At 43.7% G+C, this 144,179-nt stretch overlaps 3 protein-coding genes across 29 annotated transcripts; 1 reads left to right on the top strand and 2 right to left on the bottom strand.

Moving 5' to 3' along the window:
- Nucleotides 1-23,793: 23,793 nt before the first annotated feature.
- On the bottom strand, nt 23,794-50,431 carry ZNF207 (zinc finger protein 207). 26 transcript variants are annotated; one of them, XR_009182383.2, is made up of 15 exons: nt 50,219-50,431; nt 48,483-48,609; nt 43,748-43,886; nt 42,453-42,620; nt 42,283-42,358; nt 41,737-41,784; nt 40,589-40,659; nt 38,249-38,406; nt 36,870-36,962; nt 35,591-35,833; nt 34,904-35,063; nt 34,567-34,751; nt 34,267-34,349; nt 31,551-31,605; nt 23,794-27,496 (listed from the first exon to the last, which is right to left on the bottom strand). XR_009182383.2 is itself a non-coding variant. In XM_004454897.5 (13 exons), exons 1-12 carry the CDS (start codon nt 50,257-50,259, stop codon nt 34,591-34,593), a joined length of 1,488 nt encoding a protein of 495 aa, XP_004454954.1. In that variant the 5' UTR covers nt 50,260-50,415; the 3' UTR covers nt 33,898-34,349; nt 34,567-34,590. The 26 variants fall into 26 exon arrangements, 9 of the variants coding, with proteins under 9 accessions (XP_004454954.1, XP_058139837.1, XP_071066592.1 ...); XR_009182385.2 differs by having other exon boundaries at nt 34,605-34,751; nt 42,453-42,623; nt 50,219-50,422; XR_009182379.2 differs by having other exon boundaries at nt 42,453-42,623; nt 50,219-50,415.
- A 4,825-nt stretch (nt 50,432-55,256) lies between these two features.
- On the top strand, nt 55,257-67,459 carry C21H17orf75 (chromosome 21 C17orf75 homolog). Its single transcript, XM_058283859.2, has 10 exons — nt 55,257-55,686; nt 56,429-56,509; nt 58,155-58,280; nt 59,153-59,296; nt 59,539-59,596; nt 61,500-61,619; nt 62,222-62,286; nt 62,433-62,569; nt 64,201-64,304; nt 64,831-67,459. Exons 1-10 carry the CDS (start codon nt 55,547-55,549, stop codon nt 65,035-65,037), a joined length of 1,182 nt encoding a protein of 393 aa, XP_058139842.1. The 5' UTR covers nt 55,257-55,546; the 3' UTR covers nt 65,038-67,459.
- A 2,088-nt stretch (nt 67,460-69,547) lies between these two features.
- On the bottom strand, nt 69,548-117,144 carry RHBDL3 (rhomboid like 3). 2 transcript variants are annotated; one of them, XM_058283856.2, is made up of 9 exons: nt 116,905-117,144; nt 115,377-115,400; nt 102,246-102,404; nt 97,828-98,052; nt 94,724-94,872; nt 90,770-90,882; nt 85,422-85,522; nt 76,841-76,901; nt 69,548-73,290 (listed from the first exon to the last, which is right to left on the bottom strand). In XM_058283856.2, the coding sequence occupies exons 1-9, from the start codon at nt 117,013-117,015 to the stop codon at nt 73,019-73,021; spliced, it is 1,215 nt and encodes a 404-aa protein (XP_058139839.1). In that variant the 5' UTR covers nt 117,016-117,144; the 3' UTR covers nt 69,548-73,018. The 2 variants fall into 2 exon arrangements, with proteins under 2 accessions (XP_058139839.1, XP_058139840.1); XM_058283857.2 differs by lacking the exon at nt 115,377-115,400 and having other exon boundaries at nt 116,905-117,051.
- Between the last annotated feature and the right edge of the window lie 27,035 nt (nt 117,145-144,179).

Raw genomic sequence — 144,179 nt, 5'->3', positions numbered from 1 at the left:
ATTCCTCCCTTGCACTGCCAGCCACTTGAGATACGTTGTATCTCTGAGACACTGCTCTTATCTGGAAACAGCTGTTGCAGTTGAATAACCTACAGAAGGGAGGAATGGGTGAGGTGCAGGAAGAATAAACCTGAATGAGACCACTGTAAAACCCCAGCTCTTACTGCTTGGCTTCTTCCTGTTCCCAGCTTCCACCATCTCAGATCTTAGAATGGAGATCCTACTTTTTGTGGCAATATGTTGGGCTTCCACATGCACGTTAGACTGCCATTACCTTCTTCCATTCAATTCCATCTTATTTTAGTTGGGAATTACTCAAAATCTCTGAGAAGTCTTCTTGTTTTAGAGTACATCTATGTAGATATTAAAAAATATTTTTCTATCATTTCTAGAATTGGAAAAAAGGAGGGAAACTGAAAGATGTGTTCAGTCCAACATCTTAGAACAGAAACTCTTCTCTAAAATTCAAGTAAAATATTGTTTTGGTTAAAAATAAGCATAATAAAATAATAGAATAATATAAAAAATGAAAAATAAGCACATATAAAATGATTCTATCAATTTATAAAGATAAAAGTAGATTAGTGGTTATGTAGGGCTGGGAAAGGAAAGCTAAGGGGTGTGGAGTTTTTTTGTGGTGATGAACACACAACACTGTGATTATACTAAAAGCCACTTTGGCTAGATTGTATGGCATGTAAACATATCTCAACAACACTGCTTAGTAAATAAATAAATAATTGTGCAAGAATAGCCAGAAATAGCAGCTATGTACGGCGGGGACAGCATAGAGATTGAGAGGTGAAGAATTTTCTTGTTTATTATTACTATTGAAATAATGAAAATGCTCTAATAATGTTTGAAGTGGTGAATGTACATCAATGTGATTATACCAAATACCATTGACTGTACACTTTGGATGAATTGCATGCTTTGTTAACATGCATCAATAGAGTTGATTTGTTTTAAAAAATGATTCCATTTATATATATTTTTCTATCTGACCATCTACCCATCCATTTATCCATCTGTTCATATTAAAACAGCTAATGATAATATGCAAGTTTGTTTTGTAAGGTCACAACTTTCACTATGCACTTATTGTTTATATATGTTCATGTATGAATGATATACTTTTATAATGAGCATTTATCATTTTTACAAGTCAATAAATTCATTCTTAAAAACATGTTAAGATTAACTGTTGAATTACAGGCAATTTTTCATTTTGCCTAGCTTTATTTCCCAATGTCAACAGTGTATCTGTATTTTACATACGATTTTAAGAAAAACTTTGAAAGGCTACTAATTGGAAACTAGGAGCCACAAGGACCAGCAAATAACCAATAGTACCATTAAATATACTAGAGAAGTGGAGGAGTACTGTTCATTTCAAAGAGGAATAATTCAATTCTTTGCATATTTGTTAAGGTAAAACTGATACAGATTAAATCACGTACACATAAGAAAACATGTTATCAGGGCTTTTACACCTGAGTTTTAAGTGCAAGTCAGCCTTCTAAAAGTACCTTCTGGGAAGCGGGTTTGGCCCAATGGATAGGGCATCCGCCTACCGCATGAAAGGTCCAAAGTTCAAACCCAGGACCTTCTGACCCGTGTGGAGCTGGCCCATGCTCAGTGCTGATGTGCACAAGGAGTGTCGTGCCACACAGGGGTGTCCCCAGTGTAGGGGAGTGCCATGAGCAAGGAGTGCACCCTGTAAGGAGAGCCGCCCAGCGCAAAAAAAGCGCAGCCTGCCCAGGAATGGCGCCGCACACACGGAGAGCTGATGCAGCAAGATAATACAACAAAAGGAGACACAGATTTCCAGTGCCACTAACAAGAATGCAAGCAGACACAGAAGAAAACACAGTGAATGGAAACAGAGAGCAGAAAACGAGGCAGGGGAGGAGAAATAAATAAAAAATAAATCTTTTTAAAAAATCAATTTAGGGCTTCTGATTGGGCTATGTCAGTACAGCATGACTCGAGTTCAGTCCCCACCCCCTTAAGTGGGCTGATATAAATGGACAATCACTCAAGAAGACACACAGGAAGAGAGCTGTCATTTTTGATCCTGAGTTCCTGACAAAAGAGAGAAGTCATCTGCCTGATAATCTGCAGCTGACATGGGAAGAGAGTTGAGACTGATATAGGAAGCCTTAGCCCTATGCCAGCCTACAGCTGAGATAGGGAAGAAATGGGACCCATGGACCCCTTGAGAGGAAAAGGAAGCTCAGGAAGGAGAGACCAGGCAGAGCTCAGCAACCATCTTGCTTCAACAAGTGGCAACTGACTTTGGTGAGAAAGCAACCTTGAGTGGGACTCTTTAGGGCCTTGTAACTATAAATTTTACCCCAAATAAATATCCTTTATAAAAGCCAACAGATTTCTGGTACTTGCATCAGCACCATTTTGGTATACTAATACAAGAAACATGCTTCAACTATCAAGCGTTGGGGTTCCTTACCATGAGGACCTTATCAAGTAACTAACAATGAAACTTTCACATATATTACTTCACTTGACCTTAAAATAACCTTAATAGTAGGCATTGTTTATCTCTTTCACAGATAAGGACACTGAGCCTGGTTTACAGAAACAAAGGAATTTCCAAAAATCCCACAATTACAAACTAGTGGAGTCAGTGTAAAGCACAGAAAATTATATCCAGATCAAGGAGGATAAGAATGTATAAATTTAACTCACCTGAGGACAATATATATATATATATAATTTGCAACTCCAGCAAACAAATCCTCTGACTCAGATGTCACCATTCAATATGTCTACATGCTTGGGCAGCCATCTCAGGTGTTTGGTAGCTTTAGCTTCTTCAGAAGTCACCATTTCTTCTTGGTTTGTTTTTTTGTTTGTTTTGTTTTCAGTCAATTTTTCCTGATCTTTTCATTACCTGGATTCATCTCAAGAATATTTTAATGTCTCTTTTTGAAGAGTTTTCTCATCTAAAAATTTCACCTATGTTTACTTGAGGGTCTGGAGGATGCTAGTAAATTTTAGGGACTTCTTCCCTGCCTTTCTTCTCAAGCATCTGATAAACATTTATTCAAGATATGTCAACACGAAGTTACCAGCATATCCTTTGCTGGACAGGACCTTGTATATCTAAGGGAACTCCTAAATCCATACATGTTTTTAGGAATTATAGGGAGTTTGCTGCTTTTTATAGATTAGAGGTTACTGCTTTGGTTTGTCTCAGCCATCTCTGATAACTCATATTGTTCCACGTACACATTGATACACACAGAGTTGCAAGGTTTCATTATGTAGAGTGTTTCTGATCAGTCTGTTTACCAAATTTCTTTGCTACGCTAACAAAAACTATGTAACATAACATCAGCACTTGCTTTCAGTTCTCCTAACTCTAGCCCAGGTTCACTTTATATTAGTCTATGCTGCATCTTAATGTAGAAGATTCTGACATATTATGTGCAAAATCTTGATAGAACTGCATGGTTACTAGAAAAGCAGTTTGCATCAAGTCAGGTAAATGACAAACTACATTTTTGGAATCTTTCTCTATTCATTTCACTATTTCAATAATACAGCTATCCACCCAAATTTTAGATAAGAATTTCATGTTGTCAGAATGAATTTTCCCAGTCGAAGTTGTTGCTGGTACCAATGGTGGTTATGTTTCCATTATATCAGGAATAAGGTAAATGCATTTATAATCTAAGTGACTACTGACAGCTTTTCCTGATATCATGTAGTTTTCTTCATTCATACCCACAGTCTGATTAAAATAAAGAGATCTTACATAATTTTAATCTATAATTTTGTCTTTCCAAACCACCTCCTTAGAATCTTTATCAGAAAGCGTAGAGGGAAGTGGATGTGGCTCAACTGACAGAACATCCGCCTACCATATAGGAAGTCCAGGGTTCAAACCCAAGGTCTCCTGGCCCATGTGGTGAGCTGGCCCACACGCAGTGCTGCCACGCACAAGGAGTGCCATGCCATGCAGAGTGTCCCCCGTGAAGGGGAGCCCCATGTGCAAGGAGTGCGCCCCGCAAGGAGAGCCACCCCACACGAAAAGTGCAGCCCGCCCAGGAGTGGAGCCGCACACACGGAGAGCTGACACAGCATGATGATGCAACAAAAAAGAGACACAGATTCCCGTGCCATCTGATGAGAACGCAAGCAGACACAGAACACACAGTGAATGGACACAGAAAGCAGCCAACGGGGGGGGAGGGGGGAGCGGGGAGAGAAAGAAATAAATCTTTAAAAAAAAAAAGAAAGGATAGAACAGAAATTCTTTGTCATTAGGCTGTGGCTTGCAGATCAGCAGTTGGTAAAAGGCACTTTACATATATTTTTCCACTTAATCTTCTCAACAATCCTATGTAAATAGATATTATGTGACCAAAAGATACACTGCTAGAAAAGATCAGAATTAGTATTCAAAGTCAAGGTATTTCCAATCTAAGAACTCCTAGGGAAGTGAACTTGGCCCAGTGGTTAGGGCGTCCGTCTACCACATGGGAGGTCCACGGTTCAAACCCCGGGCCTCCTTGACCCCTGTGGAGCTGGCCCATACACAGCGCTGATGTGCACAAGGAGTGCTGTGCAACGCAGGGGTGTCCCCTGCATAGGGGAGCCCCACGCGCAAGGAGTGCCCCTGTAAGGAGAGCCACCCAGCATGAAAGAAAGTGCAGCCTGCCCAGGAATGGCACCACACACACAGAGAGCTGACATAACAAGATGATGCAACAAAAAGAAACACAGATTCCTGTGCAGCTGATAACAACAGAAGCAGACAAAGAAGTACACACAGCAAATGGACACAGAGAACAGATACCCGGGGCGGGGCAGGGCGGGGCAGGGCGGTTAGGGGAGAGAGAAAAATAAAAAATACATAAAAAATAAAAAGTCTGGTCTCTATTCCTGCTCAACAACAATTTCCAGTCAAAACCTAAAAGCAATACAAGCAAGGACGCATTTATTTAACCTTAATATAGCATAACTGAATTTTTAAAAAATCTAACAACAGAGGCACAAAACTAAGAAGCAGGATGCAATAATGTTTATATTTCTTTTAGTGACCAAATGGCAACAACTAAAAGTTTCAATAACTTTTATAGTAATGTTTTTGCTGAAATTTCTCTATTTTACAAGATGGGAAATTAGTATTAAGAGGGTACTCATCTTTATTGAGTGCCTCTATGTGACAAATATTGCACTAGTTATTTGCATGGCTAATATATGGTAAGCATTGTTAAACTTAATTTTCACAAGACACTATAAAGTAATATTAAATCCTTTTTACAAATGAAGAGATTGTGATTCAGAGAAGTTAGGGTACTTGCCCAGAGTTACACTGCTGGTCAGAAACAGAGCTAGGATTTTAACCCAAAACTCTTCCTTCCACTATAGAATGCCACTTTTAGTCCCAAGTCCTGCACAAAAGAGGAGCTCAAATCATCATATTAACATATTTTCCAAAAATTATCAATTACCTCACAATGTCTCTACATGTGGAATGATGGTTAGTCACTGAATTCCACCAAAGTAACCAAAGATTACTAGGCAATTTTAACACATCCTCATTCAGATATTGTTATGGAGCAAATCTGTCAACCAAAGGCCAATGTTGGTGGAAAATCTTGACTTAGGTTTGGTAAGGAGACAGTAGAGTCTCAGGACCACTCTAATAAGATAGTACCGTCACTCAAAATAATTCTATTATTGCGTTGGGGAGAGGTCTGTTAGAATCAATTATCAGAATACAGGGACCCATTCTAAAAGAAAAACAACCCCCAACAATGTTTATGTTAGAGCATCTACATGTCACTTTTCATATGAAGGAAGGAATTCTACACAACCCACAAAAGAATCTGCAGTAAACTTGAATAGTTTTCTTTGGTATAAGGAATTGTATCAGTGTAATTAACAGTCACTGTGGATGCTTAGATGAAAAAGATCAAACTTTTCTGGGTATATTCTCAAGTTAAAAAAACAACAACTAAAAACTCTACTTAATTATGTAATTTATACCCTGATCTCTTCAACACCCTTGTGGGCCTAATAATGATAATAATCACAGATTTTCTATTCTTCATCTTTGGATTTTTGCTTTTGATAGTGTTTGATTTGTTCCACATACTTCAAGCAGTCCCACCCTCTGTCACGTTTTATTTCTCTTCATCTTTTTCAGACCTAAAAACAATAGCAAAAACCTACAAAGCATCAATTATCTAAACTATTTCTAATAAATAAAATTGCATAATTTTGGCCCCTTGGGTACTCACCCACAAACACAACATCAAGGAAAGTGGCCTAAGCTGAAAGTTCTAACATATCAACCAAATTTTTCAGAGGAAAAAATTATAACTGCAGAAAATGTAATTTTCAGACATATATCAGTATATCAAATCAGCTATGTAAATTGTGAAACATAATTTCAAGATGGCATAGAAAATATCAATTCTTCCTTACAATCAAAGGTATAAAAGTACCTATTATTACACATCCCAGTTATCTATGATTCCCTCCTTCGCCCCCTAAAGTTTTCATACTTACTCTCCTGGCTGCATATCCCAATATTATCTTTCTAAGCTACTTGACATCAGGGTTCTTGTCTCAGCTTTGCTCCCCCATGATGTAGTACAAAACAGCACACAAAACCTGCTCTACAAATTATCACTAAATTGAAATAAACCTCCTTTACATACCTCTGAGGCTGAAATGAAATAAAGTATACAAAAGTACTTTGAAATCTATAAAGTGCCATACAAGTGTTAATTACCAGAATGCTACCAAAGAGAAGAAGAGTACCTTACTACTGACTGATACCTCTGAAAGGCATATTACTATCAAGACCATCATTAATTCACACATCACTAAAGGATAAACTTGGCTTTGATAATTTTCATCCCCTCACCTGGCATCTATATACAGCCCCTAGTATCTCCTAGAGAAGATGAGCAAGAGAGTAAGCTGGCACAACGGGCTGGCATGGCAAGCTGACACAATAAGATGACACAACAAGGAGACACAAAAAGGAAACAAAGTGAGAGAAACAACAAAGCAGGGAGCACAGGTGGCTCAAGTGAGGTCCCCAGGTTTGGTTCCTGTTGCCTCCTAAAGAGAAGAACACATGGCAAATGGACACAGAGAGCAGACAGCAAGCGCAAACAATGGGGGAGGGGGATAAAAATAAAGTAGTCTTAAAAATAAATTGTCAATGGTTATCTTTTCAATATTACTTGTCTACCATCCCCTCCATTGTATTTCTCTAGAATAGTGGTTCTCAACCAAGGACAATTTGGCAATGTCTGGCAACAGTTTTGGTTGTCATGACTGAGAGAAGAGAAGTGTTACAGGCATCTATTGAAAAGAGGCCAGGGTTGCTACTAAACATCCTACAATGCAAAGTACAGGTTCCTACAAGAAATTATCCAAGCCAAAATTTCAATAATAACAAGGTTCAGAAACCCTGCTCTATAACTCATATTAGATACATGTTGGAGTCTCTCAATTAATCCTCTAACACTTCATAATTCTTATTTATCCACTCTGTTACAGTCTGGATAAATTCTTCAGTATCTCCCAACTCACTGATTCTCTTTACAATATGTCCATTTTAGAGTTTCTATGTTTTATTTCAATAATTATATTTTACATGTCCAAGATTTGTGTTTGGCTCTTTTTAAAAACGATTTATTTTATTGCTGTCTGCTTTGCATCATAATTTTTGTTCTTTTTATGTGGATTTTATTCTTTATTACTTTGAGCATAGGCTGTTATTGTCCTATAAATCTATTTTCACTTGGTTCTGGATTTTGGGGGGCTGTTAGCATTATGTTTCTTAATATCTTTGAATGGAAGTTTTACTTGAAGGTAAGGTTTTTTTGCTTTTCAAACCTCTCGCTTTACTTTTTCTCACCCCATCCTATCTGGAAGTTTTGCTGTTGTTTTCTACTGTTCCTCTAAAACCTCTAATAAAGATCTAGGTCTTAAGTAGTGTTTGGGGCCTACTGTTCTGATACTATGTTATTACATAGCAAATCATTGAGCCAAGAAGCTACTTGGAGTTAGTCAAAAGGCCATGTTTTTGTCACTCACCCTCACTAGGCCCAATTTCTTACAAAGCAACAGTCCCAGGTAGAGAGCCAACAGTTTCTCAGCTTTCTTTCACAGGCAGAAACCCATCCCAGGCCCTGGCTGCAAACAGTATGCCTAGCACTAGTCCATTCCCTCAGGGAGCTCTCATAGAAGTCTTTTTCACCAACATAGGTCACAATTCTAGGCATCACTGAATGTAAACCCAAAGTCAGAGAGCCATACGATACTAGTCCAACTCACCACTAGGGCTTTCTCTTTCATTTTTAGTCACATAAATATTTCTGGTTTCTTTTCCCTCATTTATTTACCTATCTGTTAATATTTATGTTATTGAGAGGTATATTTGAGGTAGAGGTATTGTGTTGAAGTATGAAGTATTAGCATCTCAATCAGAATAAGGATTATCTCTCCATTTTAAAAATGACAATGCACTTTGGAATCAGAAAAAATACATAAACTTTTAAATTTTTAACATTTACTCTCTTTACAATATATTTACCATGACAGAGGCAAATTGTGGAGTTATGGAAACAAAGAGAGGAAAGAATCTAATTCTGGAACCAGAAGGGAAGAAGTGAAAGGAAACATTCAGTCACATCTAAAGAGCTTGTGAGAAAAGATTAGTACTGCAATATTTGGTAGAAGGGCATCATCACAGATGAAATGGCAACTATTCTGCAGTGGTGCTTTGGGGGCCATCCTGTGTGTGGCAGGGGAAGGTACACAAAAATCAACTTTAGTTTGCTTCACTCTGTGTCTCTTTAGTCTACTCTGTATTCTGTCATACATGAAAAATGAAGCAGTTTAATATTTCACTAAGAATCATCATAAAAGAGACCTGGCAGCAGCTGGTGAAGCATCAGCTGAACTGATGAGAGCAAAGTAGTTCCTAATAACCTTGATAATAAGGTAAGCTAAGAAAAAGGATCTCTTCTAAACACTGGGGTATGGCAGGGAAGGTGGGAATAAGTCATGGACTCAGATACTAAAACTGCACTAATGTCAAAATGTGCTCAGTAGCTGAGAACATGGACAGAGCCAGGTAAATCCAAAGTCTGAGGTTTAGCTGAGTCTGCAGTTGAGACTAAATGGCCCCAGCTGTGGAGATCAGAGACACAGGTCAGACAAGGAGTCAGACAAGTAAGTCCCTACCACCATCATGAGTGAAGATGCTGGAAAATTAAACTTCAGGTATTTTAATGATATGCTATAGTTCTATTTTTTATGATTAGCAGACATTTCACTAACAAACAACTAATATAGAAACCTGACCCCTTAAGAAAGAATCAATTGTACAGAGAAATATACGGATATAAATTTGAGGTATTAAAGTTCACTATTCCTTTTTTAATAAATCTTAAAAAAAAAAAACTTCCTTAAAATATTAAAAACTAAAACCAATGTATCCTGGATTCAATGGTACAACCTATTAAGTTTTTCAGAAAACAGTAAAATAAATCTACTTCAAATCCAAATTTCTTGATCAAGTTAAAACTAAGATATTGGTTACTTGATTATAAAAACAAATCCCATATAATAATCTCAATAATAAAAGCTTATTTCCATAATTTCTAAAAAATTAAAACTTGCATAGATTGGCTTCACAAAGGTCATCTTGGACCAGAAATTCCTAATTAGGATATATATAACTCCAACATGGTGAGTTCTGAGTAGTTAAGCACTATGGGCAAGGTGTTAGCTAGTTAGGATGGCTGCCAGCAAGGTGAGTTTGAATTATTGCCTGGAAGGTAGCAAATATTTTTCTATGGTCTATTATAAGCCAACCATTAAGCTAAGTGTCTGGGAAGATAAGAAACCTGAAACATTAAATGTTCATTCACCAAATAGATATTGAGCCTATACTATGTATCTAAACATTGTACTAAACACTAGATATGGCTCTCAAAAAGCTTGCTCTGAATTGTTAATAAAATCAATTGTATTAACAAAAAATAATTAAAATGAATTGCAAGCTGTGTACCAGATATTGTTCAAGTTGTTTTTCATTTAGTTTCTCAATTAATCCCACTTTAAAGGTTAGAAAACTCAGGTTTAGAGGATAACTTGCTCAACTTCACATAGCTAGGATGTGATGTTGGCATTAGATCTCCAAACTATTTCAGGGCCCCAAATCCTAACCACTACTGCCTCCAGTAAGGGAGATAAGATATATAAGTATAATTGTCATATAAAGTCAAAAGTGAAAAAAGGGGAAAAAAAGGCTATAGAATATAGGATATTCAAGAAGACAGAAATTTCTTCCAAATTGATGAAGAATGGCTTTCTAAAGCAAGTGATAAACTGATTTTGTAGGATGGACAGAATCCAGTTGTAATAAGAAAGTAAATGAAGGAAGATGTAAGTTACAGGGGTGGTGGAAAGAGCATTGTATTGGGTGTCAGAAGATCAGGCTCAAGCTTTACTCCTCCACTCTTTAACTGTGACAAGAAGCAAGCCATGTTTTCTAGGTTTCAGTTTACTCTTCTGTAAAGTATCTAGTTTGGTCCATTTTTTAATATAGATGCTGTACTGCTTGAAGATATATATAGCATGATAATATACAAGAGAAAAATATAGGAAACAATATAATTAATTGTGCCAGTTTGAGATTACTTTATGAATCCCCAAAAGATAATGTTTGTGAAATAATCTGTTCCTCTGGGTTTGATACCCTTTGATTGCATTAAATTCAGTTGAGGGGACTTTGATTAGATTTGATATGACTGCTTTGGGCTTTTGATTTGACTACAACAGTGGGCATGACTCAGGATGAGTCCTCGCCCCCTTGCTGAGTCTGATATAAATGGACACTCACGCAGACACTGGGAAAGATAACTCTTTATTTTTGATCCTGCCATATGACAGAAAAGAGAAGTCTCAAAGATAGAGGCCGTGGGGAGAGATGAGCCATTTTGCCTGACAGCTTACAGATAAAACTGGGAAGAGAGCACGACAGCCAAGATTGATATGGAGGGAAGGAGATTTTGCCCAGTGGTTAGGGTGTCCATCTACCATATGGGAGGTCCGCAGTTCAAACCCCGGGCCTCCTTGATCCGTGTGGAGCTGGCCCCTGCGCAATGCTGATGCGTGCAAGGAGTGCCCTGCCACACAGGGGTGTCCCTGCATAGGGGAGCCCCACGCGCAAGGAGTGCACCCCTTAAGGAGAGCCAAGAGTGAAAGAAAGTATAGCCTGCCCAGGAATGGTGCCGCACTCATGGAGAGCTGACACAGCAAGATGATGCAACAAAAAGAAACACAGATTCCTGTACTGCTGACAACAGAAGCAGACAAAGAACACGCAGCAAATAGACACAGAGAACAGACAACTGGGGCAGGGCGGAGGAGAAATAAAATAAATCTTTAAAAAATAAATAAAATAAAAAGCATGCATACTAAAGCTGTTCCATAGACCTTTTGTATTAAAATCTTCAGGGGTAAGAATTAAACATCTTTATTTTTAAAAGATTTCCAAGTGACTCTGGTGTGTATCCAAGATTGGGAACCATTGACAGGATATCTAAGGGGTTAACTTTCAGCTTTGACATGCTGGTTCTCTAGATGCATCCCACATTTGATGGCAATGTAAACACAAGTCAAGAAAAAGATGACAGGAAGATACAGGGAATGGCAATCAGTTCAAGGTAGCTGCATCATAATATGAATCAAGGAGAACATCAAAACCATAATAGGCTAAGAAAGAGTCTGGACATGATGTTGTAGGCCATAGGTCGCTTTCTATAGCTTCTGAGTTAGTAGGTAACATAGTGAGATCAGTTCTATGGAACTGCAGTCTTAGAAGCCTAAGGGCTTCTGCTGCCTTTGGCTGGTATCACTAGGTTTAAAGAGCCCTCACTGGTCTCTGATCATTTCTCTAATCTAAGGTAATCTAAGATAGGTCTTACTTTAGAGAGAGAGGGGTATCAATTACCTAGCATACAATATGCCACTTTACTATCCTTTACAGGATGCAGACATCACTAATCAATAAGACTCTCCCAATGAGACTTGTTGGTCTCACAGTACATCTCAACATAGCCCTCTAGGAAGCCACCAGACCATACTCATGGATCAAAGTTTTGCCACCCCCACCCCCATTTTTGTGCCTTAGGACCAGGATCAATCTCTTCAATCTAGCTAAACAGTGCTTCAAAGTTTGGACAGGAACTCTGAGAATTCTAACTTCCTTTTGTGTTTGGTTCTTATACCAAGAAAACCAATTGACAAACATGATTCCTGGTTAATGTAGTGAACTTCAAGGACTAAAAGAAAAAAATATATATATAAGAACACAGACAAGTCAGTTTATCCATTAAGGGTGAAAAAAAAGTTGACTTTGGTCTTCTTAGCAACACTGGATGTCAGCAGGTGCAAAACTTAAAGAATATTGATGGAAATTCTTTATCCAGCCTAATTGTTGATCATGTTTGAAGGCAACAGATAAATGTTCTCAAATATTCAGAGATACAAAAATATACCATCTCTATATCCTTTTGTAAAACTGTACCTGAAGATATCATCCAGCCACCCAAGAAATGAATAAAGAAAAAACCTGTTGACTTGAAATTTATGTGAAAGGACTAGCAGTTAATATTTAAAATTTTAAAGATAAATAAGCATAGTAATTATAGCTACAAAACAGAATGTAAATATGCCAGAATTCATGAAATAAGGCCATAGTAATTTTTAACTAAAATTTAAACTCAAGAAACAAAAACTGAGAGTTTAGAGAATGGGACGTAAAATAAATACTCAATAGGGTGAACCAATTTATTTCATTCTTTATGAATAAAGAAATATATTTAGGAATATTATTTAAAAATGTGAAAAAGTGACCACTAACAAAATAAAAATATTCTACCATTTAATTTGCTAAAAAGCAGAGAAAAACATCAAAGATGCACAGAGGGAAGCAGATGTGGTGGCTCAAGCCACTGGGCACCCACCTACCACATGGGAGGTCCCACGTTTGGTTCCCGTGTGCCTCCTAGAGAAGACAAGCAAGACAGTGAGCTGACACGATGGGCTAGTGCAACGGGCTGGCGTGGTAAACTGATGAAAGGAGATGATGCAATGAAGAGGCACAACAAAGAAACACAAAGAGAGACACAGAGTGGGAGTGAAGGTGGCTTAAGCCATGGGTGCCTCCCACCTTCATGGGAGGTCCCCAGTTTGGTTCCCAGTGCCTCCTAAAAAGAAGACGAGCACAGTGCAAACAATGAAGAGTAGGCAGAATAAATTTTTTTTTAAAGTGATATATGGAAGAACGTGCAACAAATGTTAACATGGTATAATCTCTACATGGTTGGATTGAGGGTGAGCTCTGTTTTCTTCTTATTCTTTAGTTCTCACACAAGTTTGTTCCCCTCTTCATGGCCTTTGCACTTGCTGTTCCCATTGCCTGAAACACTCTTCCCCTACCTTTACAAGGGTAGCTCCTTCTCTTAGTGAAGATATAGCTGATATGTAATTCATTTCCTCAGAAATTAACCCAATCTAGAGCAGTCCCACCTCCACCAAACACTATTATTTTACTCTGTATTACTGTCTTCATGGCACTTCCTCAAAATCTGAAATTATCTTATTTCTTTACTTATTTATTGTCAACCTCCCTACACTAAAATGGGAGGGCCATGAGAGGGAATGACCTTGTCTATTTTGTTTCACTGCTATATTCCCCTAGCATCTTGAAGCATATTTGTTGCAATAATGAATATGCATGCATTCATTTTGTAGTTAAAACATGATTAAACAATTTTTATTAGGGACAAGGCAGACATAAAAGCAGAGAATAACTTGGTTGAAAAAGTGAACAATTGGACAATAGTAAAATATTACTTTATGCCCACTAATTGGTAAAGATTTTTAAATGTGAAAGCCTAATTATTGGAGAGACTATGGATCAATAGGAACTCTTACACATTGCTGGTAGGGTATAAATTGATTCAACTACTCTGGAAAACAATTTGACACTGGCTTATGAGGTTGAGCATTTCTGTAGTTTATTACCCAGTAATTCCACTCCTAGAGAAAGTCTTTCACATGTGTACAAAGAAACATGCTATAATGTTCAAAGCATTACTGTTTGCAAAAGCCAGAGACTGGAAATCCAAATGATCATCAAAAAAGAGAATGGATAAATTCTGGTATACTCAGACAAAGGAATACCACACAACAGTGTAAATAAACACACTGCAACTATACAAAACAAGATGGCTGAGTATTAGTATGAGTGAGCATTTCAATTTTATAAAACTTATATTGTTTAGACCTAAATACATGTGGAATAAACTGTAAAACAAAAGCAAAAGTAGGACAAATGGGTAGAGAAAATAATAAGGTTAAGTCAAAAAACCAACACAAAGAGGTCATATGCAAAGAGGACCGGGAAGCAAAACAGGCAATCTGGATAAATATCTAGTAAATCCCTAACAAAGATTTCATTTTCTGCTATGATGTCTTCTAATGCTCTTAATCCTTTTAATTACTTCCTGGTCACTTATTTCTAAGTTTCTTTAAGTGAGAACACAAGACCTCAAATTTAGTTTTTAATTGTGTAATGGGGGTCACAAATATCTTTGAATGAAAATCTGAATATTGTCTATACTCCTTAAAATTATTCACACCACAAATATCTTTAAAACAAAACAAAACAAACTTCAGTAATACAAGAGGATTGAAGGCAACTGGCCAAGATGATACTGGTCTAGAATTTGTACTTTCATCCCAAAGCACGATTAGTTTGATGAAATTTACATGAATAAAATTATATCCAGCACCTATTACATGGCAAGTATCCATATTACCAATTTGATGAGGCATATTATATTGTTAAGATCCTAATTTATTTCACTTTCAGACTGTGGTTTCTTGTAAAAAGTATATACATTAAAAATTATCAATTTCAAAAATATCTTAGGTGCCAAAGCTTCAATACTTGCACATCACCAGTTCATGTAACTGAAGCTGTCTCATTTCTTCATGAGAAAGAACTATTTCCAACAAAACTCAGACAAGTTTTAATGATCATGAGAAATTTATAAGATCTGAGAAGAATAAAGGGACAGATACCAATACTACATTCATTCACTACCCTAAGGAGAATGAAATCCTCCAGAAAGCCCCTAGAGTATTGAAATATATCGAAGAATACCTTGCCTCATAATTGGTGTTTGGTACTTCATACTTTAAAAAATTGATGCCTTGATGACGTCAATAAAGACGTATACTTTAAAATACTTCAGCATATATAATTTATACATGGTTCTACTTATACAGCATGTATTTACATGGTATACAATGTATTATTTAGGTTAAGCTATAACCAAGGTGCTGATCAAAAACTACAGTCCCAGGGTGTCTACTAGTGTTCTAATGATGAAACCCATAACCAACAGCAGCAGCTACAAGCTAGTCTGATAGCCCTTGTTATGTGCATCAGCAACACTCATTTACACATTCTCCATTCTTGCAAGAAAGCAAGGTTAAGAATCCAGTGAGGACTGGATCCTTTACCCTTAGGTTTGATAATCTAGGCTAAGTTCCCAAAGGATCCTGTATCTAAAAGCGAATTGTTTCTTTTTATCCAACCCTTGTTATAAACGGGAGAATCCTGCTGCTGCAATCTTTGTGTTTTCTCTGAGTTCACTTGTCACGCTAGATGGTGGCTGCATTACCTACAGGACAGGCTAGTGTAGTACATGACCAAAATACATCAGTGTGCTTCTTTCATTTGGACACTGCAGGACAAATGTTTGCTGTGCAAACATTTACAATATGCCATTACAATGCTGCTTTCTCTACAATGGAATATCTTTCTCCCACTCTATCCACTGTTTGTCCAACAAACTCCCAATCATCCTTTTAAGACTCAGGTGTCATTTACAAATAGTTTTCACTTTCCAACTTCACCACTACAGACAGAGTAAGAAGTTCCCGAGTCTACTTTTATAGCCCTTTGTACATTTCTCTATTATAGCACATTTTATATTGCTAAAACTGTTGCACTGTTTCTCCTAGTAGACTGTGTGTATATGTGTTACTTCTTAATTACAAACTATTTCAAAAATATCTAGTATACCCACATACGTAGCACCTAGTTTTGGGATTTTGCCATATTTGCTACAGATCTTTTAAGAAATAAAACATGACAGATACAGTGTGTTCCCCTTTCCCCCTCATGAGGTTAACTTCTACTCTGAACTTGTTATTTATCATTCCCATACAAGTCTTCGTACTTTCATTACATATATATGCATAAAAACTATTGTAGTTTTCCAAAATTTAAATACCATCATATTGTACATAACTTTCTGCAACTTGCTCATAGCAATGTTATCTGATACTTATCCATGTTGATACCTATAACTCTAATTCATTTTAACCACTGTATTTTCCACTTTATTTATATATAATTCTTCTATCAATGAACATCTAGGTTGTTTCCAAATTTTTCAGTTACAAACAGTATCGCAACAATTTTGTATCTTTGTGCACATATTTCTCTTATATACCTAGAAGTGGAATTGGTGGGTGGAGGGATATACAAATGAAGTTTAGTAAGTTTTGCCAAACTACTCTCCAAAGTGGTTTAACTTTGTGGTAATAGCCGCTAAGAGTTCCAAAATACTAATTCTCCCCTCCTTTCTTCAAAAGCAGAATTTCCACATATTAGGTGGGTGCATAGTCAACTGGAATAAATAATTCCCATCATTCTGTGCAACTATCTGTGGCCATGTATCTAAGCTCTGGTGTCTGGTGTCTTTATTTTGGCCATTTACTATGTAGAATTGGGCTGCTTGTAGGTCACAGATTTAGAAAGAAGAGATGTACTTTCTCTTTCTTGCTGGCTGAAGAATGATTGTGATGGAGTTAGCTGCAAGAGCTACCATGAAACCAGAGAATGAAAAGCAACTTCTGTCCCAAATATTTTGTCACCCTTAAGTTGCCTATGCATGGGCTATTTACAAGAGAAACAAACTTTCATCTTCTTAAACCATAATATAGTTGAGCCTTTGTCACAATAGCCAGAATGTTTACCCTAGCGAAATAACATTCCCATTGGCAGAGTGTATGTTTCTCCGCGTTTGCCAACATTTCTTTTTTTAAGGATCTACTGGGGATGGAACCCCCGGACCTCGTACCTGGGAAGTGCTCAGCCACTGAGCTACACCTGCTTCCTTGTTAATATTAATCAGACTTTAATTTCTGCCAAATTGATAGGCTTTTGAAATGGTATTTCATTTACTTTCATTTTTCTACTAGTGAATCACGTTTACTGGCTATTGTGAATTGCCTATCAATCTTCGACCTTTTTTTCTTCACTTTTTTTCGGTCATATCACTTAGAAGCCTTTATATTTTCTGAATATACACAGACACTGTAAATTTATTCTTCTTGACTAAACCTGTTGGGGGCTAATCTCAATTTCATTTACTGCCAAACAAGGGGATTAATGTTTTTTTGTTTGCTTGTAGTACCCTATTTTAGAGGAGGCTGGGAACATGGCATTTTGTAATTCTTGTTTCTGAATACTGAGCGAGATATGTTCAAGAAACTCTCCAAGACTTGCAAACTTCTAAAATACCAGTTGATGGATTCTTATATAACACACCTTACTGAATCAAAAGGAAAAAAGAGGGATTCCAGAGATTTTGATACTGCCTTGAAAAACTGTAAAGGATGCAATAAAAGAAGAGAAAGGAAAATGGAGAAAGGAAAAGTAATCTCATTACACAGTCTGGCCTTGTGGGTAATGTTTACAATCATAAGTACTCTTTGTTGACTTCCAATTTTAAAATAATTCAGTAAACAAAATACTGTTATGTTTATGAAACAAAATTTAAAATCCCAAACTTGACAATATAAAAGTATAAATGCCCAAAATAGGAAGTGAAAGGCAGAAAGTACAGAAAATATCATCTTTATTAAATAATTGAACAAGGAAGCTATAAGTTAGAGGCAATGAACAGTGGAAAAAAGTGATATAATTACAGAAAGAGGGATGGTGTGGTAAAAATTAAATGAGCTAAATCCTTAATACAATTCAATACATATTAATATTAATAATGATGTTATTTAAATATACTGAGGTGAAGTCAAAAGAAATAGCATTGAAAGTAGTTCTTCCTGGGTAGCAGATGTAGCTGTTATTGAGCACCTGCTTCCCAGGTACCACCATTTTTTAAAAAAGTTCTTCCTGGGGATGGTAACTGGGGGTGGAATAAGGAACTGTTGCTTTTTCATTTGATCCACGTTAAGATTTTTTAAAAGTGAAATGCAATATTTAAAAATAAATCATTTTTCAGAAAAGGAGCAGTATGAACTTTGTACAAATTTCCAGGAAAATAGGCAAGACTGTTTTCTTGGTAATTTTGAACTACTGGAGTTAAATACTTTGCCTTTGTAGTGTCTCACCACTATTTGCTGAGAAAGTGCTGACTGGAGGTAGGATTTGCCAGTATCCTCTGACAGTTATTGTAGCCTTCTTTGACTTGAGAATGACATCAAAGAGATGAACGGACTCAAGAGAACACCATCTATTGCATAAAATGAGCTAGGCACTATGAACCAGAGACTTACCTCTTTCCAATCCAAGTAATAAAACCTAGACACATTTCATGACTTTAAGATATGTGCCCACCTCCCCCACCAAGTCAGTTCTGAAATTTTACTTTTGTCATCTCTATCCTCTTGAGGTATACTGCATTGTCCCAAGTCGTTATAGGAATTGAAATCCTGATGCTGAATACTAATCCCTGCATTTGCTCACATCTAAAACCTGCAGCTAGATTGATGACCAATTATGGTTCAACTGCACCAGTTCATTCAGCAGCTTATTTGCCCTGACATCATGCATTATCTTGTTGACAGATCATCTTTCTGCCTTCTGTCCATTATCAAACCTTCCCCTCTGAGTCTGTTTGGTTTCCTGCTGACATCTGCTAGATATTTGCACAAATTTCCACTTCAACCCAAGAAATCCCACAGTGGTGGTCTACAAAATAAAATTAGCCTGCAAGTGTGTTTTGTTTGGTCCATGTGGTTTAGTTTTTTCAACTGAATTACCTTGCTACCAAATTTTGCAAGATTTCTCACATCTCTAGAAAAATGAAATCAGCTAATTCTAGTCAAACATTACGCACGGCATAAGGCTCATTTGTAAGGGTCATGAGTTCACCACTCTTCATTTGGCTTGTTCCGTTCATTTTAATTACGTGTGGCTCTTGTAGGCATTTTAGCCTTAGTATAGCTTAGTCCCTGGTCTAGCCTATCTCTATTCCAATCTAGAGCTCATCTTTCAATATTTAGGAAACGAGCACTTTTTTATTCTGGCAAAAATCCCATAAGAAAAGTTACTTTTCAAAAACCTTTTACTCTTCTTGAATAACTACAAATCACATGCTTTTCAGAAGAGCTCTGCCCAAGAGATCTTTGCTGTTAGTAAGAATTATTCTTCAGCCAATCACAAAGTACATGTTATAAAGATGCTGCTCAAAAAAAAAAAAAAAGCATGATTATTCAGGTAGAAACTCTACAACATTCAAACAAAAACTCATCTATCTGGACCTTTAGACTGTCTTAATGAAATCAATTAGCCCGTGACTAGCAATTCAGTTGAATTCAGCAACTAAGTGCCTAATGTGTCATGCAGCATGCAAGTAGATTTTTGAAATGCAACAGGAAGCCATGGTCCATTCCTTTAAAGAGATTGAGCCCAGAATAAATGGGCAACATTGATGGTTTAGTTTCTAGTGCAACACAAGTGCGAGGGTCCCCACGAGGAAATTACCTCAAAAATGAAATTTGGTGGGGGTGAAGAAGTTATCCAAATCAAAGAGGTAAAGAGAAAAGATAAGAATGGCAGAGAAAAGTCAGAGCTTGAGCAGAAATACCAAGGGGGAATGGTAAGAAATAATGTGGAAAAGATAAGCAGGGGTCGGCTAATAAGCCCTTCTAAGTCAAATACTAGAGAAAACCTGATTGTTAACCTCAACTCCTCTCTCATACCATATCCAATCACTCAAATTTTATGCTGAGGGAAAAGAGAAAACATTACAAAAACCAACCAAACCAAAATAGAAAAGGAAGCTAAAGAAACAAGAAAGGAACAAGGGAAGTGGACATGGCTCAACCGATAGAACATCCGTCCACCATATGGAGGGTCCAGGGTTCAATCCCAGGGCCTCCTGACCCGTGTGGTGAGCTAACCCACATGCAGTGCTGATGCGTGCAAGGAGTGCCATGCCATGCAGGGGTGTCCCTGCGTCGGGTTGCCCCTTGTACCGGGTTGCCCCATGTACAAGGAGTGCGCCCCTCAAGGAGAGCTGTCCCATGCAAAAAAAAAAAGCGCAGCCCACCCAGGAGTGGCGCTGCACACACAGAGAGCTGACACAGCAAGAAAACGCAACAAAAAGAGATGCAGTTTCCCAGTGCCACCAGATAATGCAAGCGGAAGGAAAAGAACACACAGTAAATGGACACAGAGAGCAGACAATGGGGCAGGAGGTAGGGGAGAGAAATAAAAAAAGGGAACAAACAAGATCACGACAAAGGCAGATGATGGGAATCTAAAGCAAAGTAAAAGGGGCTAGTCATAAAAAATGGATATCCAGTCCAATGAAATAAAGGAGAGCAAATACGGGTTGTTTTTGTAGATATGCTATCTAGAGGTTCAGGGTGTTAGCTTAATATCTTCATAAATTAGGAAGCAAAGTCATTAGCTGCATATATGCGGTAATTCAAGAGGAATAGGATTTTAAGAGTAAAGGTGTCAAAAAGCCAGTGGCAAAAATGAGTGAAAAAGGAGACTATAACCCTACAATTGCTTGGCAGCGTCACAGTCCCAACAAAGGTTGAAATATATGGTTATACACAGTACATCTTCATCATATATTGCATGGTAGTACAATATAATTATTTACAACATAGGCTTGTACACTATAGACCAGGGGTTCTTAACCTTTTCTGTTCCACAGATCCCTTTGCCAGTCAGGATAAAACCAAACACCCCTGACTAAACCCTCACTATACTGGGTACTACTTAACACATCACACCTGTACCAACATGTCTCCACAAGAATTGTCTTTGAATTTCAACTCAAGCTCATGGACCCCTTAAGAACCCATTGTAGACAATAATTTGTAAGGCTGTGTAATTATCTTCAGTAGTACAGCATTACTACCAATATTTCTATAGTAACCACTAAAAACTCAAACTAAAAAAATCGAGCATCCAACTACATAACATACAAAAGACTTTAACAGGGAAACGGACTTGGCCCAGTGGTTAGGGCGTCCATCTACCACATGGGAGGTCCGCGGTTCAAACCCCGGGCCTCCTTGACCCGTGTGGAGCTGGCCCATGTGCAGTGCTGATGCGCGCAAGGAGTGCCATGCCACACGGGGTGTCCCCCGCGTAGGGGAGCCCCACGCGCAAGGAGTGCGCCCCGTAAGGAGAGCCGCCCAGCACGAAATAAAGTGCAGCCTGCCCAGGAATGGCGCCGCCCACACTTCCTGTGCTGCTGACAATAGAAGCGGACGGACAAAGAAACAAGACGCAGCAAACAGACACAGATAACAGACAACCGGGGGTGGGGGTGTGTGGGGGGATTAAATAAATAAATCTTAAAAAAAAAAAAGGGGGGGGGGGACTTCCAAAAGTAGATCAAATAGTGAGGAGTGAAAGATGTCATGAGCCAACTGGAGCAGGATTTTTGTTGTCTTGAATAAGCTTACTGATCCCACTTTCCTAACACCAGATTAAAATAACCTAGAGGCGGCGGACATGGCCCCATGGTTAGAGCCTCCATCTACCACATGGGAGGTCCATGGTTCAAACCCCGGGCCTCCTTGACCCGTGTGGAGCTGGCCCATGCGCAGTGCTGATGTGTGCAAGGAGTGCCCTGCCACGCAGGGGTGTTCCCTGCGTAGGGTAGCTCCACGCAGAAGAAGGGTGCCCTTTAAGGAGAGCCGCCCAGCACGAAAGTGCAGCCTACCCAGCAATGGCGCCACCCACAACAGAAGCAGACAAAGACAGCAAATAGAGAACAGACAACCGGGGTGGGGGAGGGGGAAGGGAGAGAAATAAATCTTTAAAAAAAAAACCAAGACACCCAACTGTAGCCATTGTGGAGAACCAGGTTCCAGGAAAATTCAGAAGAGTTGTCTTTATTAGAGAGAACCTATATAGAAATGACTTTTTGGGGAAAGCCTAGAATCACACACATAATTCTAGTTTTTATTCAGCCAAACCAACAGCAGTTAGGACCAATTATGCTTCCTGGTGAATACACACCAGGAAAATAGTGGTGAGAAGGTTCCTAGAATGTATGTTGGAAATAACTGGCAGCCTCCACCAATCCAGAATTTTGGTACATACGAAGAGATGTGAGATCCAAAATCCTGGGCTATTTTTTATTAAAGGTGCTGCAATTCATAGAGGAATTGTGTATCCCTGAGGTAGTCTTCAAGGTCTTTAAACACTTTGGTCTCAACCTTCCTTCACAAGCCCTATTTCCAGTGTTTTTAACACTTACTTGAACTCATCCAAATCCTAACTATCCTCTATGCCCTGTTCAACATGTCACCTTCCCTCGATAAAATGCTGGTATAATGAAATTCTTCCAAATATCACTCTTGGGGAGGAGGGGGGACTTTCACTTTCTTGTTACCAGCATTGACCTTATCATTAGGAGAAACACAAAGTTGTACTTTTGTCTTACTACATGCTCAGAAAACAACCTCAAAATCAGTGTTTTTAAAGATAGGTGTGGAGACTAAACCAGGGGTAGCATTTCTAAATCTTTTTGCCTTCCGTGTTTTTTACTTCATAGTTCCTATACTGCACCTCCTACAAAGTTTTAAAAAATATTACTCACCAGCTCTTCAATGACTTCCATTGGAATAAAATTCAAACCATGGTCTACATAATTTGGCTCATCTACTTCTCAACCTCCACTCAAATCCTATGTCATGCACACATATATACACACATTCTCCCAACCGCTCCATATACCTCATTTTATGCTCCAAGATGTTATGCTTTCTCATCTCAGAAGGACTTCTGCACCTACTATTCCTTCTTCCCAGAATACTGTTACCTAACAAGACTGTATCCAAGGGCTGGTTTCTCAAATCCTCAAAACCAAGGTCCCCAATGTCCACTGGGCTTTCTTACGTATTTACTAAACAAAACTTTTAGGCTTTCAGTAATTGCCCCCCTCCCATTTCCACTGGTATAACAAGGCTAATTCAAAGATACACAATGCTATATCCCCTCTTCAGGTACACATACAGAAAACTCAATTAGCATTTACAAAGTGGAAGGCCATAGTCAGGTTTCTTTTACATATAGTAACTTGTATCTCACAAAGCAGATATCAATTTGTCTTCATTTTATGAAAGTAACACAACTAGTAAATAACAAAGCAATGATTTGATCACAGGTCATAATTTCAGGCTTCCTTTGGGCCCCACCTACCTTTCCAACCTCAATACTGGAAAACATACCCCATTATTACAATATTGCCTAGACATGCTCATTTATCCCTTAATATTTTCCCTTTAGACACACTCCGTATCTTTCAAAAATAACTTAGTTCTCTGTCCAAAAACTGCTCTCAGAATAGCTGATGCGTATCATAATTCATTCTCAATAGAAAACGTTCTCAATATAATGAATAAAATGGGCTCAGACAAGTATCATAAATAATAAATGAAAATGTTTATTCATCTTTGTAGACAACAGGCACTCAGGTTTTATTAACGAATTAATGGTCAACCACCACCTTGGAACAAAAAAGAACTTCCTTGTAATATACAGAAGCAAAAAAGTCTTCCAACTTTTAGATGAAAACAAATTGCTTCAGATGTATACCACTTTAAAAAACGGTAGTTATGACTTTCTTTAGCCAGATCAACTCCTTCAAAAAGAAACAAAACACACACGCCTTTTCAGAATTCTAACCAAATTATTATATGCCTATATATACTAAGGAACTCCTCAACCCTACCAGGCAAAAATTAAGCATATGCACTGTAAACATGGTCCTTGGTTTCATTCTTCTTTTCCACTAGCTTTCAACTATTTAATCATGACATATCAAAATGACAAGATGCATTAATATTTATTACTTCTGTAAGGAAACTTTATTTTAAAATAAAACCCAAGTAATAATTTACTAATTTTAATGCTGGTAATGTTAAAAGCTAGTATTTAATTACTTTTAATATTAGTGAGATCATTTACTTATACATTAAAAATATTCTAGTCAAGTTGTTTAGATAAATCATTTAGTTATACACACAGACAAGCCATTTATCCTCCTACATTAGCTTTATTCGGGTCATCCTTAGAATCATAGCCTTTGAATGACTTGCTGTTCACTTCCTTCCTTGCCAATACAAAGCTGGAGTGAAGCTTGGCGATTGCAGCAGAGGACAAGGGCCCCTCTTTTCTACAACCCTTTGAGATCTTGTAACCGCTTAAAAAAAACAAGGTTAGGCTATTGGAAAGAAATGGATATATTTCTTAGAAATAACTGTCTTCCCTGGTGTAGCAATTACATACTTTATAACCTCCAATTACTATATTTTTAACCAGTATTATTAATACAACGTCCCAGAGAAAGGGAAGAGGGGGCTGACTCCAAATTTCATCACCCTTTCTCTCTTAGTTTAAAAAGCACTGACTATTGCCATGCAAATCAAGTGCTGGCTTAATGCCATTACCGTTATGCACTGACTTCTACATTACAAAAACAGCACAGGATCTTTTTTTCCATTTTTGATCAGCTGCCTATTATTAGTTTTACTGCAGCTAACAAACAAGGCTTAAGTAAATGGAAAGTCATCACAGGCTTTAAAAGCGGGACATTTAAATAGTTCTTCTTGAAGATATTTTCGTTACCAGCCACATATTTCTACCCTGAAAAAAGCTTGAAATATAACATTAGTACTTTGAGCACCAAAATAAAAAGAAAACAAACCAGACAACGGAGTAAAGTACATTTTAATTTAATCATCGTGCAACACAAATTTGTAAAAACACTAGACACGCATACACCCAGAAGCAAAGGAGAATCGAATTCTTGTTCAATTCTAAATATTATCTTAAACTATGGCAATCTGGCTCTTTACTCTCATTAATATTACATGCATTTAAAATTATATACTTACCAATTTTTCACTGTCTGTTTAACCCTGCTAGGAAAGGACAAAGTTCCTTAGAAATTTGTGTCATTTTAAATTGAGACATAAATCAAGGGTCCATACTGTTCAGTGCTCATCTGGAAGAATACATTACCATGTCACATACTCAGATACCAATTTTCAGATTATAGCAGACTCCCATGGCTCATACTAAAAAGCATCAGTAGTTCATTATTGGTTCACAAAGATCACAGCAGGAAATACAATGTGAAAGCACCTTGAGCATACATTAGCTAGGACGTGGCTAAGAACTACAGGAAACAAGAAATCCACATATTACACTAGGAAAGGTATAAAACAGTTACAAATACACTCAAAAGCTAATTTTTAGTGGTGTACACGCTCAAATCAGTATTACTAACTCAAATACTTCACACAGGTTTAGTGTGATTTAATATACACACTTGAAAACTTCAAGCCGCAAGTGAACCCTGTAAGCAAATGATCTGCATGATCAATTTAGGTAAACCCTACCTCAATTCTCAGCTTAAGTGCTCATGAATCACTGCATGAGCTTCAACAGAACAATGGAAATAAATTCTGGTATTTTATTTCTACACATATGCAATGTGGGCACCAGAGGCATTAAGGAAAAACTTACGGCTCTCAACTAAAAAGAAAACCTTAAGCTTTAAAGGAAAATTTAAATGCTAACGTTTTGAGTAAAAGAACATTTTCCCCATCTCACCAAAAGGAAATAAAAGTTTTAGTTATTTATTGCCTATTATGTGAGAGAAAAAAGTCAACTAGGGATTAGCAAGGAAATGTCAGGCAAAAGAGTAATTACCTTCTTAATATTCCTGGTTCAAATAAGATCCACAGAGATGTAGAAATTTAGATTTCTTACTTTGGTCAGTATCTCATTTCAGTTAATTTTTAAAGGTAAAGTTATGATATGTAAAAGTATAAAATAGTAGTACTCACCAGAAAGGCAGCTTTAGAGATGGTTTTAAAACCATTTCCATTGTATCTACACCATTTCTTATACAGATTAAACTGTGAAAGGCAATGAAACTTAAGCCCTTAGGCAATTTCATGTTTTTTTAAAAACTAGATATCTTATTATCCACTGATAAATCTAGATTTTAACACACGGTTTCTGTATAAAATAATGTTAAGAAAGTCTGTTTTCAGTGGCTAATGCCCATCTTAGTTTAATAGGAATACATGATCAGCTAGTCTTAGGACAAGATCATCTCAAATCAAATTAAGGTAAAAAGGAGGCAGCCATGCACCATAATCAATGCTACAGATTGGAAGGATAGTTCAGGCTTGAAGAAATTAAGTTATATAGTTGACTGCGCCCTCCTCAGTGATTTCAGTTTTATCAGCATAGAAACATAAAATATAAGGTCAAAGGAAATCTCAGAAATCGTTCAAATATAACACTGAATTTTGGTAGAATGAAAAACAACAATAGAATTTTTAATACATCTCTTACGATCCCTATTAAGTCTCCATTGTACCTCAGAAAGATTACATGAAGAATTTGTCTAGATTCCTTGATGGATAATCTCCTTTCATTTTAATATTTAAAAAATACGGTTATTCTTTATTAATATGAACCCACACTGGTGCAACAGCATAGGTTATAGTTTACAAAAAAAAAAGGTAAAAAAAAATGTGTTTATTTCTATCAAGTAACTAAAACCACTAAAGATAAAAGTACAAAAACATTTTTTAGCTTATGATTGCACACCATTTCATCACTGCTAGAGGTGAGGAAACTTGCCTTTTTTTCTTAGGTTGATCCATACTGTAAAAGATTAAAAGGCGACTAGCAGAACCACCATGGAGTAGCTTATGTAAAAGATGGACTCAAAGCCCTGGACTCCATATTATACACCAACATGGGCACAGCCAATCCAAACTTTTGATTTCTTTTAAGTACGATATGGCTATTTAGGTTCAGCCACTACCAGATAATAAAGGAGCAGTATTAAGCCTTTATTATATCTAGAAGATCACAAACCTAGAGCTGCTTTGGCCCAAGTATTGAGTGTCTGGAAGTGTCCAATGGGTCCATTATTTATACTCACATTTAAGAAACTGCACAGCTCTCTTCCTTTGGTGGTTATATGGTTATGTTTGAAAAAAATAGGAACATCAGGTACTTACAGATTAAACTAACCTGTACTGGCAGGGCTGTGGGATTTTTCTTCTCTACCAGTAAGTAGCAAATGCTGAAATTCTGCTGCTAGTTAACAAAAACACAAATTGTATTAAACTGAGGAGGTTCAATCCATAGTTTAAAAGTCAATTTGCATTAAATTTCCTCAGAGTCTGATATTAATACATTTAAAATTTTTCCCTAAGTCTAACAAAATTATCTTACATTGGCTATTAAATTTAGAATGACCTTATGAGAATGAATTAATAACAATGAATATCTCTTGGATATATTTCAAATTTAATTAACCATATATTCCAATATATGAATCATGATGCAAATTTTAGTTTACTCTAACAAGGAGGGGGACTTGCCTTCTACTAAACATGGGATAATCTCTAAAATTTAAGCATATACAGACATAACCCAGACGGGCAAGCAATTTTTAATCACTTTTCATTCAAGTTTCAAAAAACTTGATTTTCTTACAATAGATTTCAAATTTAGGAAAAAATGGGTTGAAAAGAAAACTTGCTTCTCCTTGAAACCAACTAATAGCTAAAAGGGGAGTTTTGCTCAATAACTAGATGTCATATTATTTTTCTAACACAAACTTACAGAAACGTATTAACTCTTCCCTTGGTCCACACTTGGGGTAGTCAGGCAGCCGAGTTTTTGTTTTGTTTTGAGGAAATACTGGATATTGAACCCAGGACCTTGTACATGGAAATGAGGTGCTCAACCACTGAGCCACATCTGCTCCCCAATTAGAGATCGTTTTATCATGTTTTGTTTTAGAAGGATTTGAACCTGGGACCTCATACATGGAAAGGAGGCGCTCAACCACGTGAGCTCCTCTGGCAACTCAGTTTTATTAGTAGAGACTGTGAAATGATGCTACAAATCTTTATTTTAACCTCTGATTAAAAGGACTGCTTAACTATGAATAAAATGGAAAGAACAAGCTAATAAGAATGACGTGCAAAATCTCAGTAACAGATGCAAACCAAGAGCAGGAATGCTGTTTATCTTTTGTTACATTTCAGGGTTAAGTCTAAAAATGGCCTCTACCCCACATAACTTTTATTAAATTTGTTCAAAAAAAAAAACAATTTGAATATTCAAGGTCCTTGTGTTGTAAACACAAGTGGAAACATCATTCTTCATTTTTATCCAAGTTGGGCATCAATGAACTTCATTGCCAGCTCCTCAAAATTCTCCTTAAACTTAACCAAAGGTGAAGGCACAGAAAACCAAGTAACTCAGGAGTCTTTAACCATAATAATGGTAAAACCCCAGGCAATATAACCATGCCAAAGAACTTGGAGAATGCCAATAAAGGACTTCATCTTTTTACAAACAAGGTATTATACAAACCGCTAACTAAACACTTGATAGCACTTTTGTCAACCTGTGCCTCATCACAACCTTATACACCATTACAACATTTAAAATTTATGGGTGGGGTTCAAGTAATCAAGTTATAAGTTTACTCACATGAATATCCTCTGTAGTTAATTTTATCAAAATTGAAACACATATATTCTCATAATATAGCTGATGATTACAGGTTCTAAAGAACCTAAGCATGCAAGGTTCCACCTCATAAGCCAGTCTTGATTTATAATATGTTCAATTTGTTTCAAATACAGTTTAATTTCAGTAAAGATCTCCTGTCGAGCTCCAATTTGTCCCTTAAAATGACTTAGAAAAAAGATATTTTCCCGAGAACACATCAGATTGAACAGATCTGAAGGGAAATTTTCAAACTCATCTTGCTTCAAATTATTATTTTTCTTAAGTGGGAAGAACATAAGATCTTCCTTTTAAGGCCAAAACATTAGGTAAAAATATAAAGCAAAGAACAGGGGGAAAAAAGTGCATAAAACAGCAATTCTTTTTTGAACCTTACTAAAATCTAAGTTTTAAAAAATGCTTTCAAACAATCCATTTCCCAATAAAAAATGCAAAGCAGTAACATTTAAAAAGACGGGTGTTTCAGGGCTTCAACATCTGGAAAAGTAGGTAATATAGAAAGTTATAGGGAGGAGTTCAAGATGTAGTCCTGCTTTTACCACTTCTTATGCATCAGTTTGAATTAGATCCATATTAGGGGATGCCTAAACGGCTTACTGTATTAATTTTAAGAATCCAGCATTAAGTATAAAATTGTGAATAACCAGTAAGTGTATGACACCATACACAATGTCATTAAGTGCTTATCTTGCTAAGAAGTGAAGTATCAAGAAGCCAAATTATTTCTATGATATAAAAACAAAGTTGTTATTATTAAAATGATTAATAAGAAACTCATCTAAAAGCTAGAAATACAGCTGGGGGATTATTTCTTTACAAAAATGTGCCCTTAAGTCATTCATCTCTTGTAATTATAAAACCCAGGACAAAAATACATGCCTTCTTTTAACTGAATCCCTCCTTTTAAAAGACTTTTCCATTAAAGTTACAGTAAGAGAAAAAGTTTCATTTTGGAATAAACTACAAAGGCTATCCAGTATTAGGCAGGTAAATACCACCTTTTAAAAAAACTTATCTTGTTAAGAAGTGACTTCAACATTTTCTTTCATTTGCCTAATTTTACCAGTGGGCATTATGGATTACGTGAAAGTTCTCTAATTCTCAATCATATTTGTCTGAGTCACAGAACTACAGAATAAAAATTAGTTATCTATATTACCTCCAACAAATTATGCCACTCTTCAAAAATCGTTCCCACCCCCAGTACTCAAGTAGGTAAAAGCCTATTAAAATTATAATTACTTCAATTATCACAATTAGAATTAAGACAAACGGCTTTAAAAGATTTCAGTATATTGGGGGATGGTGGGTGCAATAAAACACAGATCACCATGAAGGAGTCTTGAGAAATGAGTAATTACTGAGTAGGTTACAGAAAGTTCCAATGAAATATTTTGTTGTGGAAGCAACAAAATTCTTTTAATTAAAACCTTTTTCAATGATAATTATTCAGCTATGATATAAAGCAAATATTTTAATTCAACGGGTCAAACCTGGGGATTCACTTATCATGTATTTTTTCTTTATGCTTCCAACAACTAAAATCACATGGAAATACCACCTCAGATTTGCTAAAGGACATACTACTTGTTAATTGTTACTGTTCAGAGATAAATGCTATCTGTATAGAATGTGATTCCGAACACATAAAGAACAAACATGTTTTGCCTTTCTCCCAATTTTCCCTTTATTCCCTCCATCAAACACACACACATACAACTTTCCTCACCAAATAAAAGCAGATTTTAGTTGGGAACCAACGTGGACACTTTTCATGTGTGCATAGTTCATACAATAATGTTCAGTAGAGCTGAAAATGAACCTCGAAGTAATCATACTGAAACCATGACTTAATACGTTAAAATTTTACCCTATAACCCAAATTCAGTTTGGCTACCTAAATATTAATAATCTAGTAATCTACCTGTACTGACAAGTAACACCCAAATTCTTTTATCCTTTTATTAAACCAAATGTGTAGTCTGTACCTATACACACCATACACACACACTCCACCTTCCCACCCTTCACAGGGCTCTACATTAACATTTGCTCTAATGTGGTGAGGTTTGAAAATATTCAAAATTACAAGCATTTCCTGATGTCCTTTCATTCAACCCTAGTATTCAATGCATAAGTTTGGGATTCAAAATGCAGAGTTCAGTATCCAGTGGCATTTCCAATGATTTAAAACTTATCCTTGAGGTTAAATTTAGTAGTTTGTGAAGAAAATAACCAGTAAGATTTTCCCTAAAGTGAAGGTGAAAATTTTGAAGGAATCATTCCATGCCTCCAAATCAATAATGTCAAATTTTGTCAATTTGCTCAAGCTTAATATAGTACTACAAGCTTTACCGGAGCTGTTAAATATAAATATTATTATATAACACAAAATAAACTGCATATATCAAATACTTATGTTTATTAACACCACAGTCAAACGTGAATATTAATATAGAGCCTTCTCTGCCATAGATTATAAAAATCCTAAGTTTAATTAAATTTAGGGGCCTTCACCAAACTTGCTGCAAGTTTGGGGACATAAATATCCAACAGCCATAAAGCTGTGAAAGCCCCTATAAGGAATAAAATAAATCCCACTTGCCTCAGACTGAACAGGGCAACACTGAGACTCAGCCTCAGCCTGTCCTATGGCAGGGCTATAGGAAGAAGAAAATTTTAATTTTAGAAAAACGTTACCCAATTAAATTAAAAGACATGCATTAAAATAAAAAAAAATCCCAATGATCAAGCAAGCAAAGGAAAATGAGCATTAAAAAAAAAATTATTGCCCACAACAATCCCAATCTAAGCCCCTATTTTTTTTCCTTTGGGGATTCCCCCCCCCCAATAACTAATTTTAATTAAGCTAAATTCAATTTGTAACTTGATCAGTGGAATAGAAGTACACCTAACAGTATTTTCCCCAAACCTAATAGTAAATGTGTGAAAAATTACTAAATAAATTAAGTATTCAAGTCCATTGATAATTCCAGCAGCCACTCAAAGTTGATCTTCACATGCTGGTCTCTTCATAATCATACAGCAGTGAAATCTACACAATAGAAGCTAGTGCCAGACAAAATGTTCGAGTGTTTTTTGTTTCCTCTATAAAGGGCAATACAGGAGTGGATGGAAGACAGATCCAAAGCAGGCAGCCCTATCAATCTCAGAACAATCTCAATTACGGCAATTACAATGCCTGCCTAAATATATTGTCCCAAAAGTTGTCTTCTGTGAAGGCAGTTTTTTACTTAGACCTAACTTCATCTGTTAGTTAAGGAAGTCAAAGTGAGTTAATTTTTTCAATATAATTTATTCCACTCACAATTTAACATTATGGACCCCAGAAGCAGTTAGGTAAATAGGTATTTTCTAGAAGCTTAATTATGCTCTGATGCATGCACAATTATACTTTAGCTATACCATATGGCCACTACCCCTAAAAGCCATATAGCTACAATATGTGGAAACCAGTGTGCTGAAGTTTTTTAAGTCCATGTAAAACAATAATCAGAATTCCCTATCTATTTTTAAAGACTAATAGTATTTTCTCCCTTCAGATCTCAGAAAGCAATGTCTTGCTATAAAATATCAGTAATATTTGCATAAATGCAAATAAAGCTTTGCATAATCCAGGTCTGCAAACACTATTGCAATTTGTCAGCAATTCTGTGAATGAAATGCTTAAAAAACATTACATTGGGGAAAGCATTTTCAATTTAATCATGCCGTTTTTTACCTTGAAAGATTTTCAACACAGGTTTTTCTTTGGCAGGATGATAAATGTGCAAATAAATTTAAGAAGTATAAGTTCCAAAACTATTTAGGCATTCAGGTGGGGAAGAAGTGTGTGATTTGGCTGCCAACAGAAGAAAGAAATGCATTCTTGGTGATACTTTACAAACCAAGGAACTTTTGCACCTCAATGGTACCAAAGCATGGGAACTATAAAACCCCTGGAGCAAAATATCATTTAAGATATCAGTTGTCTTCATAATACTTGCAGTGTGTTACTCATCATGGTCTCCTTTTTTTGACTGAGACACATTTAAATTATATTTTCTTAAAAAGTTAAAGCTTTTAGTGAAAACAAAACTTCAGATTCCATGTCTTTATCTTCACATAAAAGTTATAACAAAATGTTACCATTTTCTTAGAATTCTTAACTTTACATCAATAAAAACTCAACTTGAGATTGTTACATTAATAAGCTTATATTATGTCTATACCGTTTGATACTTAATCTAAAACTACTCTGGTAAAAGTGAAGATCAGAAAAACGGATGCCAAAAAGGTCAACAAGAACTGTATTTTTAAGAGACTTGCAACACAAAATACTGAGTAATAGTGGTCATCTCTACAGAAAAATTCTGTATAGCAACACAGTAACATTCAAATTTCCATGGATGAAGAGAACTAACACTAAGGAAGTTTAGGCTTAATAATAATAGAAGATACCCATATAATGAAATAAAATATCAGGAATATAATGTTAAAAATTGCTAACAAGGCACATTTAAATTCTCATCATTACAGTGAGAATATATATCAACCCATGAATAGCACAAGAAGCTATTACTGCATGCACCTAAGCTTCTAGAAGTATGCACCTGAAAAGCTTCTGAGGTCCACACAGTACTGCAGTCTCAAAAATAATCTGAAGGAAATAAATAGGTCTGGCACTAGGCTCTAAACATCAGCAGCAGGAAAAGGAGTATTCAAGTTTACATTTTAAATCTATAACATCTCACAGGTATTGACACCATAGGAGGGAAAGTGTGGGGAGAGGAGACATAATATAAAGATTTCATACTCATTATTCATACGTATCTAAGTTCTTCTATCAACTGAAGCACTGACATAGAAATTTATATATATTGTCCAGTTTATAACATGCAGCTAAAGAACAGCCTACAATTCAAAGACAGAATCCAATGATATATCAAAACTGGATTGTAACTATGAATTTTATTATGTGGACATCTACTGTGGCATGCATCTGTACAAACCTTTCAGGCAGTGGTCCACAGCTGGATTATGAATAAAAAGGCATAAATTTTTCTCTCATTTTATTACAATGAAGTTTTAACAGTACAGAAAAGTCACATGACCTTGGCAGGTCAGATTTCTTAAACCCTGCAACATGAGGAACTCTAAATACATTAAATATTGTTACACATTCAGACCTTCCAATGTACAGGTACTTGGAAACAGTTACAGCCCTCACCAAGCTAGGTTGGGGACATGAAGTCCAACAGCATCTGAAATGCTGTGAAGGCATAACTTTACAAATAGCAATGTAAGCTTACAGAACTTGCCTTTATTAAGGTGGTATGTTCATGTAATTCCAGCGCCTTCACAATTTAACGAACCATATTTACTATACTTCACTTCTAAAAACCTAGATGAAACATGAAAAAGAAGCCATACAGTATAAATTGCAACTTCAGGAAAAGTTCCTGCTTTATTATTCCAAATAATTTTTCCCATGTAAAATAAATGTCCAATAGTTCCTTTATGTGGGAAGATAATGTTTGTTAAAGTCACAATGAAGCCTTAATTGACGGAAGCTTGGCTATATAAACAGCACAAGTTGAGAAAAGGTTTAATCTCCAAACCTATTAGACTGGATGAAGTAAAGATCAGTAACGGCCACCTTGCGACATTACAGGAGGTCTCATTCCCATCGGAGGTCGAGGAGGCCCTCCTTGGTAAGGAGGCACCATTGGCGGTCCCTGCCCATACGGTGGCATAGCGCCAGGAAGGTAACCTGGCATGCCTTGATGATGACCACCATATTGACCTAAAAAACACATTTGAAACAAAAGAAATACACACTGAGTTTGTCTATGCATTGTCCCTTTAAATGCAATGTATTTTGCAAATAAATAATGCTTTATGTATAATATACTTAGAAAATCCAATAAATGCAACAAACATGAAAAAGAAGAATACCATGAGGCGGCATTGGGGGTCTCATTCCTTGTTGCTGTGGGATGCCTGGCTGTGGCGGCATCATACCTCCAATTGGTCCAACTGGTGGATTACCGATGGGGGCCTGTCCTGGTCGAGGAAGATTACGCTGATATTTAGGTAACTGGGCCCTTCTCTCTTCCTAGAATAAAAATAAACACCATGTTAAAAACTTAATTGCAGAGAACGTCATTAGAACAAAGGCAAACACCTAAATTTTAATTTATAACAACTTTCTAGGAATTATAAATTGCTTCAGCAAGAAACTATCTAGTGAAGGTTGTTGTTACTGTTACCAAAATCCTAAATATTAACTATACTTCAAAATAAGCTTAATATGGACTTCAAACGATCTGCAGATAACTGCTCAGTTATTTCTTCAGTAAATATTTTCTAATTCATGTCTAGCTAAAATGATTTTTAAAAGATAGAACCCAACTTATTGTCTTCTTTTATAAACAGTCTACAGTAAAGTATCTAAGACCAAACCATGCAGTATCTATTTGTAATTATTGATTAAAAAAAAGTGAGAATGGTAAAAACCACGTGGTAAGCATTAAATCATATCCTAAAACCACCTGAGTACAAATTACCACTTTTCAACAAGGGACAAGTGGCTACAACAGTTTTCAACCAAACCCTGCTAGTAAAAAAATGAAAACAACTTACCAGTGATATATCCTCATCTGGATGGATCAACTTACTGGTTGCACTGGTTGTTGTAAGTGTAGCAGGCTTACTTGTTATTGAAGTCACAGGTTTAGCAGCAGTGCTATTTGTTGTACTAGTGGTTGAAGCTGTAGATTGTGTATAAGCAGGGAATGTAGGCTTTGGGGGTTCTGTAGTTGTTGCAGGGGTACTATTTAAGGGCTTGAAATCTGTACCAACAGGTCCTGGAACAGCTGCCTGGGCCTGTAAAACATAGTCCTTCATCAACAACTTCAAAACCCCTAACTGCTGAGTATATCTACAAGTAGTTTAACTTAAATAACAGGACATCAAAATTCAATAAAGGACTAAAACTTTAAATAAAATCAGTACAAAGTTAACACCCAATAAACATTCCACAAAATTCAGTACCCATGAGAATACCAGAAGATGCCAGGTTAAAGTCACACCCAAAACAGAGCAATGGAAACAACAAAGTAAAACTACACATTTAACTTCTCAGATGTCTTCCATCTCCTCACCAAACATTTAGAATTCAAAGCTTTGTGTTTATTCCAGATCAATGAAATACATTTTTGCAGAGCAAAACAGCAGGTATTCTAGTTTTATCATTCTAAATTAGTTGTTTGAAGTAATTAATCTACCAAGCGGCTCTAAAAAATGTTAGAAACTACAGAATATGGGATGCTTGGATAACTCGTTACTAAGCATGGCACGAACAGTTAGTATTAATGGTGATATATTAAAGATATGTCTTTTAGAGGTATTCTTTACATATCTAAGTAAAGCAATGCCCTCATTTATTAACAATAGCCAGATGATTATCACAAACATAAGGATTAATTTAGCAGGTGCTTTTAAGTAAAATTACCAGTAATATATGTTACTTTTCATAATATCAAACATCTAAAACATGTAGTCTAGGCCAATTTTAGAACCAAATGAAGAACACTAAATTTCCTTACAATAAATGTGATGCATTAAATAGCATAAATAAAAAATAGCTTAATCATGCATCAAGCTAACCATTGGCCACGCTAATGCATTTACTGCTTACATGCTTTTTAACCCTTTAGAACCAGAGTTTGGGTTACTTTTTTTTTCTCCATTACTATGAATTCATTCAAAATTTCAAATACTATTTAATTTACAGTCCACTAATTTTACTTTTAAAAATTTAAACAATTATTTTTGGGAAAAGATTTCATTTTTAAGAAGGGTCCAAAGGGTTAAATAATAAAGCCATTTTAACAATTTTAAACTGCAACTTCCTGCGTACTTGTGCTGTGCTAGGAAACAGAGCTTTAGAAGATGCAGACAGACTTTCTGAATTGGATGAAGCTGTACTTGAGCTTGTTACAGGTGTCCCCATCTGTAGCATAAAAGAAAGGAAACAATGAAAAGTCTCCAAACAAATGGGTGAAAATAAGCCATGTGGTAGACTTTTTTTTAAAACTAAAGATTGCATTTTTGTAAATGCAAGATTTAATGCACTCAGATCTTGTTTAAAGAGGGAGTTAATGCATCTATAACACACAAAGTGATAATCATAAAGCCTCAAAAATTAAAAATATCCTATGCCAATAAACCTAATTAACCAGTTTCTTTCCTATAACAAATGTGCTTTGTGTTATTTCATGAATACCTTAAGTTGAGAATATGGATACTTTATTATTGACACTTCAAATCGGTATTGATGAATCTACCATAGATTTTTCTCTAAGTTTAACATCTCTCAATAAATAACAAACTTTCTACCCACCTCAAAAACATAAGCTTAATGTGCTTAAGAGGCATTTATACAATGTTTATAATTTAAAAACCAAAAACAGGAAAAAAAAATAAAGAAAATATCCAAATAAAAATAAAATACAATCTGATCTTCCAAATGTTTAAGAACATCTCCTTATTCTTAATGAAACTAGGGGGGGGGGGGGGAGTGTACGTTTCAGCCATTGTAGGTAGCAAAGTTTCTATAACAGAAGCATTTTTGTATTTCAAGTCTTGAAAAAAGACAAAACCAGTAGGAAATTTTTAAAGTATGACCAAGCCAAAAGTCATTAAATGATGCCCCTGTGGTAGAGTGCAGGTAGTTTATCAATGTTTAAAATAGAGCAGGGCTTGTTAAACAAGGGGTCTGTGAGCTTGAACTGAAATTTTTAAAAAAACATTTTTTTGTGGGGACGTGTTGATGTGGCTGTGAAATATTTATTAAATAATACATAGTATAATGTGGACTGAGTAAGGGGTCCATGGAACAAAAAAGTTTAAGAATCCCCAAACAAGAGGAATAGCCCAACAAATTATCTGCTAAGGTTTTAAGTATTTTCACCTTGGCTTTGGTCTTATTCCACTCAATAGTTCAACAGGTAAAGAAGGACCTCTAAACATCATGATGTATTTAAGTCCCCAAACTAAACTTTCACTTTTAACTCAAGCTAAAAATAACCAGAGTTCATAACTTATGAAAAAGTAACATGCTATCTTTGCCTCTACGCAGGAAATGAATGTGTGGAAGAGGACAAGCCACTTCTAAGTCCAATAAAGGACTAAAACTTTAGCTTAACACTTGACCCATAAGTATTTCAAAAATTTCTGTAAACAAATGCACTTTACCTTTCAATGTAAGTGCACTCCTTTTCAGAAATTTTACCTTACCTGTCCAGCACTGGGGAAAAGAGGCTTAGTAACCGGAGGCTGTGGAGCAGGAACTGTTGCTGCTGGTGCAGGTGGTCTATTAAGAATACCTGGTGCTGAAACAGCCTGTGCTTGAGTCATTGGAGGAATCCCAGGACGTGGAACAGGTGGGGGCATACCTGTAAAAGAGAAATGTAGGATGGCAAGGGACTGAGTTGTAGAAATATTCAGCTCAGAAAAAATATTTTCCCAAAACTTTAATGTGAAAAAATTCCATATTAAAATTGCTTCTATACAACAAAGTTAGTAACAATTGACTGTTACTCAATGACAGTTGTCCCTTGCAATAATCTCGCCTCAAACTTTCCATAATACCATTTCCTTTTTTTTCTCTTCAAAATTTTAGGAAATGCAAAATACCACCGGTCCAAGCAGCAAGTAAACTTACTGATACGAGTGATTTAGCAAACCTTTTGGAACTTTATGAGACGTATTCCAGTTAGCTACCAGAGACCTGTTCCCTGAGCTTGAATGCAAATTACAGTAAACCTTTAATAATCTTATCATAACTGATAAGACTTTTTCAGAAAATCAGTTATTCCTTTAAGCATTTTATACATATTTTCCTTAAATGCAACACCAATGCATTCTTTTTTATTTATTTCTCTCCTGCCCCAGTTATCTGCTCTGAGACCCCTGCCATGCGCGCTCCCCTGCGTCCGTCCACACTCCCTCCAGTGGCACGGGCAATCTGTGTCTTCCCCTGCTGCCCATCATGTCATCTTGCTTCAGCTCTCCATGTGTGGGGCCCCACCCCTGGGAAGGCTGCACCTTCCTTCACACCAGGAAACTCTCCCTACAGGGCGCACTCCCTGTGCTATCAGGGGACACCCTTGCATAGCACGGCATTCCCCGTACACACACACATGGGGCTGGCCCCAGGTTTGAACCTCGGATCTCCCATGTAGTAGGCAGACGCCCTATCCACCGAGCCAAATCCGCTTCCCCAATGCATTCTTCCAGCATAATTTATAATTTGTACTGACTTCATAACATCAATTATCATTCTGTATTCCTTTAATAAGTGCCTACAATTACCTCAGAGCACAATGTATGTGACTGTCTGCTTGTGTATTACTGGTGGCACTGGCAACAATTTGAATTTTGCTGCTTATTTTTCCTGTGCTTTTCTACATCAACTATCCTTTGAGTACTTCTAAATCTGCTGTGGGTTGCAAACCATTTCTTTTAGAACACTAATCTACATAAAGTTAAAATTCTAAAAATATGTAAGTATTAAAAGTAAGAAAACAGAGTTAGAAAGTCTCACTCCGTGTGGTACGCTTATTTGGCTTATTCACCTAAACCCTAATCCCATTCCCCACAATATGCCTCCCACTACACAGGCTAAAAAAATCACGGTACATCATTACTCAGGCTCTTGCAGCTAGGGAATCCATTAGACCTATTCTAGCCAATGACATGTTAGGCATGAAGGACTTTCTGGAAGTTATTTTGCCCCCTAAAAAAAGAACAGCACCTTACTGACCTTTGCCCCTGTACCCTTTTTTGCCTGAGTCATCAGGTAATGAATGACACACTAGAGGAGGAAAGTTAACAAGAGCAAAGTAGAAATTAAAAAAAAAAAAAGGGGCTCCTCTGACTTCACTGAACCACCCCCTTTTTGGTTAAGTGAGATAACAAATGCCTAGAACGAAGAGATGAGATTTGGAGGCGCCTTTGGGACTTGGAGTTGCCCTGGATGGTGCTACAGGGGCAATCACCGGACATTGTAAATCCTCCCAGGGCCCACTGGATGGAATGGGGGAAGAGTATGGGCCATGATGTGGACCACTGACCATGAGGTGCAGAGATGCCCAGAGATGTACTTACCAAATGCAATGGATGTGTCATGATGAAGGAAGTGAGTGTTACTTGGGGGGGTGGGGTGGGGTGGTGGGGTTGAATGGGACTTCATATAATTTTTTTTAATGTAATATTTTTACAAAATCAATAAAAGAAAAAAAAAATGAAAAAAAAAAAAAAAAAAAAAACCAAATGCCTAGACCGATGACTAGTTTGCTGGATTTCTCCATTACTTGCAGCTTAAAATATTCCTAAAGAGTAGACCCCACTCTTAAGTTTTAAGCTTCAGTGCATAGCCTCTGTGACTCATTTTGGCATTTTTGAAGCATTTTTTTTTTTCTATTTCAAACTTTTACATTCACAACACTTCTCACAACTTTAAAGGAAGTCACTCATCAAAGGAAAAATTGAAATTACATTCCAACAACGCCCACACATCTGTCTAAATAAAGCCGGCCAGTCATATTAAAAAGGAAATTGTCTAGCATTTCCTACCTGGTGGCATACCAGGCATTAGAGGTGGTATTCCTGGTCCAGGTGGCATCATTCCACCCATTGGCATCATTCTATTAAAAAGCAAATTTCAACAAACACAAGTTAATTAATGATAAAATATTTTGGCTAAAGCCTGTAACAACAGTGGATAAAGAATTTGATCTCTAATACTGAAATACCTCAAACTGAAAGAACATACCACAAACTAGAACAATCCTATGAAAATAACCCTCTAAAACCCAGCAAACTCTTGAGTTTAGCAGTAAAAGGAAAAAAGTGTCCTTGCTGACAAACTTTTCAATACATTTAAAGTCACTGGGAACAAATATACTCTCCTTAATAGTGTACAAGAGTACTTAAAGAGTTAAAGGAGCTAATCACAGGCAAATCACGTTTTGTTCCACTTGGGAAATATCTACAGATAATATAAATAAAATGAGAAGAAATCTCTATTTTAGAATTGTCAGATTTTTCAAAAGGAAAATACTGAATGTACACTGGAGTAAGACTGCACTTTTTTTTGGAGTGGGGCACGGAAAAACTGCCACCAAAATTAAAGGTTCTACATAGGAAACTCAAATTGTCCAATAATTTAGAATACCTTCCTAGCACTAAATCAAGATTTAAAAATACAATCCATACTTATTTCCTTCCTCTAAAAGAGTTCACCTTTCAATCACTGTCTAACACACTTAAAAAAAATTACAAGTCTTATCAATTCTTGATTAGGACTTGTATCAGAGAATTAACTTCTACATACAGGTTTTAAAAGAAAATTTAATTAACATTCTATAATAGTAAAGAAAATCCAGTTACAGTCTATAATAATAAAGCATGTGATCTGGCAAAGGTATATATATTTCCCTAAATACCAATCCTTATTATCAAATCCCATTACTTTTAGGGTAGTTTGGGAAAACAGCTGCACATTTAGAAAATGCTTTATTTATACGTATCTACTACTATTTCCTCACAGATGTTTAATTTCCCTCCTTTAAGAGACCTGTGTCATTCAGCTTGCAAATTTTAGAAGTTTTAGTAAGGAAGGTCAGAAAATTTCTGAAGTCAAGTGAATATATACCATTAAACACACGAAAAATGACATTATGAATATACCTCCTGGATTACGTTATGAATGAGATGCTTACATGTTTTCACCGCAAAATGACTGGGTGTATTTTCTCTGATGATGCAATCTGTGAAAATGTATGACAAAATCAAAATCTAACTGTGACTTTCAAAATACAGTGGGAAAGTGTATTGTATACCTCTCATATCCAACAATATTTAAGTAAAAGTGATGGCCACAGGCCCCTCATATTAATTTTAATTCTTGATGCTTCAACAAATAAATTATAGAGTTTGTTTCTTTTCATCAATACTGAGTGTCATGGATAGTTTTGAATCTCAGGAACTCAAATCTACAACCAACCACTTTAATTACCACGAACGCAATTGAAGTAGATGGCTGCCTACATACATCCTAAAACCAAAAAAAAATCCATTCTCTTCAGAGGCAAATTTATATTTCTTAAATTTATTGGTATATCCTTTTATTTGCTAAGTTTACGACTTATAAAGCCCATATCTTTTATAAGCAAAAATTGCTAAGTAATATTTAATTTACATAATACCCAAGTTGAAAAAGACCATTACTAGGCACAAGCCTACAAGCCAATTAAAAGTTTTCTTACCCAGGTGGCATTCCCGGCATAACTGGTGGCATTCCTGGCATCAGAGGAGGAACACCTGGCATTAATGGAGGTATGCCTACAAAGCAGAATTTCAGGGGGAAAAAAAAATTATTAAAGGAGTTTACCGATAAAATCCTAAGAGTGTTTAAGTTTAAGAAACCTTGTGTTACCTGGAGGCATCCCTGGTGCTCCAGGAACTGGTGGCAGTCCTGGCTGTGCCATTGGGGGAATATAACCTTGCTGAGGTTGAACAGGCTGTGGCTGAAATGAAGTTGAAGCTGCAGAGTCATCATCATCATATTCATCAGAATCATCTTGTTGCTTCTTTTTTTGACTCTCTGCTAAAAAAAAGCTTTAATTAATGTTCCTCATAGAGTAAAAAAAAAAACAACTAAGAAAATTATGACATTTGACATCTTAATAATTATTTCAGTGCAATTAGTTTCTAAGATTTTTCTTAAACAACTTCGGTTAATACCCTTCTCTATTCTTTAAATGTGTTTTCACTCTATATCAAGCAAGAAAGTTAGTATCCTTTCCTGTCGTATAAAAGGTAAAATAATTATCTTAATGGTTATGAAAGTACAACTCTGTGACTGTACTGACAGCCAGTGATTGTACACTTTGGATGGTGTATGAATAAAAGTGCTTTTAAAAAAGTATCCTAAGTCCATTTCACTGGAAAAAATCAGTGGAGGAAGTAAATGTGGCTCAACTGATTGGGCTCCCATCTACCATACAGGAGGCCCTGGGTTCGCGTTCCAGGGCCTCCTTATGACGCACCTCCTTATGAAGGTAAGCTAGCCTGTGCCAGCAAAGCACTGGCACAGCACGATGACGCAACAAAGGGAGAAAAGCAGACACAGAAGAACACACAGCAGCAAGCAAGCTGCGGGGGGTGGGGAAGATAAAGAAAACAAACCTTAAAAAAAAAAAGAAAAATCAGTGGAGAGCGGATGTAGCCCAAGTGGTTTAGCACCTGCTTGCCATGTACAAGGTATTGGATTCTTTCTCCTGGAACCTCCTTCTAAACAATCAGTTTTCTCTTATACCCCAAAAAGTAGACTTTTTTAAACCTTTTCAAAACAAAAAAATCTCATGATAATAACTGTTTTTTCTCAGCAGAACAGGAAATGCTTTCAAATTTCAAGCAAATATTGGAGCTAAAAAATCTAGAACTGTTAGTGACCACATAACCAAAGCAAAAAGACTACCTCATTTTTAAAGGTTTCAACACATTTGCTAATTCCATGTGTAATTCAAAATCCTTACACATACTATGTTTGGAATGACCCAAAGGGTATTTCATCTATACAAATTAAATATGTAACTTAGACATAAAGAAAAACCAGAACTAAAAAATTGGAATTCTGAATAAATCTTGCATCTACCATTAAATTTACATTTGAAAGTACCAGTTAATTTCTCTCTCTGAAGTGAAAAAGCATGTATTCTTAGTCTATACCTTGTGTTTTCTGTTCAAGAAGTCGTCGTCTTTCATCCATGTCTTTCTCTGGAATACCTTCCATACCATATATTTCCAACTCTATGTCTGTTCTCCCAGGTATTGCATTTGGTACAGCATCTATTGTCTCCTTATGCACCTAACATTAAAAAAAAAAAAAAAAAGACAAACACTTTGTACAAGTTTTTAAAGATTAATTTTAAATTAGAGGACACTTAGTTTAACAGCTTAAGAATGGCTCATTCTTTTGGGGGGAGAAAAAAGGTAATTTTAGAGTGAGATTGTCTAGATTCAATTCCCAGTTTTGATACTCACAAGCTACGTGACATGGGTGAATCATCTCACTTCTCTAAGTCTCAATTCATTCCACCTATGTTCTATCTAACCACCTTGGGTTGTTTTTATTGAAATAATATAGTGTATATAAAAAGCATATAGGGAAGCGGACTTGGCCCAATGGACAGGGCATCCTCCTACCACACGGGAGGTCCACGGTTCAAACCCTGGGCCTCCTTGACCCATGTGGAGCTGGCCCATGCGCAGCGCTAATGTGCGCAAAGAGTGCCGTGCCACGCAGGGGTGTTCCCCGTGTAGGGGAGCCCCATGCACAAGGAGTGCATCCCGTAAGGAGAGCCACCCAGCACGAAAAAAAGTGCAGCCTGCCCAAGAATAGCACCACAAACAGAGAGAGCTGACACAAGATGATGCAACAAAAAGAAACACAGATTCCTGGTGCCGCTAATGAGGATAGAAGTGGTCACAGAAGAACACAGCGAATGGACACAGAGAGCAGACAATGGGGGCAGGGGAGAGGGGAGAGAAATAAATAAATCTTTTTTTTAAAAAAAAAGCATCTAATAACAAATTTACCATAAAACCTTATATGAATTACTAGCAACTAGCAGTCCTACAGAAAGAGGAAGAGTTCCACATCTGCATTAAGTAAAGCTTATGAAAAATTAGAATAAAGTTAACTTTTTCAAGAACAGACTTGAGGTAAGCCTGCATAACTAGAAAAATTTCACTTACAATTAGCTTCACCTGTAACTAGTTAGTTGAGGCACTTAAAATTTCCACAGGAGTGATCCCACCAGTCTCTGAATTGTGATTTGGATTAGAGGCAAAGAGGTTAAGATGTTTATTGTAAAACACTGGGAATGCAGAAATTTTTCACTGTATGATTTTGCTAGATCAAGCATTACTAATTAAACCTAAATCTTAGCCAATATAGTAAAATGCTTGCCAGTTTTCTTGACTCTTCAGCTAAAGCCTTTCACTAGTTAGCCAATATATTATGCCCAGACTATCAGCATCACCTGTTAGAAATGCAAATTCTCAGGCCTCACCCAAGACCTACCTAATCAGAAACTCTAGGGTGGAGGCAGCAAACTTTTAACAAGCCCTCCAGGTGGTTCAGATTCCTGTTCAAGTTTGAGAATCACTCATTTAGGCTAATTACTTGGACAAACAGAAAGTGATATGCAATTTTCCTTTCCACTCAAGCCACTATCAGGGAAGAGAAAGGAAATTAAAGAAAACTGAAGTGTGTTCTTCTTAGAGATGTATTTTACTTAAACATGGATTTTAAAAATTGTCATGCAAATCAAATTTTAAAAATAGTTGAATATTTTAATTTTTGATTAATCTTGAACAGTTCTCCCTTTTATGGTGCACAGGAGATCCATGGATAAAGCTACACAAAATGTAACTTGCAGGGAGGGGGGAGGAAAAAAGAGTAACTTGCCACCCTGTTTCCAAAGTTTGGGCAGGACTATTCTTGATAAACGTGGATGAAATAACTTTGCATACATTGTTTTATGAAGAAATACAAAAATGGTCACATAAACATTAACTACTCTTCACTGTATTATGGAATGATAAGGACAGAGATTAAGATAATCAATTTAAAGGTGTCAGGAAGAGAAAAAAAATGAACACTATTTACTTAACCACACCCCCCCCCAACATTATGGTACAGGCAGAATTAGATTTCCAAGTCAAGCATTTGTAAGAATCTGCTATGAACCATCTTAACTTACTACTGGTCCAAGGTTTATCATCTATAAAATTTAAGGTGTGTCTGATACAACTGCAATGCCTACAAGTTCACAAGTTGCTGTTTTAAAAAAAGGCTACATAAATAGAAGCACTTAGTCAATTAAAGACATTACTAGTAGTTTCTCAACTAATCTCCTTCCAAATTCCGGTCCTTTTCTGTGCTCTTCTCTATAGTACAACTTCTTGAAAGAATACCTCTACTGCCTCCAATTCTCTCTCTTGAAAGGACTCTAAACAGGCTCTCACACTTTAGGAAATCAATCTTGACTAGTGACCAATGACCTCCATTTTGGCTGTAACAACCTGTCCTCCTCTTTCTTTACCACCAGCATTTGACTCAGTTAAATAACTCCCACATTGAAACACAACTTCATTTGACTTCAAGGGCACTACTCATCTGGTTTTCTTACCTTTCAGTACCCTTGGATGATAAGTTCCTTCCAATCTTCTAACCTCGAACTGTTGGGAGTGCCCCAGGCCTGAATCCTTGCATTTCTTTTCTATCTACACTCTACTCCTTACAAGGTAAAGACATCAAGGCCTAAAATAGCCATCCTTACACCATTCTCCCAAACGTAGATCTCCAGCTCCAACGTTTCTCAACTCCAGCCTTGTCCACCAAATTGCTTGACCTCTCTATATATGTATATCCAACACATCTTCTCAAAGTTAACATACTAGCAACTAAAAATTAACAAACTATCCTGATATCCTCATCTCTAAACCTATTCTTTCTGCAACTTTCCACACTTGACTCACACTGCTCAGGCCAAAAACCTTAAGTTATCCTTAACACACCTCACTTTCTTTCATATCCTAGCAAACTCTGGTCTCGGTCACCACTGCCTCTTGCTAAATCTACTAACTGGTCACAAATGTACCCTGCAGTCTATTCTCAACCCTGCAGCCAGATATGATCCTTTTTTAAAAAATGTACTTAAAAGCATGTTACATCTATGTTTAAAGTCTCTATTTTATTCAGAAGTAAAGAAATTGGCCTACAATGGCACGCAAGCTTTCCTATATAATATAAAGTAGTGCAGGGAAGCGGATTTGTAGAGCGCCCGCCTACCACAAGGGAGGTCCAGGTTTAAACCCAGGACCTCCTGACCCGTGCGATGAGGTGGCCCACACAGTGCTGATGTGCGCAAGGAGTGCCATGCCACGCAGGGTGTCCCCCACGTAGGGGAGCCCCACACTCAAGGAGTGCACCCCGCAAGGAGAGCCGCCCAGCGCGAAAAAAGTGCAGCCTGCCAGGAGCGGCACTGCACACTTGGAGAGCTGACATAGCAAGGTGATGCAACAAAAGACAGATTCCCGGTACCGCTGACGAGAATATAAGCAGACACAGAAAAACACACTGCAAATGGACGCAGAGAGCAGACAAAAGGGGGGGGGGATAAATAAATAAACCTTTAAAAAATATAAGTAGTGGGTGCTGCTCGATCCCTTTCCTTCAATATAGGAGGATGCTCCTCACCTGAGGGTCTTTCATTTACTGTTCCCTCACTTTTAGATGACTGCTTGCTTAAATGTCAGCTTCTCATTGAGGCATTATGTAACTATTTTGTGGTCCTCCCCATCCCACCTGTCTAGTTCTAGGTTTCCCTTTATCACTTAAAGCCATGACTGAAACTACCTGTAAACGAAAATGTACAGGTTATATTCCTTCACAATATAAATCTAAGCTCCACAATGGTAAAGACTGTTTTATTCATTGCTGTAACCAGTCACTAGCCACATTGTGGCTACTGAGCACGTGAAATGTGGCTAATGTAACTGAGGGATTAAATTTTAAAATTTTAATTTAAATAGCCACATGTCTAGTGACGACCACAGAGGACAGTATGGAACTAGCAAAAGTAGTAGGCTCTGAAATATTTCTTGGTTATAAAGTTGTTACAGTAAAATAACGGAAGTGAAAAGGATCTACAGCTTATTTTTAATCTTGAGATGCAAGGCTTATTCTAATTTACCTCCCTTCCTCCCACCAATAAATTTCCAACGAACAAGGACTGACTCATCTCATTCCTCTCTAGGGTCCAATTTAACAATTCAGAAGTCTCTGGGACTGGCAAAAAAAAAAAAACTAGAATAATGCTGAAGGAGACCCAAAGGTATTAAATGAAATATACTGTCATTCCAAAAAAGAGATCCGTGGAATAAATTATTGAAATAAGCCCAGCTCCAGGGTACAAATTATACCAAATAAATCCTTCAATGGGAGAAATAACAGCAAATTACATATTAATTTTTACAGCATTAGAACTAGCCAGACTTTCCACAAAATTTCAAATCACCGAACCTCACATTGAGAAGATACTTTGTGATCTCAACCTAATTCTCAATAACCTAACCTAGGATGAATACATTCTCAATAGTTTAAAGATAAATACTAATAAAAACAATTTTTATCTTCTTGATGACTATGGAACAACTTTTAAGCTGACTAGCCATCTTATCTGATCTTTTGCAATAAGCAAAAACTAGAGCTGTCAATGAGAAATTCAAGGTTATTCCTTCGTATTGTTGCAAAATTACAAGGTGACAAAAATAAAATACATGACAAAATGCATGTTTGTTAAGTTCACAACTTTTACTATACACTTTTTGTTTATGTATGGTCAATATGTGAATAATATATATTTTTTTACTTAATACAGAAAAAAACCCTTACCTGCATGCAATGAATAGCTAAGCCAGGTCCTGTGTACAATTTCTTATGACATATATGGCATTTAAAATGCTTTGCTTTCTGGTGCTGTATAAGGATCTTCTCATCATCAAAATCTCTATTACAATACCTAATCAATACTGTTAAGGTGTAAAAATAGCACATAATGGCATTCGCTATAATAAAAATGATGCTGAGAGAATACAGGTATCATTAAAATGCGGGAACAGCCAAAATCTAGAAAGTGTAAGAACTTTTCTTTTGATATTATATAATTAGGGCTTACACTTCCACATGATTTCCGTTTTTTTATTTCCCAGAAGCCCATGCTCTCCCCTCTGGGAAACCCAAATAACAAATCTCAGTAATAAGCAACACTGCTGTTGTCAAATTCCAGTGTGGTTTAACAGAGATATTATGTAAAATTAATCTTTCTTTTGTTTGGTATCCCAATTTTCACAAACTGTGGGAGGAAGAGTTCAATGTTCAGAAATCCTAAGTTTATGTAGAGAAAGAATTAATTCACTAGCGACAGTAAGAAAAATAATCGAAAAAAACAGAAATTTATTAATATTTAGAATATAAGACTGAGTTCCGAGTGATCAGGAAAAACAATTTCATATGAACAATCCGTAACACTGTTACCAATTCCGCATGAATTCTTGATGTCAAGTAAAGCGTTTAAGTTAAAGATGAGAGGAGCAAGATGCGGCTCGTGCGGTTGAGCACCTGCTTCTCACATAGGAGGTCCGGGGTTCCGTTCCGGTGCCTCCTAAAAGCAAAAACAAGCAAGCAAAACAAACGACAGTAACTAAGAGAAACCGAAGTAGCTCAGTGGTTGAGCGCTGGCTTCCGACATGAGGTCCCGGGTTCAATCCCAGGTACAACACACAAAAAAGTTATAGATAAGTTAAATCGATAAAACTGAGGATTCTTCCTCAGATTTCTGTAAAAGCATTATTTAAGAATTTGTAACCGTTTTTAAACTATTTAAAAAGGCGGTTCTGTAACAATTCGTTTGGAATACAAGTGAGTAAATAAAATCAATTTAAACATTAAGTATGTTAACGTTCTGGAAGAGGTATTTAAAAATGCTTTATTTTATGAAGATTTTTCCTTTCCAACTAGATAATTTTTTAGTCCTACAAAATTAAATAATAGATACACGAAACTCCACCCTATAAGAGAACGCTGCTTGAGGGTGTCTGTGGGTAAGACACGGAAGCTCTCTTCCCCACCCCCGCAAAAAAAAAAAAAAAAAAAGGTTCAAATCAGAGTTCGCTAACTTAAGCCTTTACTAAACGATCAAATCCTAAAAAAACGGTAAAAGTGGATGGCAGAAACTCCGAAGCTCTTTCCCAACCCAGGGTGGAGTCAATCAACTTATTTTACTCGAAGGCTCTTTGTTGAATCGTCACCAAAACAACGGATTGGGGCAGAATAGTTCTTAAGAGACACTTCCCTCGGTGGAGGGGCCCAAGTCGCCTCCCCAAGGACTAACACCCCAAATCTAGATCCTCCTGAGTCACGGAGTCCCATGAACCACAACTCCATTGCCTCTTGTCCTACGGCCCCATTTTCCGGGAAGTCCTCCCATATCCGATCCCAGCATCCAAGCCACTACCTCGAGGCTTAGCTCCCAAACATTCCCCACCATAGGCCAAAATCCAGGCGTCCCATTTCCAGTGACCATCAACCGGCGCCCCGCACGGCCTAGACCTCAAACCAAGAAAGGATACCAGCACCACGGCTTCAGCTGCTTCTTCTTCTTGCGCCCCATAACTTCGATCAGCCGACAAGCTAAAAGACGGGAGAAATCAAGCAGAAAAAACGAAGCGAAAATCGCTTACGCTTCCTGCCCAACGGTTATGACCGCGTCCCACAGGAAACAGACACAAAATGGCGGACAGTCTCTTTCGCCTCTCCGCCTCCCGTCAGGCACTGCGGCCAGAGGCGGTGCCAGTCCGGGGCGTGTCACGTGACGCAGACCTCCGCCCTGAGTGGGTGGAGGATGACGGCCGCCATTTTGTCCGGTTAAACATGTCACCGCTTCGGTTGTGTGCGCGTGCTGATGTGCCTTGTATTCCTTTGTGAAGGAGCCGGAGGCCTAGGTACGTCGAGACGAACGTGAACTGGAAAAAATAATAATAAGGCTTCCAGGCTAATTAAAGGTAGAAGAATAATAAGGCAGCGCGCAGTTTTTAATTTAATTTCACTTGCCCGAATCAACCCTTTCTGCAGTAAGCGTTGGTTAAGTGCCTACTACGTGTGAAGTCATTGCCTTGCTCTGTAATTCACAGACTAGTGACAGGTAAACGAAACGCAGTGTGGTCAGCGCATTTGATGCGGAAAATACAAGGTGCTCCGAGACTTAAGAGGAAAGGAACCCTAACAAAGCCTGGGAGAGCATTGGAGTGTCAAGGAGTTTCCTGAAAGTCCGGTAGACTTAACGAGGTGAAAGGAGGAGAGGTTATCTTACTAAACTTTAGTGACTAAAGGGAGCAAAAAATGTGTTGGAGGCTGGGCATCAAACAAGTACTAGTAAGAGAACTAGAACTCAGAGTGACAGGGCTGATACTGAGATAATCTTGTGGAAGCTGACAAAGGCGAGTTGTAAAAGTCTAAGAAGCAGTCTGAGGACTTGAACTTCAAGCAGAAAACGCTAGAAGGCCACTTGAGGACAATTAGTAAATTATTGAATTAAACAGTAAGTGTCCACTTAGGGAGCTTGGTTTCAGTTTCCATCACTACCACTGCCTAGCTACATGACTTCAAGCAAGCTCTTTAAACCTTGCCTGGCTGCATTTGTAACAGAGGAACAGAGTTTAGCATATGGTAATAGCTAATAATGTTAACTATAAGCTACTACGAAAGTAAAAATTATACAAGGTCCTACAAATAAATAAATTAGTAGCAAACCCATGAAGCACTTAATGTATGCCAGACTTTGTGCTAAGTTTTACTTCTTTCAACAAGGCTATGAGGTGTCATTAATTTCTATATTAATTTCTTAATATATAATATATTAATTTCTTAATATAGAAATTAAGTAAAAGAGACTTAAGAGTTTATTTACCCAAAGTCACAGTTATTAAATGTTGACCTGAATTAGATGTGAATTTCAGAAAAGTCACTTTGGCTGCAGTGTGAACAGTGGATTGGTGGATTAAAGAGGTCAGTTACAGAGAAAAAAGTAATAATTTGGGTGAGAGAAGAAAGTCTGAACTAGGGTAGTAGCAGCAGGAAGTGATTTTTTCATCCTTCCAAAAATAAGCAAGTAAACAAGATAACTTTAGATTGTGCCAATTGATCTAGCAAAAACAAAAACAAGATGTTGGAAGGAAACAAGAATGTTCACTCTCACTACTTTTCAACCTTGTACTGATGTTTCTAGCCCAGGCAATTAGGCTAAAAAAAGAAAAGGCATTCAGACTGGAAAGGAAGAGATAAAACCGTGTATTCACAGATAACATGATCCTGTATATAAAAAATCCTGAGGACTCCTTTTTTTTTTTTTTAATTGAAATAATAAACAAGTTCAAATAATGTTTTGGGTAAGTCATGAGAACTCAAAGATAAATATGGTCTCTACAGTGGGGCTTCATAACTCCTCAGCTTAATAATCTTTGCCTTCCAAGCCTGGCACCCACCAGTTTTTCCACCTTTTCCCCCATATAATTCATTTCACAAACTATACACCACAGTTAAAGTGAATAATTCCACAATTCTACACATATGCCTGGTGCTGTACTGTCTCCATGCTTTTACTCAAGTGGTTCCCTCTGCCTGGAATGCACATCTCACCAACTGGAACATGGCTCTAAAATCCTATCATATCTTTATAGGTACATTTAAATGATGATGATGATAGTGTCAAGTGTTAACATTTGTGGCAGACAATTTACCCATCTGTAAAGTGAAATAATATCTACCTCATGGGGCTGTGAGAATTAAATCAGTTAATATTTGTAAAGCATTTAGAAGATTACTAACAAAATAAATGCTCAAAAAATGTTAGCTATTATAGTTACATGTAGGTATATTTTAATATTTTTTATATACGTAGGGTGAAACATGCAAGAAAAAGATGTCTGAAGGTTATAAAGTCATTTATTAAAGAATATTATACATAAACAATAAGTGTATGGTCATAGTTGTGAAATTACAAAACAAATATACATAACATCATAACAGGGCTCTCATACCTCACCCTATCACCAATACCTTGCACTTTTGTGAAACATTTTTAATTAATGATTAAAGAGCATCCTCAAAATATTACTACTAGCCAAAGTATCTTACATCTGGTATATTTTCCCCAAACCCACCCTATTATTATTATTATTGTTGTTGTTGTATCATTTGTATGTCAACATACATAAACAATAAGTATACAGTAAAAGTTGTGAACTTACAAAGCAAATATGCATAACTTCATATAGGGGACTCATACATCAGCCCACCACCAACATTTTACATTGTTACAAGATATTTGTTACAAATTATGAAAGAATATCATCAAAATCTTACTACTAACTGTAGTTATCTTGTATTACATTTGGTATAGATTACAAAATCTTGAAATTAATTCTGCAGCCAGTTTTGAGCACTGTGGGCTAAGTTCTGGGCATGGAAGATAAAGTAGTGAACAAGGTGATACTCCAGTGAAGGAGACAAAATACACAGGAATGATAAGTGCTATGAAGGAGAATTTAAGCATTGTAAGAGGATACAGACTGATGGGGACAGTAGTGGAGAATGGTATAGGGTGTGTTTTATATAGGGCAGTCAGAGAAGACCTCTCTGAGGAGGTGGCATTTGTACAGAGTCCTGAATGAAGTGAGAGAAAAAACCACCCAAATATCTGAGAGCTTTCAGGCAGGGAGAACAGCAAATGAAAAGGCTGTCAGACTAGAACGAGATTGGAGTGTTTGCAGAACAGCAAGAAATGTGACTAGAAGAAAGTGAGCAAGAGGGAGGGTGGTAGGAGATGAAGTCAGAGAGGGTGGTAAGGGCTAGATTATTCAGGTGCCTGTAGGTCTTAATTCTCAGTGTTGTTTTTTAAGGCTCAAGCAAGAGAATACAATAAAAAGCCATTAAGAGCGTGTGTTTTTGGAGTCAGACAGCTTATCACATATTTGCTAAGCCTCAATTTCTTCAACTATAAAATGAGGATAAACTCTGTTTCAGGGGCCGTCTAAGGATAAATAAAATAGGTAGAGATCCTGACCCATAGTTATTGCTAAATAAATGTTAGATATTAAATAATAAAATTTATCTCAATATTATTTATTGCTCCTGTCAATTGTTAGACCAATTTGCAAAGACTATAATGTCCTTAGATTATGTTCCTATATGGTCAAGACGCCAGTATGAGATTCCTGAGATAGTACTAATCAACCACATCACTCTCTTGGCATTATTCTCATTGGCATGTATTCTCCCTTTCCCATGTGCATGCCTTGTTTCTTCAGTTATCTTGTCAGCTACTTTAGGACAGAGACAGACATTTGATGTCCTTCTTTGTCCACACACACTCTACTTTTAAATGTCTGCATAGCCTTCTCAGTATGCATGTATATTTATTTCCTATTGCTGCTATAATGAATTATCACAAATTTAGTGGCTTAAAATAACACAAGTTGATTATCTTACAGTTCTGGATGTCAGAAGTCTAAAATTGGTAATTACGGTTGTGTTTCTTCTGAAGGCTCTTGCCTTTTCTAACTTCTAGAGGATTCCCACATTCCTTGGCTCATGGTCCTGCATCACTCTATCCTCTGCCTCTGTCATCGGACTCTGACACTCCTGCCTCTCTCATGATTATCAGGCCCATCTGGGTAACCCAGGATAATCTTCTTCCCATCTCAAATCATTAACTTAATCATATCTATCTGCACAGTCCCTTCTGACATGTTAGGTTACATATTCACAGGTTTTGGGGATTAGGATGTGGACATTTTGGGAGGCTTTTATGCTGTCTCTTACTCCATGTACCATAATTAATTTAATTGGTCCCTATTGCTCAGATTTTTCACTATTACAAGTCATGTTGCAAGGAGTACTTTGGACTTGTTCATGTATTTTCCACTTATATGAGTGTATCTATTTGATGATTCCCTAAGTGTGGCATTGATAGTCAAAAGATATGTGCATTTAAATACTGAAATTTTCAAATTTCTTTCCAAAACGTACATTAATTTCATTCCTATCAACTGTTTATGGGAGTGACTTTTCTTCCATACACTCCAACATGGTATATTATCAAACTTTTAAATCTTTGCTAATCTGCTAGATGAAAAGTCATACAATATATCTTAATTCTTACTTAAAGTTAACATTTTATTTATATATGTATCCCTCATTTTTATTTCTTCTGTGAGTTGCCTTTTTTTTTTAGTTTATTGATGAGAGCCCTTCAAATATTATCTATGATATAGTTTTATATATATATATATATATATATATATATATATAATTTTTCCAAGTTTGTCATTTGTGTTTTGACTGGGCACCACACAGTGAAGGGTTTAGTTTTTATGTAGTCATATGTATCGATCCTTTACAGTATGACTTTTACATGTTTTATGTTTAAAGACTTCATTTCAAGAGTTAAAAAAATTCTCCCACATTTTCACCTTGGTGTTTTGTTTTGTTGCCTTCATTTTTAATTCTTAAATCTTTGATCAAACTGTGTTTGTATATGTTTGTGGATGGGAGTGTGTGCGCATGGAAAAGGATAAAGCAGCTTTATCCTTTTCCATGTGGCTAGATAGTTGCACTACTTTTATCACATTCTAAATCTCCTAGACATCTTACCCGGTAGACAGAGGAGAAAAATGAGTTAAAAGAGAAATGGTAGAAGTTTTAACTAAAGGTGCACTTAGTGCGACCGCCAGACTGGGGGGAAAACCCTTCCAAGCCAGTTTTCATGCCTGAAAACCTGGGAAAATCAGCGGAACGCAGGTGTGTGCGGAACGCAAGCTCGACGAGCCCGGCCGCGGAGGACTGGACCGCAGCGGGGGAGCGGTTTGGCTGGGACACAGGGCCGCTTGGAGGCCGCCGCGATGCTGCCATCCTTTCCAGAATCGCTGGATGCAGATGAAAAGGAGCTAGAGAGCAGCGAGGAAGGTGGCTCTACCGAGGAGCGGAGACTGGAGCCGTCGCCCAGCAGCCACTACTGTCTCTACAGCTACCGCGGAAGCAGGTGGAGGCCCCACCCCCCCAGCGCCCCGGCCTGCCCGGCCGCCCCTGTGTCTCCGTCCCGACCCCGCTACCAGGCCTTGCATCCCTCCCCCAGCCCAGCGGCCAGGTCTCTCCCAGACGCCGTCTTCTTTGCCACCCGAGGTCTCTGGCCCTAGGAGCCCTCCTCGCCACACGCCGTTCTTCCCGAAACGCAGCCGGAACCTTTATGTCGGGTCTAACCAGACCTCTGCCCTCCATCTGTCCCTCTCATATTTTCAGCTCTTTCGTCTCGCCCTGCCCTTTGTTTAGCCCAGTGCTTGGCATGCTAAATAATGTCAGTTCCAACCTCCTGTCTTTCCTGTCATTCTCACCCATTTTCCCTCATTTCCACCACACACCCACCACTATCACCCATTGATTATCCTCTCTTTGCTGCCTCTCTTCTTTCCTTCCCGCTGACTTTCCTGGAGCTCTTCTGGCCCTCTCAGGTCTGAGATCTTACAGGAAGTTTCCTTTTGGATAGTTAACCTTTCCTCCACCCCTTAGGTGGCCTACGGAGAGAAGGGGCTCGTCAGCCCTCTTTTTCTGTTTTTTTTTTTTTTTCCCCTGCCCTAAGGATAGGCAATGAACGACCCATGCACTACTACTACCTTGCAGCATTTTAACTGATTCCTCACCCATATCTTCCCCTCCTTGCCTCCCGTCCATACTCTCCACCAGTTAGAGCCCATAATTGACAGCATAGTTGCTCTTGTGGCTTGCAGATTGGCACAGCAGCGAAGGGACAGTGATGAAGGAATTTCAAGTGGGGAAAATGCAGAAACTCCCTCCACTGACAATTTCAGGTAAAACCAGTATCTGTGCTTTTATCATCTGCATTTCTTGCCTGTAGATGTCAGTGGGTACCCCATTTCCGCTCAGCTTTCCTGAGTCAAACCACCCAGCTCACCTATCCTGTAGGAACCTCATCCTAATTTCCTCATTGACTAATTCATTCAAGGCTGGGACATATCCAAACACTGGTAGTGCCCCTAGTGATTAGCCACAAAGAATTATTCTGAATTTCTTGCTTGTAACTCTAGTAAAAATATTCAGTGTCATATTACTTTAAAGACATTTTAATTTTAATTCTTAAAATCATCCTTTTCCTTTGAATACTCCTTGGTGGCTCTTATGCTACACACTAGATTGTAACCTCCAGGACAGCAAGGATTGTTGTGTTCTTTGTTCATTGATTTCTCTCTACCTAGTATCTCGAGTGGTACCTGGCACAGAGTTGGCATTTAATATATATTTATCAAGTGAGTGAATGAATGAATGAACCTAACACTTGGTGCATAGTAAGGTGTATATAGAAATAATGTATTTTCTGACTGGATAATGGATGATTTTAGGAATTTTCAGGTGTTAGAATAGTATTGTAGATATATATATATATATATATTTAAGTCTTCATCTTTTAGTGATATATATATTGAAAGATTTATGGGTGAAATGATATGATGCCAGGGACTCACTTCAAAATAATCTGGGAGTGGGTAGAGAATGGGAGGTAGGCAGCCTGGGGGTACAGATGAAACAGGATTGTCAGTGAGCTGATAATTGTTGAAGCTGGTGGTGGGTATGTGGAGGCATTGTTCAATCGGAGTGATCAGTGCATGTGGGCTTATTAAACTATTCTCTCTACTTTTGTATAAGTTTGAAGTTTTCCATCATAAAAATTAAAACATAAACCTTGAAAAATGTTGGATTCATAGCTCTCGTGAAGTTTCAGTGATAGAAGGCCTTTTCTTCCTGCATATTCAAGTTATAGTCTCTGTTTATATTCTAATCTAAAAGTATAATTTTGATTTTTAATTCAAAAATGAAAGCTAAGCTGATATATTCATTCGTGGAGATAGTAGAGGATCAAGCAAAGAGGAGAAGGAATGAAATAGTGATCTAGAAAAGAAAAAAGTGAATGGATCAGGAAATGTAGTGATAGCTGGGCAGCCATAAAGGGCTGCTTGAGGTTAGTGATCACAACCTAAAATGAGACTAAACACCATGGATGTATGTTTTAATCCAGCCACATTCAGCTCCATAGGTACAGGTCTAGGGTTGAAGCTTTGCTGAGCAAGTACAGTGAGGAGTTGAATGAGACTGCATGTAAGGATTTTGACCTGAACTCTAAGCTGTGTAAAGAGGAGGGAAGTGAGAAAATGAGAAAGTTTGGGGTCTGTGAAAAAGACTTAGGGTTGGTGGGTGGGGATCCCAGTGGAGTCAGTACTAGTGAGAATGAGCTGCAGAGTCAGGAATCTTTTTTTTAAACTGATTGATAAGGTGGAGTGTGATTGCAGCATACATCTCTAGAAGCCTCACTAACGGGTCAGATAGATAGCTTTCTTAAGTCCTTAAAGAGACTCTGGCTTTTGGTAACATTCTGTCTGACTTATGGGGTATGAGAACAGTAGTCCACTGGTAAGGAATGTGTGTCTTTCATTTGTCAAGCCTCTCCTTGGTAGATACTAATCTACTGTCTGAAGTGGAGCCAGAGCTGCGCAGTTTCATTGCTAAGCGTCTTTCTAAGGGAGCAGTCTTTGAAGGGCTGGGTAATGTTGCATCTGTGGAGCTGAGGTAAGTGTAAAATGTGCTGTGTCTTGAGCTTTTATTACTGAGCTAAATGTGAGAAGTGATGAGAAACTCCAGAAGGCCAGCTCCTAATAGACTCACAGAATTCATCTTTGTCCTCTAGCTGCCTGAGCACTGGCCCTCACATATAAATATTTGTGAAATGGAATGCATTGAAGGGCAGAGATTCTACCTCCTAAGTTTATTTAGTTTTGTAATTGGAAGAAAATAGTTATTACCAAAACTAAGTAAAGACAGAGCAGATACTCTTATTTCCATTTTCAAATGAAGAAATAAACTTGGAGAAGTTAAGTGGGATGCCCAGGGTCACAAGTCTGGTCACGTCAGTAGAGTTCAGACATGAACACAGGCATCATCAGTCCATTCCAACCACCTATCCATTATACCCCTTGGTTGTCTTTCACTTCAGACCATGAAGTTGGTGTGTAAGTTCCCCCAAGAGTATTAGGCCATGGCCCAAGGATAAGGCCCCAGAATAAGCATGCCACTTCTACCCAGAACATCAGTGATTTGTGAAGGTTTGGGGGAGGAGAGAACATGCATATTTTAATGTAAACATGGGTGGATAGTCTATGAACGAGAATGAAATTTGCGTATATATTTTTTTCACCTAAGAGAATTCTACGAAATTTCATGTTTGTGAGAGGTTGCTTTGGCTAAATAAAACCCACTGTATTATTCATTTATTCTCTGCTGTTATGCGCAAACTGAAGAAGTCTGGGAAGCTCTGACTGAGTTGGTAGTTTGACAGTGCTGCCAAAAGATGATGACTAGGGTTCAGAGGAGTCCCATAAAAATTATTATTTTGGTGCACAAGCCACCAAAATAATATATTTACCTTTTTCTTTCATATCTAGTTTTCCAGGTTACCAAGTCGGTTGTTATTACTGCCTTTTCCAACAAGAAAAACTGCTGCCTGAAACAGCAACAGCAGACTCTGAACAAGACCCTTCAGAGTATGTGGTCTGTTTTTTAGGAGGGTCTGAAAAAGGACTTGAGCTATATCCTTTCATTGAGAATCAGGAAGGAACACATGGGATGGCAGGTGGGGAAATATTACTACCACCTTCCAAAAAGCTTCTCTACCTCCTTATGTATTTACTTGAATTTCATACCTTCGCACGGCCATTTTGTCTTGGCTTGTTTTATTTTACAAGTTTGTGTTATTTGACAGTTTTATATTTCCTATTGAGAGAGAAAACACTATCTTGATTCATCCTTTATTGCTTCCTTAAGAATGTACTTTCAGGCTTGAATTGGACAAATACATTCAAGGGCTGAAAAATAACATCAACTGTGAGGTAAGATGACTGATTTAATAGTGTTTTCAGACCAAGAGGATTAGCATACAGTGACTGTTATACTTGTCAAACCTACAGGTGGGACACAAAGACACCTAAATTCTAAAAACTTGCTAGGTTGTGGGCAAGTAGAAAGGGAAGCAGGAAACATTGTCTTATTAAGTGCTGAAAGTTCCACAAGACAGCTTCTGTTGTTTTGTAACCATGAAAAATTCAGTCCATTAAATCTGACGGCACATGGTAGCTTGCCAGATAAGGAAAAAGATGACTTTCTCCTGGTTCCTAAGCACATAAGATTTATGTTTTGGTCAGAATTCATGGTCTACACAGTCCCTGGCACAATAGTCATGCTATATGATGGCATGGCTATGATTGAACTCAACATTAAAGATTTTTTTTTAAAAAAGTTGATCCACTTATTTGCCTTTGGATGTCATGGCCATGGCAAATTGCGATAAATGCTTTTATTTTTTAATTTATTTTATTCCCCCCCCCCATTGTTTGCAGTCACTGTCTGCTCTCTATGTCCATTTGCTGTGTGCTTGCTCATCTTCTCTTTAGTAGGCTCCAGGAACTGAACCTGGGACCTTCCATGTGAGTGAGAGACACTCAGTCACTTGAGCCACCTCAGCTCCCTGGTTTCTTGTGTCTCTTATTGCCTTTCCTGCTTGTCTCTTTGTTGTATCATCTTGTTGCATCAGCTCACCGCACCTGCTGGTTATGCTAGCTTGCCTTCTCCAGGAGGCAACGGAAACTGAACCTGGGACCTCCCTTGTGATAGGCGGGAATACAATCATTTGAATCACATCCGTTTCCCCATTAAAGACTTTTAGAAACATTTCGTTGATTGATCTTTTATGAATTAGATATATCCATATCGATTGAATTAGCCACACCTTTTCAAATCTATGCATTCAGCTTGCGGCAGTTGTTAAAGTCATGATTCTCATAAATCTGCTACCCATTATATGCAATAATAGTTCCTTTATTTGACATGCACTTCTAAGATCCTGGAGAAGGGGAGGGAAGGATAGGAAGGGATAGCATAGGATTGAGCTAGGGATAGAAGTCTGGGGGAGCTGCTCTTCCAGTTGGAGCTGTTCCTATGTGACGCTGGTCCTCAAAGAGTAGCCTGGCCTAGAAAGCCAGATGTGCCCATGGGGCAAGATGACTGACAACTGGATTGGGCTTTAATGCTTTGGTGAGTTAACTTATATCTTTTCCTATGTGCTTTTTTTTTAACAAATCAATTTTATTGATACATATTAATATATTAATATGATTTATATTTATATTTTATAAAAATGGAATCATACAATAGGTAGTAGTTTGTGTCTAATTTCTTTCACTTAGGATAATGGTTTTTTGTCTGATATTAACATATTGTAGTATTAAAATACATTGATTCAATTTCAAAGAAAAAGTCATATATGCAGTTTTACCCATATTCATCCTGTGTGCATTTTAAAGTCTGAACTCTCTGTCTACATTCCTTCAATCATCCAACAGACACCCAATAATCTTGTACTATGGGGAGACAAAGATTACTGAGAGAGTATCTCCAATGAGTGCACAGTATAGTTGAGGAGACTCATATAAATGCCCAGATTCTCAGTGAAGAAATAGCATGGAACCTTATTCATTCTGTCTCTTCATTTTTTATGATGCATTTCTTAACATGTTTTACAGAAATTCAGTATAGAATTAATCTCTACTTTGCCCAGCAACCCCAGGAAAGTTATAATATCACAATTCCTTTTTTTTTGAATTGGTGGTGTCAGCTTAAGAAAAGGAGATATTTCTCCCCTGGTTCTTTTTACTATTAAGAGTATACTGGAGAAAATATTAAGTCAACTAAGGTGAAGCATTATGTTAAAGCAAATGATATTCTATCCTGATCTAGGGAAGGGGCCTGGAGAACCACATCAAATCCTACCTGAGCAGCTGGTTTGAGGATGTTGTATGCCCAATCCAAAGGGTTGTTCTTCTCTTTCAGGAAAAGCTTACCTTTCTGCTACATGCTGTAAGTATGGCATAAACAAAAATATATCCTTAATCGATCAAGAATCACTTTAGCAGAGTTGGATCATTTAGAGACAATATCCATACTTCCCTGAATATTCATTCAGACTATGCTTGCTGTTAAGATTGACTGTACTTTTTCACTCAGATCTAGAAAGTTACATTACTAGGTATAATTTTGAATGCTAGTAGTCTTCCTAATAGGATAAAACATTTAAAAATGATTCCTTTTTGAAATGATCTGGGAGTGGTATATTTTCCAAAACAGTGTGAGAAGGAAAACAAGAATCCAAAGTAATTTTAACTGTATAAAAATGTCCACATAAAAAATGGAAAATTCACTAAAATATCTAGATATTAGGAAAGGCTTGAGTAAATGACAAAGTCTTTCATCCAAATATGTGGAGGTAGATGCAGCTGAGACTAGATGGCCCCATGAGACCAAAGTGGTAACGTTAAGTCTCAAACTGTTAATGAAGGGTGGCTGAACAAGACTCTGGAGAACTTGTGGGCAGTGCCCCTCAAGCATTGTCTGGTGTGGTGGTTATTTGGGAAGATTTTTAGTCAGAAAGAGCTGCTCAATTTATCATTTTTTTCTTGTAGGCTCTGAGTTACACTCCTGTAGAGGTTAAAGAATCAGATGAAAAAACAAAGAGAGACATTAGCAGGTAAAGAACATAGTTTTGGCAAAGAAAGACCCTTTTCCACAGAGAATTCTTGTTTTTACTAAACTCCCCCTAGGGCAGGATGGATTTACTTTCCCCTTTCTATCCTTTAATACTGTTTGTGTAAATAAACTTAACTTGTGTGGCAGGTTTCTGAGTGTGGCCAGCCTTCAAGGACTAATTCACGAAGGCACCATGACATCTTTGTGCATGGCCATGACCGAGGAGCAGCATAAGACTGTGGTCATTGATTGCAGTAACTCCCAACCTCAGTTCAGCAATGCAGGTGAGTCACAACCTCTGAAGCACTTGCGAGTCTCTATTTTGTGTTGAGAGCAAATGATAGAAAGTTATTCTTCTTGTGTTGTACAGTTTTATGTTTGTCCCGAACTTGCTGGAAATGATAGCAGTTCTAGAAATATGGAAATAATGTAATACCCAGCAATTCTACTCTTAGGTATATAAACTCTTGTATATTTTCTCAAGGAGACATACAAAAATGTCTATAAAGGCATTGTTGAAATAGCAGAGACTTAGAAGCAACCTCTAAATGTCCATCAACAGGAAAATTGATAAACTGCTATATTCATACAATGGAGTACTATACAGCATTGAAAATGTCTGAACTACGTATCAGTATAGCTCACAAAGATACTGTTTAATGAAAAAAGCCATTAAAGAAAAATACAGAAAATTTTAACATATGCAGAATAATACTACATAAAGTTGAGAGATATAAAAATATGTGGTGGAAGCAGACTTGGCCCAGTGGTTAGGGCGTCCGTCTACCACATGGGAGGTCTGTGGTTCAAACCCCCCGCCTCCTTGACCCTTGTGGAGCTGGCCCACACACAGTGCTGATGCGCGCAAGGAGTGCCCTGCCACGCAGGGGTGTCCCCCGCGTAGGGGAGCCCCACGCGCAAGGAGTGCGCCCCGTAAGGAGAGCAGCCCAGAGTGAAAGAGAGAGCAGCCTGCCCAGGAATGGTGCCGCCCACACGGAGAGCTGACACAACAAGATGATGCAACAAAAAGAAACACAGATTCCCATGCCGCTGACGATAACAGAAGCGGACAAAGAAGAACATGCAGCAAATAGACACAGAGAACAGACAACTGGGGTGTGGTGGGAGAAGGGGATAGAAATAAATAAATAAATCTTTTACCACATATTTATTTATATATATATATATATATAAAAGTATACAGGGGAAACGGACTTGGCCCAGTGGTTAGGGCATCCGTCTACCACATGGGAGGTCCACGGTTCAAACCCCGGGCCTCCTTGACCCGTGTGCAGCTGGCCCATGCGCAGTGCTGATGCGCGCAAGGAGTGCCGTGCCACCCAGGGGTGTCCCCCGCGTAGGGGAGCCCCACGCGCAAGGAGTGCGCCCTGTAAGGAGAGCCACCCAGCGTGAAAGAGAGTGCAGCCTGCCCAGGAATGGCGCCGCCCACACTTCCCGTGCCGCTGACCACAACAGAAGCGGACAAAGAAACAAGACGCAGCAAATAGACACAGAGAACAGACAACTGGGGAAGGGGGGGAAATTAAATAAATAAATAAATCTTTTTTTAAAAAAAAAAGTATACAAAAGTATTTGAGAATGATAATCCTTTCTAATAAGGAAATATGAGGATGAGATTGGGGAAGGGTACACAGGGTTTCAGCTACATGAGTAGTGTTTTTTATTTTTTATTTTTGACCATTGTAGAAATCTTTTTTTTTTTCAGGGGGTACCAGGGATTGAACCCAGGACCTCATACATGGAAAGCAGGTGCTCAACCACTGAACTACATCCACTCCCCTGTTATAGAAATCTTAAATAATTCATTAATGTTTTTATAAAGAAAGAAAAATATCTTGTGCTACATTATAGAGTTCTATTTTTATTTATTTAATCTTTCCAAATGATTTTGTAGGAAGCAACCGGTTTTGTGAAGATTGGATGCAGGCTTTTTTAAATGGTGTTGAAGGGGGTAATCCTTTTCTTTTCCGACAAGTACTGGAAAACTTTAAACTAAAGGTAATTAATTGTGTCAAGTGTCACAGATACTTTTTACCTGAATTTTAGTTAGTACCAGTGACAGAGCAACAAATCTGTTTCACAGCTACCATGTCTGTTAAATAGGACATTCTCAAAACTGGAATCATCAGAAGGCATTTTTTAATTTATATTTTTAGTGGTTTCACCATATATATAAATTCATTTCCAGTTAATTAGTTTGAATGTTTATGTTTAAGGGACATAGTCTTATAGTTTGTGAAGTATCTTAGTTGCAAAGCACAAACAAGTGATTCAGAGCTAAGGGTTCAAAATACTGGTGGGGGGCACTTTATTTAGAAGATTTTAAAAATATATTTTTACATAATATATAAGAGCATTAGTTCTGCCAAGGTCAAAGCATTTGAGCAATAAAAATGATGGAAATATTTAATATAAAAAGCAAACCTCTCAGGAACATATGTTGAGTTCTCAGATGGATAGGAAGTATTTTTCAAGCATCATTATTATATCACTAAACATATTTAACTGGATAATCTTTTTCTAGGCCATACAAGATACAAATAATTTGAAGCGGTTTATCCAACAGGCAGAAATGAATCATTATGCTTTGTTTAAATGTTACATGTTCCTAAAGAACTGTGGTAGTGGAGATATCCTTCTGAAGATAGTTAAAGTGGAACATGAAGAAATGCCTGAAGCCAAAAATGTGGTAGCTGTCCTTGAAGAATTCATGAAAGAAGCTCTTGCCTAAAGTTTATGATCATGTGTTTTGAGATAATTGTATTGTGAAGTTGTATATTCATTCCTTGGTACTTTAAATTGTGGTAGTTTTAACAATTCATGATTGCTATTTAAGATTTATTTGAAATTCATTCCACATTCTTTTTTCTTTTAACTTTTAAAATTTAACTTAATTAACCATAAAAATCTGAGGAATATCTTTATTGAGTCCTAGATTGATATGTGTGTTAGAGTTGTGGAATTTTAGCATATTGATGGTACCATAAATTACAGACTTCAGGGGCTGTTGCTTTAAAAGACTTCAGAGTTGGTTTTGTGGCTTCTCTCAGAGTTTGCTCCAGTACTTAGCAACTTTTCCTCTCAGAAATATACTTCTTTCTCAATGGATTGTAGCTTCTTTAAAAATATATAATCTCAGATTTAGGACAGATTAGCACTACTAAACCATTTCAAAGACATATATGCACCCTGTGGGTGCTTGACACATTTTTTGTCTTATTGATAATGGCTGGATGATGAAGCCAGTTTCTAAATCAATATGCAAATAAATCATGAGTGTGTAAGTGATTAAATGAGTTTTAAAAATAGATGCACTAGGTTCAAGATAAAACATCTCTGATGGATAGCTACTGCAGAAAGGCCCCATCACCACTTTTCTTCATTTGTTTTGCTCACAGATATTTGTCAAGACCATGTATTTTCTTTTCTTTTCCAGATAAAAATACTGGAGTTAGAAACAGTTTTAAGAAATGAAACAAAGTACATAAATTTTACAAGCAAACTGTACAGTAAGGAATGCAAACAGAGTCTTCACATCAATATTATTCATTGATTTTAGCTTTTTATATATTTGTTACAAGCCTCATATTGTTTTACTCTGAATCAATTAAAGTACCCTCATAGCCATTGATAATTCCCGTGGAAGCCCTTCATGCATATGATTGCAGTTAGTTCTGCATAGCTCCTTAATAAATCCATTTGATAATGATTTTTTTTGTTTGTTTGTTTTTTGTTTTAGGTGCTGGGGCCGGGGATTAAACCCGGGACCTCATATGTGGGAAGCCAGCACTCAACCACTTAGCCACATTGGCGCCTCTGAGTTGGGTTTTTCGTTTGTTTTGCTTGTTGTTTGTTTTTTAGGAGACACTGGGAACCAAACCTAGGACCTTCCATGTGGGAAGCAGGCACTCAGGAGCCACATCTGCTCCTGATAATGACTTTTGTTTAGAAGATCAGAAGTCTTGTGTTCTCACTACCCTTAGGATGCTCAGAGAGATACAAGCCCCCACATTTGAGGAATCCTGTCTTAAACATTTAAATTCACATTGTACTGAGTTTTAACTATGACCCACCCTTTCAAAATGACTGACAATGGCCCTCTGTTTTAGAGATGTGACTCATTGAACCATTTCTTTTTCTTTACTAAGAAATACAATTCAGGATCTTCATAAGGCTTTCATATGCTTTTTATTTATTTATTCATTTATCCCCCCCTTGCCACTTGCTTGCTGTCTGCTCTCTGTGTCCATTCGCTGTGCGTTCTTCTGTGTCTGCTTGTCTCCCTTTGTTGCATCATCTTGCTGCACCAGCTGTCTGTGGTTGTGGGCAAGCCTGCCTTCACAAGGAGGTCCTGGGAAATGAACCCAGGCTCTCCCATATGGTAGACGGGAGCCCAATTGGTTGAGCCACATCCACTTCCCTTCCTATGCTTTTAAGCTTTAATATCTTATATTGTAAGCAATGTAGAAAAAAATCTAAGTAGTTTTTTTTTTAATAACAAATTCAGAATGACTATGGAAAATCAGCATTTTTATACTTCCCTTGAATCTGACTTTCTATTGTACTTGGTTGCCACCTGGAAATTTTTTTAATAACAGCATTAGGATATCAAAATTTTGAATCTGGAAAACACTTTTTTTTTCATTTCAAATTAACGTGTCATTCAAGAGTACATGTTTTAGGAGTGGTTGTAGCTCAATGGTTGAGTGCCTGCTTCCCATGTATGAGGTCCCAGGTTCAATCCTGGTAGCTCCTAAAATAAATAAATAAATAAATAAATGAATAAATGATGCTATGGAGAAATAACTAAAAAAATGAGTACATGTTTTAAATGATACTTAAAAGCAAATGCATTATCTACTTCAAATCATTAATATAGGCAAGGTATAATGATATTCTCTATATGTGTGTATGTATATTTATACACTATATTATACAGTTGTACACAATACAGACTTATTTTAAAAGTCTGTGACAAACTATATCACTACAATTTTAAAAAGGATTTGTTCAGAGCTGGAATAAATTTATGTTTATATATGTGTTATACACATGGAAAGTTTATGCTTGCTATGTATCAGAAATCTCAGTTTATCTGTAATTATACTTGTAATCATAATAATAGTAATAATAATAAATAACTTAGCTTCTTATCAAGGCAGTCATTTTTATTTAATGAGCTAATTTCTCAAGCCTGACAGTTTTATTAATTCCCAAGAAGCTTATGGGGGAAATTATTCTTGTTATGATAAAGAATTTGCTGAAGAAAAGAAAATCACTTGCTGGGATACACCTTTCTGCTGCTTGCAGAAAGCATCAGGCAGGGTGTACGAGCAATTTTCTATATAATTCACAATGTTTTATTTATTGTCCAGTAAAGTCACACCTGTAGAACTCAATAAGCCAAGTCACTTCCTTTCACTCTCATTCATTATTAACCGTGACAGAATGCTGCTCCTTTACCAAAGGATCACATACCAGATGCCAGGAAAGCCTGTAGGCTTCTTGGAAATAAGATTCAGTTACTAGGACTACATTTTCCTAACCCTCTGTCTTCTCAGTTAGTGGAAACCCTGCTGGCTTCACTGAAATCTTTCCACTTGGAGGTCTAAGAGGCAGCTCCAGTTCTGTAACTACTAAACTTCTCAAATATGCTTCACAGACTTTAAACCATATGGGCAGATTGCTGGAATGGCATAAATGCTGATATTCTGGAAATCGGGGGGTGGTAAGGAGTAGTAATGAATTGATAGTTGTGATTTTTCTTGTAAACTAGCAGGAGGGCTGACAAAGTTCCTGTTAAGTGAACACCAAGTGAATGTTCTGAGGGTTACTACTGTGACTGGTTGACTCCAGGGCTAATGCAAGGAGAGAGGATCTTTAAACAAACAACCCAAAGCTTCCACCAGTATAGTGCCTTGAAGGCCCGTACAAATACCCGAGAGCTGAGAGCATGAACTTTGGAACCAGCAGTCTTGGGTGTGAATCCAACTATGCCATGTGCTTTCAGCAACTTACTAACTTTTCTAAGACTTGTCTAAGTGTGTAAATATGATGATGTTTATACCCATTTCATACCAAGATGTGCAATTCAATGAGAATAATATACTGAAAATGCATATGCCAGTATCTAGCACCTATATAGTAGGTACCTCAGTAAATGGTCTTCATTTCTTAATTACCTTATGATCGGTAAACACCTTATTAAGCTCTTGGAAGAAAGAATATGGTAGAAGGGAGGAACCAAAAACGTGAAAAAGGTATAGGAGGCCAAAAGCAAAGCTAACGTTTGTTGGCTCTACAGGGAGCTTGCCTTTAAATGCCTCACATGTTGAACCTAGGATTGATCCATAGGAACATGGGTGCTCAGAAAGGGCCCCACTTTTTCCCTCCTAAGGAAGCTGATGCTCCACACTCCAAATAGAAGTGGATTCTTTGACCTGTGGCCTGGAATTCACTCTAAGGACGGTTTTGGAATGGTGTTTGTAGCACTTAGAAATATTTTTAAATGATAGAAAACTGTCAGGAAAGAACATTATCAGAAACAAGCCTCCCCCCCCCCTCACTGAATTTAACAGGGTAGTTTAACCCGCAAACGAATTTAACAGTTATGAATGGCAAATCCACACACTGTCATCGGTTTAGAGAAACTAGTGGAAATAATTTACCTTCCTAGTCTCCATCTATTCAAAGCCAACTTGATTGTTTAACTTGCCACCTTTATCATTGAGCTCCTCTTTCCCACTGACCACAGGTGGTGGCAGCTCCTAGATATACCAAAAGGTTAGGCTGTTGGGGTGAAGAAGGAAGTACCTAGGATATTTCAAAGACTATCTCTCCAATAAAATAGCCACAATATTAATCTCATAGGGTAGAGTGTAAGAAACGGAAAGGGGGTACCCACCAGGAGAGTTGACACAAAGGCCCTTAACCTGAACCATGGATGAGTGTCCTTATCCACAACCCCCGAAACCACATACAAAATTATCTATGTGCATTTCTATGGGAAGAGAGACCATAGCTTTTATCAACTACTCAAGAATCATTTGATTCAAAAAAGGTTGGGTAAGGACCACTGCTAGAAAGACTGATGCTAGGCCCGACTGCCCCACCTGTATTTTATAGTATTTTATAAATGAGAGAGCTACCCCCACTGCTGTTGCCCTCCCACCGCCCTGATCCAGACCCCAGAAGAAACAGGCTCCAGTGCCCACCCTTCAGTTCATTTCCTGCATAACCAGTCGCTTAAAAAAAACTTTAATGGAATCTGTGCTCAAATAATATGTTACAACAAAAATATACAGAATGTACACAATACAAAAATATTTAGAAACAAACATTGCAGCTTGTGTTTCTTTTTGACTTTCTCAAGTCCCTCGAGGGGAAGTTCACTGCTCAGCACTGATTTTTAAGGCAGAGTATCGGTGCTTTCCATTTAGTGCTGGTAGCAACCTGAATGATGCCAGAAAAGGGCTTTCACTGCACCCAGGACTCTGTATTATTTGCAAAGTAAATTGGACCCTGGGGGAAGATCTGGGCTTGGTGAGCAATGACCCCCCCAATCCTCTGGGCAGGAATAGTTCTCATGGAAACTGAGAGTCCTATTAGCTGGCAAAAGAGCCTCATTAGGGAGCTTCCCTAATTAAAAAATGAGTGATTAATGGTGTCATTATAAACGAAATTTCTCCTATGAAGGTTTGTTTTTCTTTCCCAGTTTCTGATTCCCTCTTCCATTTAACAAGTGAGCGAATCTGTTGTTATTGTTTGGGGGATTCCCCAGCCTTTAATTTCTATGTTCTGTGGATTAAGGGCTGACTCCAGCCTGAAGCTATACACCACCCTCCACTTCACAGCACCCTGGCTGCGCTGCCATATTGAAAGAGGATGGAGAGGGGGGAGGGATGACACTGCTTCCCTCGATAATAGAGAAGTGCTGGGGCAGGGGGGCTTGGGAGGGTGGTGGGAACATGGGAACAAGGGGGCCAGCTGGGGAGAAAGCCAGAGACCAAAAAGTAAAACTTTCTTAAGAGACTGCTGTCCCCTGGCCCTGGGATGGAGGGCATGGGTCCTGTGAGGTAACTTTTATCACTACCATGTGGCCCTGCTTGGAAATGTTGGTTGGCTGGGGGTGGGGTGCTTATTAAGCAGATCAAAAATGTTTCGGTTTGCTTTTGGACACTGCTGACAGGAAGCCGACCTGAGGTGCATATGAGGTCCCCTGAGCATGTCCCAGAACTCAGAAGACAGTCTTAACAGGATGGGAAATAGGATTTCCATCTCAGACAGCCCTTCTCAGTAATGAGTCTCCATCTGAAGCTCTGAGGGAGCTGGTTTAATTCACTGCCTTCCCACCCTTGGGAGAGGAAGACCCCTCTCCAGCTCACACTCAGACAGAGGCAGGGGTGGTACTTTGCCCCCTCCACCCACATCCCAGAATCCCCAGGGGCAAGGATAAGAATCTGGAAGGGACACCACTGAGGCCATGGCTGCAGCCCATGGGGAAGACAGAAAAGCCCTGAACTCCTCCTCCATTCTTACCTGAGTCTTCTGAGCCCCCTGGTTGATGCCTCAGAATCGCCTCTCCTAAGATGCTCGCTCTTTCATCTAAACCTTTCTCTCACTGGGACACAAAGAATGGCCAGCAGAACACAGACAAGATGCCTGGGGCTGATGCAATGCAGCAAAGATCTGGGCCCACACCATCTCTGACAGTTCTCAGCACTGCGTGGGCACAAGTGTAGCAGGACCTTGGGAGTCGTATGTCAGGACAAGGACAATCTACTTTGTATTGGGCAAAGATGGGGAAGGGTTTGGTGTGCCTGGGGGTGGGCAGGTGAGTCCGTGGGTGGGAAGAGTTATCTACATGTGATAGGGATAGGGAGCTAGAGGGGCCCAAGCCCCTCAAATGCCTGGCCTGGTTGCCTTGATCTAGTACACATAATGGCTCTGATGGAACATAAGGCTGGTGAAGGGCAGTTCCCACAGCCCTCTCCTCATTCCTGCACGAACTCAGCCCATGTCCCCCAGGCTTGGAGTTCTTTGTCCTTCTAGGCTCAATGAGTGGGGAGCTCCAGAGCAGTATCAAGGAAAATGTATAATTTGTCAAAAGTCATCCTCTTCACACCCTCCTCTCAGGACCTGTACCAGCTTCTGCTAGGGGGTTATTCCCTCAGCCTCTTTTTCCCATCCATTAAATAGGGCTAGGGAGGGACTTGATAATCTCCAAGTTCCCTCCTAGCTCTAAGCATCTGAGTCTATTGGGATGCCCTGACCTCTGACACTTATCCAGTATCCAACAATTCTTTCTCCAGAGGTAAAAAAATTTTTTTTGCCTAAATTGGAATTCCTTTTACTGTAGTCCCTTCCCTGCCCCCCAATCCAAATGGATACATGACCTCAACATTCCTGCCCCAGCCTCTCTTCCATCCCCAAAGCTCCTTCCCTCCTAAAGGAGACAGAATGGAAACTTTTCAGACATGAAGGCTGTTTTAGAGGGAAGTGAGAGCAGTTCTTGGCAAAGATGAGGAAGATCTCAGCATCCCAAGAGTTCCTAAAAGGGCCTAAAGCTCCCTCCACCACTGAAAACAATTTTCCCACTGGTCAGAGACTCTCAGGGAGATTCTGGAAGGGGCAGGAGATGGGAAAGAAGGTGGCAAGCTTTGCTAAATGCAAGGATATTCAGCAACCACACCACATACACACACACACAGACACCCGGCCTCCCACCCTTCAGCACCTTCTTTCCTTTCTCATGCAGACTTCTCCACATACCCCCACGTCCCTCACAGGCCTTCTCTACAGTCTCCAACTTACCTCACACAGTCTTCCTATCACACACATTTCCACCCACCAAACCTCACACATGCACACACACATCAAAATACTGTCTCCATAATCAAAGGAGATAACCAAACCAATGTCAGGTCAGGGCAGTGGAAGGGAAGGGAAAGGAAGGACCCTGGAAACAAGGCTGAGGCACTGGTGTAAAACGTCTGCATTCTAGGAGAAAGGGCAGAGGCTGGTACTGGACCTTCCCTAGGATGAAACTTGGAATGAAGTTTATTCCCTGTGTGGGTCCCTCTCACTGGCTACTCCGGGGCAAGGGTGAGGCCTGGATCTTACAGTGCCTCCCTCCTCTACCCACTCCAGACTCTAGAAGCCATGTCAAGGGCCCACTGACAGGCACTGGAGGGCGCCCTGGACTCCCCTGGGCCAAAGTCAGCATGTCCATCACCAGGTCCTCATCTCACTCCAGAGCTCCAGACCCAGCAGTTGGAGAGGCAACACTTTCTGGCCTGCAATTGTCTCAGAGCTGGAAAGGGCCCACCTGGCTACTACAACCTACAGACCTTCCTCACATTTCTTAGATTCCCTTGGGATGGAGGATGAGAAGGCTGCTGCTAAATCTGTGGTAGGAAGAGGGAAGCCCAAGGGTAGTGCACTCTCACCCCCACCCCAGGCCCACACCCTGGCCCAATGGCATCAGAACAGTCTGGAAGACGATGGTGACCACATTCAACTCCTTTGGCAGGTACTTTGCAAAAAAGAGCCTCCACTGTCTGTCTCCATTGAAACATGAAAATCACAGCAGCCCAGGATTTCTTGTTCTCTCCTCCTGGCCTAACTAAGCTGGTGATAAGGAAAAAAGAATGCAGATGCTCCCTTTCGATGCTGCTGTGCTCTCCCCTCCCCCACCTCAGTCCTTGAGCCCCTTAGGGGGGCGGTGGTAGCTTCAAGTCCAGCAGGGTATAGGCAAAGATATTCCAGAAGACAGCAAACAGCACAAAGATGGTGTACATGGCCACAAAAATCCACCACAGCGACTGGTCCTGCAGCCTCTGCTCATAGTTCCTCAGGACCACCACGCCCAGGGTGATGCCCACGGCCACGCCCCCTAGGTGTGCCACAAAGCTCGGGTGAGGGCACGGGGGATAGGCGGACGGGTGGAAGCGGAGCCACACAGCTCGCCCAAACTCCATGCTCACTGCAAGGGAAGGAAGCAGAAGGAAGTCACAGGAGGGCAGCTGGGCAGGGCTGAGGGGGAGGCATTACCCTCCATCCATCTAGTCACCCTCCACCCATCTAACGCCCACCCATTTGTTCATCCATCTATCCATCTATCCATCCACCCATCCATGCATATACCCATCCATCCATCCACCCACCCATCCATCAATTCATTCAATATTAATTGAGCCAAGCACTATTCTATATGAGGCAAATATAGTAGTAAAGAAAACAGACAAACACCTATTTTCACAGAGTTGGCAATAAACCTGCAAAAATAATCTTAAACCTAAGGTGATTTCAGTAAGAGATACATCTATAGAAAAAAAGGTGCTGTAATTCAGCCATAAAAAGGAATGAAATTCCGATACATGTGACAACGTGGCTGAACCTTGAAAACATGCTAAGTAAAACAAGCCAGACACAAAAGGACAAATATTATGATTCCACTTATAGGAAATATCTAGAAAAGGCAAATTCATAGAGAAAGAAAGTAGATTAGCAGTTATGAGGTGAGGGAAGATGGGGAATTATTGCTTAGTGAGTACAGAGTTACTGTTTGGGGGTCATGAAAAAGATGTGGTCACGGTAACACAATATTATTTAAGTAATTAGTGTCACTGAATTGTACACTTAAAATGACAATTTTGATGTTATACATATGTTACCACAGTAGAAAAATAGGCATACAATCAGTGCTGGGAGATGGGGAGGGGAAATCTTTGGTTTGGAGAGTCAGGCAAGCCCTCCCTAAAGAGGTAACATTTGAGCTGAGATCTGAATATCAAGACAGGCCCTGCCACGAGAAGATGCTAAGAGACTTCCCAGCAGAAGGAAGAGCTTGGCAGAAGCCCAAAGGCTCCCACACCTCTGTGGTCATTCTGGGAGCCCTGGAAGCACAGTTTCCCCATCTATATAAATTTCAGCCTCTATGTCACAAGCTACATGCTGGAACATTAATAACAGCTTCAATATGTGCCCAGCAATTTACAGCTTATAAGACGTTTCCACCCAGTCTTATAAGCTGCAAACCCTTAAGAACCAGTGTTTTTGTGGCCAGAAAGAAGGGATGGAGGGAGAGAAGGGCAAATTAAAAATGCAAATAAATAATCCCAACACCAAACATGGCACCCCCACAAAGGGCTGGGATTTATCTGACAGATTCTAAATGCACCACCCCACTCTCCAATCCATCCTTCTTGCATGAACCTCTTGGGTCTGCCAACCATATGGGTATCTTGTCTAGTAAGGACAGGTTTTGGGAAACGGTACCGTTTCATTCCCCAGCACCAAAAGAACATCAAAGTATTCTTAGCCCCATTTTACAGACATGGAAACCAAGACAAATTTGACAGCTTGCAAGAAAACCCTCTGAGGAGACTTTTGTACTTACGCTTAATTAACCAACGTGCTGCCTTTCTACCCTAACCACCCCAGGGGTGCCGGAACCTCCAGTGATTCTCACTCCCCTCGGGACTGATTGCCCAACCTTCCTGTCTGGGACCTGCAACTCCAAGGATGGCCGATAGATGGCAGAAAAGGAGCAGCGAGGAATAGCAAATAAGCCTCAGTGCTTTAAACTTCTCCAGGGTATTTTCCCTTTAAAGAGATTACACTGGAATTTGTTATGTTTTAATCCAAAGAATAACTTTCTCTTGTAGGCCATGTAACAGCCTAATGGGGAAGAGAATCTATAAGGGGTGGGGACGTTTAAGAAGCCATTAATGGGTCTCCTCAATCCTTCCTACCCTCTTGTGTCTTGTGCCTGGGTAAGAAATGCTGTTTCCAAAGGACTCCTGATTTGCCTTTAAGAGGAACGTAAATTTTTTTCATTAGGCTGAAACTCATGCACAAAATAATAACAATAATGAATAAGAAAGAAAAGGAGCAACCTGGGATGGACACTGCCCCCACCCCGACCCCCACCCAACCTGAGTCACGGGGTTTCATTCCTGCCTTTACTTGTCAGGTTCCCAGTAGATAAAGGAGGTCTAACATTTGTCCCAAACTTCAAAACTAAGTATTTTAGTTTTTATGATGTTTAGAGTTTGATTTTTTTAACAGCAAGATTGAAGCTTCTCTTCCCATCTCAAAAGTGGACAAACTCTCTGCACACCGGCAGCTGTGCTCATCCCCCACCCCTGGAAAGTTTGCTCCCCCTCCTTCTCTCCCCTCACCCATGTACCCTACAGTCCTGGCTCAAACAGACATGGGCTTTAAGGCTGGAAGTCCTCTCTGGGATTAGGGACCACCCAATCACATGGAGAACACTGAGATCCAGAGAGTAAAAGCCCTAGAGAAGGTCAGGGGCAGACCTGATTTCTTAGGGAGAGACTGTCTGGTGAGGGCCACAGGGTGCAGGAGCTAGTAATGCGGAAGTGGATTAAAGAGCAGGGCACACAGGCCCGATCCTCCAGTTCAAATTGATTCTAGCTGGATCTTCCTCTTTTCCTCTTAGTAGGTGGATGGGATGACCCAGGCGGGGAAAGTACAGGTTCACCTTCTCACTGTCCAGCGTGGCTAAAGTGTGGGGCTTTAGAAATGACACAGGCTGCCTCTGAATTCTGGTTCTCTCATCTCGTAGCTGGGCGACCTTGGGCAAGGAACTTAACTCTCTGAGCCTCCAGTGCCCCACCTGTAAATTGTGCCTAGTAACCCTTCACAGGCATGCTCTGAGCACCCAGTGAGGGGTTGCCTATTCCCTCTCACAAGGCTTCAGATTCATCTGCTTCATCCTTCCCATACACAATCCGTTCTCTACACTGTGGCCTAACTGATTTCCTAAAACTTAAAGCTGTCAGCAACTCCTTTGCTTAAAGCTCCCCAGCAGGCTTTTTTCTTTGCATTTAAAGAAGCCCTTCCTGATCCAATATCTGTTATCTTGCCAGCTTTCTCTCTTATCACAGTCACACACACCCCCAAACTCCTATGTCAGTTTTGCTAAATGACTGGCTGGCCATGACCCGTCACCCATCGGGTCCTTGTGCATGCTGCACCTCTGCCGGCAGCACCTCCTGTACCTTGTCCAGCGAGCATCTGCTTGTCTCTAACACTCAAAACGAGCTCTGCTCTCTCCTGACTAGGGCCCTCGCCGTACTTTGTTCATAGGGGCTCGTGGATTAGTTCAGTTTGTAAACCTGCTAAAATGGCAGGGTTCTGTATTTACGTGTGCATACGTGCATTTTTCTGGGGAAGGGGCCTCAGGCTTCCAGCAGGGATCTCAAAAGATAGACTGCATGACCCAAAAGACTAAGAAGTTCTTTTTCTTGATCTGGGTACACTTCTTCTGTCTGTATTTTATATGTCAATAAAAAGTTTAAGAAGGAAGAAGATGCATTAAATGACAGACTTCTCTCATAGTCCCACTTTAGCACACATTATATTGACATGTCTCGCTTTTTTTTTTTCCTTCCTGATCACAAGCCCTTCCTGATCACAAATGGCAGGGACTGTGCCATTTTTGTATCTTCGTATCCCAGGGCCTGGTGCAGGGCCTCCTTCCCCCCGCCCGCCCCACCAGTACTTACTACAGATCAAGGCCACAGCCATCCGCAGCAGCTTGAATTGGCATTTCATGCCTGACCAATTCTAGGGGAAAAGGAGAGAATTCTATTAGTTCCAGATCAGACCACTCCTCTGAAAGTATATCACACATAAGAAAGCCATTAAACAACAACAACAACAAAAACTATTAAGTCCCAAATGAGGGAGATGTAGTTTAGTAGCAGATCATTCAGTATGACTTTGAGATTTTAGCCATTAGTAAGTTTGCTACTTTCAGAAAAAAAAGCCCTCAAGCTAGTGTACTAATAGAGGAATAGATTCCAGATCGAGGGGCATGAGAGTCCTTCTTTCCTCTACAGCCCTACAGACAACACTGTAGGGCTGGATTAATTGCTGCATGCTACAGTTGCAAAGGTTAGCAAACCATCAGGATGTTAAAAGAACCCAGAATCCTGCATATGAGGAGACCAGGATTGTTCAGCCCCAAGAAGAGAAGACTCAGGACAGGGTCACTGTGGTGAAGTATCAAGCGAGCTGACATGGGGGCAGCGGACTTGGCCCAGTGGTTAGGGCGTCCGTCTACCACATGGGAGATCCGCAGTTCAAACCCCGGGCCTCCTTGACCCGTGTGGCCCATGCACAGTGCTGATGCGCACAAGGAGTGCCCTGCCACGCAGGGGTGTTCCCCGCGTAGGGGAGCCCTGTGCAAGGAGTGCGCCCCGTAAGTAGAGCTGCCCAGCGCTGCCTAGCACGAAAGAAAGTGCAGCCTGCCCAGGAATGGCGCCACACACACAGAGAGCTGATGCAGCAAGATGATACAACAAAAAGAGACAGATTCCCCTGCTGCTGACAACAACAGAAGCGGACAAAGAAGATGCAGCAAATAGACACAGAGAACAGACAACCGGGGTGGGGGGGGGGGGTAGGGGAGAGAAATAAATAAATAAATAAATCTTAAAAAAAAAAAAGCGAGCTGACATGAGAAAAAGACACATTCACCATAACCTGCGAGGAGAAGGCAGAATGGACCAAAACTTGAGGGAGAGATTTTTTTTTTTTTAGCTCAAAATAAGTTTTCATTTCTAAGAAGCAGAGCTGTCCAAAGATGGAATGATCCTTCTTGGGGGGTTGTGAGTTTCCCATCACTCAAGGGTTCGAACGGGGGCTCTACATGGCATGGAGGAGATGCTCTGGGGGAGAATTGGGCATTGGAAAGGGGCTGGGCCAGATGGCCCTCAAACAAATCCCTCTCTCCCCTGAGAACCTCTGAAAACTCTGAACCTACAAAGTAGATACACAGTATAATTAGGCATCTTACAAAAAGATTTTTCACTTTACAAAAGACTGCCACAGGGTTCTTTGAGGGGCACTCCTGCCATGCATTCAAGTGCTACCCATTTACACATGCTTGTTTCTACAAGCCTGGCACCTATCTTAACCGCAGGGGCACCTGGGAACAGCCAGGGGACTTCTATTCCCTCCCACCCACCCAATCTTCCTGAACCCAACTGGGGGGAACAACTCACACTCATTTGAGGTCAGGGGGAACATACTTTATAGAGGCCCTGAATCCTGGTGTGCACAATAATGTCTTCAGACACTAAAGGAAGTGTCAGTCAAAAGCAGGACACAGGGAGAAATGGAACGTGGCTCAACCAATTGGGCTCCTGTCTACCATATAGGAGGTCCAGGATTCGATCCCCAGGGCCTCCTGGTGAGGGCAAGCTGGCCCATGCAGCGAGCTGGCCCATACGGAGTACTGGCCCACTCGGGAATGCGGCCCCACTCAGGAGTGCCCCCCTACATGGGAATGTCACCCCACGGGGAAAGCCGCCTTGTGCAGGAGTGCCCGGCAACACGGAGATGTGGTGCAGCACAATGATGCAACAAGAGACACAGAGGAGAGAAAATAAGACGATGTAGCAGAACAGGGGACCTGAGGTGGCACAAGAGAGTAATCCCCTCTCTCCCACTCTGAAAGGGCCCAGGATTGGTTCCCAGAGCCGCCTAATGAGATACCAGCAGACACAGAAGATCACACAGCGAATGGACAGAGAGAGCAAACAACAAGGCGAATGGGGAGGGGAGGCGGAAATAAATAAATGTTAAAGAAAAAAAAATAAAGCAGGACACAGGGAAGCTGCCAAAAAGAGGGAGAAATCCTTGCGGCATTCGGCTTCTTGCCCACCTCTTCTTTTTGCCCCATTATTCCTCACTGACCAACAACTCCTTCTTCACAAAAGGTGAGATGGGTGCCACACGACCCCCTTTACGTGGGGAAGGCTAATCTCTGCTTGTCGACACGTTCTGTGCTAAGAGGCAGATGGCAGGATAACCTTGTCACCTGCTGGTGTCTGCCAAAGGGGATCCTCACCAGGGACAAGGAACAAAACAGGTCGGGCCCTCCGCTGGATTTAGCAACCTGATGTGAGCTGGCTCAATTGGCTGATGGTGGGCAGCCACCATGGGAGGTCCTTGGGAGTCATCTGATGGGACCATCTCATCCCCAAGAGGAACACCAGATGCCAAGGAGCTGCCAAAATGGCCCTACGCCCTTGTTTGGACATTCCGGGGACAGATCGCTCACTTCCTCCTAGGCAGCCATGTAAAGAGGCTACTGTTGCTAAAAGGCTCCGAACTATTGTTTGGGCAAGCTTTGCCTCCTGGTAATGTCCACCTCTCTTAGTTTCCTAAGGCTGCTGTAACAAAGTGCCACAAACTGGGTGACAACACAACAGAACTCCACTGTCTCACAGTGCTGGGAGCTACTTGGCTAAAATCAGGGTGCTGGCAGGGCCACGCTCCCTCCGAGCCTCTGGGGGAGGATCTCTCCTGGCCTCTTGCAGCTGCTGGTGGCTCCAGGGCATCCTTGGCTCGTGGAGACCTCACTCCAGTCTCTGCCTCCCTCTTCCCTCTGTGCCCAAATTTCCTTCTTCTTATAAGGACGCCAGTCACGCTGGATTAGGGCCCACCCTCATCTAAAGTAATTACATCCCCAAAGACCCAATTTCCAAATAAGGCCACATTCACAGGTACAAGGGGCTAGGCCTTCGGCTTTCGGGGGACATAGTTCAACCCACAACACGAGTCATGGCTCTTAACTGCCCCCCCAAAAAAGTTATACAGGACATTTTTAATCCCTTTTCCTTATCGAAACCTTCTGAATATCTTAACTAAAGACAGCATCTCTTTATTATGTTGTGAGTGAGAGAGGCAATCCAAGTTTGAACTGTGTCAGCTGCTTTCTCCTGCCGCTGGGTCTCCTGGCTCCATGCTGCCCACCTCTGGGCCGTGTCTGGGACCCAGCTTAGGAAAGCACCCTCAGGTCTGCTGGCTGGGGCTCCCTGCCTGATCTCACGCATCCTGGCTACTAACTTCTTAGAGAAGGCATCATGCAGCTCTGGGATCAGAATCCCTTTCTCTACTGTCCTCATTTGTAAACTTGAGATAAAAATAGTACCTGTCTCACCTCCCTACCTCCTCAGGTTGTTGTGAGGGTTAAACGAGTTAACGTGTGTAAAGCTCTAACACTGCCTGCACCTGGTGAGCTCCACGAGATTCACATCCAGACCTGAGGCTGCACTTGGGCAGGCCGGGGCCCAAAGACCATTAGTTTGCCCTGCAGAGCAGCTTCGAACTTTCTAATTCTTGGGCAGAGCAGGGGAGTGCTGGCAGACCCGGTTCATTCATTTACAATACCTGCTTGGCCCCTGAAGGCACTGGAGTTTGTACCCCATCCACTCCAAATCCTCCCTGCCATTTTAGAGAGGATGACACAGAGGCTCCAAGAGGGCTAGACCAAGGTCCCAGGGAGTTATGGCCCAGCTGGGATAGAGTCCAGGGCTCTGTCCATTACACCACCCGCTCTTTTGAGACAGGGGCACATTCTCCACCAGCCTCAGCTGACGGCCCAGTTATCCCCAAAGCTGAACAAACATCAGTAAATGACCAGTCTCCCAGCAGCTGAGGGGTTAAACTAGAACGTCACCCCTTCTCACCAGCTGCCTCATTTTCCCAACTCATTATTCCTTCCAATAAAATGAGTGCAGTGACACAACAGGAAAGAAGAATAAAATCTCACAGGCAGCCAGCTCTGCTGCTGCTATAAATGTTCAAAAGCCCTCGGGCCCCTGGGGAAGACAAACCTTTTGCAGGCCCTTTAATTTCACTCTCTCCCACAGCCTCACAGGGTGAGATAGTAACGCACCCACTGCAAAGACATGAGTAACCAGTCCCTCGGCCTCTTGCTCACCCAACCAGGTAAGAGCCCAGAGACTGAAACCCAGGCAGGGAACTTGTCTTTCAATACGGCTTTATATCCCTGTTAGAAACAGTCTCTTGTTAAATAACTCTGAGAATACCCAATACAGGAAGCATGAAAGCACGACACAGATAAATTAGAGAGTGGGCATTTGTCCAACAAAAGGATTTTTCACTTAAGAAAGTGAACCTTTTAACAGAGAAATCTTTTGTGTCTTTTAGACGACAATCTTTCCTAGTGCTTTGATAATATGGTTCAATTTGCAAAAAGTCAGATCTCAAAAATTTTAGGGAAACATCTATCATATGGAGCAAAGTATAATTGTGCATACACAGACACATAAGTAAACATCTTGTATATTAAAAATGGAACTCTGGTCTACGGGCTTCAGGAAAAGGTGATTAATAAATTATTCAATTATGTTTCTCTTTTTACTTCTAGTCTTTATTTAAAGTAAGAAGTCTTGATTGTAGGGCTTTTATAGAATCTGGATCATTCATTGAAATATTTTCTGAACTTAATTACTTGATGTGAGCTGAAAGCTTTTTTTTCGGGGCGGGGGGGGGGGGCACCAGGGATTGAACCCAGGACCTCGTATGTGGGAAGCAGGAGCTCAACCACTGAGCCATATCTGCTTCCTGAGCTGCAAGCTTTTTGAAACTCAAAGAGTCTTTATAAAAATTAAGACAGGGAGCGGACGTGGCTAAACTGATAGTGTCCACCTACCATATGGGAGGGTCCAGGCTTTGATACCCAGGGCCTCCTGACCAGTGTGGTGAGCTGGCCCACATGCAGAGCTGCTGTGCGCAAGGAGCGCTGTGCCATGCAGGGGCGCCCCCGCGTAGCGGTGCCCCACGCACAAGGAGCATGCCCTGTAAGGCGAGCTGCCCCGCGTGAAGAAAGCGCAGCCGCCCAGGAGTGGTGCCGCATACACAGAGAGCTGACGCAGCAAAGACGACGCAACAAAAAAAGAGACGCAGTTTCCCGGTGCCACCAAGGGTGCAAGCAGACACAGAACAACACACAGCAAATGGACACAGAGAACAGACAACGGGGGTGGGAGGAGAAGGGAAGAGAAATAAAATAAATCTTAAAAAAAAAATTAAAAGACATACTTTCACTTAAGGCAGAATCTCATATTTAAACAGCGCTTAGGACAGAAGTGTTAAACACTTTTGTATATCTGATAGTTTAGTTTTCTGTATAGATAGAATTTATAAAGATAAAAAATTACATTTACATATAAATACACAGAAACATATACACACATACACACAGATATACAGAGAGGATCTCACAGCTGTATAGTGATTTGCTGCAAGCACTTTCACGTCCATTTTTTCATCTCTTCCTCACAACTACCTTGTGAAGAAGAGGTTTCAGATGAGAGAGCTGAGGCCCCAAGAACTTAAAGAACTCACTGGAAGTAATATATTAAGTGGTGACACTGGTATTCAAATCCAAATTTTGTGTCTGTCAAACCCATAGTTTTTCTGCTTCCTGGTCTGATGAAGTGCTTTACTGTGTATGTACACACAGACCAAATCTTCATTTTGGAGCGAAAAACAACCAATATCTATTAGGTTGAACCATATGAAATTGCCAATGTGTAGCTGTTTTTGACCCATCAAAATGGAAATTTCATATGGTTGAACCCAATGCATCTCTGAATTACTCAGCTCTGAGCTGAGGGAAGTCTCCTGATGAAAGGAAACAGACCATTTTTCCACACCAAATAAGTACCAGACAACTTTCTAGAGAAGGGTTACCAGTAGGTCATGCTCTGCAGGTGGAAAAGCTTCCTGTTATCCACGGAAAGCATTTTCTTCTGGAAGGGCATTGGGCTCTCAGATTTGGCTATTCATCCCTTCAGCCATTGGCCATGGGCTCCTTGCCAGGAAAGAGACTAAACTGGAGCAAAATTGCACTCGCACCCCACCTCCCGCGATCCCCACTCCCCAGTCCATGGTCTGTGGGGTGATCTGCCCTCACCGTGGGAACTCTTGGGGCATCAGGGGTGGGAACAGGCCTGTTTCTTCTTCTCCGTGTTCTCTTTTAGTTGTGCTTGTTCATCACCCCCACCGCCACCCCTACACAGCACACATCTTGGGGAAATGGGAGGTGGGACATTAGCATTTCCTTCCCCTACTGAAAGGAATTGGGGCAGGGGGAGGGGGAGTGGAGGAGGGAGAATTCAGAAGAAAATCTGTGTCTGGGGAAAGATGTGGCATTGATACAGAGTGACCCATTTAAAAGTGGTCCATGTGAGGCAGCCCTGTGCTCCCAGGTTTCCAGCAGACTGAGCTGCATGCATGTGAACACACACATACACACACACACACAGACTTTCTCATTCACACATGCTTTCTGACACCCATGGTATCTCTCCAGGAATCGCCTTGAGGTTGGCCAAAATTTAGGCAAGTACCAAGTATAGTCAGGCAGTTTCTGTCTGTCTGTCTGCCTCTTCTCATGCTCTCTTTCTTTCAATGTACTTTGGTGGAAAGAAAAGGGATGGTAATCAGGAGCAGGGCAGGTGAGAGTGGGAATAAGAAGCGGAAAGACATGGGAGAATTCAGTAACTCCAAAAACTTCTGTAACTTTGCAATCACATCTGCCTCGTGGATGAAGATAGTGGTGGAGAGAGGTGAGGTCAGGAAAACCACAAAAAGAGATGCAATGCCATTCCTGGAAAACGTCCGTTCATTCATTCACCAGAATTTAGCAGGCACCATCTACCATGTACCCAGCCCTGTGCCAGGCACTGGAAAGAGAAGAAAAAGACTTTCCCCCGCCCAGGCCAGCAGGCACGTCAGGCAGGGAGAGCCAAACGCCTCCAGCGACAACTCCTCCAGCTTCCAAACTTCAGACTTCCTCCAAGACAAGGACTTTGGCCACCTTGAAGACTATCAGATTGATTTAGATGTTTTGCCTTGAAGATTCTGTCTCTATTCTGTGCCCAGTGTGGTCACTTCTATGAGGCACAGGGAATAACATTAACATTTATATTGAGTGATGACTTTTAAATTTATTTCCCTAATCTCATGACATCCCATTTCACAGATGTAGAAATTGAGGCACAAAGAAGTTAAGTAAGGTCAACCACCACACCAGAGAGCCAAGAATGCCTACAACTGAAAGCAGGAGAATTGCATCCAGCCTCCATGTGGAATCTAAGCCCTCTCTTGATATAGATGTGGAGTGGACACAAACATTCCAGGGTCCACAGGATGGAGGAATAGAGTATGGATTAGAGTGGACTTATTGCTATTCTATTCATGAACTATTGTGATTAGTAATTGAAGAAAATGTAGCATTGATTTGGAGAAAGTGGCCATGGTAGCTGCTGAGGGTAGGGAGTGGGAAGAAGAGATGTGATGTGGGGGCATTTTCAGGACTTGGTGCTGTCCTGGGTGGTACTGCAGGGACAGTTACCGGACATTGTTATGTCCTCCCATGGCCCACTGGGTGGACTGGGGGAGAGCGTAAACTATAGTGTGGACCACTGGCCATGTGATGCAGCAGTGCTCAGAGATGTATTCACCAAGAGCAATGAATGTCCCATGATGATGGAGAAGGTTGTTGTTATGGGAGGAGTGGGGTCAGGGGGGTGGGAGGTATATGGGGACCTCATATTTTTTTAATGCAACATTGAAAAAATAAAGACAAATAAATAAAATAAAATAAAATAAAAATAAAAAGAAGTTAAGTAATTTGCCCCAGGTCACCCTTTAGGAAGAGAGGTAGCTGAGATTCACATCCAGGCTGACTGGCTCCACCGCCTGAGCTCCGAATTGTTACCCTATATTGCCTTTCAGGAAAAGATAAAGAAGAGCATGAGAAATGGAATGGCAGGGTCCTGCCACTGTGAGAGGCTGGTATATGGGAACAACACTTGAATGGCTGTCAGGAGATGTGCATTCAAGACCTGGTTCTGCCATAAACTTGATTGTGACTTTGGACAAATCAGTTAACCTCTCAGAGCCTCCTTTACTATTTGTGAATTTCAATGAGACAATCTCTAAATCCCTTTACTCTGAACCATCTACGCCAGTGGACAGGAACTTGAACACTTCTTTAAGTCACTGAATGGAAGAGAAGGGAATAGGGAGACAGGCAAATTCATAGGAAGAGCCATGGCTGGAGGGAATATGAATGGTATATGGAAAGGACCATTTGAATTGGTCCTACAGTGGGTGAGGGATGTCTGCCAGGGGCTTGACAGGCCGGGGCCGGATAGTATGTGGACCAGGATCCAAACCCAGCTCCAGAGGACTATCACCCAGGTCCCAGGACAGCGAAAGGAGTGCAAGATGGGCACGCTGGGACCAGGAGGTGCTCACCATCACGATGTTGGCCAGATGGGCAGAGACAAGTGCATACACCCCTCCAGAGGAGCCCACGACCGGAGCAGTCATGTCAGCCACAGACACCACCAAGGACCCTGGTACAGAAAGAGAGCGAGAGATCTTACCAACGCTGGAGTTAGCCTCCCCCACCCCACCCCTATTCCCACCCCCACCCCTTGGCTTTTGGATTCTGTAGCCCCAGGGGTAAGATCCCAGAGCAAGAGGCCCCATCCCTTCCTCCTTTGATTGCACCTTGGATCTTTCTACGGATTTCATGGAGGGTTAATTTAGAGCTGAAGGAATCATTCGATTCAAACTTCTCATTTTACAGATGGGAAATGAAGACTCAAAGAAACCAGGGGGGAAGTGACTTGGCCAAAGTAGAACTAGGACTAGTACTCAGATCATCTGTCTCTTCACCCAACCTCTCCCTGGCATTGTGCTATCTCAGGGTTCTGGAGCAAGCATGAAAATAGCAGCAGTAGGTATTATAGAGATAACTATCACTTAACGGTGCCAAGTGTCAGACACTGGGCCAAATATTTTACGTACGTTCTCCCCTTTAATCCTCAAGACAAGGCTTTGAGGCAGGTACTAGTCACCTTATTGCACAGACAAGGACACTGAGCCAAGAGTCTCCTGGTTGGAAAGGCTCGAACCAGGGTCTGAGTCCAGGTCTGCCTGACATGAAACCCAAGGTCATAGCCTCTAAAGTAACCATCCCCCAAGTTGGCACAGAGGCTAACCTCCATCCTCCACCAGCTCTCTTCTCAAGAGCATCTAGAGACCCTCTAGGCATCACCCCCAACCTTCCTCCAGCCCAGTTAAATCTCAAAAGGCCAACAGGATCTCCCAAGCACGGGCTTCTTTAGAGGAAATATGTCCTTGACAAGTCACCGGGAAGAGAGAGACATGATGTCACACCCTCTGGGGAAAAGGAAGGGTAGACAACTCCTGGTCTGGAAGATGACAAACTTTTGCCCTGGGAGGGAAGCTGGGCAGAGAGGAGATGGGAAATTTATTGTTCTGGTCTCATTTAAGTGTGATCAATGGTTTGGCTGTCAGAGAAGGACATGGGAGACTAAAAATAACTGGGAGGTAGAGCCCAGGGCTCCGAAGAGAGGTGGCTGGCCTGGGTGAGTGTGCAGAAATCACCCTGGAAAATGCCTGCAGGCTCAGGAGCCAATTAGCTGCTGCCTGGGTGGAGAGAGGAGGGACCAGCAGAAGACCAGATCCTGCAGGTTCCCTAGGACTGGAGGATCCACCACCTGGGAGGAGGAATGAGAGCACCTGATAGCCCTGGGCAGGGAGAGCCTTCCCCCAACCCCCATCACCTGCCTTCCCCTGACGACCTCTCTCAAGGTTCTCGAAGATCCTGCAAGGAAGAGAATCTCACAGCGACCCTGGGTCTCAAGGGGGAATGTAATCTTTCAGAAAAAAAAACAAAACTGTCATGAACTGAGAACTCTCAAGTCCTTCTCCCCTCCCAGGGCAACTATAAATCTTTCACTCCCCTTTCAAGCCTTCCCTCCGGCTTTAATTAGGTATTGATCTATTGTCAGATAACTTTCTCTTTTTTTACCGCCTAGCCACAGGGTCAGTCATATATAACAGAAAAAAAATCCCAGGGTGGCAACCAAACACGCAAGGGGTCTGCCTGACAAAGGGTTCCCACGCTCTCCTGTCTAAGAGCGCTGCATTGCAGGGCGGCTGGTGGAGGGCCGGCTGCCTAAGCCGCTCCTCATTAATTACCGTTTGGACAGAAGCAGCCCCAGCCTCCCTGGGCTGGCCTCTTGGCACAAGTCCCTCCGAAGCAGCCCAGATTCTGCTCCCTTGTCCTCCCCCAGCACGGAGGCAGAGGCGGCAGGGCAGCCCCAGGCAGGGAAGGGCCCCTGCCGGAGGTCAAGCCTGCTCTCTGACCTTTCCCTCACCCTCCCTGGGGTTCAGAGTCCTGACCTGAGGGTCAGGGGTCAGTTTGGGACTGTGGCAGGAGTAGTGAATGGGGGCGTGGCTGGCTAGTGACATGGCACAGACCCTGAATCCTTGCGGCTTCAGTTGTCACATCTGTGGAAGAAGGAGGTCTTAGGCTTTCCAACTTTTGAGCAACGAAACCCTCTTTTCAAAGGAAGTCCCTAACCCGGAAGCAAAGCACAGTGCAGCCATTCTGGGGTGGGGAGCAAAGTGCGCTACCTACTGCAGGGCACCTCGAGGGTTCCCTCCAGATCAGAAATTAGTTCTTGGTCTAAGATCCAGGTTCTGAGGCTCAGATCCTGGTTCTAGAATCTTGAAGGTGATGACCTGAACCCACGTGTCCTCCTTTTGTGGTGCATCAAATTATTGCAGATCAGTCCCCAACCAGAGGAACTAAGAGATCAAATGTAAACACAGTGATGTACGTTTAAAATACAGTAATGAGAAGACCCACCCGAGGCCATCCCAGGGCAAGAAGTATGAGCCAGACAGGATTTCTCTACAAGGTGTTATGAACCCAACAGGTAGACAGTTTCATAAGATCAGTGTGAATCCATGGATATAGTGAGAGCAGCAGACGAGGAGGGATGGGGAGAGAACGTCAAGCTGGAGTGACAAAATACCCCTCTGCACAGAGTAGGGCAAGGGACCAGTTCTAGTTGGGGTGATGAATCACCCCCATACACACAAAAAAATACTGGGTCCACGCCAGCAAGCAGATAAACTGGTGACTTTGCCATAACACACACTGTGATCATTTTAGTCTGGAAAATGTTAAAGCAGGTATGCTCCAACATCTCCCTTGGCCGTTAAAAAAATTCCAGATAAAAATATGCACTACATCTAACTTTAAGCAGTGTAACTTTATTTATTTGTGTATCCTTTAACTTATTCTATAAATATTTATTGCCTTCCATGTGCCCAACTCTGTGCTAGACTGCTCTGGAGATGCACACACGAGGCTTATAATCTAAATTCTTGGTAGGATGTATTTAAACTTTTTTTTTAAAGGGTACCAGGGTTGGGGATTGAACCCCAGACTTCGTATGTGGGAAGCCAATATTCAGCCACTTGAACCACATCTGCTCCCCTACTTAAGCTTCTGAAGTACTTGTTAGCTATAAGTGAATTACACGTTGGTTAAAAGCACAGGGTGTGTCTGCAGACATGGGAAGGGTTTCCACACCACCTCTACCACGTCTTAGCTGGGCAAAGGGAGTAAGTCATTGACCCTCTCTGAACATCCTGCAAAATGGGGGTGACAGCATCCACCTCCCAGGACTGTTGTGATGAATACAGGAGAAAAAGTCAGGCCCTCATCACACGCCTGGAGCACCATTCGTGCTCAGCAGAGATTTGTATCATTTTTACAAAACACGATGGCCTTACATCGGGGCAGGGCCAGTTGTCTGTTAAGACCTCTTCTGGTCCGACAACAAATTATCTGCACAAAGGAAAAGGTCGCCGACCTTTTGACTCGACGCGACAGCAGTGGTCATAGGCACAACCCGGGTTTGAATCCCAGTGCCACCACTTACAAGCTGGGCCTCCGCAGGCAAGTTGCTTAGCCCCACGGAGCCTCGGTTTCTGCAACCCTAACAGGTGAGAGTAATAGCATCTGCCCCCCAGGGCTACGATGCGGCCCACGTCCGGGCGGCGCTTGGTAAACACCGGCCGGCGCATCAGGTCTTCCTGTCTGTAAATGGGCCTCCCCTCTCTCAGGGGCGCCCATGGAGTGGCCGGACCAGTCAAGGCAATCCTGGCCGTCAGTGACATGACGCTGCGTCCAGGATACCCTCTGACTGGAGGCAATGATCAGACAGAAAAGTGCCCGTCACGCCCTTCACGATACACCCTGCACCCTAACTCTCAGCCTGTGAAGCCTGCTGCTGCCTGTGCGCCCGCGGCCTTCCCCGCTCTGCACAGGCCGCCCCTGGGATGGGCACTGCCCACCCCGACTCTCCACTGCGTTTCACCTCATTCTGGTGAGGCCTGAGTCCTCTGGAATCTTATTTCTGTCTTCCGGGTTATTGGCAATCCCCTCTAATTGAATGCTAGCTGCAAGTGTTCCTCGTCATTTAGCATCTGGGTCTCCGGGTATCCAGGTATGGAAAATGTGGCTATAAATCCCCAGGTGTCAGGACTAGGAGGTGTGGGGACGGTTGAGCAAGTCTGGCGCATAGAGATGCTCGTTAGGACTTTGTTCCAGGGCACGGGAGGTGCTGGCTTCTGGGAGAGGCGCGCGTGGGTGCTGTCCAAGGTGGCCGGGGTTGGTGCCTCAGCACACAAGGGAGCCGAAGGAGGCGGTGCTGGGCAAATCTCCCGGCCGGGGGCTCATGAAATGAAGGAGCAGACCAGCCCCTCGGGGTGGGGCCCTCCCTCTCCAGTTCCTGGAGCCACTCCAGTGGCTCCCTGCCTGCCCATCATCTACAAGGCCGGTGACGCCCCGCTCTGCTGGTGACAACTTTAATGCCACTCAAAAGGATTAAGATCTTACTTAAACATACACACAAAGCTCCCTCAGGCATAGCTGTCAAGCTGAAGAGCTGAGGCGGCAAACCTTGTTGTTGTTTTTTCAAAAAAAGCCAGCAATAAAGTTAGAAACATCAGATGCATGAACCCTGTGTTCGGAAGCCAGGCTGGCGCTGACTTCTCCTGCAGAAATCTGCTCTAATCCGCCCAGGCCTCCCCACCTCACCTCCCACGGGGGTGAGGGGTGGGGGTAGGGAGATGGGGCTCAGCAGGAGTCACGCTGGGCACCAGGCATGCCGGAGGCCCTGGGCTCCTCCAGACGGGGTGAGCGCTCGCTGCCTCTTGGCCCAGACTCTCTCCTGTCAGCAGTGGCTCAACGGAGAGGATAGTGGCCATCCCGAGCAGAGGCAAGGCCACCCCGGCCAGAGGCATGGCCGGCTCCACATATCCTTTGATGCCCCTACAGGGAGCTCACACTGCTCCCCTTGCAGTTTACACAGCCCTGGTGCTCCCGTGGGCCACCTGCCGCAACCTGCCAGCAGCCCTGCAGGCAGATCACACAAGTTCCCACTTAAAGCTTAATGGGGCCAGGAGAGGTCAGTGAATGTCTCCAAGGCCACATGGCTACAATAGGGCTGCGTGAAGACCCGGTCAAGGGGCCTGTTCCAAATCCTGGGCTCTCCTCCCTCTGCCATCACATACATTCCTTTCTAGGGGGCAGCCCCTTTCCAGCCTCCTGGAGAGGTGGGGGAACTGCCTTGAGGACAACCCTCATAGCCAGGGGACTTCGTAAGTGCCCTGTGTGTCCCCGGGAAGCTTGGGGCTTGCCCAACCTCTTGGAGTCTCCCGGTCCACCCTGTGAAGGTTCATCCCTGTGGACACAGGGTCCACCTGCCCACCTGCCACAACGCCGGCCACATAGACAAGCCCGATGCGGGTGGCTCCGTGCACCATCTCCAGGGGCACCCCCACCAGCAGCTGCAGCACCACGTTGAGTCCCAGGTGTTCCACCCTGTGACAGAGAGACCACATGCATTCATTCATGTCACCCATTCATTCAACAGACACTGTACGCCCAGTACGCTGAGGCTCCAGCAGGCAACAAGGCTCCACCCCTGCCTTTGAGGAGCTCACAGTCTGCTGGAGGGAGGAACACAGGCACAGAAACAGGCAATTACAGCGCAGACGGAGTTTTGAAAAGAGCATTCCTTCCACACGTCCCCTGCCAGCTGGGACAGGGAGGCCTGTGCTGGGCCTGGGCAGTGACTGGCAGGGTCTGCACTTGCCATAGTAAGAGGGAAGAGCCACGGTCAAGACCCAGCAACTCCATCAGCTGACACACGAGACACTGAGGCTCGGAGAGGGGCACGCCTGGCATCAGGTCACAGGGTTGGTTAGTGGCTGGGCTGGGACCGCAGCCCTGCTCCTTTCACCAGGCCACGCAACTGATATTTAAAGAGGCATGTTTTAATCACATTAAAGATGTCTTCTGTAACGAATAATTCAAAGTTGTCCCTTAAAGTTTCAAGGTATACCATGAGGAATGGCTTCTCCTTCCTGGTGAAGAGCCTACTTCGCCCCCAAAGTCTCAGAATTGGGATACGGGATTTCAGTTTTCTTACCCTGTGACTGCCTTCCTTTTTTAATTTTATTTTTTTAAGATTTTTTTTTTTAAAGATTTATTTTATTTATTTAATCCCCCTCCTCCCCCGGTTGTCTGTTCTCTGTGTCTATTTGCTGCATCTTGTTTCTTTGTCCGCTTCTGTTGTCGTCAGCGGCACGGGAAGTGTGGGTGGCGCCATTCCTGGGCAGGCTGCACTTTCTTTTTGCGCTGGGCGGCTCTCCTTACAGGATGCACTCCTCGCGCGTGGGGGGGGGGGGACACCCCTGCGTGGCAGGGCACTCCTTGCGTGCATCAGCACTGCGCGTGGGCCAGCTCCAAATGGGTCAAGGAGGTCCGGGGTTTGAACCGCGGACCTCCCATGTGGTAGAGGGACGCCCTAACCACTGGGCCAAGTCCGTTTCCCAAGATTTATTTTATTTATTTCTCTCCCCTTTCCCCCCGTCCCAGTTGTCTGTTCTCTGTGTCCATTTGCTGCGTGTTCTTCTTTTTGTCCGCTTCTGTTATTGTCAGCGGCACAGGAATCTGTGTTTCTTTTTGTTCCTCATCTTGTTGTGTCAGTTCTCCGTGTGTGCGGCACTATTCCTGGGCAGGCTGCACTTTCTTTCATGCTGGGCGGCTCTCCTTACAGGGCGCACTCCTTGCGCGTGGGGCTCCCCTGCGCGGGGACACCCCTGCGTGGCACGGCACTCCTTGCGCGGATCAGCACCGAGCGTGGGCCAGCTCCACACGGGTCAAGGAGGCCCGGGGTTTGAAACGCGGACCTCCCATGTGGTACGCGGACGCCCTATCGACTGGGCCAAGTCTGCTTCCCTGCCTTCCTTTTTATATCATTAGAGACCTGTGACCAGATCTTCTTGCTCAATGTGGGGTAGTCTAGCCGAGTGCATGTGTTACCAGAAAAGACTGTAACAGTTCAAGTTTACAAAGCACTTTAACATCATCTCTTTTAAACTGAGCTTACGACTGGGCAGCTTCCTGGGCTGGTTTAAGTTGTGGGGCGCAGAGGAGGTACCAAGGGGCTGGGTGCTGGCTGGGTACACAGCCCTGCTCCTGACTTGCATGCCCTGGTGGGAGGCCAAACGGCATGTCTGGAAGTATCCGCCCTTCTCACTAGCTGAATAATTCCACGGATACTAGAAGTGTCAGAAAAATTCAAACTCTGTAAGGGGCCCTAGAGGTTTTCTGAAGCTTAACAACTTCAGAACCTGAGCGTAGAGGAGACCAGGTGAGGAGAAGCCAGGGCTCCTGCCTCCCAATCCTGAGCTCTTCTTTCTCATAGTGACTTCCGGACTCCCAGGCCCAGAGTGAGCCTTTTTTTTTTTTTTAAGATTTATTTATTTATTTATTTATCTCCCCTCCCCCCCCACCCCGGCCGTCTGTTCTGTGTCCATTCGCTGCATCTTCTCTGTCCACTTCTGTTGTCAGCGGCATGGGAATCTGTGTTTCCTTTGGCTGCATCATCTTGTTGTATCATCTCTCCATGTGGGCGGCGCCACTCCTAGGCAGGCTGCACCCTCCTTGGCGCTGGGCGGCTCTCCCCATGGGGTGCACTCCCTGCGCGCGGGGCTCCCCCACGCGGGGGACACCCCCGCGTGGCACGGCACTCCCCGCACGCATCAGCACTGCGCACGGGCCAGCTCCACACGGGTCAAGGAGGCCCGGGGCCCGAACCACGGACCTCCCATGTGGCAGACGGACGCCCTAACCACTGGGCCAAGTCCGTCTCCCCAGAGTGAGTCTTGAGTAAAGATGTGCTGGCCAGCCGTCCCTGTCTCCTTCCCACTGCTGCTCCTCTTTGCCGTACAGCCAAGTACCCCTCCCTCATGCTCCAGGGACCTGGAGGATCCGCCCAAGATCCTCCCCAGCAGGTCCTACCCCGGCAGGAGCAACTGTCCAAGAAAGGCCCAAGGCCACCCCTGTGGGCCTCAGCTGAGGGCATCTGTGCCCTGTCCACTCTCCGGCTTTCAGCTCCAGGAAGCAGAGAATGGGGCAAGGAAGCTTTAACCGCCCTGAGGGATCAGAGGGCAGAGGGCAGGCCTGGAAGTAGGGCAGGCAGCCCCAGCTCCCGCACAGCCGTAGGCCTGAGCAGCCTGGCCAGGGAAGTCCCCGGTTCCTGCTGCCTCCAGCATCTCGGCTCACGAGGAGACGAGGGGCGACACGCCTCTCCGCCTCTCCCGCTCTGCTCCTTAGCCCCTGAGCTCAAAGCCTGCAGACACACCAGGCAAGGTAAACAGACTGTCCTGACTGTCCCTTGGGCCCAGAAGGGAGACATTCATCAGCAAGGGCTGAAATATCTCCTCACTCCACAGCACCTTGTCCAGCAGGCATAGCCAACCAGGAGTCGGCTCTTGTGACCACGTTAGAGGCTCGGCAGGAAGGAAGCGTCACAGGGGACTCCCTCTTGGCCACTGTGGACCTTTCTCGGGAGGCATGGGAAGGCTGGAGCCATTGGAGTGCCGCTTCCCATTTCCACCCCAGGGGCAGGCACCCCCAGGGATTCTCCCAGGCTAACAGCGAGCTCCTTCATTTGTCTGGAGATGCTGGAGAAGAACCGCAGAGACCTGGTGTCCTGGGATCCTGCTTTCCCAACTCAGCATCCTTACTACATAAAAACGGTCTCCTGCCGCCGGGGCTGCTCTTTAAGGGACTTGGACCTGGAGGCTCACCTGGTCAGCTGGTGAGTCTTTATCATGGAAAGAAGGTAGGAGGCATCAGTGAGAACTGACTGTGTTCCAGCCCCCAAAGAGCCCACAGAGTTCTGCAAAGAGAAACTTTAAGTATTGCTAAAGTTCCTCAAGAAGTCCCCTGCCATATGTGGAGACCACGGTGGGAGGAAGGTCATTTCAACAAATCAGTCCTTTATTTCATAGGGGCATTCACACACACAGTTTGTGGACAATAAATTTAGTAGCTGACCACAATTCCTTTTTTGCTTTGGCCACTAGGAAACTCAGAACAAATTTGCAACCTATGTCTAGCAAGAATCACAGGTTTTGTATGTGTGTGCTAATCTCGCTGCATTTTCCTCCCTATATTTTCCCTTCTTCCAGACATTCAATAATTTATTTTTGTAGTCTGGTACTAAATGTGTTTCAAGGTGCCATATCAAATCCTGTGACCAGATAGATATGAATAACATTTTTAAAAATGTATTTCGATGTGTATTATCTTGACATTTATTTTTCTGCAGGGATTCTTGATATATAGGAGGAAAAAAATAGGTACTCACCCTGCATGCATGAAGATATATGTCAGGTAGCGCCAAGCCTGGGCTCGGAGCTGTGGGTGGTAAACCAGTGAGTTCTTTAGGTAACGGGGATGGGTTACCTGCAGCACAAACTGATCCAGTGACACCCCATTATAGAGGAAAAAGGCAACCTGGATGAAAGCACAAAAAGGAGAAAGGCTGTTACTAGGTGTGAAACTGCCCAGGCACCTCGCCCCTGCGGCGACTGCAGGGCGCTGTCATCATCTGCCCCCTTCAGAGAATGAAAGGCAGTGTCCAACCTGGCTTGCACCCGTCCCTGCCCCACTTCTATTCACAGGATGGTCACGTGGTCTTCCTTGATGCTAAGCAGGAAGGGTTTGGAGGGAACAGCTCCCTTACCTTTTTTTTTTTAAATTTATTTCTTTATTTCTCCTCCCTCCCTCCATTGTCTGCTCTGTGTCCACTCACTGAGTGTTCTTCTGTGTCTGCTTGTAGGCGGCCCCGGGAACTGATGCTGGGACCTTCCAGAGTGGGAGAGAGGCGATCATTCTCTTGCATCACCTCATCTCCCTGTTCTGCTATGTCTTTTATTGCCTCTCCTTTCTGTTCTTTTTGTTGCATCATCTTGCTGCGCATCGGCTGGCACCCCTGCATGGGGCGGCATTTCTGCGTGGGGCGGCACTCCTGTGTGGGCCAGCTTGCCATGCGGGACAGCTTGCCTTCACCAGGAGGTCCACCTGCTTGAGCCACATCCATTTTCCTCCCTCACCTTTATTGCTGTAACAACTCCCTCAGCCACTTGGGGGATGAGGCATCCACATAAGTAGATTTGGCAGATAACTGAAGATATTTAAGGTCTAAAAGGATATTTACTTTAACTACTTTTCTCAAATGTATCATTCATACCCCTGTATTCTTTTTTTTTTTTAAGATGTATTTATTTATTTCTCTCCCCGTTGTCTGCTCTCTGTGTCCATTTGCTGTGTGTTCTTCTGTGTCTGCTTGTATTCTCATCAGGTGGCACTGGGGATCTGTCTCTTTTTGTTGCATCATCTTGCTGTGTCAGCTTTCCGTGTGTGTGGCACCATTCCTAGGTGGGTTGTGGTTTCACGAAGGGCGACTCTCCTTGTGCAGGGGCCACTCTTTGTGGCAGGGCACCCTTACATGGGGGCATCCCTGTGGGAGCCAGCACTCCTTGCACGCAGCAACACTGCCCACGGGCCAGCCCACCACATGAGCCAGGAGGCCCTGGATATTGAACCCTTGGACCTCCTATATGTTAGGCAGATGCTCTACTGTTGAGCCACATCCGCTTCCCCTGTATTCTTAATCAGGACATTGTATAACACTCTTCTAAAGATGGTGTGGGTATTGATCTAGCCTATCAGAGTGCGGTCCTTTCCAGCAATCACGGTACATGGGGTTTTTGCTCCTACCCTAATTGACTCCAAAGTCTTGTGTTTAAGACTTAGATCTGCTTTTAAACTTTCTTTTGTACTTCCCCTTACTGTTAGCTGTTACTTATTGTTGCCTGCTGGTAGTGGCCCCTTCTAGTAGCTTACCCCCGGGTGCATTCTATCTTCTGTAAAGCAGAAAAACAGGTTCTAAGAACTGTATGTAAGACAAAAGCCTTGGGCTTTAGTACAAGGGTTTTGAAGTAGTTATTTCAGCTACTTGAGCCTTTTTTCTGTTTCTTCTAGATGGGTGTTCGAGTTTGCATTGCATCTGAAATCTCTGGAGCTGGACCACCTGGACACAAAATCTGCCTCCTCCAAATAACTCTGGGCAAATTATTTGAATCCTCTGGTCCTCAGTTTCCTCATCTGGAAAAGGGAATGCTAATACCTATACTTCTAGGATTGTCCAAGACGTATAAAAATGATAAGGTATACAAAGAGCCAGCCCCATGCTCAGCACAGGCTCGGCTATAATTAGCAGCAGCCTAAAACCGCCTTGTGCTAAGCCTGGGAAACGCTTAGGCCCCCTGGGCTCTCTGGGGAGCTGTTCTGTCCACCCAACGCCACGCGGGTGGCCTGGCAGCAAATACAGCTTCCAGGCATCTCGTTATTATTGGTCCTCAAATAGAAGCTAACAAATAGACCAACACTAAGCCCTTTAAGACGACTCCAAGAATATCTCAGAAAACCGCAGCTTCCACATGTGCTTAGTGGACGCCCTAACGACAAACACAGGCTCTCTGGCCTGCAAACCAGATATTCTGATATTTAAAAAAAAAAAAAGGGGAAAGAAGGATGCCACGGAACTTAACCATCCTGCCATTTGATTAGGCAGGAACCTTACAAGAACATATGCAGAGGCAGTAATTAGGCCCATGGTTCTGGAAAAGAAACAGAGGAGATTATCGACCACCAAAGCATCAAGCATCCATCCAGGAGCCAAGGTCAGGGGGCTACAGATTCTTGGGTGGAACAGCCAAAAGCATTTGGAGTTCATCACACACAGGCACCAATTCAGAAAGGGGTACCTTTGGACTTGGTTGCTTAAACAGGAGACTTTGAATGTAACAATAGGTACAGACGACTCCCAAAGGGAAGAATGATCTTCAGACTAGGTAAGTTCATATCTACCTGTTCATTTAAGTACTTAAACACCTCTTCTCGTATGTATTTGTGGGATGCTTTTGTGTTTAGAAAGCACCAAGAGCTATAAACATCAGAGAGGAGGGCAGGTCTTCTATTCCTATTTATAGGTGGAAAAATGGAGCCTCAGGGAAGCAAGTGACTTGTCCACGGTTACCCACCCAGGGAGGAACTGGACTGTAATGAGTTAGCCTGGCTAAACCCCGCAAATCAATGAACTTACCACATTATTTTTATTTCAGCTATTTTGGTGGGTGGTTATATGGGGATTTTGCTGCAGTGAACACTGCTTGAAGTGTTAATCATTTCTGGAGTACCTCTTCGTGGTCCGGGGATGACAACCACACTTGCATTCACTGTAACGGGGCCTGGCTTGGAATGGCCACCAGTACTGCCCCTCAGCCTTCTCCGGCCGGTGGGGATGGATCCCGCCCTTGCTCTGTGACCTCAGACACCCTCTCTCCTCCTCTCCCCGCGTGTTCCTCCCCGGAGGCCGAGCAGCCCCTTCCCCACCCCTGGGCTTGCCTCCAACAACGTGACTGTGATCATGAACCAGGGCGGGGGGCAGCAGGTGTAGCTGTCGTAGTACCACTTGCGGTCAATCTCCCGGGGCAGGGTCTCGTAGGCCACGTGGCGGATCAGCCGCTGCGAGAGGTTCAGCCCCTTTTCCTCCAGCAGAGCCTTGCTGCAGAGCCTGCGGTTCCCCTGCAGGATGGCCTGGCGGAAGCTGTTGGACCGCTTGTTGCTCATCTGTTCAGGAAATGGGGTGGGGGAGAGGGTCACAGCCAGGATCTCAGCCAGCAGCTCCTTGGGCCAGGTCAAATTCCACCGTTTTCTTCTACAATAGTTAATAAGAAGGAGCATTCACTGAGTTCTAATTATGTGTCCAGGGTTGTTCTAGGCACTTCCCTGATTTGACTCGTTTGATACAATTAGTCTCCCTGTTAGATAAAAGCTACGACTATCCCCATTCTACCCAGTGAGGAAATTGAAGCATGGGTTTTAGTAACCCATCAGGTTCAAATCCAGTAAGAGACTGTCTTCTTTTTCCCCATACTTTCCTTCTATCCATCCATCCATCATTTTTCATCCATCTATCCATAACAACTAGGGCAACAATGTGTCAGGCACACTGCCAGACACAGGGGTGTTGCTCAAGACAGTTATGTAACCAGCAATCACAGTTCAGAAGGACGGCTGCTCAGGGAACACAGAGGAGGGAGACCAACCTGGCCCCTCAATGGTCAGGGACGGCTTCCTGGAGGAGGTGATATCTGAACGGGAACTGAAGGATGAGTAGGAGTTAGTGACCTCACACACACTAGCTTGGGAAGAGGTGAGAAGCTCTGATTTAGCCACAATCTTTGGTTAGATGGACAAAATTGTAAAGAAAAGAGCACTGGATCAGGAGACCTGGGCTCCAGTATTGGGCTTCCACTACATAGCCAGGTGACCTTGGGCAAGTCGCCTCCCTGGGCCTCACTTTCCTCACCTAGGTTGATCTGGATTAGGTCTTCCCTCTTTCTAGTCTACATCTTAAGATTCTTACCTGCTTTACGCCACAAACCAGCACCACGCCCCAACACACCATGAGCTTCAAGGGTCAAGGGTCAGGAGCTCTGAGGGGCCCCTAGCCCCGGTTCCTTCATCCCTGCCTTAGTCTGAACCTTGAAGCTCCCTGAAAAGGAACGCACGCCTCCTCTTTCCAGAGCCAGGACATGCAGCAGTGCGTCTGGGCACCTCCCGCACCCACACTGAGCCCCAGCAGCTCGCCCCCTGCCCTTCTCAGAGGCTGGAGCTCCAGAAGTCACGGCCAATGTGGGAAGTCCAAATCTGGACTGAGGAACGCCTCGGTTTTAGTGGGGAGTGAACCCGACCCAGGCTGTCGCCTTCTACGGGGTGCTCAAGTCTGGAAACAGGTAAATAGAGGATAAATGGTTTCCTGGCCTTTCCATGCATGATCAAATTATTATATTACCTATGTACTCAGACTTCTGAGCCATTTTATGGCATAAAAGCTGCTACCTCTCCTCTTGGGAGGAGAAAGGAGATAAGGGGAGGTGGGAAGTGTCTGGGTGAGGGTTCAAAGACAGCTTCCTACCCCGGTCCCCTTTCTCTGCCTTCCACACCCCAACTAGCATCTCCCGGAAGCCCCTCGAGTTGGAGCAGGGCCTTTTGAACCTCCTGCTCCTCTCCAGGAGTTGAGCATGAAGGAGAAGCTTTTTAGGGGCTCCCAGGGTATAGAGGACCCCAGAGCAAGGAAGCCTCTGCCTAGGAGCACAGGCGAGAGGTCCCCGGCATCTGCAGAAGCCACCACTGCCCTGGGCACCTTCGCAGGACCTGAAACCCTCGGCCAGTCCAGGGACTGGTTGGACCATCAGGACATCCGGAGAGCCTGAGAACCGGCTCTGCCCTCGACTGCCTGAGGCATCCTCGGGAGAGCTCCAGCGACCTCAGCCAGCAGTCAGCCTGCTCGCTGACCTCCAGGCTCCAGGGGCCTCCCTCACCTGCCACCCGCCCTGCACGGGCACACAGCAGACCCTTCGTATGGAGGGATGTCCTAAAGACACAGCTCTCCCAGTCAGAGACCCAAACCATGCCGACCAGGGGGCTGTCGCGTGGGAGCTCGGGCGGTGACCATCAAAGCACACTCATGGCCGAGAGGCCCTGAGACCCGGGTTTGGGACCAGCTCCGCATGAGAAAGGAGAAGAGGTGTGTGCACATATACACTCGCCATTCGCCCCGTGGCCCGGATGTGCCCAGGGCCGTGCAGGGCACAAGAGCAGCCACCCTGTAATCGTGGTCTTGGGCCTGACAGAGCTTATAAGGGGAAACACGTGTGTAAATAGCAGCAAAAGGGGGTGGCACCTTATTTATTTGGGTATTATTCCCCACATAGTAAAGGTGAGGAATGAAGTCTGGAGAGGGTAATTTCTCCAAGGACCCATATGTAGTAAATCACAGAGGTAGAATTCAATCTGATTCCACTGTGATTCCACAGTCCACGCTAGCCCAAACTTGTACCTCTTCTTCCAGGACTGCACCCAGGCCAGGCCTGGGTAAGCACAGTCCAGGCTGGATTTCAGTCCCCCCTCATTCCTCAGTCAGGCACCCTTGTACAGTATGCAACCTACACGCCCACACATGACAACCCTAGCCATTCAGCTGTAATGCAGTGTGGTCTGTCTACAAGAGTGGCCTGAGCAAAGCACCATGGGAGTTCTGGATAAGGGTGATTTTACTTTTTTTTCCCTGGGCTGGGGTGGGGAAGGGTGCACAGAGGATGCAGAGGACTTTACCTGATAGAAGAACATAAAGAGACAACAAAAACTTGTCAGTACTCCATCTTATTTAATCCTTGCAACCCTTTGCAGGGTATTCTTTGGCCTCACCTTATAAGGGGGAAAAGCTAGGTTCAGAGGGTCTTACCCAGGAAATGGCAAAGGCAGAGCAGAACCAGGGCCCAAGTCCTGAGCATTCCATCTTATGCAGGGCTTCCCCTCCCGTGGGTCCCTTCTTGGGCCATATCTCCAGGGCAGCCCTGCTCACATGAACCCAGGCATGGCTGGCTATCCCAGCTCAGAGAGAAATGCCAACCGAGCCATCGGTAGTAAGTCACCTGCTGTCAGGTGTTTATCAGAGGACCCCACCGAGCCTGGCTGAGAGAAGCCTCTCACTGGCCCAGCCATGCCCTCACTCTGCCCGGAGACTGAGCAAGGGCACCTAGTTTCAGCAAACATGCTGGTGCTGGGGCTGCTGAAGAGCCTGCAGCTGCCACAGCTTACCTCCAGCCTATCCCACAGATCCCTGCGCCCCCAACTCAGCTCAGCTCCGCCCACTGGCCCAGGCTTGCCCACCGCTGCACGCCCCCAGGAGGTCTGCTCCCAGGTCCACTCTGAACAGCATCTGACCCTTCCCCTGCAGGCCCCACAGTTGCTCCCTGCAATCATGCTCACCCTGAGCAAAGGCAGCCCCTCAGCCAAGAGGATATCAAAACAACTCCAAAGCCTGGGAGAGATGACAGATTTCACGCGGCACCACGCTGGTAGAGCGGTGTTGGCTCCCTCACCACAGATGCCTTTGAATCCTGGGAGCTCAGGGAACTTCACACAAGTCATTTCACTCCCCTACCTCCATTTGTGACATGAAGAAAGGCAACTGTATCCATTTTACCAATAGGGAAACCGAGTGAATACTTCTGGCCTTGTATTCATCTTGCTAATTCATGCTGCTTCTACAGATATCCTAGCCATCCCATGGTGGGTAAAATGCTGCCTCTTAACCCCATGGAATCCTACTCCGATTCCATCGCAGTGGCCACTGTAACACACAGCAATGACCCTCAGTGAGGAGGAAGTCCCCACTGCAAGATGTCAGACCACTGGGCAGGATTCACATCCCATCTCCATCCCTCAGGTAGCCAGGACATGCTAGCAGGTCTGATGAGCTCTGGCCTCCAATCATGTGTCCCATCTCCCCCGGCATCATCTGGCCCGACCCTCCCAGCATCCACTCCCCATCCAATTCCCCTGCCAACAATACCCTCCCTACTCACAGCCTTTTGGTTTGTGGGACTAAGCCCACTCCCAGCTCTAATGGTGGGCATTGATTGGCTTGAGTCAATTAACACATACCACTTGACCCAAACTAGGCCAGTGGAGGTTGGAAACCCCAGACCTCATGAGAGAGCAGCCTCAGGGTGTGAGGGCTAGAACAGCTGCAGCCATTTTGTTGCCACAAGGAAGAGGGTCTAGAATTTCCAGGGGCTGCTTTGAGGATGGGCTGACACTGCAAAAGGCAGACAAAGAAAAACCAGGTCATTGATGGCATCCTTTCATTTGATGAAGCCTGGGCTTTTTCAATGCTGCTGGCCAACACAGCTACAATTAAGCTACAGACCCAGACAGGCCCCTCCCTGCAGCAAGGGCCCCAGAGCGCTCACCAGGTTGACAAAATCCTGGTAGCAGATCTGCCCATCTGCATGGCTGTCGGCGAGAGCCAGGAGCACCTCCCTTTTGTGCGGGTCCAGCTTGGAGCTGTGGCTCTCCAGGAGGCTCCGGAACTTGCCTGTGCTGATGTAGCCTGTGTTCCCGGGGTCACACTGAGGGAGAAGCACAGACAGCAGCGGGGTCAGCAGGGCACCACCCTCCTCTCAGCACAGGCAGAGGCCCAATCTCTCCTGCCTGGCTCCCAGCTCCTGGCCCCGGTCCTTGGCCAACAGAGGCCCGGGCAGTTTCTGGGATGTCTTCAAGGCCCCCTGAGAAACATCCGAGCAGGGCACAGATGACCCCTGAAGATCCTAGAAGGCCCTGGAGACTTCTGAGATCACCCGACCCAACTGTCCCACATGTGCACGAGGAAAGCGAGGCTCCGGGAGGTTAAAGGGCTCCCCTGAGTCCTTCCTCCTGATCCTGCACAGGAGGAAAAGCGGGCGTGAAAAGGAAGCAGAGGAGGATGAGGAACTTCTGGGAAAGAGGGAGAGGACAGAAAGAGGAGCAGTTTCAGCAGAAAGCCTTCTGGGGGGCGAGGTTGGGGGTTAGAGAGCTGGGCCAGGGAAATGCAGGAGGGGCCAGGGAAATGCAGGAGGGCCCCGGGGAGCAGGAAACAACCTCGAACCGACCCCTGTGCCACCCCCGCCTCGCGCACACAGCCCACACCCACTTACAGGACTGTACAGGGCCCCCAGACACTGTGCTCTCCAAGCCCCGCAGCTCTGTGCACGGTTCTTAGCAGAGCCTGGCATAGCCTCAGCAGTTAAGAACGACATTTTATTCATCCCTCCAACAGCAAGCATGACCTGGCCTCTTCTGCGGCCCCTCACAGAGCCTACCCAGTGCTCCTTCCTAACACGTGCCCTGCAAGAAATATCACCCACCGCGCTCGGGAATCCAAGAGCCTTCCCTTTCAGTGAATCCTGGAGACACTCCTGTGGGTTGTTGAGATTTTAAAAGACAGACAGACATTGGGAAAGATGGAAATGCAGAGCGACTGCTTTACAGCTAATAGTTTCCTTCTGGGATGAGGAGAATATTTAGAAACTGGAAAGATGGGGGTGGTTGCAAAGCATGGAAAATGCACCAAGTGCTTCGGAACTGTATGCTTTAAAATGGGGAATTTTATAGTATGTGAATTTCATCTCAATAAAAATTTTAAAACAAAGATAACCCAGACACTGAGGACGACCTGTGGGCATGCATGTCACGGAAAGGCTTCCGGTACTACTGATTTTTCTCTCACAGTGTCTGGAAGACCAAGCCCATGTTTCCCCCACCTTTATAGATAAGGTCAATGAAGACTATTTTAGGAAAACTGATTCTGTGTGTGGCATTTCCACAACCCAAGAGAAACAGCCAGGAGTCAGAAGTCATGGGCAATTTCAATTCTCCCCATACCTCAACAAGAAGGGGCATCTCTAATGAGGTCTGTTTTAAAACCTGCATATTCCCTCCCATCCTCAACCCCAAATACCAGGGACAACATCTATTCGGTTCACACCATCAAATAATTCAGGAAATTCACCTGCCTCCTGTTCCAGAAAGGTCCGTAAGAACAGTTAACACTTAATATTTGCTGAGTGTTTCCTTGGGCCCAGGTGCTCTTCTAAGCACTTTATGTATGTATTTTTCCTTGAACCCCCAAAACCTTATGAAGCAGGTTCTAGCATTGTCTCCATATTACAGATGAGGAAATGGAGGCATGGAAAAGTCAGCACAGAGAGGCTGAGCAACTTGCCCAGCCAGCCGCAGAGTCAGGAGTCAGCACCCAGGTGGCTTGGCCCTGCCTCCAAACCCCTGCTGGTTGTCACTGACTCAGCCTCCAGCGGCTGCTCTGCTGCTCAGGAGCAAAATTCAGGGATCAGAGATGTGGGTGCGGTGAGTCCTGATTGACCGGGGGAGAGGCAGGGGCTCCAGGGGGTTCTTAGAACCATCATAAGCAGGTCTTTAAAGCAGGAAAGACCCCCAAACAGCAACTGTTCTGACATCCGTATTGCTCAGGTGAGGACGCTGAAGCTTCAAGAGGGAAACTGGCAATGGCAGACAGGGAGGGTCTCCTCCTTGGTGCTTGGGACCCCTCCCATCCCTGAGCTTCTCCAGCCACCCACAGCCAGCTGTGCCAGCCTCTCCTCCGTCACAGGGACTCACTACCGTGGCCCCACCTGGTCGCACGTGGTCCTCAGGTGCTGGGTGGGCGGTTCGGGGTAGAAGTAGTACTGATGGAGAAGCAACCCAGAGTCCTGGGAAGACCCCTAACAGCACTGCAGTGGTGAGCTGCACAGCACAGAGTGCCTCAGCCTGGGGGAGGAAGCCTGGTGGCCCTGCCTGCGCCGGGAGCAGGAACGCCAACCCCCCCCTCCCAGGGCTGCCTTGGAGGCTTGGGAGGGCCACGGGGTGGGGGTGGGGGGGGTGGGGGTGGGGGGGCTCGGATCAGGCAATGGCCCCTCTCCCTCATTCCAGCTCCAGACAAAGAACCACCTGCTTCCCTCCTCTCTCCCCCTCCAGGGCTCCCTGCTGTTGTCCTAGTGACAGGGGCTGCCCCACGGTTCCTTAAACTCCCACCCCCCCCCTCCCCCCCCCCCCCCCGCCACAGCCCGCCCACCCCCACCCCCAAGCACACTAGAGGCTCCAGACTGCAGAGAACAAGCTGGAATCAGGCCGAGCCTCCCTTCTCTGCCAAAACTCTGCCTTTTACGTCAGACAGGCCAGGCAGTGAGGGGTCACCGCTACTCTAATAATGAGGCCTCAGGGACCCCGGGGATGCCTAGAGATGAGGGAGGGGTAGGGATGGGGCAGGCTACGCCCCACAAATACACAGGACACTCTGACCCCCACCCCAACCCCGGGAAGGGCAGGGCCAGGGGCCAAAGTGAGGGCAAGAGCAGAGGCTGCCCGTGGGCAGAAAAAGGGAGAGGGGTAACTAAGAGACAAAGAGATGCAGAAGAGAGAGCCAGAGAGAGTGTGAGTGCAGAAGGCGGGAGAGGGGTAGCCCCTGTGGCCCCCAAAGGAAACTTCTAACGGAGGCTGCACCCCCACTCAGGGGAAGCACCGGAACAAGGCACATCTTGTCTCCAGCGACTAACTAGGGCTTGTGTAATTTAGGGTAAATGGCTCCCTTCGGGGCTGATTTTTCCATTATAAAGCCGGTCTAGCTGCCCCTCAGCAGCTCTCCCAGATGGGCTGGTGCGGCTCTGTGACCGGCTTCACTCGCTGGTCAAACCAAGGGGGGCGGCTCCACAAAGCCGGAGATGACCCCGCTGGGCACATGTCCTGCCCTTTGGGCCTCCTTCACGATCTGCTATGGGAATGAGTTTTTGGGGAAACAGGCCCTGTAACTGCCATGTCCTTGTGAAGAACATGACGAGGGTCCTGCAGTTCTCCCGTCACCATCCCTCAGGCCCTCGGTTTGCCCACGTTGGCAGTGGGGTGCTCTGGGGTAGAGGTGGGGTCCGGGTCTCAGTGAGGCAGCCTGCCCGGGGTGATGGGGGCAGCTGGAGGAATGTGGGCCGTGAGTGCTGGGGAGGCAGGGAGCATCCTCGCAGCTGCCTCCTGAATAGGGCCGAGTCCATATTCAGTCTGAATGGAGTGCGCTGGAGGCAGAGGGAAGAGAAAGGCACAAAGTGAGGGGCTGCTCCCTCCCACAGCTCCCGCCCACCTGCCTCGGCCTTGAAAAGAGCTGCAAGGGGCTCCACAGGGACTTTTAATCTCACCAGCACCCAGCCCTCTGGCCCCCTAATCCTCCAGGTTGCCAGCCCTCTCCAGCTGGGGCCTCACACACTCTGCCGGACCTCCTATCTCCCATGCAAACCCCTTTCTGGGGCTCTTACACCCCACGCTGGGGACATGACCCACAAAATCCTCTGTGTAATGCTGGCACCTGTTACTCCTGTCTGGGGCAAGGGCGGAGGAGGGAGAGTTCCAGAGGAAGCGCCCGCCCCCAGCTGCTGTGAAATCCTGGGCAGATCAGCAGAAGCTGAGCCACCCGGCTTCAGCTTCCCCATCCATCACGTGTGGGAACTCTCCCTGCTTTTCATGGGGAGTAAGGACGTCCAGTTCCCTGGGGGAAAGGGAAAGCCACACCCATACAGCCCGGAGGGGAAGCTCATCTTCTCCTCTAAGCCTTGGGTACTCAAGAGGCTGATGGGAAATTGGGGGTCAGGATGAGGAGGACCCACACAGGTAAGGTGGGGCCTGGAATTGCTCAGGTCTGTGCTGTCAGAGGGACCTGGCGGCACTGGCTAGAGGGGCAGCAGGTCAGGGAAACATGGATCAGCACAGGAGGGCTGAAAGCAACCTCGCTGGTTTTCACACTGCTCTTCTAGGGACTGCAGGGCTTCCGAGGCCCAGAGGGGCTGGGGGGGGAGGGCGGCTTGCCAAGCAGCCTCTACCTCCCCTCACTCAGAGCAGCCCTGCTCTGAGCTGTACTGTATATTGGTCTTCTGCACACTATCAGCTGGAACGGTAGCACGATATGAACTAACACATGAAGAATGTATGCAAAGTGTCAGGTGCCACCTCGTGGAAACCTGGGGTCACCACTGTCCTGATTTGCCTGGGACAGTCCCGGTTTAGACCTAATGTCTGAAATTTATTATTAACAGTGCCCCTTTCACTCTCAAAAGTGTTTGTGCAGATGATTAAGTATATGGTTCCCCCATTTAAACCTGACAACAACCTCTGAGGTAGAAACCATTATTAGCTCCATTTTACAGGGTAGAAAACTGAGGCCTGGAAAGCTGAATTGTTCAAGTTTCAATGGCTGGTCATTGGAACAGTAAGACTCACATCCAGGGGCTCCAGAGCCTACAGTCTCTCCCATGATGAGGAAGCCGTGGCTAAAAGAGTTTGAGAAACCCCTGTCCAATACTCTCATCTATCCATTTAACTGGTATTTATTAAGGACCAACTGTGCCAGGCATCAGGCTCATTTTATGAACAGGGAAAGAAAGAGGCGGGAACAAAGGAAGCCAGCTTGAAGGCACAGAACAAGAGAGAGATGGGAATCAATCAGGGTTCCTCCACTGGGGCTGGTTGGCTCCTGTCTTGCCCTTCCTCATTTTTCCAGCCTGTTCAGTTATACGAAATACAGCTCCCAGTTCAGGGTTTCCCAAAGTACGTTTTGAGGAACACCAGGCCCGAGATGGTATAGGAAATAAGGGTTCCATGGTCCCAAAAGTTTGAGAAACCCACTTTTCACGGTTTCATGATGCACTGAACCATATTAGGGGCCCCGCAAAGTCTTGCAATGGAGAAACCTGCCTGATTTTGTTCGGCCCAACATTTCCCAAACTTACTTGATCTTTGATCTTAGTGGGTTTTTGGTGTTTTTGTTTGTTTATTTGTTTGCTTGTTTCCGTACACTCCGTGGAACACTCTTTGGGAAAAATGCATGAGTGCACAGTACAGTCCACTTTTCCCTTTGCAAAATCCAGGCCCTTTATAGGTGGCTCCAAAGCAGCCTCTCGCTTCATCTCATGAGTGGCCACAGGCCCTCAAGGCAGCTGACAGTTTGCCTGCAGTCCTCCAGCAAAGCTAGGAGTCCCTGGGATCCAGGCCTTGGCCAGAGGGTTGGCTGGGGCTGCCAGGCCCCGGGAGAGGCTGAGGAATCACTGACTGGCCTAATGAGGCTGCTGAGTCTGAGCTCTTAGGGAACAAACCCTGCCAGAGCTGGGATCTGCCTGCTCAGCACCCAGGACAGCAGCCCCATCGCCCTTTCCAGCCGCAGGCCAGCAAGCCCTGCCCAGGATTCTGAATTTACCCAGCAGTCAAAAAGCATGGAGAAAGAAGAACACACATCTACTTCGTATCTATTATGCATGTGTGATTGCACCAGCTGCATTTCCAGGACTATTCCACCCTGGATCCCTGCTCCCCGGACTTGAATTCTCTGATTCCCCTCTCACAAGGACCCTCTCCCTATTCTTAATCTAGAGAGGCATCCCTGGGGGGGTGTGACCCTAAAGCCTGCACCTGGGGCAAATGAACCAGCTGTCATCCCAGGGAAGCTCTCCCGTATCTAGATCCCAGCCCCCTCCCCACTGTCTCCTCCTCCCCCTCCACCGAGGCAGAGGAGTCCTGGGAAACGAGCACAGTGAGTGTGTGTGGGACGGGGGAAGGTGCAGGCAGCTGCCCCTCCCCACTTGGAGGGTGGGGACTACGTCGGAAACGCTGCTTCTGAGCTGAGCAGGATTAACTAGGGGGCTGTGGCTCAGCAGAGCTTTCCCACCCAACAGTCAAAGCCCACCAGGGGCTTGTGGCCCATTCACAGACATTTACAGCCCCATAAATAAGGTCCAGGCCTGCAGCTGCTGAGGTCAAGAGGGGAGGTTATGGGACTCCAGAGTCCTCTCTTCCAGCTCCTCTTCCTTGCAAATCAGGATGCTAATTCACCCCAGAAAGAAAACCATCTCACACCCTTCCCTTGACTTCTTCTCCCTACTCTTCAATACACTGACTTTCACATGCATTTTATTATTTTTATTCTCACACCAACCCTGGAGTATTATTAACAGAAAAGGAAACAAAGGTACAGAGAGGTAACAACTTGTCCAGAAGCACTCCAGGTGAGTAGTGTCATCTTGCCTGCTCCAAGCAGGAGATGGGAGTGACGTTTTAAGACTTCAGGCCTCCCTGGGAATGAGAGAGACCAGTTCCTAAAAACTAGGTTCTGACCCATGTGTCCTGGGGAAGCCAGATGGAGGCAGGCAGGCCCTGTTCCCCCACCCCCCTGGGATTTGGCCAAGCCTCTGACAGCTGGAGGAGCTTCAGTGATTCCAGGATTCCCAAGTGGATTATTTCTATTCTTCCAGCTGCCCCTGCAGGTGGCTGGAGAGGGGCGGCTCACCCTTCTCGTGGGCACTTCTCCCAAGGGCCCCAAGCCAGGCTTCTGGATCCCAGGGCCTGGGACTAGCAGGTTGATTAGGGAGCTAGAACTCCCTTCCCTCGGCAGAGAAACCCATATCCCTGCTGCCCCTCCCCAAGCAGTGCCCTGGCCAGCGACCAGGCTCAGCGGCTGGACAATTGGCATGTTTCCAGAAAACCACCCAGCTCCCTCCACACCCAGTCAGTGAGGGGAAAGAAGAGGCCTCAGACTTTTCTTGGAATGCAGGAAAGTGGGGTTGGATAGGCAGTGAGGCGTGGGGGCCACAGCTTTCCACCAGGCCCTGTCCCTTCCCATTAGGGAAGACTCTGCTTCTGCCCCTGCCTCAGGGCCCGGAGGGTCTCCGGGGTGCACAGATGGCTCCATTCCAGGAACAACCCCTACCGTTGCGGCAGCCACAGACTCTGAGGGAGTGGGGGGGCACCGAGGGCTGTGACTCAGAGCTCAGAGGCAGCCCCTCGGGCACCCAGGAGCACAGGAGCAGAGGTAATGGCTGTGCTGACTCATCCAGGCCCAGCCTGTCACAGTCGCCCAGGGACCGAAGTTGAGTCGAGTCACAGCGCCAAATCCCCTACGATTCTAAGGGAAGCAGCCAGCAGGGAGAGCTGGGGGTGGGGGTGAGCAGGGAGGGCTCTTACACCTGTCCCATCTCTCTCCCTTTGGGCCCAACCCCATTCTCCCTGCTGCATATCCTGGGAGTCTCCAAAGGGTCCCTCCAGGTCCCTGAGAAAGAGAGAGCAGAGATCCGCCGGGGGTGGGGGGGGCGGCAGGACGCAGACTTCTGATGGGAGCAGAGCAGGCAGGATAAAGGGGCGATTGATGGCTCCTTCGCCTCTTGTGGCCTTTCTGCCAACTGCACTGAGCTAAAGGATTTGGGGGCCAGGCGAACCCAGAGGGTCCACATTTGATCTGTGTCTTTGGGCTAGCCCTGCCCCTTCAGGCCTCAGTTTCCCCCTCTGCAAAGAGAAGACAGCACCACCCACCTCACAGAGAATAAAAGAAAATGACAGGCAAATGTGAACATAGTAGATACTCAATGTTTGCTCCCTCAAAGAAATGTTTACCAACTCCAACCTGTACCCAGCTCCAAAAAGCTGGGGGAAGGGGGGTCAACTCTGGTTGTTCACAACTCAAGATATGCATTGACTTATTTCTGCAACACAAGACAGTGCCCTGGTCCCAGTCTCCCAATCGACCACCAACCAATTGCAGCAATCCCTGCTTTAGGCAGAGAGGCCTGCCCCAGTCCACGCAGCAGCTAGATGCCTCGTTCTCACTCTTCAGCCCTCCTCCACACACCCCCACCAGCAGGCAGACAAGGTGGGAAACCCTCATCAGCACTTCCCCAGGCAGCCTTTGTCCAAAACTATTTTCTCTACTGAACGTTCAGAGGGAAATATGATCTTCTAGCTTCTGCCCTAATGAGAGCAGCTTGATATGGTGGAAGGAATCTCAGGTTGGGGATCTGGACACTTTAACACAAGACCCAGATCTATTAAGTGTCAGAGGTTATTTTGAAAACACTGTTTATTTCATTAAATCTCAGGAACAGGGAAGCGGATTTGGCTCAACGGATAGAGCATCCGCCTACCACATGGGAGGCCCAGGTTCAAGCTCAGGGCCTCCTGACCTGTGTGATGAGCTGGCCCACGTGGAGTGCCGATGCGCACAAGGAGTGCCGTGCCATGCAGGGGTGTCCCCCGCATAAGGGAGCCCTACATGCAAGGAGTGTGCCCCATAAGGATAGCTGCCCTGTGTGAAAAAAGTGCAGCCTGCCCAGGAGTGGCACCGCACACATGGAGAGCTGACACAGCAAGATGATACAACAAAAGAGACAGATTCCTGGTGCCGCTGACAAGAATACAAGCGGACACAGAAGAACACACAGCAAATGGACACAAAGAACAGACAACTGGGGTTAGGGGAGTGGGAAGGGGAGAGAAATAAATGAAAAATAAATCTTTAAAAAAAAAATCTCAGGAACATGATAACACTAATATTTGTCAGAAGCTCACTGCATCTCGTGCCAAGTACTACACACGCACAATTTCATTAGTCTCCGCAACAACACTGTGGCAAAGGTATTATTCTAGGCGGTTTACAGATGAGAAAGCTGAGGCTTGGCGACTTGGCCTGGCTCATCCCTTAGCACACAGCTAGCAGAAGCCTGACTGGTATCTAACCCAGACCTGCCCCCCTGCAGAGCCTGAGTCCTCCCCACTGGAGACTCCCTCCCTGCCTTAGTAGCTCCAGGGCACCCAGTTAGCAGGTGGAACCCTGCAAGGCCTGATCTAGGAACACAGGTCAGAGGGAGATAAGAACTGAGCTCTAGTCCACACTCTCACGTAAGGCACAAAGCAACTGCAGAAGGTCACTGACTCAGTTTCCTCATTTGCAAATTGAGATGGAACAAGATGCCTCCATCAGCCGTCAAGCTGGCAGCAAACCCAGTGGGACTAAATGGGCAAGGTAGCTCTCCAGTCAGGGCCTGCTCCTGGAGGGGACCTAGACAACGCAGGCAGGACTGTAGTCCAACTTGTTCACTCAAACACTTGTGTCCCTATTAGGTGTCAGACAGGCAGGCAACAAACAACCTCAGATCCCTTGGCTCTACTGCACAAGTGCTGTCAAATGCATTTTTTTGTGTGTGTGAGTGGTCAGGGATAAAAGAGTTAACCCCAGTATGACTTCCTGGCTCACGGGGGGCAGGAGTAGGGTCGGAAAGCTTTGTGGTAGAGGGAAGTCTGCAGCCTCCAGGGTCCTGGCAACTTGATAGGGGGGTGGAGGTGAGGAGCCCTAGCAAGGCTCTAGTTTAAGCCCACGTGCTGCATCTCTCTGGGAACTCCTGTCTTGGTTAATCGTGTGTTCCAGGAGCTGCTGCAGTTTCTGGGGCAGGTGTTTTCTCTGCGGCTCTTCACTAACCCATTCAGTGCCCTATCTGAACCTCTTTTCAGCTCTCAGAACCCCCTCAGGCAAGCTTGCAGGAGGACTTACAAGGAGGTGGGCTACAGGGTCAGGCCCAGGGAAGGCCCTCAGGCTGGGGGAAAGGGTTTGGGGAGGGGAGACACTTGGGGAAAGGAAGCAGAAAAATCCTCTGGGTTCAGAAGTTGCACTCTCTCCAGGAGGCCAGGTGGAGATGGAACTGGTTTAGAGCAGCCATGGGGGCTTGGCACTCAGAAGTGGTCCTTATGCTTCTTTCCAGCAATTCTGATTCCCAGTCAAGAGACGTTTGTTGAACACTCACTGGGTATTTGGCTTTGCTGAGGGAGTTTTCACTTCCATTTAATTACCCCAGTCTTCCCTCGAGTTAAAGATGAGTCACCCCATTTTATAAATGAGGAAACTAAGGCTCAGTGAATGTAACTTGACCCCAATCAAAATGCAACTTGACCCCTAATCAAAAAGTCAGTAAGACTTAAACTCAGGTCTGTCTGATTCCACATCCTAGAAAGGGAGGAGGACATGCCTCACTGGGGCCAGTCTCCCAACCCACTGCCCTCTGCAAGGTAAACTCTCCAGTCACATTTGCTTAAGGGACTCTGAAAGGACTCCCTGTCCTTGCCACTGTCTGGCCGATCAATGCTGCTAATTGCTGTATTAAACAGTGGGGAGGCTACCTGCCACCCCAGCTAACCTTTCCTTCCTGAGTGCACCAAGTTCCCCAATTGCCAAACTCTACCTTCACATTGAAGACCCAGAGGGAGAGGAAGCTACAAACACATTGTTCATTTAACCCTATCAGGGAATAGTCCAGGTATGGCTTAACAGAGAAGGGAAATGAACACAGAGGGGCTGGACATCAACCAGAGGCCAAAGACCTGCTCAGGAACAGCGTTCCTTAAATACCAAGCACCAAGAGGAAGTCAGAAGGTCAAAATAGGTTTCTAATAACTGCATGAGGGATAAGGGATGAGGGTAGACATAAGGCAGAGTAAGTTTTGGTAGTGTCTTTCCTAGAATTAATTTTGTCTCTCCAGAATGGTTTCTGCATGGGTCATCTCAGAAGCAGGGGAATGCTCTCAGTAACACCCACTACATACCTCCAGTTGGAGAAACTGGATTTCATAGGCCACCTGCTAATATTAGGTGCTACACATTTTCCCTGCTCCCTTAAGTTCCAAATTTTCCTTACTAAAAGTTTCCCTCCAGTCACCCAAATGATTCATTTAAAAATGTAAACACACACACAGGAACTGGCAAAGGAAATTAATCAAATGAGAGACAGCCACAGACAGAGAAAAAAAAAGAATGATACACTTTGTTCTAGGTTCTGTTTCTAAATCTGGCAGGGGGTGTGAAGGGCTGGCAGTTTGGTGGTAGTGGTGGTGGCGGCGGCAGCACCGGTTCCCTCCTGCCTCGGGGTGTCAGGCCAGCAGTTGCCTACTTAGGAGTCAGAGGGAATGTGGGTGGCACTCAGGAGCCAAGGCAGGGATGCTCTTCCCCATCAGGACGAGAGTCAGTGGATGGTCCCCAAACCCCAGCCAGGCCTTTGTGGTTAATTGGACAACGCCCCCAAATCCTCCCCCCAGGCCTGGTATGTCATTCAAGCTGCAATTCCGTACCTTCAGTCCACTTGAGCATCTACATTTAGCTGGCTTTAAAAAAAAAAAAAAAAAAAGATTTATTTATTGCCCCCCTCTTTGTTTGCACTCACAGTCTGCTCTCTGTGTCCATTTGTTGTGTGCTCACTGTGTCTGCTCATATTCTCTTTAGGAGGCACCCCAGAACCAAACCTGGGAACTTCCACATGGGAGAGAGGCACTCAATTGCTTGAGCCACCTTAGCTCTCTGGTTTGTTGTGTCTCTCATTGTCTTTCCGCTTTGTGTCTCTTTGTCGCATCATCTTGTCGTATCACCTCACTCTGCCTGCCCATTCTGCCAGCTCGCCTTCTCCAGGAAGAATTGGGAACCAAACCAGGGACCTCCCATGCGCTATGCGGGAGTCCAATTGCTTGAGCCACATCAGCTTCCCTACCTGGCTCTTCAAGTTGAACTTGTCTGAAACCAGTTCTTATTTTTGCCAAACTTCCCATGTCTCCTTTCCAGGTTCAGAATCTTGAGGTTATATATGTCATCTATTAGTATCCTCCAGTTCTCTTATCCCCATGTTCCTCTTCCTTTTCATACTCATTGTCATCATCTGAGTCAAAGTCCTTGTCTCCATTCACTGCAACAGACTCTCTTGGCAGCTGGTTTCTTGCATCCTTGCAATCCCTCTTACCTCTATCCTACTATCACAGATGGATCTTTCCAGAGCATAACTTGGATCATGAAACAAACCTCCTAAAAACTTGCAAAGGCTTCCCCTGCCTCCAACAGGATAGTCTGGTCCAAGCTACTTTTTCAGTTTTATATCCCACTCCAACCCAGCTTTATATTATACTCCCTCTGGTCCAACCAGATTGATCTCCTAAAGCTGCACAAACTTCATGGCACAATCATTCTCACCCAGGACCATAGCTCCTTCTTTTGCCTCCTCTCCTTCTGTGCTATAGGGCAATCAGGGAGAAGGAAGCAGGGTAGTCTTGGGAGACACAATAGCACCCAACACGAGTGCCAAGCAAAGAGAGCCATTCCCCTGTTGAAGGTCATATGTCCACCTCCAAATTCAAAAGTCAACACCTGGCACTCCCAGCTCCACCCCCATACACAGTTCTAGGCATTGCAAGTCACTACAAGCTCTTTTTCATTCCAGCCCCATAATACTCCTCCATCCCTACTGCAGAAACAAAGAAATGGAATCAGCCTTCAAAAGAGCACGCATTGCGAGTCACCCAAGGATGGCAGAGATTTGATTTCAACAGCGGCTGTGGACCTTTAATGGTGGAAGGGGGATGTTAACCCAAGTCCTTCTCCCAACTCACCAGCTTCTCTATTGCAACCCCCTGGCATATGGAGAATTTCCCAGGCATTCAACAAGACATTACCCAGTTTCTACATGGTATAAACCATGTAGACTTGGGAGGAGGAGGGAGGTAAGAATAGTCTCAGGGGAGCCCGCCTACCAATACCTGGAGAGCCCGCCTACCAATACCTGGAGAGCAGCAGAGAGCAGTGTCGGTTCAGCCCGAGATGCACTAAGCCACACCCCCATCCCACGTCACCATCTCAAGAGTGCAGAGCTAGGGAAGCCCACGCAAGCAGGGAGACTGATCGCAGGGAGGGCTGGAAGGAAGGGGGGATTTAACTGCTCACATACCTGATCAAACAGGACTTTCCAGTGCTGGCAGAGAGGGAGGCCATGCAGGAAAAGAGGAAGAGGAGAAAAAGAAAGAAACATACACTTATCAGCAAGGCCTCAGCAGCCCTCTGATGTTTCTGACGTAGCCCCCCACCTCCCCGCAGCCGCTGACAGGGAGACATCCTCAGACTTAAGCACCCACCACGAAAGTCCAGAGAAAACCTGGGAAGAGCTCCCCAAGGGAGTGTGAACTGAGCAAAGGAGGGAAGTCAGGGGGCGGGAGGGTGTTCCCTCCTTCTGGGACAGGAGGGAAGGATGAGCTGAACAAGGCATCCGACTCGAGGTGCCTTTAATAACTTCTGCTGTCCACAGCTTATATGTCCACCTCTACACCCAGCCCCCAGAAGGTAAGTCCCGAGCTTTTCCACCAGGACCTGGGGCCAGAGACCCCTACTCTGGACAACTAACTCCTGCCTAAGCACTAATATTTTGCCTGCAGTTGGCAGGAGCTTCCGAAAACCCACCCTGTCTTTTTCACCGCTGAGTCTGAGTGGTGAGAGCATGAGATTCTACCAGGGTCTGGGGCTGGAAGGCAGTGACAGGACAGCTGGGGGAGAGAAGGCCTTAAAGTCCCCCTTCCCTCCACATTCAGACTTTCTGGCTCCGGTTTTATAATGTGGGGGGCCTGGCTTCTCTCCCCACTCTGAGGGAGGGATGGGGCACAGCAGGGTGTCTGCCTGTTTTTCACCTCTATTTGCAGGTTAACCAGGAGAAGAAGCTTAAGAAACTCCAGTTCCCAGGACTCCCCAGTGCTGGCGAGTCGATGGCTCTCGGGACCTGAGGGAGACCCAGGCAGCAGACGGCAGAGAAGCCCTCGGGGGCAGCCCTGCCTGTACCCGCCAGGGGACCGTCCCTGGCACCCACGACGCCGTCTGAGACTCCTGAGAACCCTCTGGGAGCACAACCACCCCAGACCCCCTTTTTTCCCTCCTCCGGCCCAGTTCAGGGACAGGGGTCAGTTTGAATTTCCATCAGTGTTGCAACAGGGCGGGTGTCTGGCGGGAGTTAATCCTGGAGCGGAGGGGGTGGTGGCACTAGAGCCGTCTGCGCTGCCGGGGGCCGGGGACTCTGCGACGCCTGCTCCTTCCCGGGGCTCCGAGAGCCAGCAGGTCGCGAGTGGGAGGGGTGGGGGAGTCACTGCTGTGACGCGGCCGCCTCTGCGGGAAAACGCCGTGTCCCGGCACTGCACCAGCCGCGGGGAAGGGGCCCCGGCGGCCGACGGGTCTCGGGCGCAGCGGTAGGAGCTGATGGGTCCGGAAGCAGTGACCCGCAGGGAAGCCGCGGGAACCCTAGCGGGGGTGGCGCGCGCGTGCATATCGGGGAGACCGGTCCCTCCGTCCCCTCCCGTCCGCGGGGACCGGGCCAATCCGGGGCGCTCCCGCGTCACCTTGAAAGCCCTAAGTTGCCCCGTGGGGGCGAGGCCGGGGCAGCTCTTCCACTAAAGCCCCCCCAGAAACTTTGCCCAGGCGAGGGAGGGGACACTCACGTCCTCTGGCGCGGCGGGCAGCGGCTCCTCAGCCTCGGGTTCCAGCTCTTCGATGCGCTCCGCCTCGGCGGAGGCGGCCACTGCGGGGCCCGGGCTGGGGTGCTCGCCCATGTCCGAGGCGGGCTCCAGGGGCGGCCGGCGCTGCGAGGCTCGTCCCGGGGCGCCGGGCTAACTTTGCGCCGCCGCGGCCACGCCGCTCGGGGGACTCGGTGCGCGCCGCGCCGCCTCCGCGCCAGCCCGGCTGCCCGCGCCCACCCCCATGGCCCCGGCTCCGCGCCGCCGCCGCCTCGCGGCCCCGGGACGCCCGGCCCAGCCGCAGCCAAACTTCTCCGCGCTGCGGGCCCCGCCGGCCGCTGCGCCTGGCTCGGAAGCGAGGGCGCCCTTGGGCCGGCCTCGGCCCCGCCGCTCCCCGATGCTCCCTTCCCGCTTTCCGCGGCCCCCGCTCTGCGCCGGAGTCTCCTCCTCCGCTCGGACTCCTGGGCGGTGCGCGGGTGGGGGCGGGGCTGCTCGCGGGGCCGCCGTCCATCTCCCGCACCACCAGGCGCCACCACCCGGGCCGAGTGGGTCAGAGCCCTGCAGCCCAGGAGGGGGAGGGCTGCGGCGGGGAAGGAGGGGGAAGTGGCTGCACCGCCCGGGGCGGGACCCGGACTGCGCCGTGACCGGCCCCATCACTACCAGCAGCCTCGACCCCGGGGCCCGGCTCTTTATCCACACGGGGCCGGGGGAGTGCCCACTCCCCGACACTTAGAGGTTACTGACCACTTGGAGGCAGGGGCAAGGTTTCCACCTAGATGGCAATGTCAGGGTTAACTGGGAGTGAATTGGGGGCAGATTCGGTGAGGTCAGGGTACCCTCAACTACCCTCTCGGCTCTATTCACTGGCTTCTCAGATTTTGGGAGGTCCTGGTAGGCTCAGTAGTTTAGGGAAGGGAGAAGTCAGATAGGGAATGCAGAGCCCCAAACCCTGAATCTTGCCCTGCCTATACCCAGGGCTAAAGAGCGCCTTGGCCTCATTTAACCCTGTTATAAAGGCAAACCTAGGGAAGTGCCCTGCTGGGACAGGGGAGGTAGAGAAACTAAGGCAAGCAGGAATGACGTTACAGGGCAAAGGAGTAGGGCTGCTTCTGAAGAAAAAAAAAATCATTGCCATTTCCCTGCAGGAAAAAGCCCCCAGGAGAGACTATCAATCACAAGCAGAGGCTCTGTGTCTACACCCTGCCGGTGGCTGGCTGGGACAGGGGACCAGCTGTTGCCAGGAGGCCCACCCGCTGGTGCGTGGTAACCACTCTGCTGTCAGTCCCCAACCCACATCAAGGATGACCCCTTCCACTACTCTCCTTTTTCTTCCCACCACTTACCCACTCAATTTCTCCCTCCCTCTCAGAAATTGAGGTTCTTTTGCAATAGTGAAAATTGCCATTAATGCTCTCATCTTCATAAAGCAAACACATAACCTCAAGCCCCAGGATCCAACCTGTGACCGGCTCACCTGGTAATAACTGCTCCCCTTATATATGAGAAGGAAATTAACTCTGTTCTAATTAGATGAGTTTGCTACAGACACCAATTTTCATCTCGGTTTCAGAAAGTGTGATCATTTCGACTATTTTTGTTTCTCACCACCCCACCTCCCCATCCCTATTCTACTAACAAGTCAAGATCCTGCCAAGATTTCCTTGTAAATAAAACTGTCTACATAGGGTGTGATTTTGAAAACAGCCTTCAGGGGACAGAGGAGAGGCTGGCTCCTTTAGAGAAAGAAGCCCAGAAGGACAAAAGAGGGACACCACCCTGAGGTCAGTGTCATTGCGTCTCCCCACCCCTGCCATCATTTGCATGACGCACACGGATGCTGGTTCTTTTACATTTACTTCTCTGGGCATGGAGAAGTGGACCCAGAAGTCTGGCTCCAGAAGAACCGGGGCAAGAGATTTCAGAGAGGTTGGCCACAGAGATGACCAGTGGTCCCAGACAGGGTCCTGACGCCAGCTGCCCCTTCCCCAGCCCAAGGACAGCAAATCTGATCACAGCCAAGTCTGTTGTCTGCTCAGGTGGAATGGCTCTCAGCAGACTTAGTTCGGTTCTACAAACACTTATAGAGCACCTACTATATATCGGTAAAAGAACTGTGGGAATACAAAGATGGATAAGACACAGATCCTGCCCTCAAGAAACTGTTTAATCAGGGGTGACAGCTCTCTTTGACATAAGGATAAGTCCTGGATTCAAGGGAAGCCCAGGGGGATAGAAGCCCAAAGGAGGGGCACCCTGGGGTCCAGGAAGGCTATACACAGGTCCTGCCTACAGCGCTGAGTCGTAAAGATGTTAGCCAGCAGAGTGGGACAAGTGAAAGGGAGGCATTCCAGGCAGAGGGATCAGCCTGTGTGAAGGCTGGAGGGAAACTACAAACAGTTTGGCGTGGCTGGAAGCTGGAGCAAATGCTCGATGTAAGGTGCCCAGGCTGGAGAGCAGGGCTGTGAAGGGCTGTGAGTCTCATGAGAAAGGAACTTGGGCTTTACTCTGGGGGCAGTGATAGCCTTTGAAGAATTATAAGCCAGAGAGTAATACTGTAAAAGATCTCTCTGGCTGTAGGGGGGAGGATGGAAAGGATGGAGGTTGGTCTGAGCAGAGGGAGAAGGGGGGTGCTGTCCAAAGAAGCCATCACAAACATAGCAACAGATAGAATAAAAGGGAGAGGGAGGATCTGAGAAGCATCCAGAAGGGCATTTTGTCGTTTGACCTTCGGCCCCTGAGAACATTTCATCACACCTGGGCAGACAATGTTTTCAAAGATTACCTAGGAAAGAATTTCCAATCTCTAATCAAAATCTCCCTTCAAGAGGCTGCTTTCCTCTCACTGGCTCCTGCTGGAAGGAGAATGGCCATCTGGCCGCAGAGACTCTTAGGACAAGTTGTTGCAGCCAGCATCCTCTGAGGACCTCTGGCCAATGCCCTGATCTTTTGTCCTCAGTGTTTCCTCAGGCCTGCCATCCTGCTGCTCCTCTCAGCCCCAGGGAATCTCTGACTAACTACAACCCACATCCCCAGCAGGCAGTAGAAAGTGGCGCCTGGGGGCTGAGGCCAGGCTACCTGATAGCTTTTGCCCCACCCTAGCCTAAGATGCATAAGAACAGGGGGCACCTTCTGCACCATACTGGGGATAGAGGAAGGAATGGGCTTGGTGTCTACTTACTTTTGCTAATGATTGCCAGGGTCCAAGCACCCTTGGCTATACTGTAAATGGGCCCTGCCCTCAGGGAACCCAGGGTCTAATGGGAGATGACAGGAAATAAGGGAGGATTGGTATTTTATACCCTGCTCTTGGTTTTGTAATCGCTCCCACATCCACTGTTTCTAATAAGGCACTCTAAGTCAATGCAATGGGCTTGGAAAAGCAGTTCAAACTCCAAAGCTTCGAACTCAGTTCAGAGAGGCAGGAACGTGCTATTAAGATGAGCCTTGAGGGAAGCGGACTTGGCCCAATGGATAGGGCGTCTGCCTACCACATGGGAGGTCTGTGGTTCAAACCGGGCCTCCTTGACCCGTGTGGAGCTGGCCCATGTGCAGTGCTAATGTGCACAAGGAGTGCCTGGGGTGTCGCCCGCGTAGGGGAGCCCCACACGCAAGGAGTGTGCCCCGTAAGGAGAGCCGCCTAGTGCGAAAGAAAGTGCAGCCTGCCCAGGAATGGTGCCACCCATATGGAGAGCTGACACAACAAGATGATGCAACTAAAAAAAGAAACACACAGATTCCCAGTGCCGCTGATAAGGATAGAAGTGGTCATAGAACACACAGCAAATGGACACAGAGAGCAGACAACTGAGGGGGGGAGGAAAGAGAAATAAATAAAAAAATTTTAAAAATCTAAAAAAAAAAAAAAAAAAAAGAAGTGGCAATGTTAATTTAAAAAAAAAAAAAGATGAGCCTTGAAAGATAAGGCAGCTTTGGGGTAGAGAGTGTGGAAGGGTTTCTGGGTGGGGGGAACCACTCTAGCAAGACACAGAGCTAGGAAAACCATCACCATGTTGGGGAACTACTAAGTGGTTGAGAACAGAAGGAGAGTGGCCTGGTGGGTGGGGACATATCACGAAGGTCCTTGAGTGCCAGTCTGAGGAAGCTGGACTTCACCCAGTGGGCACTGGGGGAGCAGAGATGACTTCTAACTGGAGCACCATTTTAGGAAGATTAATTTGGCAGCAGCTCAATGGTACAACTCATCTAACATGTTGCAACTGTACATTATTTGCTAGACCCTAGCCAATGTGCTCAGAATACAAAAGGGAATAAAACCCAGGCCTAGGCCTCCTAGGAGAAAATTAAATACTCCTCTAATTACAGCCCAGTGGGATAAGGAAGAGGGAGAAGGAAGAGAAGTTTGGGGACTGAGTCTCAAGGATGCACCTACCAAAAAGAGGATTTTTTTAAAAATCTGATGCCTGAACCTGGGGGTGTAGGGGGTGAGGGCTAGAACAATGGGGCTGCCATGGTGAACTGGGAAAGGGAAAGCCAGGAGGAGCTGCTTGGGAGGTGGGGTGGAGGGATGAGGAGAGCGGAGGAGTTTGTTTGTGGACACCTTGAGCTAACAAGAAGCCAGGGAAGAAACATTAAGGGCTGTAATTATTGCTCAAAGCAAGTGGGGCACCAGGAAGGGGGGTAAGCAGGTGATTTTTTTCTAAGGAATCTCTCCCCCTTTTCATCAACAGTTTCCCATTCTGACACCTCCCCCAGCCCCCACCCTTCAAGGCGCTTTCTCTCCCTTAAGCAACCTAAGCTGACCCTTGCATCCTGTCTCCCCACCTGTAGCACCCAACTTCTGAGAAACTGCCAAACTAACCTGGAGCTGCTGCCGCATGCCTGCCCGAAATGAAGACATGAGTTATTTTTGACTAAGATCCAAGACCCGGCCCTGAATTCCTTTGTCTTCCAGGAATCCCCCAGTCGTGTTTGAAGTCTGCAAGTCACAACAGCGGACAGAGCTCCAGGAGGAGGACGCCACTTGGAATCCAACCACCCTGCATCCCCGTCTCCAGCATTCTTCTATTATCACCCGCTGTCTGCGAGATCAAACAGAACAAGCCTGCTAAACGGAGATTTTTTTCCCCTTTCCTTTCGTCTCTTCCTTTCTCACTGCAGGGACCCCAATTTTCTGAGTAACTTAAATCATTACTGAAAGATGTCTAGGTTCACAGACATCAAACCCGTTTCAAAGAGAGGCGTGGGCAAGCAAAGTTGAGCTCAGAAAAGCAGAGAGGAAACTTTCCCAGTTTCTGGGTTTAGCCATTCACACATTCAGGAAAACTATCAGCTGCTTTACAGGGTTTCATTTTCCTTCCCTACCATCTCCTTGGGGCTTGATTGGTCCCCGGGGTCCCATTTCTGGATTCTTTTTGAGCCACCAGCACTTCTGTAGGCCCTTCAGTTAGGGCACAGATAGGTCCTGTCCTCTCACTGCACGGTCTGTTCAATCTTGCACATCTTTCTGATGGCACGCTCTTTTCTACGAAGCCTGAACTCTCCAGGCTAAATGGACCACTCCTGCCTCTGAATCATGTTTTGCTTTTGCCTTTACATTATATTCTGTAAATCTTATATTCCTTTTTCAAGAATGTAAGTTCCTTGAAGAAGATCATGGCTTATTCAATTTTTCATCCATCATAATATACAATATTATGCACCACAAGAGCTGGATAAATGTGTGTGTAATGAAAAACAGTGCATGTCTCTTAATATGACACAAAGTCTAAGTACATAGTTATTAATCTCAACTCAAAAAAGAGACAAATTTTATATTACAGAGAGAAGCTTCTTCTGCCACCATAATAATAAGCTTGTATGTCTGCTGCCCTTATTTTAAAGCACTTCCACATTTGTCATTCATTTCATCCTCGAAAGCTGGCCTAAGAGGTTAAGCAGAAAAGGTACAATTATCTTCATTTTACAGATGGGGACACTAAAGTCCCTGGGTCTGGAGGAGGTTTTATTCTCCACTCCTCTCACCAAATGAAGTACAAAAGCCCCTGATTGTGGTGAGTGCCTCTGACCCCAGCCACTGCCTGCAGTGACTGTTCTCTCAGGGTAACAGGGTGGGGCTAAATCCAGCTGTAGGCTGGTATGAGTCAGAAACTTTGGGGGATGTCTCTGGCTTTGGATCAAAAGCTACCATTGGTCTATCTGTTTTGTGTCTCTTAAGCTGCTGTGCAATCAGTGTCCCCAGAAGAAAAGGGAATGGTCTCCTTTCAGTCATCATTGCATGGAGCCAGGCAAGCAGTATTCAACAAGCTGGGACTCCTTGAATGATTCTTGGCACACAGAAAGTTTGTAAAAAAAAATCTGCTAAATGTACGACCCTGTCCTACGTATACTTTTCCAGGCCTAGGAAGGCCTCCTAGAGATCAGAATCCCTGGGAAGTCTGCCCAGTGTCTGGCCTAATGGGATCTTCTTGGTTTCTTTTTGGGAGGAATGTCAATTCAACCCACCACCTACTCCCATGAAGGGACACTACCTTGAGGCATGAACTGGGTTCCATGAGCAGGCTCTCTGATGGTAAGGAGACAGCAGCAGCCCAGCAGCAGCAGCAAGACATCCTGGAGCTCCATATCCCGTGTGGCAAAAGGCAACTCAAGTTAGGAGAACAGCCCTGGTCAGAAATGCAGTAGTGGCAGCCTGGGAACGTCAGAGGAGACATTGGGCACTCAGATCTGTTCCCTCCATCTCTCAGCCGCACAGCCGAAGTGAGGCTGTGTGAGAACTTCTTAGTGCACATTGTAAATACCATCTGTCACACTGCCTGCCCAGACGCGGCCTCCCTCCCTAGAAGGGAAGCATTCTTTATTATTTATGCAGAATGCACCCTACTTAAGTGCTGTGCCACCAGGAGAGGGAAAGAAAAGCCTAGAAGAGTCGAGGACTCCAGGGACCTGCCCCTCGGATCGCAGCTGGTGGGGAGGGCTCGGCCATCTGATGTCTTTCTGTGGTGGAGGGTTAACTTCCAATTTTCCCGAGCACGCCACTCAGGTGAGAGCCTCGCCCTGGGAATGAGGAGGCCCGAGCTCTGATCCTAATCCTACCAGCGTCTTTCTGTGACCTTGGGCAAAGCACCTCAGCCCTGGGGGCCTCCATTTTCTTGTCTATAAATGCAACTGGTAGGACTCGATGCTCTTAAATTCAATTGGTGTGCCAATGAATTCTCTCTCCTGCTGCTCTGGCCCAGAAGCCTATTTATCACTCCTCGGCTCCTCTACCCAGCCTGGGCAGAGGAAAAACAGACCAGGGTGTGATTCCATAGTTACTTGAGAGCAGGGTCAGGAGGCAGCAGGCCTGGGTTCCTGGCCAAGCTCTGTCACTACTTAGCCATGTGACCTCAGGGAAGGCACAGTTTTTCTAACCTCTGTTTTGTGAAACCAGTGGGTGGGGCTAGGAGATTCCTGTAGGAGAATTCTGTGATCTTTGGTTTTCCCTTCTGAAACACTGCCAATAAACCTCTTTATGGACTCAGTCGTCAAACACAGATTAATGAGACAGTCTCTGCCCTCCACCAGCTCTAAGTCAGTGAGAAAAGAGCTGCAGGTACAGTGGGATAGGTACTGAATAGAAAGAGATGTATGCAAAACATGTGGTGTCAAAAGATGTCTAAGTAGGTGATGCTGCAGCTGAATCTTTTTTTTTTTTTTAAGGTACCAGGGGCCAGGGATTGAACCCAGAACCTCATATTTGGGAAACTGACACTCAACCACTGAGCCACATTGGCTACCCTCAGTTGGTTTTTCTTTCTTTTTTTTTTTTTTTAAAGATTTTTTATTTATTTAATTCCCCTCCCCTCCCCCGGTTGTCTGTTTTCTGTGTCTTTTTGCTGCGTCTTGTTTCTTTGTCCGCTTCTGTTGTCGTCAGCGGCACGGGAAGTGTGGGTGGTGCCATTCCTCGGCAGGCTGCTCCCTCCTTCGCGCTGGGCGGCTCTCCTTATGGGTGCACTCCTTGCGCGTGGGGCTCCCCTACGCGGGGGACACCCCTGTGTGGCACGGCACTCCTTGCGCGCATCAGCACTGCGCATGGGCCAGCTCCACACGGGTCAAGGAGGCCTGGGGCTTGAACCGCGGACCTCCCATGTGGTAGACGGACGCCCTAACCACTGGGCCAAAGTCCGTTTCCCTGGTTTTTTTTCATTTGTTTTGCTTGTTGTTGTTGTTTTTTAGGAGGCACCAGGAACCAAACTTGGGACATCCCATGTGGGAAGCGGGCACTCATCCACTTGAGCCACATCCACTCCCCTGGAGCTGAATCTTAAAAGACCAAGTAGTAGTTCACCAGGTGGATAAGGCTTAATGTGTTCAAGACAGAAGGAACTGCTCGTACTAAGGCAGGAAGGTGTGAATCTGCATAGAAACCGCCTGCCCTGTTGTTAGGGTAATGGTGACATTCTGGGATTCTTTGCATTGACTGCTTCCTCTGCCACCGCTTTAGAATAATCCATTGCCTCTGGGTAGGGGGTGAGGGGGGATTATGGTTGATGGTTCGGCCATCATGAAGCACATTACCAAGGAGATGAGTGAGTTGCAGAACGGAAGTATTGCCTGTCATCTCCTGCCTTTATCTATTTTCTGAATTAGAATCAGTGAAGTGGGTCTGGAATCAGGAGCCTGGATCAAATGACCCCAAGATGATCCACAATTCTCTAGCCTTGCACACCAGCAGGCCAGGTTAGAGGAGGAATGTGGTTCTGTGCAAAATGGAGCCCAGAGGCTGGCGTGGGCAGGCTCGGTTTGCTGGACATCCTCCAGTGTGTGGCCGAGCACATGATCTGTCCTACAGCTGTGGTGGCCTGTTGTGGCTCCTCGGGGAGCTGCCCAAGTCCTCTGCAGAGATGGATTTAACCTGTCCCTTCTCCGTGAAGGACATCTTGCAACGGAAACGCGCCTTTCCCCTGGCTTCTCTATCTGTTGCTGCAGCTGGTCTGCAGTTCACATGCCTGGCTCTGTACACTCCAAAATACACAAGAACAACGGAGAGGGGAAAATGCATGCAGCCAGGATACCCACTACTTGTGAGCAGCCCCGTAGGCTGCCAGCCATGGGCTTAAATGGGTTCAGGGAAAGCCTGTGAAGTGCTGGCAAGCATTCTGCTGGCCTGTGTTACTGAAGCAATTTATATACAAGGAAAATGGTCTGCAAGTCAGGGAAACACCGGAAATGCTGAAGGAACTGGCACACTTGCCAGATGGTTCCTGGGGCACAACTGTATTTGCAGAGGGACATTCTGCAGGGAGAGGTCCTTTCAGCAGAGCACAAAGGGGACAGCTAATAGCTCATTCTTTATCCTGGGGCCGGTCTGGAGGAAGGTGGGCTTGGAGCACACCCACCCTCTCCTCTCTTCCCAGAACCTTGGAGCTGTGATTGCCTGAAGCGGAAATGGTGTTCGGGATCAGTTCTCTCCAAACACTCCTAGTTCTGCTGCTTTAGACACCTGCCACCTGTATCTTCTTTCCCTGGTGAGCCAACAAGTCCATTCTCCCAGTCGCCAACTGTCATCCTCTCTCCTTCATGTAAACTGATCTGATTTAGTAAATTACACAGCATGGGCTCTGATAATCAATTCTCTGAGTTCAGTTGTGCTTCCAGGGCTGAACTACGAGGTAGTAGAGACAAAGCAAAAGAATGGGTAAGTGGGTTTGAAAATAGGAATAACTGGAAGGGCATTTTAAGTTATTTGCTACATTAGCTCAGAATTTTCAAGAACCCGTTGCTTTTGTCCTGGTAAAACATGTCTGCCTTTGTCTTCCTCCACTAAACAGGACACAGGAACCATGTCTGCCTCAGCATTGTATCGGTTCCAGATGGATTGATAGTCGTAGTCTGAATCACACTTATGTTCCCCTGAAGCCTTGGTCACCGGGGCGATAGGGTAAAGGCAAGTGGGCAGGCAACACAATGACATCACTGCTAGCAGAGCCCGAGTGATACCCTGTCCAGAGTGGCCAGTGGCCTCCTGTTTGCAGAGAGAGCCTGACAGCAGCAGGAGGATGTGGTGTGGACGGCCACGAGTTGTGAGGCTGCCCTCTCATTAGCTCTGGAATCATTTGCCTGCTTGCTGTAACTTCTCTGTTCTACCACGACTTCCATAAGGACAGGAGTCCACCTCTATCATCGTCTCACTTTTTCTACCTCCTAGTATTGTGCCTGTCAGCGTGGTGTAGAGGGATTTAGTGGAAATCTTACATGTTTACTCACACAGACCTACATTTGAATCTGGCAGGGTAACCTTCAGCAAGTTAGTTAACCTCAGTGAGCCTCGGTTTCCTTGGATATTAAATGAGGGTAGTATTACACATCATTTAAGATGTAGTTTTACCTACAGACAGGGGCAGTGCGTGGCACAGAGTGGTTCAGTTCCCCTTCCTTTCCCCTGGGTACTCAAGAAATGTTGCTGAACAAATGAATTAATTACTTCAGAGATGAATATACTCTGGATTCCTTGGATACACTCACATTCCAAAAAAGCCCATATATTGCTGTTAAAAAAAAATCCAACTAAGTAACCAAATTTGTGGTTTTTAGCAGGAGGCAGCCTCCCTGTGGTGAGCTAAAGTGAGCAGATGGAGAAGTAGCCCATTTTTTTCCCCCAAGAAAATACAAAGACCCCAGGAAACAATGCCATTGGACCTTATGTTTGACTTTTCTCCCCTTGACCCAGGTAGCACACAGCTGGTGCCTAATAAATGCACTCCAAGTCTTGGCCTTCTGAGGGGCCCCTGAGAAGCAAGATTGGCGGGGAACTAGGTGAAGTCCTGGAGCCACAGTGTCCTCTGGTGGGCAAGCCCAGCACAGCACCCACAGAGAGGCAGAAGAGACAGTGCCCAGGGCGGGGCTGGCTCCCCACCGATCAGCCCCCGGTGCAGGCTGCCTCCCTGCCTGGAAAATAGCAAACAAAACAAACAAAAGTGCTTCTCTGAACGTGTCACTCAGAGGCAGCCATTGCAGCCACCTCTGTTCTTTAAAATCGATTAAGCATCATTTGGAGAAAGAACTGGATCAAAAGGGGAAATAATAAAATAGAGATTGTATGGCTAAGAGATTTCAAAGTGAGTCGGGAGGACATTCCCAAGTTACACTTATGCAGGTCTCAGCCAGATTTCACAAACTGCCACAGTAAATAAAGCCTCAAACAAAAGTGCTCTTGCGGGCCTTAGGGACCAGGCAAGCCAGACGGCCCCATGAAGTCAACACCCCTTGGAAGGTCTCATCTGGGAATATATGTATATCTATTTCCCCAGTATAACATAGGTATACCCATTCATAAATTCCCTAATCACAATTCTTCTACTCCTTTTACCTAAACCCATAAGTTTCAACTTACCTGCTAAGTACAATTCTCAGAGACAAAAAGGGTTTTGGGTTGTTCCTCTGCTGGTTGAGCCCTGAAACCCAGCAGATGTGTGGTCAACTCCTCCGCTCTAGTTGCTTGGGTCTGCTCTAGACAACCAACTAAATGATGAGCATGGACCAGCCCTGCCCCCAAAACAAGGAACACCTTCAACTGCAAGCAAAACAATTCCATTCCTCTGCCCCATAATATCTACATCCCTTCTCATCCTGAAGCAGTCAGAGCAGACATTGTCCCAAACCCCTCAAGACTGACAAATAAACAAAAAACGGGGGGAGATGGGGAGTGTGACCACTGACCAAAGCAGGTTTATAATTATAGCTGTTAAATGAGTAACTAGTACCACTGATACAAATAATAATTTTAAAAAATTAAACAAAAGAAAAAACATAGGAGTGTATAACACAGTGAACCCTAGTGTAAATGATGGACTGTTGTTAATAGTACAACTATAAAAAGTTTTTCTCACCAATTATAACAATGTACCACACTAATGCAAGGTGTTAATAATAGGTTGGCATATGGGAACTCTGGATTTATGTATTTTATGCATGATACTTCTGTAAGCCTCCAACTTCTCTAATTAAAACATGAAATTTAAAAAATTTATTAAGCATCGGTTAACAATTGAGTCTAGGCTATGATTATCTAAGTTGCTAAAATCACAAAAAGAGGGAAGCAGATTTGGCTTAACGTGTCTGCCTACCATATGGGAGGCCCAGGGTTCAAACCCAGGACCTCCTGACCTGTATGATGAGCTGGTCCACGCACAGTACTGATGCATACAAGGAGTGCCCTGCTATGCAGGGCATCCCCGCGTAGGGGAGCCCCATGCCCAAGTAGTACGCCCCACAAGGAGAGCCGTCCAGTGCAAAAAACAGCACAGCCTGCCCAGGAGTGGCACCGCACACACAGAGAGCTGATGCAGCAAGATGATGCAACAAAAAGAGACACAGATTCCTGGTGCCGCTGACAAGAATGCAAGTGGACACAGAAGAACGCACAGCAAATGGACACAGAGAGCAGACAATGGGGGGGGGTGAGGGGAGAGAAATAAATAAAAAGTAAATCTTAAAAAAAAAGGTCACAAAAAGAAAGCAGCCAGACATTTAGCACCTCTGATGGAAGGAACCAGTGCTACCCAGGAAGTATTTTTGCCACAGAATTGAACCTGAGTCTGATCAAGTCTTTAAATCTAACTAGTAATTTACAGGAAATAAATTAGTAGTCCATAAACAAATGCATTTACAGAGAAACATGTTGAATAATACCACAGGGATGGGATCAGAATAATCCAGAACATGGACAATTCTGCAGGACAAATGACCTGGTTTCTTCAACCATAAATTGCAAAGAAGAGAAAGGAATAGATAGGCATTTTTTTGGATCCTGATTTAAACAAATAAAGTGAAAAGCAAAACTTGTTTAGACAATTGGAGAAATCTGAACATTGTATAATGTGCTTGACATTAATAAACTGTTCATTTTTTTAAGAGTGATGATGGTGGGAAACGGACTTTGGCCCAGTGGTTAGGGCGTCCGTCTACCATACGGGAGGTCCGCGGTTCAAACCCCGGGCCTCCTTGACCCGTGTGGAGCTGGCCACGCACAGTGCTGATGCGCGCAAGGAGTGCCTTGCCACGCAGGGGTGTCCCCCGCATTGGGGAGCCCACGTGCAAGGAGTGCGCCCGTGAGGAAAGCCGCCCAGCGTGAAAAGAAAGAGCAGCCCGCCCAGGAATGGCGCCGCCCACACTTCCCGTGCCGCTGACGACAACAGAAGCGGACAAAGAAACAAGACGCAGCAAATAGACACCAAGAACAGACAACCAGGGGAGGGGGGGAAATTAAATAAATAAATAAATCTTTAAAAAAAAAAAAAAAAAAAAAGAGTGATGATGGTATTGTGGTTGTTTTCTACAAAAGATTTTCTATATTTTGGAGGTACATACTAAAATATTTTCAGATGGAATGATGTGTTGTTTGGGATTTGTTAAAAATAATTTCAACTTAGATGTGATCTTTGTCCACAAGTGTCTCCTGTTATTTTACCGGAACTGTAGTTGTTGCTGGGGTTTAATGTACATTCAGGTCCCCTGGGGATACATGTGATAGCCAGGCCCTGAGCCTCAACAGACTTGCAACTCCTACACTCTGGTTTATTGGACTTACTCCACTCATCTAACGTGGAGGTGAAGAAGGTCAACCACCACCCCAGGGAGCCAAGAGTGCCTACAACTGAAAACAGGAGAATTGCATCCAGCATCCATATGGAATCTAAGCCCCCTCTTGATATAGATGTGGAGTGGACACAACCATTCCAGGGTCCACAGGATGGAGGAATAGAGTATGGATTAGAGTGGACTTACTGATATTCTATTCATGAACTATTGTGATTAGTAATCGAAGAAAATGTGGCATTGGTGTGGAGAAAGTGGCCATGGTGGCTGCTGGGGGTAGGGAGTGGGAGGAAGAGAAGTGATGTGGGGGCATTTTCGGGGGTTGGAGTTGTCCTGGGTGGTGCTGCAGGGACAGTTACTGGACATTGTATGTCCTCCCATGGCCCATTGGGTGGACTGTGGGAGAGTGTGGGCTATGATGTGGACCACTGACCATGAGTTGCAGCAGTGCTCAGAGATGTATTCACCAAATGCAATGAATGTCTCATGATGATGGAGGAGGTTGTTGTTTTGGGGGGAGGAGTGGGGTGAAGGGAGAGGGGGGTATATGGGGACCTCATATTTTCTGAATGTAACATTAAAAAAAATAAAGACAAAAAAAATAATTTCAGAGTGGGTGGGGGAGCAGATGAAACAAGGCGGGCCATGTTGATCATTGTTAAGCTGGGTGATGGGTACATGAGGGTTTTTTGTTTTGTTTTTTTAAAGATTTTATTTCCCCTCCTTTCCCCCGTTGTCTGCTCTCTGTGTCCATTCACTCTGTGTTCTTCTGTGTCTGCTTGTATTCTCATTAGGCAGCTCTGGGAACGGATCCTGGGACCTCCTAGAGTGGGAGAGAGGCAATTACTCTGTTGCGCCACCTCAACTCCTTGTTCTGCTACATCTTCTTATTTTCTCTCCTCTGTGTCTCTTGTTGAATCATCTTGCTGTGCCAGCTCTCGGCATTGGCCAGAACTCCCATGTGGGGTGGCTTTCCCGCACTGGGCAGCATTCCCATGCAGGGCAGCTCTGCTCTACAGGGCAACATTCCCACGTGGGCTGGCACTCTGCACGGGCCAGCTTGCCCTCACCAGGAGGCCATGGACATTGAACCCTGGACCTCCTATATGGTAGATGGGAGCCCAGTTGTTTGAGCCACATCCGTTTCCATATATGAGGTTTCATTATACTATTTGCTCTACCTTTTTTTTAAAAAGATTTTATTTATTTATGCCCCCCCTTGCTGCTTGCTTGCTGTCTGCTCTCTGTGTCCACTTGCTGCACGTTCATGTGTGTCTGCTTGTCTCCCTTTGTTGTGTCATCTTGCTGCGTCCACTCTCTGCAGGCATGGGTCATCAGCTCTCCACGGGTGCAGGCCAGCTTGCCTTCACAAGGGGGCCCTGGGAAGTGAACCCAGGGCCTCCCATATGGTAGATGAGAGCCCAATCGATTGAGCCACATCTGCTTCCCTATTTGTTCTACTTTTGTTTATATTTGAACTTTTTCATAATTAACTTTTCAAAAGTTCTACCTTGATCCTCCTTGGAAGAGCTCGTGGGTTACTCCTGTAAAAGCCTCTACACTGGCTCTATGATAAAACAGGAGTCCCCTATTTGACAACCTCTGCAGGATGGGGTGTTGTGGATCACTTGTACGAGGCACACCTGGGAAGAATGGTCAGACTCAGGTGAATTGCTATGACTTATGACTGCGCCATTTGAAATAGCTTCTGCTCTTTTATTGACTCCTGGGTGATAGGGTGAGAAGAGACGAAGAACCAGTGGACAGATCTTCTAAGGGACCACTGTGACATATGCTCTGACTTTTGGGAACCAGTTTGCTCCCATGCTCTCTGCAATCTCCAAATTATCAGCATGACTCTCTCCTCAGCAACAACTCCTGTTCCACAATTTCCCAACAAAACACACTGGGTATCAGAACATCAGCAAGTGTATAGATGGATTAAGCACCTCCTGCCTCCTTTATAACCCTCATGTTCCCTTCTGCTGCTGGCTTACATAAACACAGCTGTATCAGCAGCCTGCCAGATGCCAACTCTCCTGGAAGATATTCGGTACTTTTCCTATCTTGGCTAAAAATAAGTTCCAGGCTCTCCTGGGCATCTGCAGGTGCTATGTTCACTCTGCCATGTTGGAATTTTCTTAGGATGCTGTATCTCAGAATTATGGAATTGCTTGTACCAAGTTCTTCCCTCAGGAAATGCTCACAAGCAAAATCAAAGCCAGAAGGAGCCCCCTACCTGTCCATAAAGGCCTTCGCTAACTAGGTACCAACCTCAAACATGGCATGTGCAGAGAGAGGGTGTGGGTTCAGGTTCCAATCCTGCTTCTTAGCTGTGTCTGTGATTGGTTACTCAAACTCCTTTAGCCTCGGTTCTGTTATATTTACCTTAGGGATGATGGTAATATCTACACTTCTTGACTGTGAGAAGTAAATGATATGTGAAAAGGGGTTTAGAAACAGTAAAGCTATAAAATGTGCTAATTGTTTTCCTTTATATTATACTCTTCCCCCCAGCCCTGTGTGTCAACAGGGCCTCATCTATTCATTCATTCAACAAATATTTGAGTGTCTGCTGTGTGCCAGGTTTTGTTCTAGGAGCTGTGAATGAAGCAGTGAGCAAAACATATAAAAATCCTGTCTCGTGGAACTTATAGTGTTGGGGAGACTAACAAGTAACAAAATAAAGTATATTAAAAATATAGTATGTAAGATGATGATAAGGGTTATAGGGGAAAATAAAGCAAGGACACTTGACAGGAACTGCCTGCAAGGTAGAGATTGCTGTCTTAAATCAGGTGGAAAGGAATATTGTATTGGGAAGATGACTTTGAGTAAAGCCCTGAAGGAAGTGAGGACTAAGGCATGTGGATATATGGTAGATAAGCATTTCCAGCAGAGTTAACAGCAAGTGCAAAGGCCCTAGGCAGACATACACCTGGTATGTTCCAGGAATAGGAGACCAGCGTGATTGGAGAGGGTGAAGGTAGGAAATGGAAGTCAGAAAGGTATAGTAAGGGAAGTCAGATGAAGCCATGTAGTCAGTCACTTTAAAACTTTGGTTTTATATCCAAATAATTTGATTGGATCACTATGGCTGTTATGTTGAGAAAAGCCTGAAAATAGGCAAAGCTGGAAGCAGGGAGGCTTTGAATATATAAAAAGGACCCAAACTGAATTTTAGAGATGAAAAATGCAATGTCTAGATGGGAAATACACTGGATAGAATTAACAGTAGATTAGACACTGCAGAAGAAAAGCTTAGTTAACTTGAAGACACTGTAATAGGAACTATCCAAATAAAATACAGAGAGGAAAAGGACAAAAAAAAAAAATTAACAGGGCTTCAGCAAGCAGTGAGACAATATCAAGTGGCCTAATGCATGTATACTTGGAATCCCAGAAAAAGAGGAAAGGAGAAATTTTTTTGAGAAATAATGATTGAAACATTTCCAAACTATAAATGCATGGATCCCAGAAGCTCAACGAATCCAAAGCAAAGAAACATAAAGAAATCTACACTTCAGAATCAAATTGCTTAAAAACAATGATAAAAAGAAAGTCTTTAAAACAGCCTGTGAAAAAAAATACATACAGAGAGAGATGAGAGCAGAATTATCATCAGAAGCAACGTACACCAGAAGCAGTGAAGCAAGATCTTCAAAGTGCTTAAAGAAAAAAAATTGTGACCCCAGAATTTTCACCCAGTGAAAATATTTTTTAAATAAGGTGAAATACTTTTTCAGACATAACAAAGGCTAAAAGAACTCATCATGACCAGACATGCACTACAGGAAATGTTAAAGAAAGTCCTTCAGACAGAAGGAAAATGATACCAGATGGAATGAAGAGTACCAGAAATGTAAGTACAAGGGTACTCAAGCGCATGACTGTTTTCTTATTTAAATTGCTTTAAAAGGTAATTGAGAAGCAGGTGTAGCCCAGTGGTTAAGCATCTGCTTTGCATGTACAAGGTCCTGGGTTTAATCCCCAGTACTTTCTAAATAATAATAATAAAGCAAAAATAATAACAGTGAATTGTACAGTTTATAAAATGTGTAGAAGTAAAATGTATGACAATAGCCCAAAGACTGAGAAAGGAAAAACAGAATTATAGCTGTAAGATTCTTATATGTCATGGAAGGTGGTATAATGTTACTTGAAGGTAGATGATAAGATAAATCCTAAAGTAACTGCTAAAATAAAACAATGAGTTATTAGATTTTTTTAAAAGCAAGATCCAGTTACATGCTGTTGACAAGAAACTCACTTTAAATATAGAAACACAGGTTATAAGTAAATATCAATTCTATACAATTTTTTTCCAGATAATTGAAAAGGAGGGAATACTATGCAGCTGTAAGAAGAAATGAAGTCATAAGGCATATGACAACATGGGTGGACCTAGAGGACATTATATTGAGTGAAGCAAGCCAGACACAAAAGGACAAATACTGTTTGACTGTGTTACTATGAACCAATATATTGTATAACATATTGTATGATTCAAAAAAAAGGTTTTTTATGTACCCAGTACATTTAATCAGAAAATGGATGTTTTTATTCAACTGTGTTTTCTCTTTAGTTTTTAATTGTTTATATTTTCATTTATTAAATATACAAAATAAAGTAAAAAAAAAAAAAAGCAAGATCCAGCTATATGCTGTCTACAAGAAACTCATTTTAGGGAAGCGGATGTGGTTCAGGCGACCCACCGCATGGGAAGTTCGTGGTTTGGTTCCCAGTGTCTCCTAAAGAAGACAGTGAGCTAGTATGATGGGCAGGCATGGCAAGCTGACACCACAAGATGACACAATAAGAGACACAAGAAGAAAAAAACATATTGAGAGACACAACAAAAAAAAGCAGGGAGCAGAGATTCCTGGTGCCTCCCAAAGAAAAAAACGAGCAAGACAATGAGCTGATGCGATGGGCAGGCACAGCAAGCTGACACAACAAGATGATGCAACAAGAGACACAAGAAGAGAAAAACATAATGAGAGACCCAACAAAGCAGGGAAAGGAAGAGCCTCAAGGTATTAGGCGCCTCCCTCCCACATTGGAGGTCCCAGGTTCAGTTCCCTGTGCCTCCTAAAGACACAGTACACAGCAAGCACAAACAATGAAGGGGTGGGGAGAAATAAATAAATAAATTTGAAAAATCTTAAAAAAAAAATAGACACAGGTTAGAAGTAAATATCAATTCTACCCAAATTTTTCCAGATAATTGAAAAGGAGGGAATACTTCTCAACTCATTCTGTGAGGCCAACATTACCCTCATGTCAAAACCAGAAAAAAATAAATCATAAAAAAGAAAACTATAAAACAATATCCTACAGATGCAGTACGAGCCCATCAAAATCCCAGCTAGCTTTATTTGCAGAAATGGACAAACTGATTCTAAAATACATATGGAAATGCAAGGCCCCAGAATAGCCAAAACAATCTTGAAAAAGAATAAAGTTGGAGGACTCATGCCACCCTATTTCAAAACTAAATACCAAGTTACAATAATCAAGACTGTGTGGTTCTGGAATAAGGATAGACATATAACTCTGTGGAATAAATGTGAGAGGCCAGGAATAAACCCTTACATTTATGGTCAACTTATTTTTTGACAAGGATGACAGGATAATTCAATAGGGAAAGAAGAGTCTTTTCAACAAATGGTGCTGGGACAAGTGAATATCCACATGCAAAAGAAAGAAGTTGGACCCTGTCTTAGTTTGCTAATGGCTGCCAATGCAAAATAACAGAAATGGGTTGGCTTTTATAATGGGAATTTATTAGGGTAAACTCTTAACAGGTCTGAGACTGCGAAAATGTTCCAAATTAAGGCATCATCAGAGATGTTGTCTCACCAAAAGTTGGCTGCTGGCAATCCTGGACTCCTGCCACAAGGCAAGGCAAAATCGTGGCCGAGGTCCCTGCCTCCCTCCAGGCTCACTTTCTCCCTGAGCTCAGTTGCAGGCGATCAGGCACATGGCTCTTCTCTCCCCTCTCTCTTCTGGGCCTCATTGTTTCAGTTTCAGCTGCTCTGCTGATTCCTGCCTCTGGTCTCTCTCTCAGCTTCTGGGGTTTCTCTGTCTTTCTGCAGCTGTAGGCAATCCTGGAGTCCTCTCTCACATGGCAGGGTAAAATGGCCGCTTTTCCTCTGCCCTCTCCTCCATTTATATAGGACTTCAGTAAAGGATTAAGACCTACCCTCAGTCCTGCAATCTAATTAAAGGCCCTTAAGTGATCTAATAAAAATGATCTAATCATTCTAATAATGATTGAATTGATGAATGCACAGCTATATGATTATACCAAATACCACTGATTGTACACTTTGGACAGATGGTATGCTTTATTAATATGTATTAATAAAAGCCATTTTTTTTAAAAAGTGATCTAATCAAAAGATCTCTTAACTGATTCTAATCAAAATACCCCATTTACAATTTGTTTACATGCACAGGAATGGCTTGGCTTAAGCACATAATTTTCTGGGGGTCCACAAAAGGCTTAACTAGTACAGATCCCTAATTCACACCATATATAAAAACTAACTCAAAATGAATCAAAGACCTAAATGTAATAGTAAAACTCTTAGAAGTGAAAAAAGGCATAAATCTTTGTGATTCTGGATTAAGCAACAGTATCTTATTAATGGATATAATACCAAAGCACAAGCAACAAAAGAAAAAATAGAGAAATGATGCCTCACAAAAATTTTAAAACTTTGTGCTTCAAAAGACACCATCAAGGGAAACGGACTTGGCCCAGTGGGGTAGGGCGTCCATCTACCACATGGGAGGTCTGCGGTTCAAACCCCGGGCCTCCTTGACCCGTGTGGAGCTGGCCCATGCGCAGTGCTGATGCGCACAAGGAGTGCCATGTCATGCAGGGGTGTCCCCCGCGTAGGGGAGCCCCACGCGCAAGGAGTGCGCCCCGTAAGGAGAGCCACCCAGTGCGAAAGAAAGTGCAGCCTGCCCAGGAATGGCACCACCCACACTTCCCTTGCCGCTGATGACAACAGAAGTGGACAAAGAAATAAGACGCAGCAAATAGACACAGAGAACAGACAATTGGGCGGGGGTGGGGGTGGTGGTGGTGGAGTTAAATAAATAAATCTTTTTTTAAAAATTATTTAAAAAAAAAAAGACACCATCAAGAAAGTGAAAAGATAACTCATAGAATGGTAGGAAAATTTGGAAATCATATATCTGATAAGGGACTAATATCCAGAACATATAAAGAACTCTTACAACTCAACAATAAAAGGATAAATAACCCAATTTAAAATTGGGTAAAGGATTTAAAAGAGGACATTCAAATGGCCATAAGCGCATAACCATATGTTCAACATCATTAATCATTCGGGAAATACAAATCAAACCCACAGGTTTTGATGCCACTTCACACCCACTACGTTGGCTATAATTTTTTTTTTAAAGGCCAATAGCAAGTGTTGGCAAGAATGTGGGAAAACTGGAACACTTGTCCATTGTTTGTGGGACTGTGAAATGGGACAGCCATTGTGGAAAAGTTTGGCAGTTCCTCAAAATTTAAGCAGAGTTACCATATCACCCAGCAATTCCACTTCTAGGTATATACCCAAGATAATTGAACACAAATGTCCATACAAAAACTTGTACACAAATATTTTACCTATTTTTCATAGCAGGTAAAAAGTAGAAACAGCCAAATGTCTATTAACTGATAAATGGATTAAAAAAAATGTGTTATATCCATAAAATGGAATATTTCTCCTTCAGAGTGTTCAGTCTGTTTTCCGTGAACATATTGCATAAAGTCTCCTGTTTCAACATTTGCCTTCAAAGAAAGCAAACTGGCTTCAATGAAAGCAAACAAGCGAATCCTTCATGAAAAATCATCTACCCCTAAAAGCTTTTTAGAATTAATTCCAGGGAAGCAAATTTGGCCCAACGGATAGGGCGTCCACCTACCACATGGGAGGTCCAAGGTTCAAACCCAGGGCCTCCTGACCCGTGTGATGAGCTAGTCCACTCGCAGTGCTGATGCGTGCAAGGAGTACTGTGCCACGCAGGCATATCCCCCGTGTAGGGGAGCCCCACGCACAAGGAGTGCACCCCACAAGGAGAGCCACCCTGCGCAAAAAAAGTGCAGCCTGTCTAGGAATGACACCACACACACGGAGAGCTGATGCAGCAAGATGACACAACAAAACAAGACACAGATTCCTAGTGCCGCTGACAAGAATACAAGCAGACATAGAAGAACACACAGCAAATGGACACAGAGAGAAGACAACTGGTGGGGGGGGGGGAGGGGAGAGAAATAAAAATAAATAATAAATCTTAAAAAAAAACAAACATAAAATTAATTCCACTCCAAACAGGCCATTCTTTTATCGTGAACTCATTCAATAGTTATTTATTTCTATGCTATTTTTATTTCTTTTTAAAAATTAAATTTTATTTTTATATTGAAGAGTAGTATTTATGGGGGTGTGGGGAGTGGGGCATATGGGAACCTCTTAAATTTTTTAATGTAACATTTTGTGTGATCTATGTATCTTTTAAAAATAAATAAAAAATAGGGAAGCGGACTTGGCCCAATGGATAGGGCATCCGCCTACCACATGGGAGGTCCATGGGTCTAACCCAGGGCTTCCTTGATCCATGTGGAGCTGGACCATGTGCAGTGCTGATGCACGCAAGGAGTGCCATGCCATGCAGTGTGTCCCCTGCATAGGGGAGTCCCACACACAAGGAATGTGCCCCATAAGGAGAGCTGCCCAGTGCGAAAAAAGTGCAACTTGCCCAGGAGTGGCAACCACACACATGGAGAGCTGAGGCAGCAAGATGACGCAACAAAACGAGACACAGATTCCTGATGCCACTGACAAGGATAGAAGTGTTCACAGAAGAACATACAATGAATGGACACAGAACAGACAACTGGGGTGGGGGGGAAGGAGAGAGAAATAAATAAAAACTGAATCTAAAAATTAAAAATTAAAAATAAATAAAAGAAAAAATATTTTTAAAAAAGAGTAATACTTGAACAAATAAAACTCAAAAGGTACACAGTATATCTCTCTCCTATCTTTGACCCCAGTATCTCTCCTTGAGGCCAGTTTATTGTATATCATTCCAGGGTTATTCTATGCATATAAAAGTATATGTTTATTTGTGAATATATCCCTCTTGTTTTTATTTTTTTTAAAGATTCATTTTTAATTTATTTCTCTCCCCTTCCCCCTGCCCCCAGTTGTCTGTTCTGTGTCCAATCGCTGTGTGTTCTTCTGTGTCCATTTATATTCTTGTCAGCAGCACTGGGAATCCGAGTCTCTTTTTTGTTGTGTCATCTTGCTGCGTCAGCTCTCCATGTGTTTGGCGCCACTCCTGGGCAGCTGCACTTTTTTCGAACAGGGTGTCTCTCCTTACGGGGTGCACTTCTTGCATGTGGGGCTCCCCTACAAGGGGGATACCCCTGCATGGCATGGCACTCCTTGCATGTATCAGCACTACACGTAAGCCAGCTCACCACACAGATCAGAAGGCCCTGGGTTTGAACCCTGGACCTCCCATGTAGTAGGGAGACGCTCTGTTAGTTGAGCTAAATCTGCTTCCCTAGCCCTCATTTTTAAAAACTACAAATGGTATCCAAACTTACCCACTGTAGCAGTTTGAGATTATTTATGAATTCCAAAAAAAAAGATATTATGTTTGTAAACTGGTCTATTCCTCTGGGCATGATACCTTTCATTGTATTGGATTCAGCTAAAATGGCTTTGATTAAATTATGTTAAGATTAGGGCTTTGATTCGACCATGTCAGTAGAGTGTAATTCAGTTTAAGTCCCTGCTCCTTTTGTGGGTTAGATAAATGGTCACACAATCAAGAAGACACAGAGGGAAACGGACTTTGGCGCAGTGGTTAGGGCGTCCGTCTACCACATGGGAGGCCCGCGGTTCAAACCCCGGGCCTCCTTGACCCGTGTGGAGCTGGCCATGCGCAGTGCTGATGCGCGCAAGGAGTGCCGTGCCATGCAAGGGTGTCCCCCGCGTGGGGCAGCCCCACGCGCAAGGAGTGCGCCCGTGAGGAAAGCCGCCCAGCGTGAAAGAAAGTGCAGCCTGCCCAGGAATGGCGCCGCCCACACTTCCCGTGCCGCTGACGACAACAGAAGCGGACAAAGAAACAAGACACAGCAAATAGACACCAAGAACAGACAACCAGGGGAGGGGGGGAAATTAAATAAATAAATAAATCTTTAAAAAAAAAAAAAAAAAAAAAGAAGACACAGAAGCAGATATGCCATAACAGAGGAAGGGAGCTCCACAGACATGGAAGAGGATCCTGCGGGCCCCCAGAAAAGAGATGAGCCATTCGTCTGATAGTTTACAGCTGACCTTGTGAAGTGACAGAGCAGCTGAGCCCGGAAAGAGCCCAGTCCTCCAGGCTACAGCTGAGATCAGAAGGAGCTGGGACCATCGAGCCTTAAGAGGAAAGAGGGGGAAGCGGACTTGGCCCAGTGGTTAGGGCGTCAGTCTACCACATGGGAGGTCCGCGGTTCAAACCCCAGGTCTCCTTGACCCATGTGGAGCTGGCCCATGTGCAGTGCTGATGCGCGCAAGGAGTGCCGTGCCGCGTGGCAAGGAGAGCTGCCCAGCATGAAAGAAAGTGCAGCCTGCCTAAGAATGGCACTGCCCACATGGAGAGCTGACACAAGATGATGCAACGAAAAGAAACACAGATTCCTGAGCCACTAACAACAACAGACGCAGAAAAACAAGACATGCAGCAAATAGACACAGAGAACAGACAACTGGGGTGGGGGGGAAGGGGAGAGAAATAAATAAATAAATCTTTTAAAAAAAAAAAAGAGGAAAGTTGAACCCTTGCAGATGTTGCCCGCCATCTTGCTTCAATACATGGCAATAGACATTTGGTAAGCACCTTTTATGGTACCTTGAGTTGGACTCTTTAGGGCCTTGTAACTGTAAGCTTTTACCCCAAATAAATACACTTTATAAAAGCCAACAGATTTCTGGTACTTTGCATCAGGACCCCTTTTGACTGACCAATACACCCACTATCCTGCACCTTCCTATTTCTACTTAAAATATATCTCGGAGATTGTTTCCTGTCAATATACATATAGCACTGCCTCATTGCTTTTCATAACCAGCATGATGTGATGGTTTTTAAATAGTTCACAAAGTCTTTGACACTCCTTTCTTCAAGGGGTGGGGCTTCATTTCCCTCTCAAGTATGGACTGGACTCAGTGACTCACTTCTAAATAACAGAAAACGGCAGAAGCATTAATGTGTGTCCTCTGAGACTAGGCCAGAAGATAATGCAGCTCCCTCCTTGTTCTCTATGTCTTAGATCACTTGCTCTGGGGGAAAGTCAGCTGCCATGTTCAAGCAGCTCTATGGAAAGGCCTGTGTGATGAGGAACTGAAGCCTCCCGCCCACAGCCTGTGAGTGAACCACCTTGGACATGGATCCTCCAGCCCTTGTCAAGCTTTCAGATGACTGCAGTCACGGCTGACATATTCACCACAGCCCTAATGAGAGACCCTGAGCCAGAACCACCCAGCTAAGCTGCTCCCAAATTCCTGACCCACAGAAACTGAGATAACAAATGTTTGCTATTTTAAGCTGCTAAGTTTTGGAGGAATTTATTATGCAGCAACAGATAACTAATACCCATTTAAGAGAAATGTGTCCCATCTTCCCCATCACCCCATTTCAACATGAGAAGTCCTCTGTTGACCATAAAGCATGTCATGAATTTAAGATGTGATAATGAGTTCTTGTCCCATTGTCCATCCCCCACTTTCTGACAGTGACCAGCACGTACCTCGGAATGTGCTCAAGCCATGTTGCTCTTTCGTAAGACCACGTAACATGTGCTCTTTGAACCAAGACTGTGCTGGCCCATGTCATTTGCTCTCAGGAAATGACCTCCCCTGAAGACGTACTGGTATATTCAGAAGTGCTTCCACCAGCACTGTTCTGGGTCAGTGGGGAGAGCCATACAATTTTCAGTTTTTGAAATGTTTCCACTTTGTTCAGAAAGTTAAATCAGCTAAGAAACAAGTCTGGATTGCTGTCCCATCTTTGCTGCTGATCTGGGCAGTCCTCTGCTGTGTAGAAAGGACCTGTCAACTCTACTCTAATGATGAAGACGAAAAGAAAAAAAAAAAGAAAAAAAAGTCTTTCCCCTGGAGTGGAAGGCAGCTAATTGCATTCAGATATTTTGAGATGAAGCTGTTACCATGGGAATGTTTCCATATCTCTCCCTTAATAATGATGTGTAGAAACAATGAACAGCAAGTTCTCAGAATTCTAGAAATAAAGGAAACAAGAGATGGAAAATGAAAGCTTGAATAAAGGCTCCCAAAGAGAGAATTGATTAGTTCAATCAAAACTCTGCCCTGGCTGTTTTCTCGGAGAGTGGGATGGGTTCCAAGGCCAGCAGTTTTTCCCCAAAGATCAGGATTCTCATATAGGTATTAAGTGATCTGAGGTGGGTGTGGGCGCGGGAGTGGGGGAGGAAATCTCAAGACCTAACATATCCAAATTCTTCTAAACATTTCTCCATCTTTGTCAAAGTATTTGACAAAGTATTTGAGAAACTTTCCATCCCTAGGGCCTCAAATTCTATCTCAAAGGCTGGGAACGTATCAGGCACCCAGTCATTTTCATCTTGCAACCCCAGAATTTCCTATGCTCTAATATCCTCTACAAGAGCTCAAGGATCATTTCATAACAAAGGGATGAATACCTTCCTCTCTGCTCCAAATTACCCCACTGCTTGAAGCAATGTAGGGGTCCCCTCAGGACACTGCTAACTGAGTCTTGATGCTCAGGACTTGGAGAACTCAAAGGACAGATGACTCACTGATGGGAAAATAATTTATCTTTTGTGACAGGCATTTTACCCTTGCCTACCACAACCCCATACCCTCTCTCAGAAGGATAGGTTGCTTTTTTGTTGTTTCAATATTTTGAGAAGAGGCACTCTAACTGAGCCATCCTGCCTACAAAACAAATGGAAATCCAACCTACTGATGGGAAATCAAGAACTCATATTGACAAGTGGGTCAAGATATGAAGATTGGGTGCCCCCTTAATATAGCACCCCTCAAGTATCATACAAGAGGAAAGATACAGAGTTGCCCCTACCGAGGACCCCGACACCCACCCATGACCTGACCATATCTCTCCCTTAATAATGATGTATAGAAACAATGAACAGCAAGTTCTCAGAATTCTAGAAATAAAGGAAACAAGAGATGGAAAATGAAAGCTGGAATAAAGGCTCCCAAAGAGAGAACTGATTAGTTCAATCAAAACTCTGCCCTGGCTGTTTTCTCGGAGAGTGGGATGGGTTCCAAGGCCAGCAGTTTTTCCCCAAAGATCAGGATTCTCTTGTCTTGAGACAAGACAACAATGGATTGCCCAGTCACCTGAATCCTTATCTCTCAATTTCCCCCAGACCCAGGTTTGCTTGGAGGCTCAGAACCAAAATGTGTTTCTTTTTATCTCTTTTTGCTCTTAAGATCTTGAATTGAAACACAAATATAAGCAGCACTTGAACTGTTCCATGGAGGTTAATCCTCACACAAATGCAGCGAAAGGACCAGAAACCATATTTGGTTGGGTGAACAACCAGAGGAGTCTTCTCTAAACCTAGTGAAGCAATAACCCAGCTGCCTTTGTCCCTCCCACCCTCAGCCCAG

Source organism: Dasypus novemcinctus, chromosome 21 (genome assembly GCF_030445035.2).
Source record: "Dasypus novemcinctus isolate mDasNov1 chromosome 21, mDasNov1.1.hap2, whole genome shotgun sequence".
NCBI classification, from domain to species: Eukaryota; Metazoa; Chordata; class Mammalia; order Cingulata; family Dasypodidae; genus Dasypus; species Dasypus novemcinctus.
This window is presented reverse-complemented; position numbering and strand designations above follow the sequence as displayed.

Bases quoted from the DNA above. Each gene is read 5' to 3' on its own strand.
- ZNF207 (XM_004454897.5), bottom strand. From the start codon at position 50,259: ATGGGGCGCAAGAAGAAGAAGCAGCTGAAGCCGTGGTGCTG. The intron at 38,407-40,588 runs GTAGGAAATGCT...TCTCTTTTACAG, and splicing joins AATGCCTGGTATGCCACCAG to GTATGCCCCCACCTGTTCCA. The intron at 34,752-34,903 runs GTATTCTTCTTT...TGTGTTTTTTAG, and splicing joins ACCCCCAATGCCGCCTCATG to GTCAATATGGTGGTCATCAT.
- C21H17orf75 (XM_058283859.2), top strand. From the start codon at position 55,547: ATGCTGCCATCCTTTCCAGAATCGCTGGATGCAGATGAAAAGGAGCTA. The intron at 55,687-56,428 runs GTGGAGGCCCCA...TGTGGCTTGCAG, and splicing joins TACAGCTACCGCGGAAGCAG to ATTGGCACAGCAGCGAAGGG. The intron at 61,620-62,221 runs GTAAGTATGGCA...TTTTTCTTGTAG, and splicing joins TTACCTTTCTGCTACATGCT to GCTCTGAGTTACACTCCTGT.
- RHBDL3 (XM_058283856.2), bottom strand. From the start codon at position 117,015: ATGGGCGAGCACCCCAGCCCGGGCCCCGCAGTGGCCGCCTCCGCCGAG. The intron at 90,883-94,723 runs GTGAGTACCTAT...TCTCTGTCACAG, and splicing joins TATATCTTCATGCATGCAGG to GGTGGAACACCTGGGACTCA. The intron at 73,291-76,840 runs GTAAGTACTGGT...CTTCCCTTGCAG, and splicing joins GGCTGTGGCCTTGATCTGTA to TGAGCATGGAGTTTGGGCGA.